Below are 121,896 nucleotides of genomic sequence, written 5' to 3' on the forward strand. Positions count from 1 at the left end.
GTGAAGAAAACATCTCAGGTGGGATCTCCTTGTCATGCCAGTAATGTTGGAAGCCATCAGGACTGTCAAGGTTACATTTTTTCTCATCAGGGAATAAAACTTTCTTCCACCTTTCAATGTCCCATGTTTGGTGCGCTCGTGCAAATTCCCATCGGGCAATTTTGTAGCCTTGAAGAGGACGAGGCCTAACCCTAACCCTCAGCATCAGTCAGGCCCTTAATGTGGGTCAAGGATGGTTCAGTGTCTTCATAGACAAGCCTGTCGGATCCTCTGACTTATCGAAAGAAGAATTTCTAGGGGTTTGCCACTTGGAATTTTTGTTCCATAACTTTCAGGATCTTCAAAGAAATTGAAATACCATCCTGAGAGATTCGATAACTTAGCCTCTCGCAACTCACAAACACAACAAAGCCACTTGTGGCTTCAACTGAATGGAATGCTAGCAAGGGTGATTCCACACAAACGACTCTCGTTGGAAGCCTATGGTATCTCAACGACTGCCGTTTTGTATCCCAAAAGAGTGAAACCATTCTTTCTTGGGGCATGCCTCTCTACCTTAGAGAATAAATACTGTCCTATCTAGTTTTTGAGCATGAATCTCAACCCTTTGAACCTGAACAGTCCCGCTGCGATCGATTTAATACAAAAGACCTGGATGAAGGAGCATATTCACAGGCACATCGCAAAAGGCTGTGGTTGTGTCGTTCAACAGTCCTGACGCGTTCAAAGAAAGAAAGAATCTACACAGACAAAGCCTTTTTGCCTTTGCCACCGGGAAGGGGAATGTCTGACACAAAATGACATGAAAGATGTTAGCACAAATTTGGACTTTTTAGGACTATAGCAGGGGTGTACAAAAGGACCACCTACTGAAAAATGAAAGGATGCAAGGGTCACTTTGATATTTTGTAAAGATATTTCAAGAAAAAACAGCATCTCAGCTTTGTGATATAGGTGAAAAAGTGTACCATTAGTATCAACTTTGCCCTTTGCTCTTTTTTGTCCTATTTATGCTGTTGTTGTTTTTTTTTAACGTAATTTTCCAAATAGTTCAAGTTCTTCTTAAATAATCTTTGTAAATTTTCTTTTTGTAATATCATGACTGTATTCCCATAATTTTAAAATTTTTTCCCCAACGTAATTTTCCAAAAATGACAACTTTGTTTTGTTAGTTTGTCATTAATATTTCAACTCTATGCTACGAAAAGGGCATTATTTTTCCTCATAAAATTACAAGTTCGTTCTCGTACAATTGCGACTTTTTTCTTGTTTAAATACGACTTTTTTTTCTCTTAAAATTTTGATTGGTTGATTTAAAATTACAGCTGTTTTTTCAATTTTTTTTTTTTAATTTTCCAACTATTTGGACTTTCTTCTTGTACATTTTCTTCTCGTAATTATGACTCCATTCCCATAATATTTTGACTTTATTCTCGTATCACTGTATTTTTTCCGTAACCCAATTTCCCAAAAATGACCACTTTTTCATTGTTTTGTTAGATTTTCATAATATTCCAATGTTAAAAAAACTCATGTCTTTTTTTTCTGTAATATTTCAACTTTATGCCACTTTACTCACAATATTATGACGTTATTCTCATAAAATGTCAACTTGTTCTCGTTAGATGACAACTTTATTCTCTTCATATTTTGACTTTATTCTTGTATTTTTGTACTTTATTCTTGCGGGTGTATTTTGGACACCCATGGGCTACAGCCTATTTGGGTTTAAATGCAATTTTCAAAAAACTGTAGACTGTGGATGTACCCTTTGTGTGTCACCACCCTCAACCGTGTGATTTATTTCATTTAAAACTTGTCTTAGTTTGACAGCCTTGGTTAGAATAACAATATGATGGATCGGCGAGGACGCCTGCGCTACGTTGCGTTAGCAGTCACATCAGCATTGTGTTGCGAGCTGTGCTTCTGCAAACCTTGCTGCACACTAAAGTGATCACGCAATGCTCACAACAAATGAAGTCATACACTCGCTATTTCTGTTTTTGTGACAGCTTTTGGCAGTGTTCAGCACATGCATGTACTTGTTGGTGACTGCTTCCGTAAGCGTCTCGGTACACACCTATGGAGCGTTCAAAGACCGCCAAAAAACGTGCGAAATCTCAACACTTAACAAAAAAACATGACCAGTGAAGCATAAAGATTCTAACAGTGGAACATGCATGCTGTACATTTTACCTGTAGTATCACGTATTTAGCCATGATGACCAACTTAAGGTGAATGAGGTGTGTTTTTTGTGGGGAAAAAAATGGCCGATTTGCGGTGAAAAATATAAAATAAAATAAAAAATCTTTCACTGCAAATTTGCGAGGCTGCGAAATCACAAAGCTCTTGTTGTGATGTCACTTCCTGTGTGGACGGACTGAGAGAAGCTCTCCGCCAATCTCGAACGTTTTGCACTACTTCGGCACTTTTCCTGCCCACAGAGCTCAACTCTATTTGCAGATCTGTTGACTGACGCCACCAGCTTGTCTACCGTCTAGCGTGAGGAACTAAGAAAAAAAATAAGTTACGACGAGTGCTGACAATTGCTAACAAGACAAGCTGATTGTTGCTAACGTCTGCTACAGACAAGATGTTGCTCCAACAGTCCCAACAGTTGGAGCAACGTTCAAAGGGGGTGGATGTGGACGTCAACAACATAGTGATACATACATACAGTCATTTGTTTGGTACATTTGTTTGGACAAATACGATGATGATAACAAATATAGCTCATAAGAGTTTCATTTAAGAGCTGATATCTAGCAACCTCCATGGTTTTTTGGATGATAACCAAAATCATTCCAGCTCTTACATGAAAAGCTATTCTTATGAGACTCTTAGGAGATATTTTTGCTGTCATTGTTACATTTGTCCAAACAAATCTACCTTTAGTTGTACCAGGCATTAAAATGAGCAGGAAACTGAAGAAACAAAGGTGTTCAAAGCATTTTTTCCGTGACTGTACATCCCGGTGTTTGGCAAGAATAACAACACAACACCCGTCATCGTCATAAAGTTCAACAACAGAAAAAACAAGGTGGCATTGCTGAGGCAGAAGAGTAAGCTGAAAGAAACAAACGTCCACATCAATGAGCGTCTGACAAAACGCACTGCAAGGCACGTGACTTAAGACAGCGGGGTAAAACTCAAGAAAAATCTACATCAAGTTAAATGGAGGAAGTCAAAGTAATTGTTGTCAAAGACATCAACGAACTGGACAATAATGAAGATTACGTCGCGTCGACTGCAAGGAAATTAAAGACATAACCCACAAAGACTTGATGCAGCTTTGAAGTCAACGCCCTCATTTAATGTTTTACTGATTCAAATGTATTCCGATGTATTATTAACAGTGTATCGTTTTTCTCATTTTATTTATTCCCATAATACCGCACAAGGTTTATGGTGTCCTTATTTTTAACTCTTATTTGCTACTTGATTATTTTTTAACACCATCCTTTCATACAGGAAGTGGAAAAAAATGTGAATGACGAATGTCAGACGGTGAAATATTGTATAATATACGTTTTTTAATCATGTTAATGTCATTTTTAATCTTTACTCTTTCTGTATGTGAGTTGCCCTTTCATAAAATCTGTTTTAATACATTGGGCTTTTTTATGGTTGAGTTGTTGGGGGCGGAAGTGGACATTGATTGGCTGTCATTGTGGAGGTGGCGGGAGCGGTGAGTAGCGGAGAGGAGACCTGAAAATAGAAAAGGCGCATGTGAGTGTTGTAATTTTTTTTCTAAGGTGTGATTAAAAAAGATTAATTATCTCATTGATTACAGATCATGATTAATTAATCTCAGTTTTTTAAATGTCTAATTGGAGGTATAACCTGATGATGATGGCTATGTGTACTTTTTACCACCAAATACAACATCTAGTGTTTTCCAGTTAATTCATTCATGGGTCGGGTACATCGAGGACTTTGAATTTGCAGCCCCAATAAAAGGCTGGCCCCCTGACGCGTTGTAATTGTCAAATGACAATGTGTTGAATTGCAAAACCCCATTTGTGCTGACATTTAGAGACTCTCGTGTTGGAGTTTCAGACTCACAGCACAGAATCACGAGATTGTGCCCACGCAGGCTCGCAGAGGGGGAATGACACGCATGACCACTGACTGTGGAAAACAGGATACAGGCTACGTCGCAACAGGAAGTGTTGCGCTCCTCCTCTACAGAACATCAGTTTGGCCAGACTGAGGGCTGGCTGATGTCCACACTCCTGCAACCCCTGTGGTAGCGTGCATATTTCGTAATCGACCCTTCGCTCAACATTTCTTCTGAGATAGTTGAGAAATTCAGTTGGGGAGGGGTTGGAATCACAAAAAAGAAACCTCTTTTCTGTTAAACGCAATCATGTACAATCTTAGTTGTAGTAAACAGCTACAGCTAGCCTGTACATTTTTTTATTGAATGAGTACCATTTTTAAACTGCTCGCACTTGTCTATCTAGCATGCGCTCGTTGTCTTTGGGGATTAATTGCACTGCACTACCTATGAGAAGGATTTCAATGATGTTTCTGTTTATACATCATTTGCAGTAATCCAACGCAACCGCATGCATTCCTTGCTTCAGTCGCGATTCTACGGCCATGTCGCGCTGGTGTTATTTCTTTATACACTGCGCATTCCCTGTCAAATTTGAACACCGAAACCTTCACTAATCCTATTTAACAGCGGGTTTACAGTTGATGTGCATGTAGTGTGATAAAATAATCTCCAATTTGGGGTGGTTAATCAAAAGCATGATGTCATTAATGAATCATTTTAGGTGTATTTACATAATTTAAAATTACAACATATTTTATTGAAAATAATTAAGTATTTATTTCTTTATAATTATTTATAATTATTTATAATTATTTCTTTATAATTAATTAATTATTAACAAATGCACTTATCTCCAATTTGGGGTGATTAATTAAAAGCATGATGTTATTAATTAATCATTTTTGGTGTATTTATATAATTCAAAATTACAACATATTTTATTGAAAATAATTAAGTATTTATTTCTTTAGAATTCTTTATAATTATTTATAATTATTTCTTCATAATTAATTAATTATTAACAAATGCACTTATCTCCAATTTGGGGTTATTAATTAAAAGCATGATGTCATTAATTAATCATTTTAGGTGTATTTATATAATTTAAAATTACAACATATTTTATTGAAAATAATTTAGTATTTATTTCTTTATAATTATAATTTTTTATAATTATTTCTTTATAATTAATTCATTATTAACAAATGCACTTATCTCTAATTTGGGGTGATTAATTAAAAGCATGATGTTATTAATTAATCATTTTTGGTGTATTTATATAATTTAAAATTACAACATATTTTATTGAAAATAATGAAGTATTTATTTCTTTAGAATTAATTAATTATTAACAAACGACAAACAATGGATAAAATATAGTACAAGAAATTCCGTGGATGAAAAAGACAATAATGTGTAAACTGTAAAGTGAATAAGCAAGTTAAATACCAGAGATGTTCAATTGAAATCGAGTTTATTCAACTTTTTTTTTTTTTTTTTATAAAATATCAAAACTTACAGTCGTTTTAGAACAAAGAAAAGAAGAACAAATCCCAACAAAACATCCCCATGAAGCTGTGAAGGCCAAAAACAGGCAACTGTTGACAGTTTGTGTGTAATTTACAATCGGGCTCGACTGAATGATCAAGCGTTTCGTGTCATTAACAATAGCAGGCAGTAGACAACTCAACAACGGCAAAGTAACACTTAAACATTGTCTCACACGAGTGTGCCCCGCTAACTAGGTAACGCCCACAGCCCCCCGAGGAGCTAAAGTTGTTTGGTCTTACCATCGTGTCGTCTAAATCCTCCAGTGATGCGCCGCTCTGTTCCCACGAAAGTCAGTTCGTTAACTACTGGGAGCAAATTGCCAAAGATGGTTGAAAAATGCAGCTTTCTATATATCTCTGAATTAGCAGGGGAACTAAAAACTTCCTTAATTCTGCCAATTTAGGTAGGGTACCATAAGGCTTCTTCTCCTATTTCTTCTTCTTCCTTATTAAAAACAAGAAGGTGACAAACTTCCTACAGAACGTGTTTTTCAAGCGAACCTAGATAGTGTAATTCTACATACAGTATATTAGAGCACTATTATTCCTCTCCCGTTTGGGCGATTAAGCTGCAAATATGCAGCAGTTTTTGGCTTTTTGGCATACAACCGGTGCAATGATTCAAAAAAATACATTTTTAAATAACTACATCACATTTTATGTGAATGCATATCAATTTTGGACATTATTTTATTTTGAAAAATAATATACAGTTACAATCCCGTAGTTTTTGCACGTATATGTTGTTTGTTGCGAGCAGCGTCCTTGAACGCACCATCGTGTGTGTGCTAACTTTCTCCCACGCTGCACCATAATGTATTTTTACCTCATATTTGGTCCCAAATGCTGACACAATGTGGGAATGCATAAAGGTCAGTTTTGATGACGTTACTGAGCGCTAATGTGCGTATTTGTTGGTGCACAACCTCAAGTTAATTCACGCCAGCACGCTGCCTTTTGTCACTCACAACAGCGACGTCACAATCTTCTCTCTGAAGAACAAACTCCAGGCTCGTACTGGTGGATGGTGGGTTTGTGTTCATTCTGTGCTTTTAATTTGATGCTGCTACTGTCCTGGTTTTACACAAGACATAATAAATAAGACGCATTAGATTGCTATAATGCTGGAGATTTGTGGGAACCCGAGCCTGGCAGGGGTCTCAAACTCATCTTACCCGGGGGCTGCTGGAGATGGAGTCTGGATTAGGGTGGACCACCAAAACGGGTTTTAGTCTCTGCCCCGCTTACCATGTTTTTCAGTTAATGTCGAACATTCACGCCAGAATTTTGCCTACGTATGCGTGCATTTTCCGTTTTTTCCCGTGTTGTCGTCTTGTTAATATGCTGCGTGAGTTCAGCAGTGTTTTTAATGTATTTTTAATCACAAAACGTCCTTGTTAGCAGCTTGCTAATACATGGGAACAGGAATGGGAAGTCAGCTCTGTCTCTGTCATCAACCGCTGACTCTGTAGTTCTTTGCTAACGACAAGAAAATGGTAACGCAAAACACATTTTTGTAGTTTTAAAATTACGGTGCAACCTTGGTTAGCATCATTAATTTGTTCCAGAAAATCTGACGCTAACCGAAACGGGCGCGACCGGAATAGGTTTTTCCATAACAAATAATGTCAATCCAATTAATCTGTTCCAGAAAGCAAAAAATGTGAACACAAAACGCATTTTTATAGCGAAACAATTACAGTCGTCCCTTGTTTATAGCAGTTAATTGGTTCCAGACCCGACCACGATAAATGAATTACCTCGATACAGGATTCCATGTTAATAAATGGAATATTTTCGTAGTTAGAGCATAGAAAACCTTTTTATGACTTTCTAAATATGTTTTTTAACATTATTAGAGCCCTGCAGACATGAAATAACACTTATAGTCACCTTTACACTCCTATTTGTTCTTATTATTTACATCACATTGTCCAACTCTTATGCTGCAGGGACTCGAGGCGGCCGCTAACTAGCAAGCTAGCGAGCTAACAAGCTAGCGAGCTAACCAGTTAGCCTCAAATTTATTTCTCCTATTGCACTAAACTTATCACAAGGTACCCAGTCCATATACCTGTTTCACGAAATAAAATACCTTCTGTTTCAAATGTGATTCTTTTGACACAATAGCGAGAGTATTTCATTTCCGTGGCCGGACAGCGCACGAAGAGGGACATTGTTTCCTGAGTGACAGTCAGCGGAGGTTTCAGTGGCCATCGTGTGTTTCACAATGACATCCAACAGTTGCCTGACATGCGTGCAAGGGGACATCCAGCTCTCTCACTTCTTATTCCTGATTCCTCATTTTCTCCGGCCACCATCCCCCAAACCCCACAGCCGAGGCCGTGCGTATTATTAGACGAGGGTGAATCACATTCACAAGGCCCGTGGACACGCAAAATCAACAATGCGCACACAAAACGAGACATACCAAAAACAGACACTTGCAAAAACAAGCCTAATGTGATGTACAAATATATATATACAGTATATATATATATATATATATTTTAAACTTATACATGTACTGGATATTTCAGAAGCAAATGTATAGTGAGAATTGTATACCGATCCTTCCAAAGCAAGTTCCTCTTTTTTCATATTGCTTAAGCCAGACGAGGATGACTCAGTGCAGATATTAATCATGTTTTCTTTTTTTTGTTGCTGTTGTTATCTTGATATCTCACTCGACCGTGTTGGCCTGTCAGGCACAGTTATCTAATTTTAAAATAAGAGAAGTCAGGCAGGTAAGTAAAAAAAAACCCAAACATCAAGAAGTATGACAGGATGCTGTCAGCTTGACTTTACTGTACGTGGATTTACAGTAGCTACGTTTTCTTTTTTAAATGTTTCAGCCATGATGAATGCATTGTATGAATGGATAATGATGTGAAATACAATACGGGCCAAAAGTTTGGACACACACAACACAACCGATGGCCCCAACCCCATTAATAAGGCAAGAAATTCCACTAAGTAACCCTGACAAGGCACACCAGTGAAGTGAAAACCATTTCAGGTGACCGACTCATGAAGCTCATTGAGAGAACACCAGGGGTTTGCAGCGCTATCAGAAAAGCAAAGGGTGGCGACTTTCAGGGATCTAAAATGTATGACGTATTTAGTTAGTTCACACTTTTTTGTTCAATACATAATTCCGCATGTGTTCATCCATAGTTTGGAGAATCTACAATGTAAATAGTCATGAAAGTAAAGAAAACGCGTCGAATGAGAAGGTGTGTCCAAATAATTAATAAATAATTTATGCAGCGGTTAGAATGACAAACTGGTAGGCAAGGCAAGGGCTTAGCCCCCAACCTGCATTCTGTTCATGTATTCTTTTCATTCATCATTTATATGTATTTATATGCATTTTGAAGTGTTTTTGCGTTTAAACTATACTTGTAAAACTACAAAAACATGTTTTTTGATACGATTTTTGGTTTTCTGGAATACATGAATTGGGCTTACATTCCTTATGGGGAAAATGTATTTATTAGTTTGTCTTTGTTCGTCAATATAAATCGAAAGTAGGCATATGTTTACTCTTATACACACAAAAACCATTTCAGCATGCTCGAAAGCAGCAATGTTATGTGTGCCATTGCACACATTAAATTATACTTATCTAATGTGGAAATAACGGCACATAATTGTTACGTCATATGTCGGCAACAAGCCAAGAGCGTCGTCTTTGCCATCCACACGAAGGCAGAGTTTAAAAAAAATCATCACTCAGGCCAAAAGCTCAGTTTTTAAGGACAAAAACCTACGTATGCATGTGGATGAGAGATCAAAACGCGTAGAAAAATATACGTTTTTAAAAGTTCGTATTCGTGTGGACAGGACCTCAGTTGTCTTTATAAGTTGATGTTTACATTGTAACTTTTCTGTGGCAAAGGAGTGATAGGAGTAGCAGATACTGGCACACAAGCCTGGAGCACCCTCCTACAGCTGTCAGTGTGAAAAAAAACCTATACTGTATAAGTCACTCTGGAGTACAAGTCACAGGACCAGCCCAACCATGACAAAAGTGTGACTTATAGTCCGGAAAATACGGTAGTTAAAGTTTGTTTCAATTAGAATCACACCTTTCTGGAACGGATTAAAGACGCTAACCAATCAATAGTGTGAAATAATATTAATATAAGAATAATAACTACTCTTGGCTCTCACGGAATGGGTGGAGAACCTTTTTTTCACTCTATCATGTCGGACATGCCATGGCTGACTTCATGATTTCATGCAGTGTTAAGGTAATGCAATGTAAGCTAATGTCTTGATGTTTTGTGGCATTACTTCCATCTAGTGACCCGAATACTACATATCACTTGTATTTCAGTATGTTTTGACCAGTGGCGGAGACAGAAATTTTTCATCGGGGTGGCAATAAGTTGATACGTGAAATATCTAGATGGCCAGTGGAGTGGCCGGTGAGTGACCAGGGGCCATCACGTTGCTCCGCCACTGGTTTTGACCAATAATAGACCATAGTCTACCACGAAACAGCGATCATTTATTAATTTCTGAAAAAACGCAATATAGCGAGGGAGCGATGATCGAACCGTGATATTGCGAGGAACGACTGCAAGCAATTTATTGCAAACAAGCCTGAAATTGAAATAGATGATTAAAAGTCCATAGCTAAAATAACACCCCGACAACACCCTACAATAAAAATATAATGTTAAAAAATGACGCGGTAGCTGTGCAATTCTTGTCTATCGCTTCAAAAATGGGTTTGCCAGTGTTTCCAGGAGGCTAGTGAGAATGTTGCTCCAGGTGGTGAGGATGGCTTCACGGAGGGCATATCCTGTCTGGAACTGATGTCCATTTTTGTGAACGTCCAATGCCATCCATCCCCAAATGTTCTCAATTGGATTTAGGTCAGGGGAACATGCAGGATGGTCCAAAAAAGTGAGCTTATTCCTCTGGAAGAAGTCCTTTGTGAGGCAGGCATTGTGAACTGCAGCGTTGTCCTGTTGAAGAAGCCAGTCGTTACCACACAGACGAGGGCCTTCAGTCACGAGGGTTGCCCCCTGCAACATCTGCACATAGCCAGCTGCTGTTTGACGCCCCTGCACAACCTGAAGCTCCATTGTTCCACTGAAGGAAAAAGCATTGAATCCACATTTTTTGCCAAGATTTTGGTGTGAAGTCTGTGGTCTTGAACTTTTGATCAGCTGATGAGCAGCCTATTTCACTTTAATGCTTGTTTGTAATAAATTGCTCACTCAAAAAAAAACCTTTTGTCTCACTCCCATTTCTTCTTTTTGCATTTTCAAGCTCTAATTTTAACCTCATGAAGATCCAACAACGCAAATTGTAAATTCTTGCAATTTTTCAACAACATTTTTAAATTGCTATCTCCGCCAGCCCCCCTACTGCTACACATACTGTAGACATCATCAATGTTTTCCTTCCTTGCCTAAACTGGGAAATCATCCTCCTTTAAGATATCTTCTTTTTTTCAAATGTAATCTCAAATTTTGTCAGACTGGCCACAATTACGCAAGCATCCTCAGCATCAGCTCCAAAGTCACTCTCCCTTTGTGTTACAGTATTTAAGCAAGAATATTTTCCCCTACAAGAGCAGGACAGAACAGTACTGAATGAAGACTCCCCCCACATTTCAACCACAAATGTTTGTACAGTGAAATAAATGTTAATGGAATGGAATGTTAATGTGTCATAAGCCCATTCAGTCAACACGTTTATCTCTTGAATTCCTGTTTGCTGTTTTACTGTGTCATGCTGTATGTCGTTTGATCCGGTAAACTATTTTTGATTGTCTTTCACAATAAATCTGAAAGCTCTGCTGCTCAGTGAACTGTCACATTTATGGGTTCTCAGTCAATGTAACACATTTAACTCGTTCAGTAGTTACACTGATCGATACCAATATCAGTTTCTGCAATATTGGCCCTGTATTTACTTGGTATTGGATCGATAACAACATTTCGCAGTGCGCGGTGAGGTTAACAGGGCTTGGCCTTGTTAGTTTAAACACATTCTGTTATATACTGTATACAGTATGTATACTATCTACTGTATATATATTGTATGTATGCATATTGTATGTATAATAACCACAACCAAAGAAGAAAGAGGTCGATGTAAGGCTGAAAAGTACACTTTTGTCTCCAGTATGACAATATGTAGTGCCTGTGCATCAGGAAAGCTGTGCAGTGCTGCGTGTGGTTGCTGCCTCACAGTGGTAGCATTGTAGCTTCCACATTTGGCTCAGGACTCTTGCTCTCCCTCTGTCTATACACTGACCAGTTGCAAAAATGTACATTTTGCACTGTTGGACCCCAAGCAGGTTCTAAGTAGAGCTTCAAAATGCAAGAAAAAGAAATGGGAGTGAGACGAAAACATTTTTGAGTAAGCCATTTATTGCAAACAACCATTAAATTGAAATAAGCCGTTCACCAGCTGATCAAAAGGTTAAGACCATGGCTAAAAAAAAAAACAAATCCCCCTAAAAATGAAAATGAATCTTTCCACTCGTGTTATTCTATGTTTACACTACATTGGACAATACTGATGTGCAGGCTAGGGGGGTCAATGCTGCCCGCCGCCCGCCGCTCATATAGCAACCTGCTTGTTGGAGGCTAACTGTTTAGCCTCCAATTTATTTGTTCTAAACTTAAGAAAGTGTTTCAAACAGAGTGGGGACGAAGGACAAAGTCAGAAGCCAGAAACTTACCACTTCCACATGGAATGGGAGAACTTTTTTTCACTCTATCATGTCATACATGCCATGGCAGACTCCATTCACTCTTGTATCTAAGGTACTGTAATGTCTCATCAATGTAAAATTACTGACATCCCATGACCAGAATACTACACATGACTTAGTCAACCACGAAACAGCAATCATTTATGAAATAATTATTTTTGAATAACCACGATAGAGGGAAAGAGTGATGTTTGAACCGTGATGTAGCGAGGGACAACTGTATTAGTATGTTTTGTGCAGTGCCAGATACTCCAAAACATGCCTTGCTGATTTTTGTCATTTCAGCGATTCATTTTGAAGAAAAGCAGTGATATTTGACATTTTTACTGAATTCCACCAGATTCAGAATAGAAGAATTCCATTCATTTGGGAAAATTAGGTGGAGTAGAGTATAGGTGAAATGGTGACGTCACACAACGAATTGTTTTATGTCATGGCACTGAGATTAAAAAAAAGACTGCTGAATGACAGTCATTGTGCATGACCGCCAACGAACCGATATGTCGCATTTGTTCGAAAGTAGTGACGAGGAAGAAGGGGACCACGACCAACTTGTTTATCAGTTTTCCCAACTGGGAAAAAAACTGCCGCCGGAGTTGCAGCAGAGCCTTCGTCCCGACAGCCAACGCTTGCTGAGGCGTTTGGTCGGCAAAGTAAAGATAAGCGCAAAATGGTGCTGGCTCACAGTGTCGCTCGTTACATAACAAAAGAAATGCAACCTTTCAGTACGGTTGAAAAGACCAACATTTCGGGAAATGGTAGAAATGTTTGACAGACTGTACGAATTGCCTGGGAGAACATACAGTACATACATGTTTAATTTGATTTGAACGTGCATGCAGGTTACAATGGAAACATCTCATGAATCATTATTATACAGTTTATTATATATTATTATTATATTATATTATAATCAGAATAAAACACAGTACAAAGGTTTTAGGCCCACTAAAAAAAAATCAACACACTGACAATTTAACAATACTTAATACGACAATATAAGACAATAGAACAATTTGAACAATACAATTAATTCCTTTTATAACATAAAATTGTTTGAGTCAAATAAAGTCAATATTGCAAAAATAAGTAAACAAAACAAAACTACCATTAGCTCTTGGGAGTTTGTAATATATTTGAACAGTTCAGCAAAAAAGACAGATATTTGTGAAAATAAACCTAGAAGAGCACTGAAAAATATCGCTCTCATCACGCTAGTATCGATCTGATACCGACAATATCAATATTTGGATCGATCCAGCCACCTGTAGTTAACACAGATTCCTATGTGTGATGCGGTACAGGTTGTGAACCCTGCCAGCGTATGTTAGTGATGGGATTCCTTTTACTGACTCTGGTTCTTATGAGTCACTCACTGAAATGAATCGGGTACCTGCAGTGAGTTCTTAAAAGTGGCACCAGTGAGTCGGTGAAATTCGAGTCTTTATAGACTACCCGTCGGTCTTATCAAGTGAACTGTTTGTTTTGACGAGTTAGTGACGCAGCTCGGGCAAGAAGGGGAAATGAGAGTCGATTTGAGGCAAGGGCCACATCTGCTGCTTTTTACAAATGCATTTATGAGTAACAGTTATACCATTAATGACATGTTAGCTGGTTTCCATTTTTAATTTAGCAAGCAGTAGCAGGGGTGACAAAGAACACGAGTTAATGGAGACAAGTACCCGTGATCACGGGTACCTACTCGAGTCCTGTTCAGTAAAATCTTGCGAGTTTTGAACGACTTATTCATGACTGTAATTACTTGTAATCAAGTTTGACAAATGAGCTATGGCCCAAAAATGGCCTCTGGACCGCACTTTGAATGCCACGTCCCTGCCTATTTAGTTAATGTTGTTCCTCATCTTGGTCTTTTTTCCAGTGTAACGTGAATTCCCGCACTGTTTGACTAATAAATCACATGCGCGTGACAGTACTTGATGTTAAAAATGTAAAAACACTTTATTTATCCCTTGAACTCCAGGAGTGTTTTAGGGGGCGTGATCGTCCACGTCCCGAACTTCCTTCTTGTTTACCAGTCTTTTCCTCTCAGGATCCTCATACGTGGCTTCTGGAGTAGGAGGAGTAGGAGGAGGTGGGAAAAGGCAGCTGCAGCCGGCCCATTTCTGCCTTCTGCTGCCGAGGGAATCTTGACAGTTTGCGGAGCAAAGCAGCCTCCAACAAGTCGGGTTGGATGGCAGGGACACTCCGGTGTAAACCTCGTTTAAACCACAAGGTAATTGAACAGGGAAATGGCGGGCGATGTGTGGCTGCACTAACTTTTAAGTCATTGCCACTTGTATTGACGTGCACTGATTGAGCGTCCATGCTAATAGCATTAGCACGCAAGTGTTTTTGTCGCGCTAACGTTAGCTTGCTAACATTTACCCGCAAGAGTCAGCTGTTTTGGAGTGATGCTATCAGCAATTCAAATCAAAGTTCCTTCAATCCAGCCAAGATTTCGTTTTTTTGCATTTTTTGTGTTATAGTTCTAATATGAGTGAAGGCTTCATCCCAGTCGAACCTAGCATTCTAACCTGCATGGGTTGATGCTCTTATTTACCGCTGTGTGAAAATGTGTATTTTCGTACGGTAACTTTTCTCTGAACCGCTCAGAGGCAAGGCCACCTCCAGTCACAGGCAAATGCCACTTTTAGGTCTGTAGACTTTTACATTTAGAATACTTTCCATTCACTTTTTTCAGTATTCTACGGTGGCCGACAGAGACAAACACGTTGCAGCGCCCAAACGCTCCAAACACTGCAATTATCCTCAACTGTAAAACACATGCAAAGGACAAATGCTGTAAATTCAAATTGTGCAATCACATACATGCTACAGGCAGCAGATGTAGTATTTGTAAAACATTACGGCCAAGTGTTTCTGACATGTTCCATTTTTATTACAGGATTACCAGTTACAAGTGCTCTTTGGCCCGTGGGACGGATGAAAGCTGAAGGCTGTCACAAGCCCAACTGGGCTCTAGCTGCTCTGTTTATCATAGTCACCATATTAATGGTGACCTCCAAGGGGGCATCAGGCCAGAAGATGACACAAACAGCGATGGCTCATGCTACAGCCACAGCCGCAGGACCAGGCCCTAACCTTACAGATGATCTCCAAGGCCTCCAGGCGCTAGCAGACTTCCTAGCTAGTGAGCGCACTCATGTTTGGCTGTTGTCCCTAGCAGGATCAGTTGTTGTCGGCCTCACTGGGATTTTTCCCCTGCTCATCATTCCCATTGAAGCTGGAGCAGCCCTCAAAACCGAAGGTAGGACATGGTTACATGTATCTGACGGTTCTGTTCTTCATTTGTGCCAGTGACCCAATGGGAAAACTCCAGTGTGAAAAGGTGTTATGATAGTGGAAGTTCAGCCTCTGACTTTTTGAATGGATTTATACTATGACTGATATTCTTTATGAGTTATTATTGGCACCTTTGTTATTTTTTTCCTTGTGGTTGACTGGGACGGAGGTACATAGCAAGAGCTCTGCTGACGATACTAAAATTTTGAATTATTTTGGTGCTTTCTTGAGAGCAAAAATGTTATCCGCAGCACAAATATAGAGATTTTAGGTGTCTGCTGACACAAACAGTGCAAGATTTAAAGTGTCTGCTATCACACATTGAATATGCTCAATCACAGAGAAACATCCTCCACGCAATGCTCATGGGGACCCACGATGACGTCATAAACCTTAAGGAGGAAAATAAAGCACTGAGCAAAAATAACTAGGCATTAAGCGAAGATATCAAGGTATTACAAGACAATAATGCTGCCTTGCGCGCTGCTCTCAAGGAGAATAAACACCCTATGGAAGAAAATAGAGCATTATGCAAGGATATCAAGGTTCCACAGGATGATATCAAGGCACTATTGGAAGGTACTGCTTTCTTGTGCATCATTCTTTAGGAAAAGAACATAGCAAAGGAAATTACATTCATTCATTAATTTTCTGTGTCAAAACTGCACTGCTGTATCAAAGAAGCTGAAAGGTACAAAAGTATATTGTCCATGAAAGATCATCTTACAAAACACAGCGCTGACATCGCCAAGATAGCATGAGGCACGAGGAAGCAGGGAAAGATGCAAAAATCCACAGCCAAGCGTCGCTTTTTCCTACTCTGTTTCGGACATGTGGAATTGTAACATGAAGCATGCAATCTAAACTGTATGCATGTTCGATTAATTAATCCATTGCCATTCCCAAATGTACTTGTAGAGAGACGAAAATGAAATGTTCACTGATATTAATTACACTCTATTGTGTGTTTCTCAGCGGGATGCCAGAAGCTAAAGCAGCTTTTGAGCTTTGCAATTGGTGGTCTTCTTGGTGATGTGTTCCTTCACCTCCTCCCTGAAGCATGGGCGCTCTCTGGTTCCTCAGGTGGTCTCCCTTCTATCAGTACCATTATGTCTTTGACACACACTACCCTCTTTATGATGATACAGTGGAACCCGCTTATGTTGACAACCTTTGTATATCGACTAGCTCATCAAGGCCTGGTCCGCCGTGTTCTTCCGATTACTAAAAAGTGCAAGTTTAAGTCGATGTCTGCATAAAGTACATAGTTGTATTTCTTTTGTTGTTGTTTTTTTAAGTGTATTTTATATTTAGCGGCGACAATGTGTAAACACATTCATCTTTACAAAAAGAAGAGATGGTTTACGCCAGATTTAGCTATAGCTACTTTCCATCTGCAGGCCCTGGGCATGTAGGCTAAAACAATAAAATTAGGGCTGTCAAAAATAACGGTGGTACCTACTTTATTTCATTAATTACTTGCGCACCAGAGCAAGCATGCCTCTCTGTTATGACGGCAGATGGAAGGACAGTCCCCACACAGTCACACAGAGTCTGACGCTCTTTTATAACGTCATTCTGACAGGATGACAACTCCAACACCATACGCACCATATACTGTATGTATCTCCAACTTACGCACGTCTCCAGTACGTTCATCCTGGGAACGACACGTCGTCATTCTCATTACAAGAACGCGAGAGGCATTGAGGGACACTGTGAACATCACAAAAACTGCTTTATGATGCGGGTGTGTAAATAGGAAGATAAAGAAAAACATGAAGTGGATATTCTTATCACTCACTTTGTAGCTCTTAATTCGGATGTACAATTTGCTACATTTAAGTACGCTGGAAAATACACTGAAAACAAGTAATTGTGTTGCTCATAATAACACAGTTTAAAGTGTGAGTCATAGGTTCTGCTACAATTAGAGACTGGTGTTAGACAAATGGATTTAAATAGATCTTATAGACTTTTTAAAATATATTTTAGACTCTTAATAGATTTACAATTGATTTAAAATTTTTAATAATTTGACAGCTCTAAAGAAAATACAATCCATATCAATCATCGCTGGCCGAGATAAAATATTACAATGATTTTATTTTTGATGAACTGATTTTAAATTAATAAACCAAGAACCAAGTTTATTTGTAGTTCAAAACTTAAGGTGTGTTTGCTGGCTTCACATCGTAACAGAAAGGAGAAACAGGATTAGCCCCTCAAAGCTGGGGCACTTAGTTTGGTTTGTATTTTGTTGTGTCGTGTTTTGTTGTTGTGTTGTTTGATTGTAAATAGTTAGAAATTTGCATGCAGAGATTTGACCTTGTATTTTGGGATGGGTCTTTGTTTTTCTATTTTATAATATATTATTTAGGGATGTCCGGTATAAAATTGGCCCACCGATATTGTTGGCCTGATATTAGCATAAAAATGTAATATCGGTTGATATCGGTATGGGTTTTTTCCCTAGAATGAAAACCAATAATAATAAAAACTGCTCTATTTATATGACTATGGGCTCCTGTACTTGCCGTCATCGAGTCATCCAGCGGCGCCAATACGTGGAAATACTTCGTCACGTTATTCCTCGCAGTCGGAACTGGGCTTGATATGTTGACACCATGGTCGTGGGTGTGCCGCAGGTAGCACAGACGTTAGCTAACTCGTGTAGTGGTAGTGGCCACTTGTAGTGGCGCCGGCACGGTCTCGTTGTCTCTGCTGTCAGTTGACATTTTTACCCACGTGTGTGATGTTATACATCACGGTATATCTGTATCGGTTGATATCCTAACATTATTATAATAATTTTTTGTAGCTGTTCATTGAGGATTCAAATAGTAAACATTTGATATCATGTATTATTTACATTAGTCATTCAGTTTACACAATTTGCATAATTTGGTGCCCTGCGAATGGCTGGCGACCAGTCCAGGGTGTACCCCACTCTCGTCGAAAGTCAGCTAGGATAGGCTCCAACATACCCTCGCGACCCTAGTGAGGATAAGCGGCACAGAAGATGGATGGACAATACACATAATTTGGTAATAAATTAAGACAAAAAAATCTGACGAGCAACTTGGGAGCCGAAAGAGCCGGCTGTTTTTAGTGAGCCGAGCCAAAAGAACCGTCTCTCTAAAAAGAGCGAAAACGTACGTGAGAAAACGATGTCAACGGCCTGCTGTAGGATCAAAACTCCTTTTATCACACATTCTCCTTATGTCTCACAAGTAAATGTGCAAGCAATGGCTAGTTTTGGTTATGTTGACAACCACTGATGTCGACGTGCGTGAGCCGACCTCAGGGATGTCGACTTAAACGGGTTCCAGTGTAATAGATTTTGCAATCTTGTATTTTTGTATTCGAAAGAGTCAAGACAATTTTGCTTGAGAATGAAACTGTTTTTTTTCTGTGGCAGTACCAGTCACATTGTACACTCCTGATGAAAACCAGTTGAAAAATTGCAAGAATGTACAATTCAGTTGGATCTTAAAGAGGTTCTATGTAGAGCTTCAAAACTGTGCTAAAATAGAAATGGGGGGAAAAAAACAAGTCAGTAATGAGTAGTTGCGCCATTCTTGTTAATCAGCTAAGAAACGGTTTGGGCATGCTTGATGCCAGTGTTTCCAGGAGGCTAGTGGGAATGCTGCTCCACGTTGTGAAGATGGCTTCACAGAGGGCATCCCCTGTCTGGAACGGATGTCCATTTTTGTAAACTTCCCTTGCCATCCATCCCCAAATGTTCTCAATTGGATTTAGATCATGGGAACACGCAGGATGATCCAAAAGAGTGAGCTCATTCCTCTCGAAGAAGTTCTTTGTCAGGCAGGGATTGTGAACTGCAGCGTTGTCTTGTTGAAAAAGTCATTACCACACAGACGAGGGCCTTCAATCATGAGGGATGCCCCCTGCAACATCGCCACATAGCGATCTGCTGTTTGACGCTCCTGCACAATCTGAAACTCCATTGAAGGAAAAAGCAGTTGAGTTGAAGGTGACGAGGCTTTGGAAGACATTTTTTCTTCTTAAAAGCCTCCTCTCGCAAATGCCGCAGTAACAACCTTTATTTGCCAATGCGATCCAACGGGGCCCTCCAGCTCAGGGCCGGTGACATTTTTTTTGGGTCTACTACTTGACTTTTATGTTCCCTAACCCTCAAGATGTCTTACTGGGTCCAACCTCATCAGCAATGGCGCTCTGCTAGAGGCCTTGTTTATGCAGATCAACAATCCCACCGCATTCAAAGAGAGAAAGCTTTTTTGCCTTTGCCATCCATAGACAGTGGATTGAATGCCATTTTGTGTCAGGACGCAAAATGGTATTCAATCCACATTTTGCCAAGATTTTGTCTTTTAAAGGCTGTGGTCTTAAACTTTTGATCAGCTGATGAACAGCCTATTTCGCTTTAATGCTTGTTTGCACTAAATTGCTTACGCTAAATAGTTTGTCTCACTCTCACTTTTTCTTTTTGCATTTTGGCATTTTTAAACTTTACTTAGAATCTCCTTAAGATCCAACAGCGCAAAATGTAAATTCTTGCAATTTTTCAACTGGTCAAAAAATGTTGATCAGGAGTGTATTGTCGTGCAAACCTGCAGCAACTAGAAAACTCAAAATAAAATTTCTCTTCTACCCTTCCAGCCAGTAAAGGAAAGCATTACATGACACAAGGCCTGTGGGTAATCATTGGGCTGCTGGCCTTCCTTCTCCTAGAGAAGATGTTCCCAGACCAAGACGGCCACAAGGACACACCTTCTCATTCAGACCTGAATTTTAACTCCACTGTAAGTTCTGTAAGGATTTTCCACATGATTACACTCACCAGCCACAGCATGAGGTACATCAGCACAATCAATACAGCGTCTCCCACAGGACTGCAATCTATTTATGGTGGTGGTGGGTTGGGTTTGGCGGAATGACTTAGTTATCAAATTTGCAAAATTGGACATGATGCATTTGTAAAAACATAACGAGCAAATAAATGTTTAGAACTACAAATGAACTTTTTTTTCTGTTGCTAAACCAACAAAATAGAGCCGGCTGTGAGTGTTTCTAGATGGGGTAGGGGGCCAGAAGAGTAACTCTCCAAAAGTCTCTTCACTAGATTGGCTTTTTTGAGTATTTAGATGGTCTGATTAGTTGTCACCGCTTCGATGTAGTTAACTAGTAACACACTTCTTTCATATTAACAGTGTTGTACATGGCTAACTGCAACTACATTTCCCTCACACATACTGTAAGTTTTTAAAAACATTGTCAAACCTGAACATCTATATTTATGACTTCGCCCCCAACTGACTGAGGCTTAATTTGTCACACATTCCGAACAATTGATTCATGGGGTTTTCATCGTGTTTTAGCCAATCCTGTCCTGGTCTTGTGTTTGAATAATTACTCATCATTACTCATTGACTGTCTAGTGCAGACAGCTGCAGTCTGAGGTGCGCATGTTGAATGAAAGATGTATTTGTGTAACAGGCACTTTCTCGTTGTTGTTGTTCTGTTATCATAATAAATGTACAAATAAAACTTTTGATCTCCACAGACACATTCAAAATCAGTTTACAATGGAAAGCTTCCGAGTCTGCAGGGAACATCAGAAAAAGTCAAGGTATGTATGCTGGCAAGAAAACATTTCCAATGATATTTGAACTGAAATAAACAGTTTGCAGTCTGAAGTGCATTTTGGATGAATTTATTAATGAAATGATAACTCCAAGCATACAAATAATGCAGAAATTAAAATATCAAAGAGACTACAACACAAGATATTTGACTTATAACTGTGCAATGGAGGAAGGTGACAAAAATATTGCTCAATTTTACTTCAAAATAAGTCAGACGTCAGTTATACATCAGTTATCATTTTTTACATCAAAGAATTTTTGAATTGCTGTCTGTGACCCACCCAGAACTAAAATAAAATAAAATTTAAAAAAGCAGCTGCAGGCCACAAATGGCACACAGGCCACACTTTGGACTCCCCTGATTATAAGAAAAAATGCACTTTTTTGGAATTTTGCCCATCATCTACTATCCTTATATGAAACATGACCATGTGTCTTTCTCTTTTCTGCGAGTAGCAGCTAGTATGTGGGAGATAAACCCTAAAAAAAAAAAAACGCCAACTATGTTTTATTTACATAACTGACCTTTTATGTAAACCAAGCTACAGCAACATTGTTATTGTAGCAGCTAACATGAAGAACTGTTTTACTGGCTTAGTGACGCAGCGTCTCTGTCTACCGAGAGGTAACGGGCCAGTTTATTTTGGCTAGGTGGAAAAAGGTTTGTATTACTGCAGGGTTTGTTAGCGCTAACAATTCTTTGTTCCTTGTGATGCAATCTCTTGGAGCAATGTCTTCCTCGCCATACACATGAAGCATTTCCATCGATGGTAACACTCTATGCCACTCAGTGCAGCAGAGACACTCCCATTTCTGTCGGCATGGCTTGGGAAGCTACACATTTATACCACCAAGTCATGTCGGTGTCCTGACTTGCCCCCCATCTACTACGAAGTTTCACTTTCTCTTCTTGCAGGCTGCGCTTCTAAAACCTGTAGCTCATCCTCTGTATATTCAGACTCAAAGAGATAAGGTTCTGGATCCTTCTTTTTACAAAAGTGGTCGTCGGCGGCAGCTCTTGCAAGGTCTGCCATGATTAGTAGTAGCAAACACACGCTTGACATGCTGCTGTTGTAAGGAAAGAAGTTCCAGTAATGTTTAAAATGATCAAAATACGTACTGTAAGCATGATCATGAATGTACGTGTTACTGCATGGTCACAGCATGTAACCGTAAATTCCGGTGTTTAAGCAGCTACTTTTTTCTTAAACTTTGAGCCTTGCGGCTTATACGGTAGTACTAAATTCCAAATCTTGTTACATCTCTTTTACTTCAGAACTACTACTGTAGTTGTTTAAATACTGTGCCGCTCACGAGTCAGTCAGGAAACGATTGCGCTTTCTTTGGCAAGAGGCAATCACGAGCTATCAGTGTAGTGTATCAAGTTGTATGACATCTTCGTCAGCAGTGTATTACACAGCAACAATGACGTACACCCCACTTGGTCTGGAGAGTACAGTTCTGGTCGGATTTCCGTGACGATGAACGTAGTTCCGCTAAGTTGCTGGGGCAATTTAAGTAAAGAGTTTGGATTCTCAAAGCAATATGCGTTCAAAAGAGTCATAATGCCTCCTCGAAAAAAATCTGACATCACAAATCGCTATGCGTTATATTTGTCTCCCGCCGTATCTTTGCGCACTGTCGCCTGTCCGTTCTTGTGTATGTGGTGAAGACGCTCACGTCTTCTTCCGCAATGGAGCACCGCAGCCATCTTTTTTACGTGTGTGTTCCACAGTGGAACCACATTCCTCGTCACAAAAATCCAACCGGAACTGGACTCACAGGACCAAGTGGGGGGTGTAAGTCACTACTGATGTACCGCACTGCTGATGGGGGTGTCATATAACTTAATTTAAAAAAATTACTTTTAATGTCACAAACAAAACATGCTTTTAGAAGATGTCAGAAGCCTATTCACTAGATTTGTTGGGAGTATCTAGAGGGGTCTGATTACTTGATAAATATAGTGACAAAGTCGATAAGTAGCAAACACAAGTGACTGATTCCATCAGTGTTTTGTATCAAACCAGCCAAAACCAATCTGGAATTAGATTAAAACCAAACCATAATTGTTGAAGTGTAGCCACCAATCTCTTTATAACTAAAGATTCTGTTGTCTAAAACACGGCACTATATTTCAGACAAGCGGCTACCTAAACCTACTGGCCAACTGCATTGACAACTTCACCCATGGGCTAGCTGTTGCAGGGAGCTTCCTTGTCAGCAAAAAGGTGAGTGACAGTATGTGGGTTGCCTATGCATGTCATTCAAAATCTTACAGTAGATAAAATCATTAAATTGCGTTGCACGAATAGGTGGCAATTGCTTTGTAGGCCTGTCACGATAATCAATAAATCAACTAACCGCACGATAAATAAAAACAAGTGCAATTAACACATGCACACCATCTCAAGCCACCACCTCACTGTTATGACAACAGATCGGGGCGCAATGGTGTCCCCACAGAGTTTGATGCTCTTCCATCCATCCATTCATCCATCCATCCATTTTCTATACCCTGTTTTCAAGGACCACCGAAGTGCGTAATCTCAATGCTCGATGAAAAAAACATTATCAGTGAAGCATAAAGACATAAGCATGTAATTTTTTTTCAAACAGTGCTGTACATTTTGCCTGTCCATCCAAACCGCTTCTCCTCATTAGGGTCGCAGGGGTATGCTGGAGCCTATCCCAGCTGACTTGGGGCGAGAGGCGGGGTACACCCTGGACTGGTCGCCAGCCAATCGCAGGGCACATATAGACAAACAACCACTCACACTCACATTCATACCTATGGACAATTTAGAGTCACCAATTAACCTCACCTGCATGTTTTTGGAATGTGGGAGGAAGCCGGAGCCCCCGGAGAAAACCCACACTCACACGGGGAGAACATGCAAACTCCACACAGAAATGCCCAAGGGAGAATCGAACCCAGGTCTTCCCGATCTCCAGGCTGTGACTGTGCCAACATGCTAACCACTAGACCTGGGGTCACCATCGTGGTGCCCGCGGGCAGGTAGTCCCCCATGACCACATGAGGTGCCCGCAAGCCTGCTTTTCATTCAGGTTTTCAGTTAATAATGAAAGAAAAGTAGAAGGAAATGCATTCTGAAATACAAAATGTAAGTTGTGGACACCAGCATTTTGTTAATGTTCTGGTAAAACAAGCATATTCACTTTGTTTGGGTTTAAAATAAGCTCTGAAAATAAATGTTACAAAAATGAGTAGCTCTTGGCCATTTTCATTTTGTAAAAGTAGCTCTCACATGGAAAAACGTTGGTGACCCCTGCACTACACCACCGTGATGCTCTTATATAACTTTATTCTGACCTGAACACCTCAATAACAGTGCAATTCCAACGCCATATGTTTTTCCAACTCACAAACACGTCTCTAGTCCTCCTCGGAACAACACTTCTTCATTGTCACTAGACTACGGGGAGGTGCATTCAGGGACACTCCGAACATCACAACATCTTTATTATGCGTGTATGTTCGGCCTAAATAAATAGAAACACAAAGGAAAAAGTCGATATTCTTATCACTCACTAGCGTAACTCTTACTGTGGAAGTACAAAGCATGATTGGGAATCCCAAAAATACATTCTACATTCAAAACAGTGCTCTCAACTTAAAAAAATGTGTGGTGTCTTTGAACGCAACCTCTCATGGCTCATAAGAACACAATTAAGTGTGATTCAAGTTAGAGACTGGTGTTTTAGATTTCCCGACAAGTGTGGCATCTTTTAGCATGATTTAAATTTCCACTTCATTTGGAGTGGTTAATACATACAAATATATAAAATTGTTCTGTCGTTTATCTTTTTGTTCATAAAATACAGTAAAAAGGTATGTTTCACAAATGGTGATTAATTAATTTGAAAACTGATTAATTTGATTTAACATTTTTAATCATTTGACAGCCCCAATTATTTTAGAAGAAAGTTTAAATATTTGGGAAAAAAAAAACAACAGGAAAAATGGAAAAAAAAGAGAAAAGACCAAAGTTGATACTAATAATGTGCTTTTTCACGCATATGACGAAGCTGAGATGCATTTTTTTCTTGAAATATTTTTTAACGTTTTAGCATATTTAAATGTCTAAATGTGTTGCTTTAGAAAATATTAAAGTGACAAAGTTGCATCCTTTCGTTTTTCACTATGTGGCCCTCGCTGGTAAAAGTTTGGAAACCCCTTATACAGTACATCTTAAATACAGGCTATTCCAAAATTCTACACCCACTCGAATAATTCCTCATTAAACTCTAAACTTAAAAAAACAGAAAGAAAAAAACCATGCTTTGCAAATCCTGTTGATAATGTTAGGTCATTTTCGAATCATAATTATATTTTTTTATATTACGAAAGAGCTATTCAGCAGAACCATACCGCAAAGGAGTCCAGCTGGTGTGACATAAGGCTACCAGCATGAACTAGAATCGTATGTGCCAGAGAGGAAGTTAGCGAGATGTCTCAAACACATACACGTCATTTCACGAGTGTTTTAGTGCGCACTATTGCAGTACGGCACATGAATGTGACATTCTTTGCTGTGGCCTTCAAATGGTTTAAAACCACAAGGGATCATCTTTGTCATGCATAGAAATGCGATGGGAATTTACACGTAAAAAAATCATACTGTACTTTGTCTGCAGGTTGGGTTCCTCACCACCTTTGCCATCTTGCTTCATGAAATTCCACATGAGGTGAGATTTTTGGTTTCTTCATTGAAAATCTTCATTCCACTGTGTCATATTTAAATGAGTGTGCAGCCACCCCCTGCTACAGTCAGAAGTATACATGCACATGATGGGCTGGAATGCCATGCAGAATCCGAGAATTTCGGCCAAGAGGAAAAGACTGCAGATTTGCCCTATAGTCAACCTTGGGTATTTTATTAAAGGAAACTTACTGTTTGTTTACTTCTCTGAACAATAACGTTAAAGCTGCAAGCAGCATTGAGCGAGCTGTCACACCCCACACACAGCTCAGGGCTCACTTAAGTTGGATGGCATGCGCATTCCATTTCCTGTTGCCACTGGGTGGCTGTGTCGAATTCAGGAAGTGATCTAGGTATAGCTTCACTATTATATGTACCAATTATGATGAAGATCTGACCTCGTGGAACTGAGTTTTTAATGTTTCGACTTTAGATCAATAAAGTTTGTTGTCATCCTCCGCCTACATCTTCTGGAACAGCCTAGAATCTTTTGCAATGTAACATCGCCCGTCTGTCTAGCATCCGTGATTTTCATTTGGGCTCATTTGGTCAAAATGCATAGGCTAGTTTGTTGAAATACAACCCCCGATTTTCATCAATAGCATGGGCCTGTCAGGATAACAAAGTTTTGCCGGACGATAATTGTCCCACAGATTATTGCCAATAAACGCTATTATTGTTAACAGTATTTTGAGAGCATTTTTTTCCATTCATGTAGTGTTAACATATGGCATAATAATGCAAGTGCACCATACCAAAAGCAATAAACTTTAATTTCTAAAGAGTATTTAACATTTTTTAAATACAGTAAATTAAGCAAACAAAAAACCCCAATGAAAATAAAATACTCTGTCTCTTTTATCGAACATTGCACTTAAACAAACATCACAATCACACTATTTTAGATTTTTCAAAAAGTGTCATTTTCGTTATTGTTTGAATATTGGGGGGAAAAATGCAGACTTCAGCTCATTTTCATATACAGTATACTTCCATGATTTACTTTCTCGCAACGTGTGTGGAGTACGCTGTTTGCGTTGAATGAGGTGTAACGTTTTGTCGGAGTTTGGTCAAAAGTGTATGTTTTGGATGCAGCAAAATGCGTTTGGTGCACAATGAGGTGTCATACTTCGGTAATCACAGAAATGTCATTTCTACCGTTTTGTGTTATTTGTCTATGTCACAAACGTTTTCATGTAACAAAATGACAGGTTGAAATCGGCATCGGCTTTATAGTGGTGAGAAAAAATGTTTGCCCCCTTCCTGGTTTCTTATTTTTTTGCATGTTTGTCACACTTAAATGTTTCAGATAATCTCTCAAATTTAAATACACTGTAGTAGTCAGTGACAACACAACTGAACACAAAATGCAGTTTTTAAATGAAACTTTTTACTTTTATATAAAAAAAAATCCAGCCCTACATGTCCCTGTGTGGAAAAAGTGATTGCCCCCTCTATAAAAACATAATTTAACTGAGATGAATTGAGATCTATCAGGCTGGAAAAGATTATAAAGATATTACTAAAGCTTTGAAACTGCTGCAAACCACAGTGAGGGCCATTATCCACAAATGGCGAAACATGGAACAATGGTCAACCTTCCCAGGAGTGGCCGGCCAACCAAAATTACCCCAAGGGCGCAGCGACGACTCATCCAAGAGGTCACAAAAGACCCCACAACAACATCCAAAGAGCTGCAGGCCTCGCTTGCCTCAGTTAAGGTCAGTGTTCATGACTCCACCATAAGAAAGACACTGGGCAAAAACGGCCTGCGTGGCAGAGTTCCAAGACGACAAACATCACCAACATCACCAGTAAAGTATTGTGGTGGTAGTGTAATAGTATGGGGTTGTTTTGCTGCTTCAGGACCTGGAATACTTGCTGTGATAAATGGAACCATGAATTCTGCTGTCTGTCAAAAAAATCCCGAAGGAAAATGTCCAGCCATCTGTTTGTGACCTCAAGGTGAAACCATCTTGGGTTCTGCAGCAGGGCAATGATCCAAAACACACCAGCAAGTCCACCTCTGAATGGCTGATGAAAAACAAAATAAAGACTTTGGAGTGGCCTAGTCAAAGTCCTGACCTGAATCCTATTGAGATGCTGTGGCATGACCTTTGTGGCTGAATTACAACAATTCTGCAAAGATGAGTGGGCCATGTAGGTTTGGATTTTTGGGATTTTTTGTCTCCCTTAGTAATAAAAAGTTTCATTTAAAAACTGCATTTTGTGTTCAGTTGTGTTGCCATTGACTAATATTTAAATGTTTACTCTTTAGTGGGCAATCCAGCTCTGTCAAATAGATTTTTTTATGGGGTCCACAGAGAAACATCTGCAGTCTGTCAGCTGCAGTCAATCATGATGACTGATGACGAGAAGTTAATTCCTTCAGTACCACTTATTATAAGATTTAAGTGAATGTGGACAGCACTAGTATATGTTTGAGCCTGTATGTATCATTTTAACCTGTGTAAATTGGAGTAAATGCAAAATAAATTCCAACTTGTGCACCTAATTCTCGTTGTAAAAATCATGCAAAGTTTATGTTGTATAATCCCTCCACCTTGGGAAAAGAACAGTTCAAATAAATCATTAAGTGCCCAAAAGTGTGTTAAACTGCTGACCACAACTGTGACTATACTGTATGTTATGCGCTACAAAATACTGTAATCCATGTCGATATTTCCAATACAGTGGATGCCCACATAGTCACGATTCAGCATCCAATGCCCCGCAAATTCACCGGTTATTGGTTGGTAAAAAATTCAAAATACATGCTGATACTGGTAAAATGTGCAGCAATCATGTACCACTGCTAGACAATCTACGATTTTTACATGTTTATGTCGTCACACTTCACTGACACTGTTTTTTCTCATCAAGCGTTGAGATTCCGCACTTTGTTTGGCGGTTCTTAAACACACCATAGTCGTGTGCTGTGACTGGCTACAACTCCGATTCCGTCTGCTATCTGTCCATGTTTATAGTGCTAAGCTGTTACTGCTGTTGAGGTGTTTTTAACAGACATATATACGCTGAGTGGTAGTTGTTTTGTTTTAGTTTGCTTTTGGGTCTAATTGTCCTCAGGTGGGGGACTTTGCCATTTTGCTACGAGCTGGATTCGACCGCTGGAGTGCCGCTCGTCTGCAGCTGTCGACCGCACTAGTTGGTGTCCTGGGCGCTTGCTTTGCATTGTGTGCCCAATTACCAGAAGGCACAGGTAAAGTCTTTGTTTGTATTCATTATCGATACGGTAGGATCAAACATCCATTGATGTACCATCCACAGAAAATGCAACTGCTTGGATACTACCTTTCACATCTGGAGGATTCCTCTATATTGCCTTGGTGAATGTGGTTCCTGACTTGCTAGAGGAGTCTAGTTTCAGGTATGCTGGTAGAATATTCAGTCTTTTGGGTACCAGGTCTGAGTGTGAAGCTTTTTGTTTTGCAGACACTCCCTTCTCCAGATCCTGCTCATTTTCTGTGGCGTGGCAGTCATGGGTCTCCTGTCAGCTGTTTGAACTTTGGAGGACACTCCTCTTTCAGTAGTAAGAACAGTGTGGAAGTCATCGCTATTGCTTGATGCCACTCATACGTGACAGCTTACAATCCATCTTCACTGACAGTCACTATGCTATGGAAGCCTGTTTCTGCCACAGAAAGAAAAACAATATCCCAATGGTAATTCATAATGATGAGATAAAAAGTCAAAATTATGAGATCCAAAGTTGAAATTATGAGGGGAAAAAAAGTTATAACTATGCGATAGTTCAGTCAGAATTATTAACTTAAAAGTCGAAATTATGAAATAAAAACTCATAACTTGAAATTGTTGAAAGAGTTGAAATTATGAGATAGTCATAACAGATAAATATGAGGTAAGAAGTTGAAATTACGAATTAACGAGTCATAATTATGTGATAGGAGAGTCATAAGTAAGCGATAAAAACTCAATGAGAGAAAAAGTGATAATTATGTGATTTAAAAACTTGAAATTATGAGATAAAAAGTTGAAAATATAAGTTACAAACTGCGCATGTTCCTCCTTCGCTGGAGTCTGGATGGCACTCGGCACATACAGTTTCTATGTCATAATTTGGACTTTTTATCTTCTAATTATGACTTTTTATGTCATAATTTGGACTTTTTATCTCATAATCATGACATACCATTGGGATTTTTTTTTTTTCTTTCAGTGGCGGAAACAGGCTTCCATATTATTATGCTATACCTACACAAACACAACTAAAATAATGGCACTTTATGAATCGGTGACTCGGAAGATGACCTCAATATGCTGACAGGATGTTTTTTATTGGACTGTGGACAATGTGCCAGGCCTAATTATAAAAGGAAATAAGATATTTTTAAAATGGATTACTGTTACCGTGTTGTCTTATAATGTACATCTGACAATCTTGTTTTGCACATACAGTTATGGAAGTACATGCCCCACATCCAGTAGGGTTGCCCCTGTTTAAAATGTATCCAACGTAAAAATTGGATGCAATTGTAGCGGCTGCATATTTATTAAAGAGGAGACCAGCAGCAATCGGTATGCCACTCCAGCATTGTCTTTTGTTCTGAAATAAGTGCCGAGACATGCGTTACACTTGTGTCAGCTCTACACCAAAGTACATTTCATCTGTTTGTGTGTTGTAATTGAACCTTTTGAGCAAGTATTGTTCCTCTTAAACACTATTATTCATGACTCATACCGGTTTGTGTACTTTTTATCCCCAGTGTTTTCATGTAAAAAAAATATATATATATATATATCATCCTCACATGAGCAGATTATTCTTCCAGACAATTCTGTGTCAGAAGCATGGTGGTATTTTTCCGCAGAATACAGCAGGTAAGGTTTTCAACCTCTCTGCACAAAAATCCTATACCCCTCATGTACTTTATGCTAAGCTGCTATATGGAAAATGTCAGATGGAAATGAAAGGAGGAGGGGTCAAGATGGTGTTCACACTGGTCCTTTTTCTGCACAGTTTGTTTGGCAAGCTTCTGTTGCCATAACGACTCCGCCGCAGGTTGCCTACCTTAGTCATCAGCCTGTGAGGTGCCCATTGTCTGTGGGAGGCTTCCTCAGTCACGGCACATAAGGATGACGAACACTCGACACGTGAGAGGAATATGGTGCTAAATTAGCATGAAAGATGAAACGTGATGAGCAGTTATACCCTTTTCCCCTTTCTTTGTTCCCGTCATGCCGGCGTTAGTGCTGTAGTTTACTCAGGAAAAGAATCAACACAGTGAAGACTTCTTTAAATACAACAATTACCATGCAGCATTTGTGCAAAGCTTACATGTACTGCAACATGATTGTCCCATAACATTTAATAGCACTTGATGTGGCTTTAAAATAAAGTTTTCTTTAAGAAATACATTCTGCCAAAATGTATCTATTCTTTTTCAATCCACTAATTTAAGTTTACTTCTCCCAAAGGCTTTTGGAGGAGTCCCAATCTCATTCTATTTCGTTCAGCTGCTTTTCATACCAAGTGTGAATTAGATAAGACAGGCGTTCCTCCAGTTACCAATGAGTTCGGTAACTAGACTGATGTAAGTCAAATTTTAGTGTAAGTCGGAACTTATACCTAAATGAACTCCTACAGTAAGTCACTCACACTCTGCACGAAACACATGGCAGACATGAAATACAGCAGGGGTCACCAACCCGTTGATCGCGAGCTACTATTCGATCTTTGGGACTTTGCTGGTCGACGGCGAGAATATTAGGTGAACAAAATATTATATCAGTGTCCTCCCCTCCTAGGGAATAACCAACGGGCACGCATTTTGCTGAACACGATCGTACGCCTTGCCACTCTCCAGGCACGCAACCTGCAAGCTCCAGCCAGGAGCCCAGTCCCCAAAACCTGACCAGAGGTACCATAAACACACACACGTGCAACAGCTCGTCTCACGCTCACAGGTTGAGCGACAAGGAGAGTGTCCGAGAGCAGTGACGTGTCTGCTCACGCAACAGTAATTATTGCACGTTGTGGCTCAAAATCAGCCTTTTGTTACCTCAAAATTAAGGCACAAACGTAACTCCACAGATGTGCACTTTCAGAAAATGCTCTTCATTAGGACTGTTGTAACGCAGCCTCCGCTCCTCAACCACCATCGCTTTGCTCACCCACAACACTGAACCAACGATTAAAATAGATTTGTAGTTTGCGCATAGAGCCGACACCACAAGCCCGACCCCGACGAAGATCCACAAAAGCAGGGGTGCCCAAAGCGCGGGCCAAGGGCCATCTGCGAACCGTGGCTAATTTGTCATTGCACCACTGCAGAAACAAAGTAAAATGTACAGCAGACATGCTAAAAATAGAGCAAAGGGCACAATGCGTAAAAGCTAAAATGTTGACACCAACAACCAATAACGCTTTGTATTTAAATACAAAGCTTTAAATATCTATCACTTTTTAATTTACTTTAAAAAACCCTTTTACAAAATAAATCAAAGGTTGGTGAAATACATTAAGAAAAAGGTTAAATACAACTGGATCAAGTCATTTCAGTAGAATGTGCGTGTGAATGCTGACGCTAAACTGAAATGTGTTGAAATCTATTCACCAGCTGAGGATCCAACCAGCAACCATCAGGTTGGGAGATGCCCACTTTACGACTTGAACCATGCCACCGTGCACAGAATACGTAGAATGTTACATGTAATGTGGGACGTCAGAAAAATGTCCCAGAAAATTTTGAAATATTGGAAAATGGGGGGATTTTATTTGATTTTTTTAGGAAATTCCTGACATACATACTGTACGTCCTGTATACATGTCCCTATTGAGCGGAACCTTTTGATGTTGAAATGTTTTGACGTGGTTGAAAAATGGGGGAGTAGTCAACATACAAAAAAATGCCGGAGTGTGAAATGTTGCTGTGTAAAAAGAGAGAACGATTGCTGAAATGTAAAAATATGTTGAACAATTACACAAGGACTGAGGATTGAACCAGCAACCATCCGGCTGGGAGGCAATCTACCACCTGAGCTATGCATGCATGCCTATAGAATAAGTGTTGCAGTTACAGTTATGGAAAATGTAAATGGTTTTTCACCAGCGGGGGGGGGAATCATTTAATTTGTCCATTTCTTTTTAAGCAGACTAAAATAACGCATGGACATTTGAAATGTTGGAAAATAAAAATTGAGAGTTTACAGCCGGATTGAGGCTGAACCAGCAAACATTGGGTTGGGAAACAACCATGTCACCCTGTAGAAGAGCACAAAGTTACAGTAAAGGAAAATGATTTTCCACCAGTAGGGATTGACAAATAAATTGCCCATTCATTTTCAATGGGAAAACTGTCACAGTAAATGACTTTTTTTTTTTTTTTTTAAGTATGTAATATACAAAATGTAAAATGCACAGGATACACATACCACAATAAGAAAGCCCACATTTTTTTTTACATTTTATGCCTTTATGCTTCACTGATGTTTTTTTGTTGAGCGTTGAGTTTTTCCACTTTGTTTGGCGGTCCTTGAACGCAGTGTAGTTCTGTGCTGTGACTGACTACACCCAGACTCCGGTTCCATCTGTTCATCAATCATCCTACACTATTCATTAGTGGTGAGTACATATACAGTACATGTTGTACTTTAAATGTGTTTAACTGTGTGAGGCATATTTAGGCCTTAAACCTGGATTTTGTCACAAGTGAACAGTAGCATACCACCACAACCTGGAGCTGAGCACACTCAAGATGGTGGAGATAACGGTGAACTTCAGGGAACATCCTGCCAATCATGTTGCCCGAAAGCCGTATTTTGAAGTCCTTCAAGTTCCTGCACTACACAATCTCTCAGGACATGAATTTGGGAGACTGACAACAACTCCTGAAAAGTTCCAGCATAGGATGTACTTTCTGGGGAAGCAGCTGTTAGTGCAGTGACCTTGACTTGATGCATCGCAGTCTGGTTTGGTGCTGCGACACAGGAACACAAAAATAGAGTACAACAGACAGTAAGTATTGTATTTGTGTAGATATGTGAAATATATTATGTAAAGTATATTCTGCTAGAGTGACCACTATAAGAAACCACTACCTTGTGTATATCTGATTCCTTTTTTTTTAATTGGATAAAATTGTAATTTAATGAAGTCTTGTAATTTATAGGAAGCATCTGCCCTAATTACAGTATACGAATTTACGAAAGCAAGAAACCAGTTTATCTTCAAATACATCATCTCAAAACAACTACAACCCTCTACACTACAGCATCATCGGAAGCAGTTCAGAATCAACATTTTATCTAATAACATGATGACGTGACGCTGCATTCAAGCACACCAGTAACTGAATGTTAGTGCACAGGCTTTCTGACACCAACCAATCAAAGGACGGAACATTTCCAAAGTCACTGTGGGCCAGCTAGCCGGCCTTGTGACGTGAACTTTAAATCTGATTGGTTAAAGAAACAGCCCCATTGCTAAACGTTGCCACACAACATTGCCACAGCTCTGGGTTATAGCGTTAAAGTGGCATGGGCCAGCACTCCTGATTCTGAAGGCACTGGGCAGATTAAATTGACATGGCAACACATAGAAGCTGCAATGTGGAAACATGGCAACCAAGAGACACGCTACTAAATGAAGATAATAGACTGTTGGGAATAAATGAATACAATTTCATGGAACAAAGACTAGAGTTTCAGTTAGGCTACTGTTTCTTATTGTGTTATACGCACACACTATGGTCTATTGCTTAGAATTGGTACCACTGTTTTACTATAAAAGGTGGGCGGATTGATCCAAAATTCGTATGTCTTTGTGAAACACTTGGTTGTAATATTTTACGATGCAATAGGTCCCAGCATATTCACTATTCAGCACCCACATTCCCACAGATTTGTATTGTTATGTAATATATATGTTATTCCCAACTCTATGCTACTAAAATGACATTTTTCCTCATATTACGAGTTTATGCTCATAAATCTGTGACTTTTTTGACAATAAAATCTGACTTTTGTCTCTTAATATTTTTACTTTATTCTCGTAAAATTACAGCTGTTTTTTCATTTCTGCTGTTGTTTTAAAAAGAAAAAAATTCCAACTGTTTCAACTTTCTTCTTGCATGTTTTCTTCGCATAATTACGACTTTATTCCCATAATATTTTGACTTTATTTGTGTAACATTTTTCGCACCCTGATTCTCACAATATTACATTATTATTCTCGTAAAAGCATGGCTTTTTCTCGTTAGATTACAACTTTTTCCTCTTAAAATATTGATTTTATTCTTGTAAAATTACTGCTGATTTCTCCTTTTTTTAATATTTTTTTTTAGTTTTCTTGTTAAATTCTATTTTTAGGATGTGACCGCACTTTGGACAGAGCTGTTCTACACCGTGACTCCGAATCTATCATCTTAGCATTCATTAGTGGTGAGTTCCTATGCACTTTATACTTTAATGCCTTTAATGGGTGTGTGACGCATCATGAAAAGAGAGTTGTAGTGCTGTTTTTCATCCATGTGATGTGTTAATGAATTTGACTGTTTCTCCTGTCTGCGCTCCATCTTTCAGCAGCCTGGAGGAGAGAAAGGAGTACTACATCTCCGTGGCCCAGCCTCCTCACAGCGCTGGTCGCCATCCATCCCCTCCTCCTGGACCACAACAGATGGTGGCAACAACATTGCATCCAGCGCGGAGCACAACAACAGACCGCAGCATCCTGTCCGTACAAGGCGGGCCTCTCCTCCGCAATGTTCCAGGGCAGCACAGTGTGAGCCTGTGACTTGACGCACCCACGGCCACCGGGGAGGGAAGCTTCTCTTCTCGCCTGTCTCCATCGAGCGGGGAAGATGGCCGCTATGAAAATGTTAACCAGCGGAGGTCTCTTCCTGGCGTTCTGTGCGCTGGGGCTGCTCGCCATGGCGATCTGCACCGACAACTGGTACGAGACGGACGCCAGGAGACACCGAGAGAGGTGTAAAAACTACGCCAACAAACGAAACGACCCGGGATACATATACATCTCCAACCACAACCTCCCCCTCCAGATGCCTCCTAAGAAGAACGCGGAGGCTGGGCCTCTCTTCAGGGCGAAGCGGCACTTTGTGGCCGCAGCCTCCGCGATGGAGTCTCACTGCAGTCGGCAGTTTAACTCCACCGTGTCCGGCCTTTGGAGGAAGTGTCATCGGGAGGGATTCGACCTTGAGACGGAGGACCTTATTTACAAAGGTAAAGGTGAGCGGCAGCCTGCAGCTTGCTTGTGTTGTCTTGTGAGGAGCAGGCGGTGATGCTCACACCTTTTAGCCTGACAACAACAACAACACAAAAGCATGCAGGCCCTGCTGTTCATGTCACCCCAAGAGCATCATTTGCACATTTCAGTGTGATGATCACCTTTTGGAGTAGTCATTGTGCATGAGGCAAAGCTATATTGAATGTAATCAATCCAATTGCAGAAATTGTTTAGGATGATTTGTCTGGGGTACAAAGAAAAAAAACCTGGAATTTCAAGGAACAGTGCAGATTTAGGGGCTTTATAAAGCCTTAATAAGCCATTATAATTGTTCAATTAGGGCAGAGGTGTCCAAAGTGCAGCCCAGGGGCCGTTTCTGGCACGTTTTTTTTTTTTTAATTGACCCGAGGCACATTGTAGAAAAATAAAAGTAAACAAAACAAAACAAAAATCAGCATACATGGTATGAAAATGCCAAAGTCGCACTTCACGTCCTTTGATTTTTCAGTACGCTGCCCCCGGTGGAAAAAAACCCAGATTAAGGCATTATTTATCGCATATCCTGTACGGGAGAGCCCTGATTTGTCGAAAATCCTCAAATAATTGAGACGCCTCTCAAAAAATGTCTATTTTTGACACACGCCTCGCTCCAACCCCTGCAGGTCCTCCTGCTAGCTCGCTACTGTCTGCTGTGATTTCTGATCAGCGTTTGCAAATATTGTAATTATTAGATTAGATCCAGCCCCAGAACCCTCCCCTTTTCTTTCAATATGCCTCACACACTTATTAAACACATTTTAAAGAATAAAATGTATAGCTACTCATACTAGTGAATCACAATGTAAGGTGATCGATGAACAGACGAATCAAAGTCACGGTGTAGAAGTTTACGTTTTGTGTCTCACAGCAACTGTGGTGTGTTCAAGGAGCGGCAAACAAAGTGCAAAATCTCAACGCCTGATCAAAGACCATTATCAGTAAGACATAAAAGCATAAACATGTAAAAATTGTGGGCTTTCTTAACAGTGGTACCTGTATTATTTCTTATGTTATAGGGTTGTCACAGTTAACATGTTAATAACACATTAATTAATTGATTAATTAATAGCGCGATTAATGTGCACACGTCCTGTTTGACCCTCGGCGCACGCCGTAGTTTGAGGAAAACGCAGCAGTGGCAGTGGAGCTACAAGCGGGAGCAAATATTGAGTAGAAATGGACAAAGAAAAGGGTATTTTGATTGGTGAGTTTAGCTTCAAAGTCCTGGCAGATGGCTCTCGCTACTGTCGCTGTTATTTGATTTGTCAAGGAGTATGTCACCTGTCGGAAAGAAGCAAGAAATTACCGGAGAACTGTCGGTATTTTTTAATTGTCATTGATACAGTGGTATGTTGGCATACGAGTGTCTCAACCAAGAAGTGTTTTTTTTAGATGCGAGCCATCTCTCGGCTGATTTGTTTTGCCTTGAACTGCGACCTAAAATTTGGGTTACTAAGTGCTATTTACTGGCAGGCATAGCCGAGGACAGCTATTTTGGGGGCTTGTGTCAGTGTGACCACAGCTGAGGGCAAGAATGGACGTAAATAGCACTAGCAGCGCTAGCATTACCAGCGCACTAGCTAGTCACTGGGAAACATTTTCAACACGTCAGCAAAACATACGTACATTATAGCCATCTAATTGATCTCATTTATTTCTGTATGTATTGTGTAAAACTTTGACAGGAACAACATCAAATTAAAAGCACAAAATGAATACAGAGCCACCATCCACCAGTACGAGCCTGGAGTTTGTTTTTCACAGAAGTGCACCACACAAATATAAACAGTAGCAGTCAATAAGGTCATCAAATTTTACCTTTATTTTACCTGTGCAGCGTGGGACAAAGTTAGAAGGACCGTCAAACAAAGTGGGAGAAATCACCACTCACATTAAACATGCAAAAACTGGGGGATTTCTAACTATATTATTTTCTGAATAAAATAATGGCTCATCTTTCCAAAATTGCTATCCCTTTACATAAAATGTGATGTAGTTATCGTCGTATTTGCGTATCGAATTGTTGACCACATCCCAACTCATCATAGATAAAAACTTAATTTCTATCTGCGATTTGGTGTGATTAATTATGAGTTAACCATGGGCAAAATGCAATTAATCGTGATTAAATATTTTATACTTTATTACCGACTTATGGTGAATGATAGACGGCCTATTTTCGGATTTTTTAAAAATATTTTTGACCAAAAATCAGTGAATTTGCGGAGCCGGGAATGCTGACTCATATGAAACATATGCTTTTCTTCAACTGGCTCATCTTAGTATGTTGCTTGAGCATAGGCTTCAAATCACTTGTAAAACCCTAAAGCAGGGGTCGGCAACCCGTGGCTTTCCTTGCTGAGCACTTTTTTTTTTAACACCAAAGTAGTGGAAATGTGCATTTCCAAAATGAATGTGAAATATCCGACTCACCGCAAGTGTGACTGCTGATTGGATGGGCAAGGGAGGGGGAGGTCGGCTGGTGTATGCAGCGAGACTGCGTGGGAGAGAAAAAAAGGTGAGTTAGTTTTGAGTTGAGTCTGAAGCAAGTTAGACCGTGTAATTAACAGGAGCATAGCAATGTGTTCTATAAAGCGAAGGGCGCTGTCGCTATGTGCTCGGAGCCCGTGACACACTATCTGTGCTTTCACTTTCACGTCTCCAAATACCAGAAAAATCTCCCAACGATGTCAGGAAAAGTCTTTCCATTTGTCGCTAGTCGCTTTTGAGAAAATAAGGGTTTGGAAAGTCGCCAGAATTAGCGAGAATACGGCCAAGTTGGTACCACGGGGCTGCACAAGAGATGGAAGCCATTAGCAGATGGAGAATACCTGAAAGAATCATTCATAAAAATACCAGAGCATCTATTCTGCAAATTAATAAATTAAGAAAATGAAGGAATGCCTCTCTTTGCAAAGACAGTCAGGGACAGGACCAGTAGAATGGTTATTGATGACGATTCAGCGTTAGCATAAAAGGTGTTGAGCAAACAACACTGATGTGCAGGTATGTGAACTCTGGTGGACTTTTTTATCTTAAAGTTGGCTACATTTTGTTTTTTTTTTACACAAATATGGGAACCACTCAGTAAGACTTACAGAGTTAAGTTTTGACATTATTTCAGAGCAGAGCTACTACACATGTAGGTGCGCTTCTGTTTGTTGAATTTTGTGGTTGTAACGGGTAACATTTAAAAAAGATTACAATTTTTACAAGTTTGTAAGCATTGTAATGTTTTGTGGCTCCCGATTATAATTTTTTTGACTGGAAGAGGAGGCAAAATGGCTCTTTTGATGGTAAAGGTTGCCGACCCCTGCCTTCAAGCAATATGGTGTTTTCATTTGAGTAGCTATTTTGTTGGAGTAGACGAAACGGCAGTCTGCAGTGTAATACAGTGTGTTCCATAACATTGTGTTTACTTGGGCTTGTTTAAGCAGATTTACTTGAAATGTGCAGTGTCTCGTCTCAATATTTATGTCTGCATAAAACTTTCAGCAAAAGCCAATGTGCTTACTCACCCAACTCCACACAAGTGGTAAAAAAAAATGTAAACTTGAAGAAAAAACAGCTCTACATCTGCCATCTGTCCACTGCCACAAACAAGCACAACATGTTTGAAAAAGGTAAGTGGATTCCAAGAGACATGCACATAGAGTGGAACCTCAGTTTTCGTCATTTATTCTGTTCCAAAAGGTCAGATGAAAATCGAAACGTATGAAAACGGTGAAGCATAAAGACATAAAGACATAAACATGTAAAAATTGTGGGCTTTCTAAGAGTGGTATTTATGCTGTACAGCTTACCTGTCCATCCAGCCCAGACTTCCCTCTGCTTTGTCCAGCTCCTCCCAGCAGATCCCAAAGCATTCCCAGGCCAGTTGAGAGACATAGTCTCTCCAAAGTGTCCTGGGTCTTCCCCAAAGTCTTTTACAGGTCAGACGTGTCCTGAATACCTCCCCAGGGAGGTGTCCGGGAGGCATCCTGACTACAAGTAGATTCCCAAGCAGCCTCATTCTGTCTCCTCTCGGTGTGGAGGAGCAGTGGTTCTATTCCGAGTTTCTCCCAGATGACAGTGCTTCTCACTTTATCTCTAAGGGAGAGCCGAGCCACCCTATGGAGAAAACTCATTTCCACTACTTTTCCCTGCGATCTTGTCCTTTCGGTCACTACCCAAAGCTCCTGACCGTAGGTGATGGTAGGAATGTAGCTCGACCGGTAAAATGAGAGCTTTGCCTTTCAGCTCAGCTCCTTCTTCACCACAACAGACCGATGCCTGGTCCGCATCACTGCAGACGCCTGTCGATCTCGCGTTCGTGAACAAAACCCAGATGTACTTGAACTGTCCCACTTGGGGCAGGATCTCATCCCTGACCCGGAGATGGCGCGGCACCCTCTTCCGGGCGAGAACCATGGACTCGGACGTGGATGTGGCTGATTCTCATCCCATCCGCTTCACACTCGGCTGCAAACCAATACAGTGGGAGTTGAAGATCACGACCCGATGGAGCGAGCAACCAAACCAGATCCTCTCAATGCCCTGGCTGTGCCTCGAAATTCTGTCCGTAAAAGTAACGAACAAAATCGGTGACAAAGGTCATGTTACCTGTATTATCACATATTATATTACATGTTATTATATCACATAAATGAATACTAACTTATGGTAAATGAGGTGTGTTTTCTGTGTGAAAAACGGTCTATTTTCGAGGAAAAAAAATATATATATATTTTTTTTTTTACCAAATATCTGCAAATGTGCGGCGCCATTAATGCTTAAACGGTGCTCTATAAAAGTACATTTTAGAAGCTTTTTGTGAAATCTGAGCTGGTAAAAGCAGAATATGAAAATAACCTACACATTCAATCCAGAAGGCGGCCTTTTGGGTCGGAATATTTGAGTTAGTTCACATAATAAGTTGATAAGTGTGAAGGCTCACCGAATCGCACCAAAGTATCTTGGTTGAATAGTGGGTATGCACCAGTGTACAGAAACAAGAGTGAGTGTAACCTTGGTACCGCTTGGTACTCACAGAGCTGTAAACACCAACACTGTGACCGGTAAGACTTTGGATTGTAGCTGGGAAGGAAGATATACTAGGTGCTGGTGGGGGAAATCAAAACATTATTACTGGGTCAGATATAGAAGTGGTTGCATGATATGAAAAAAATAAGTCATATAGTGCTTATCGCAAATGGCGCTCTGTATTGATACCATTCAAAAACAACAGTGCACATGCCTCGGGCTCTTACCAAATAACATGCATGAACTGCTCAGAAACACATTTGAAGTTTGAAAAGAGCGTTGCCGTCATTTCCGAAGCAGCCTTAGGAAGCATTAACTCAAAAGCTGACAATCAGAGTGGTTGATATCACTAAGATGACTCCCAGAAGCAAAGCAAAGACTGGCAGTAGAGCTTAGCAGTTTATAGAACTGCTGACTTTCATTTTGGGAGCTAAAAGGCTGACACGTCTGTTATTATTTGCTCCAAAATATAAAATATTCTACTTTTCTTCCATATTACAACACCTCTCAACCCAAACTTTACATTAGTTTCTAATCCCACTTAATTTATTTATCAATTCAAGCTACCGTACCTGCACGCTCCGTGTTCATGTGTGTTTTTTTTGTGCTTTTTCCACCAGGGATTATTCAAAGATGCATCCCAGTAAAGTACCACTACACTTCCTCCATCCTTCCACGAAACTTACCTGTTAACATCACAAAGACCATACGACAGGATGAGTGGCATGCGCTTCGTAAGTACCCATATGTTTCTTGCAGTATTATGGATTGCTTTCTTCCCTTTAGCAATGTATGCGTTTCCTATTTGGACTCTGATGGTCTAGCCAGGGGTGTCCAAAGTGCGGCCCGGGGGCCATTTGCGGCCCGCAGCTGTTTTTTATTGGCCTGCGGCACATTCTAAAAATACAGTTAGATGAGAAAACTAAAAAAACAACAACAACAAAAAAACAACTACAGCAAAAATTGAAAAATCAGCAGTTATTTAAAACTAAAGTCAAAATATTAAGAGATAAAAGTTGTAATCTTACAAGAGAAAGTCGTAATTTTACGAGAATAAGGATGTAATATTATGAGGACAAATAATGTCATTCTGGTAGAAAAAAGAGTTTATTTTAAATAAAGTCACAATATTAGTCACAATATTACGAGAAGAAAATTTTCAAGAAGAAAGTTGAAATAGTTGTGGAAAAAAACAACAGCAGAAATGGAAAAAAACAGCTGTAATTTTACGAGAATAAAGTCAAAATATTAAAAGGAAAAAAGTCGTATTCTAACAAGAAAAAAATCGTAATTTTTCCAAATAATATTTTCTAATAATATTATAAGGAAAAATAACATCATTTTAGGAGCAATAAGTTGAAATATTAAAGTTCTAAGTAGTAATATTGTGAGAAGCAAACAAAACAAAAAGTTACAATTTTTGGAAAATTAGGTTATATTCTAACAAGAAAAAGTCATAATTTTATGAGAATAAACTCGCAATGTGATGAGGAAAAATAATGTCATTTTAGTAGCACAAGTTCAAAATATTACAGAAAAAATACATTATTTTTCAAAAGTTGCAATTTTGGGAAAATCAGTTTGGGGGAAAAAAGTGATAACATTATCCGAATGAAGTCAAAATATTATGGGATATGAATATTACGAGACGAAAATTTACAGTGTATTTTAGAAGAAAGTTGGAAAATTTTGGAACATTTTTAAAAAACCCAGCAAAGATGGGGGAAAAAAGAGCAAATTTGATACTAATAATAGGCTTTTTTTTTTTTTTTTGACCTTTTTCACCTCTCACAAAGCTGAGATGTTTTTTTCTTGAAATATATAAAAGTTCAATTTCTTAGCATATCTATTTGTGTTGCTTTAGAAAATATCCAAGAGGCCCTTGCATCTTTTCATTTTTCACTATGTGGCAGATGCATCCTGTTCTGTCAAATGTTTCTGTTTCTCTATTTTTTTTGGTTTTATTCTCCTTTTTGTTGTTGTTTCCACCTTTCATAGTGAGTTTATTTGCTAGCGTTAGCTCAAGGGTGTCAAACTCAAGGCCCGGGAGCCAGATTCGGTCTGCCATATCATTTTAGGCGAAAGCCTGGAAATTATGCACATCAAAAAGACGTATTTTATATTTATTAATTAAACAGGCACATAATCTTTCTTGCAATCTTTCTTTAAATGTATTTGCTCTGCACGCAATTGGAGTTTGTCATTTTTTGTTTGTCCGACCCCATTTAACAGAATTATACGATAGTCCTGCCTACTGCACCTTGCCTTCTGATGTCAATGTGAGTAAGTAAATAAAAAATGTAAGTAAATCATCAACCACTGCCACAGCTATTCTTCCTTTCCTCCTTTGTGATTTTGTACTTCTGTGCTTGTACGCTCCGTGTGAGCACGTCGCCTCAGGGTTCTGCCGGTTAACAGAACGTGACACTATGTGGGAAATATTATCGGTATTACATAGGTATTATAGGTAATATAGGTTTTCATGAAGATTGCTTATAAATTCTGTCGACACCATGATGGTTCTTGTATTGGCATGGACACAGTTTCGAAAAATTGGACCAAAACTGTGAGTGTTCGGTGGGAACACGCAACTCGCACTCTGTCCTTTATATATACATATATATATTGGTCAAACGTTAGAATCAGGTACACAAAAATACAGTAGTTACTGAGCACCTAACGCAGGACTTATGTAGAACCAATTAGTCTTTATAACCAAAACTAATGACTAAGGCACATAAATTTAAACTAGTTACTGAGGAACTAATAAAGAATGGGGAACTAATGTGTAGAGTAGTTACTGAGGAACTAAAGCACATCAATTTAGAGTATTACTTAGGAACTAATGAAGAACTAATGGGCAACTAATGAGTAGTGGTTAGTTAGGTTCGTTCCTCATTGACTACTGTAATTTTGTGTACCTTATTGTAAAGTGTTACCATATACAGTATTTCTATACCACAGAAAATATAAAATAAAAAAAATAATATTAACTCTTCAATGATAGAAAAATTAGGGAAAAAAATGTTTATTTTATATTAGCTTCACCACACACTTGCCCGCAGCATGCTAGCGCCGCACTCACAATGCATCAGGCCACTAGTGAAAGCTAACGCTACGTATTGGAGCTACCGCCGCTGCTAGTGTGTTTTTGTTTTTGAGTTTGGAAAAGTTAACGCTCGGTGTAGCGTTCCTTTCTATGTTGCTGTGTGAAATCAATGCGCCGATGAAGGACGTTCCGGTAATGGTTAAAATGACCAACCTACCAAAATACTGTAAGTATTACTGTACATGCTATCATGAATGCAGCTGTTACTACATGCGTGGTTATAAAACCATAAAACCTTGTTGGAGGTTTTTGGGGGTGTTTTAATAGCGGGCTTTCTAGGCAGAATAGGTGTGTCCCATTACGTCTATTAATGAGCTGCCTCTTTTTAGCTGTTTTTATATCTTTAGAACACAGAAATAAAGAGAGAAAGACACATGTGTTCATGCCTTGCGGATGATGGGCAACACTTCAAAAAAAGTGCAGTTTTCCCTTAAAGCTTACAGAAGACGAGGCTAAAAACTGCGACTGGTAAAAAGGTTAGAATTAAATATACTGATGTGAGCTTTCTTTTCCTCTGCCTTGGGACCAAGAATGGGACTCTTCCTTACTCGTGGGAGAATAATCCCTGAAAATTTGAAGTTCATTGTTGGAGAATCGCAAGCTTTAAGAAGGACTACTTCTGTATTTTTACTTATGCTCTTCTGGACACTGTATACGACCTGTACACAGTACACAGCTAAAAATTTTTTCTTGATGATATTGTCATTTCTGCTTGCAGATCTAAGAAGAATGACGGCTGGCTTCGTGGGTATGGCCGTATCCATCATTCTTTTTGGCTGGATCATTGGAGTGCTGGGGTGCTGCCAGCAGCATGACCTCATGCAATATGTAGCTGGGCTACTCTTTCTAATGGGAGGTACTGTAAAGACACCCATGACCCTGAACAGGCTAAGCCAGGGATGTCCAAATGTTACAAAAAAATCATCAAGGACACGGGGGGTCAAGTTAACATTTTTAATTTTGTAAACCGGCTAAAAAACAATCCAATGTAGACATGTTAAGAAAAATGAACTTGCATCTGAGCTTTGTGTTGTAGGTTCCAAAGTCTATTAATAGTATCGTAAATTCCGGACTAATATAAGCCGCACCCACCAAATTTAAAGAGAAAAATCTTTTCGTACAGATACAGGCTTCACTTGTCTTTAAGCCGCAGGAGTCCACGTTGTAACATGGGCTATTTACACAGAAAGACACACTATAAACCTCGCAATCCTACCTACACTCGGTGTTCCAAGCCTCACTCGTTAGCTCCGATGAGTGCGACGTGAGAGCTGCGGTAATCCTACACATGATGAAACTTACTTAAGAATTGTCAGATCAAAACACGATTGCTGCATAAGACTTCAAAACATGTGATTTTAAATCCAATACTTGAATTTGTAGTTTTTAAATTGTCATTTATCTATGTTTGGCGTGTATTTTTTCTACACGAATGGGCTTACTTTTATCTTGACTCTAGCCACATTGCTTGCAAACCTTAGCCCCCTGATAGCTCCGTTCTGCACTTTGATGACTGAAGCAAACCTTGTTCCTTCCATGCCCTTAGTCATGCTTTACGAATATTGACGCAACTCAGTCCATCTTGTATGTCAGTGTTATCGGGGGTTTCTGCAACACCGGCAGTGCAGGAATAGAAAGTGCAATTAACTGTGTTCTTTCAACAAACAATGAGTCGTGTCTTTTCTGCTCACACAGGAACATGCTGCATCATCTCTTTATGCACATGTGTGGCCGGAATCAACTTTGAGCTATCCCGCTACCCTCGCTACATGTACGGCCTCCCCGAGGACATCAGCCATGGCTATGGCTGGTCCATGTTTTGTGCCTGGGGTGGCCTCGGCCTTACGTTGCTGGCCGGCTTCCTCTGCACCTTGGCCCCCTCCTTGAGCACGCCGGCTCGCACGACAATCCACAAGCCCAGACAAGAGAATGGAACCGTGTGACAGGACCCTGCGACTAACACACAGAGCGCACAAATAACACAAACTACACTTTTCAAAACCTTGATGTGTTTAACTCGGAAACTTTTTTTTGGTCTTATCTCCGCCTCACCCCACCCTCGACATTCATTGCCGGCCCTCTCAGTGTTCATTGTGCCTGAGTCGTGATAGCACACAGTTTGGAGCAAAGAACCAAGAGACTTCACACACACGTTTTTGGACCTGCGAGGGCACCGACCGTACGTCTAACAGGCCAATGGCTTCCAATAGCACAAATGTTTGGTGTTTTCGTCTTTGACTTGCTGACTGAAAGTGACTGTTTTACAATGGTGCTCTCCTAAATCCATTTGCTAAAGGCACACGCTCATGACTCATGAGAGAAATTCTACAAACAGAGCAAATGAGGCAGAAACATGGTGTCAGCCTTGCTCCTTTCAGTAGAGTGATGTGGTTTTTTGCAGTGGGGGAAAAAAATAACATTATGGCAATGAGTGACCATTGTTTACTGTCGGTGTAGCACATTCATTGATACTTACAGTAAGATCGGCGCTGGCAACAGTCGATATTTGCGTTCTCTGCTGGGTGAATCCAGCGCTGTAGGCAGCACAGTAAAATACACAAATTTGCACCTGAAAGCAAATGATTGGATTATCTCCTGAAGTGTTGTAAATGTACAAACGTGTGTACGTGTAGATCATGCTTCATTTGACTTTGAATAAGGCTGTTTGTATCCGTTTGCGTTGGGGCATCGGTGCCTGACAGTGCGGAGGAGGTGCAGTCTCAGCAGGATCGTCTTCAAGTTTTGTGCTTGGAGGATGAATCCACTGTAGGATTTAGCAACATGATGGACATTTCAAGTGTTTTTGTTTTGTTTTTTGGGTAAAGAAAGCTGATGTGTGACTTGCAGCTCTTCACTACAAAAAGTGGAACTCTAAGGTAGATTCTACATATAAGTTGAGGTCAAAAGTGCTTCTTATTTCGCCAAAAACACCAGTCAGTTTAATCTTAGACCATACATAATATATATACTAAAATATGAGGCATATTACTCCCAATTTTTTGTATTTTATTTTAAGTAGTACAGTGGATCCCGGCATACAGTAGTCCCTCGCCACCGCACGCTTCGAATGTTGCGGCTTCACTCTATCACGGGTTTTCGAAAATGTTGTTTCATGGTTGAATGCGGTCAACAAATATGTTTATTTTAAAACATTTGACCTTTTGTGCCCAAATGAAGCGTTTTCAAGCATAAACATGGCTAAATGAAGTAAAATACAAATATAAGGCATTCAGAAGATGCGTACAAAGATGTGATGATATGTAGTACTCTACACTGGACACTAGGTCTTAGTAATATTGCATTAAAATGTAAGTAAAAATAGTAAAAACGGAACAAGGAACTCTCCTAATGCTAACGTGTGGGTCCATATTACATCTTATATACATCTTTTGCGTGTTATTTTCTGTTATGTCTCCTATATTGTTTACAAAATTGGGTAATTAGGTAGTATAGGGGTGTTATTTCATGTCTAGACGGCTCTAATAATGTTAAAAGCGGATTTAGAAGGCCGTAAACAGGTTTTCTATGCTCTACGAAAATATTAGATTTTTAAGGAATCCTACTTTGCTGAAATTCACTTATCACGATCAGGTCTGGAACCAATTTAACACCATAAATGAGGGATTACTGCAGCGCTTCTCAAATAGTGAGGCGTGCACCCCTGGGGCGTAGCAGTGAACTGTCATTGGGGGCGTGAGAGGCAGGGAGGACTTTCAATATTAGTGCGGACCTGCCAACCTGTATGAGTTTGTCATACTCAGCATGCAATTTCACTCTTCAATACGCGTGTGCGCTTCACGGCATCTTGCTGGTTTCAGTTTCGAGTCAGTCTCTACAGCACCGATAGATAATTAGAGATGATCAGTTTCTCAATAGTATTTCAGCCTATTATTACAGCCTATTATTAGTGAAAATATGTGTGTTTCAGCAAATTTTACTTTTTTTTTGCTTAAATGAAGCATTTTCAAGCATAAAAATGGCTAAATGAAGTAACATGCAAAAATATAAGGCATTCAGAGGACACGTTCCAAGACGTGATGATATGCAGTGTTCTGCGCTGGACCCTAGGTGTCAGTAATGTTACATTAAAATGGAAGTAAAAATGGAACAACAACAAGGAATTCTCCCTATGTTAACGTGCGAGTCTATATTATGTCTTACTTGTGTCTTATGTGTGTTATTTTCTGTTATTATGTCTACTATATTGGGTAATTGGGTAGTATAGGGGTGTTATTTCATGTCTAGAGGGCACTAATAATGTTAATTTAGAAGGTTGTAAACAGGTTTTATATGCTCTAACTACAAAAATGCTGAATTTGTAAATAAGGAATCCTACCTAGCCGAAATTCACTTATCACGGTCGGGACTGGAACCAATTAACCCCCATAAACGAGGGATTACTGTATTGCAGCGGATCCCGCATATAAAAAAAATATATATATTTTTATTTTCTGAGTGTTGGCCATTTTTTTTTCTCCACAGAAAGCACATCTCATTTGCAATAAAGTGTACAGCAGACATGTACCGCTGCATCACTGATAATGTTTTTTTTGTCAAGCGTTGACATTTCGCACTTTGTTCTTGAACGCACCATAGTTTTTGTTGTTGTTTTTGGTGAATTTATGTATGTAAATTAAGCAATAACTTAGGGTGATGATCACTGAATGAAATTAAATAATATTTAACGTAATTGCTCTGACATATAAGTATGCCGGGTAACAAAAAAGCTCCTTTTTAGATATAAAATCTTGCTTATATTTCCACTTTTTGTCATGTTGCCAGTGCCATTTTTTTTTTTTTTGCTGACAGCTTAATAGTAACATGACAAGAGACAAACGACTGCAGATGTGTTGTTTACATCGATGACTGGACTTTCTGAGGCAAAGAAAAAAAAAACATTGTGAAAAGAGTGTTATCAAGGCCGAGGTGTGGCTCAGACAGAGCCAAAAAAACCTTTTTTTTTTCACACTATGAGCGTGCATTGTCGCATGGGTAGTGAGTCATCAGATGCAACTATCGGCTGGATGTTGCAGCGTTTCATACGTAAGTGATTCAGTTGTTGGGAAAATGTCACTCTAACGTGAGGAAAAACATACAAGTGTTTGCTCTTTTCATCCAAATATGAAAAGCTATTGATTTCTGAATATGCGAGTTGCATATTTGATTTTTTTTTGTACAAGACTGTTTTTAAAAATACAGTGGATTCCCGCATATTCGCCATTCAGGATTCATTTCTTAACGCTTAACTCTTCCCCACCACTGTAAGTCTGTCATAATGAATAACGATGTTCATGACACCACAGGTCAAATGTACAGTAGTATTAGAAAGCACACGGTTTTTACATGTTTATGTCTTTAGGCGTCAGTGACCATGTTTTTCCCGTCAAGCGATGAGATTTCCCACTTTGTTCGGCGGTCCTCGAATGCACCACAGTTGTGTGCCGAGCCGGAAAAGTGAAACTTGTACATAGCTTTCTGAGACTTAAAAAACAACAACAACCAATCAACCAAATAGAAGACAAACTGCCGCATTATTGATGAGTATCTATACATTTTATACTTTAAATGCGTACTTGTGTCGTACTTTTCTACTTTCAAGGTTCTCAAAGCACTTTGACACTGTTACCACGTTTACCTACTCAACTAGGGGTTCAGAATCTTGCCCGAGGACGCTTCGACATGGAGGATCGAACCAGCAGCGTTCAGGTTAAACCTGATTTCTGTCGCAAGTGATTGATCGGAAGTCAAAAATAGTCGGAATTACAATTACTGGCAGGAACACGAATAGCGGGGATCTACTGTATACCGCACAGTGTACTGTATGTCAGAAGGGATACTACCAGGATTGCATAGCACCAAGCAGGGTATGTACTTGAACCACGAAGACACAAATGAGCTGATTTTGTGCTGGCCAGACGTGATTTTTATTTTTTTACCTGGCCACCACGACAGTTCACCGTTTCAGTTTTGTCCAAGTTATGATAGCACATTGTGGTCCCGTGTGATGAAGTTGTTTCAAATTGCCGGAGATGAGCCATCATGACGTGGTGTTATCAGCTGTGTCAGTTATTTATTTTTTACTTTTTTAGAAAAAAAACAAAACAACTGTTATGTTGTGCGTTGACAACGCTGTGTGCGTTGTTCAGTCCTTTTCACGTTAAACCTGAAGTGAAGCATGACTGGCAAGTGTAGCAGCGTTGGATGCTAGCACATTGCAGGAGGAGTTGGACAAGGTCACATTTGTCAGCATGGAACACACACTTTCTTGTGTCTTTTGCAAAGAGTTGGGGTTCATGCCACATTGTGTGTTTAGGAAGAGTCTGTCCAAGCTTTTATTGTGAAAATATGCCAGTAACAAGCAGGGAGGTGAATGTAAGAACTGGGTGACACTCTCCAACCCACGGAACATGTTTTGCTTTTACGAAGTTCACCACCCAAACTCATGCAGCAACACAAGTATTACTGTAAGGAGTGGTGAGTGTGGACGTGTAGACATAACAAGCAATACTGCACACATGTGATGTTTTTGTGTACTTTGGTGCAGTGGCTGACAGGAGAGTGCGGGGGCAAAAACGCAGAAATGATCCAAAGCGAAAAACACGCACAACACCCTCAATTCTGCAGTCACATAAATGTTGCAAAATCCCAAACAAATGCAGTTCACGGAACAAAGTGAAAGTTAGCCAGGCTACCATGGGCGCCAGACCTGAGGGATATCCAGTTATTGGTTCCGCAAAGTAGGACTCCTTATTTATTAATGGAATATTTTTGTAGTTACAGCATAAAAATACTATTTACAACCTTCTAAATACATTTTTTTTTAACATATTAGAGCCTTCTAGATATCAAATAACACCCCTATAGTCACCTTTACACTGCTATTACCCAATATAATAGGCATAATAACACAAAATAAGCCATTTAACACAAATAAGATTCATACTCGTGTGTATTGCTGTAAATATGTTATCAGACTTGCGTTCCAGCTTGACGTTCGTTACGGCCGCGCAGCCCGCGTTAAGCCTAGGTCACAACCGCATGTACGATTTTTTGGGCCATGCGATTTGTGGCGTTCCCCAAATTGCTGCGTTTTTCTTTGGGGTTTTTTCGTCATTGAGAACATAGTTGTGGTGACCATGAAGGAGTAAGATCACCACGCACCCAACGTGCAACCTGTAAGTCCGACGTGCGTACCGCGAACAAAATCTGAAGCTGCTCAGACGTACGGCTGTCGCTACTTACAGTGATATACTGGGGGATCTTTTCCTTAATGACGCTTATCAAAAGAGTTCGCCAGCAGGTAGATCGCTTTTATTCACCAGCCGAGGCCTCTTGCAGCACATGCACAGATGCACCACAGGCGTACACGTCATATTCGGCCACGTAAATAACAACATACATTGCAACAGGAATGAAAGTATTATATAAATATATATCGATAGAGACGTAGCAAACAGAGGAAAAAACACAACCATTCATTGATAAATACAAATACAGACGCAATAAACCTTGAAAACAAAGCCGTAGGGACGAAGACGTGCAAAGTGCGTGAGTTTGAACCTCTGCGGCCGGCCTGTGGCCAGTCTACGGCCCGAAAATCAGCCTGTCACAGGCGCGCCTCTTTCTCGCGTTTTTTTGCACGTAGACCCGCCGTAGGAGCCCGTGCGACCGGTTGTGACCTCGGCTTTTAGGGATTATTGTGCCTGTTGTGAGATCATTCAAACCTGCAATAAAAGCCTGCTGTTCCGGCGATCTAGTCTGATCATAGTAACAGTGTAGAATGCTACATATCATCATAACGTCTTTGAATGCGTCTTCTGAATGCCTTATATTTGTGTTTTAGTTCATATAGCCATTTTTATGGGTTTTGCATCACCTTTACTTGAATATGCATATTTTTGGACAAATAAAAGGCCGTGCTCATGCATTTTTGGAAAAACTGCAGTAGAGTGAAGCTGCAAAATTCAAAGCGAGTATGTGATTGTAGCATTTTTCCTTGTGTTTGTTTTTGGTGTTGGATCATTTTCGTGTTTCTGCGTGTTTGCCGGCGTCGGCCAGCGTACTTTTGAGGTAACAATCTGACCTTTTCATAGCCGATGTGCCGCAAGTCCACATTAGCGGGACATTATTAAGCACAAATGCAAAAATGCATTTCAAGTAACACAACAACACAACTTCTGGTTTCGTAAAACTTTATTATCAATACATTTCATTACCAAAACAGGCACTCAGCTGCAAGCTTAAAAAATGCTGTAGAGAAAGGATTTGTGTCTAAAAATGTGCTATACAGTATATATACAGTATATCTCCTCGAAAAAGTTCAACTTCCTGTGTTTTGATGAGAAATGTGTTGTGAGAAAAGGCCACCGTGAAGTGGCGCTCGTTTCAGTAGCACAGCTATGATTTTCTACATTTCTACCAGTTCAATCCACTGCATGTGTTTTGTGTGGGGATTGAAAACACATGGCGACATGACATGCATGTTCTCATTGCCTTTTATTTCAGTATTCAAAGCTGTCAAATTTTCAGATTATTTTAACAAAAATAAAAAACGTGAGTGGCTGATGAAGTGCACTTGTGTGAATTGTGGTCTTTTTGCAGTCAGCGTGCCTCCATCAGTGCGCCGATGTGGCCTTTTGTCACTGAGCGCATGGTGCCATCTAGAGGAGGACACTATATCTTATAAATATGCACGTGCTGTGTATACATACGGTATATAAATATGTCTTTTAGCAACAAGTACAAGAAATATGCACCAATGCTCTATGCATTACATAATATGCCATATTTTTGCATAATATTCAGCATTAATTGCGTTTAATTTCTATACATAAAACCCATTTTGAGACTTAAGCTGACTGAAGGTAGCATATAGGTCAATAATTGTATTATTGTTGTTATTTCTCACAGTAAAATACAATTCAAATAAATGCATTCAGTATGAACAAAATCAAATTTCTGTCATAAACCCTTAAAACTAAGCCTACAACAACAGCATAATTCAGACGGCCCATATTTACTCTCTTCCGGCACTATTATGTTGTACGAGAATTGCATTTATTTCCGAATTAGCAATGGGCCACATGGCTTGCTGCCCAAGGCATTCTCAGGTGCAGGGGTTCTCAAATGGTCTCAACGTGGGACCCACATTTTCCAACAGTTAAAAAAAAAAAAAAAAAAAAATCACCTATGCCATCTTTTTAAAAAAGTAATACACATAACTGCATGTTCAAAGTGCTTTTTAAGAGAAATTTATGAAGGCATTTTATTGACGAGATGTGTACAAATAGTGCATGGATTTAAATGAAATATCAATATTGCACTAAATAAGACCACAATATCAGATATTTCACTTGCGACTGTGCTATGAATATGTACCGAGGTGGTAGTTGACTAAAATATTGCTTAATTATGCATAAAAATAAAACATTGGTTGTATTTATTATTTTGTATTTTTTAAATATTTGTATTTACTTTTTATTATTCATGTATTTGTAATACTTGAATGTAATTCCTGACCAGCTGTTCCACCCAAAATGGATTTGTTCAGGCTCACTAGTTGAGATTGTCTGCTCTAGGGGGAAGAAAAGAAAAAGATTCATATTTATATTGCTCAGCGCTCATTTGCTAATATTATATGTGGGTGTCCTCTACAGGCGGGATACCAGCCGCCCTCTACTCTAACTAATGTAAGTCTCAAAACATTTTGGTGAACTTGAGTTGCACAGGAAATGGCCAGAGAAGAACTTATTTTAAGGAAATGCTCTGCCATCCATCCATCAATTTTCTATGCCGCTTATCCTCATTAGGGTTGCGGGGGTATGCTGGAGCCTATCCCAGCTGACTTCGGGCGACAGGCGGGGTACACCCTGGACTGGTCGCCAGCCAATGGCAGGGCACATATAGACAAACAACCATTCACACTCACATTCATACCTATGGACAATTTAGAGTCACTAATTAACCTAACATGCATGTTTTTGGAATGTGGGAGGAAACCGGAGTACCCGGAGAAAACCCACGTGCGCACGGGGAGAACATGCAACCTCCACACAGAAAATGCAGAAATGCTCTTATGTTTGCAAAAAGCAGCTTAGCAAACACTCACCCACACACCACAAAAGAACAAAGGGTCATCAGCTCGAACCACTAGCTCACTCACGTGTCGATCATTGCAAACACAAGGCATGCGGGGAAGCATGATCGCACCGTGAGTGAGATAGTCACACACAAAAGAACAGAGGGTCATTAACTTGTACCACTATGCCACTCACATTGCGAGCAACACAAACACATGCCCTGCTGGGAAGCCTTGGTCGCGGCGTGAGTGAGATCGCCTTGATCGCACCGTGAGAAAGGTAATCATACAAGTGACAATGATGACCATCTGTTCTTTTGTGCATGACTAGTACCCTCGCGGTGCGATCAAGGCTTCCCAACATGCCTTGTGTTTGTGTTGATTGCACTGTGAGTGAGATCGCCTTGATCACACCGTGAGAAAGGCAGTCATACAAGTGACAATGATGACCATCTGTTCTTTTGTGCATGACTAGTTCCCTCGCGGTGCGATCAAGGCTTCCCAACATGCCTTGTGTTTGTGTTGATCGCACCGTGAGAAAGGTAGTGGTACAAGTTGATGACGCGCTGTTCTTTTGTGGCTTCCCAGCAGGCCTTGTGTTTGTGTTGCTCGCACCGTGAGTGAGATAGTCATACAAGTGACAATGATGACCATCTGTTCTTTTGAGCATGACTAGTTCCCTCGCGGTGCGATCAAGGCTTCCCAACATGCCTTGTGTTTGTGTTGATCGCACCGTGAGCGAGCTAGTCGTGCACAAAAGAGTTGAGGGTCATCAACTTGTCCCACTATCTCACCGATGATGCGATCGAGGCTTCCCAGCTTGCCTTGTGTTTGTGTTGATCGCACCGTGAGCAAGATTGTGGTTGGAGTTGATAACCGTCTGTTCTTTTGTGCACTTCGATCAGCTAGTCGTGCACAAAAGATTGGAAGGTCATCAACTCGTACCACTATCTCACTCACGGTGCGATCAACACAAACACAAGGCATGCTGAAAAGCGGTGATAGCACCGTGAGTGAGCTTGTGGTTCATGTTGATGTTTTTTCATGCTGTTTTGCTAAGCTATCAGCTGCAAAGAAAAAAAAACACTTGTTTAAGCATGACAAAGTTTGACTGAAGTTGGAAGGGGGCGTCCCGCACAGGGTGCCACTGAAGCTGGAAGCGCCCCTGTGTGCCAATATTCTTGTGCAGTTTGCTTGATGACGTCTGGAGGATCAGCGTCTACTTCTTGCCACGGTAATGGGCGTTCACCACCATGTAGCTGTCGGGTGACATGTTTAAAGTGAGTGGCTTTGCTTTGACCTCAGCTCTGCTCACGGGTCCTCCTCTGCAGGGGTCGTGTTTCTGCAGGTAGCTTAAAAAAGTCTCCCAGCCTCCACCCACACGGACCATAACGTGGCGCTCATTCAGCATCTGTGACACAAAAACAAGGACAGCCACATAGGTCACGTCTTATTGCCACCATGTTGGATTATGGATTATAAGTGACATGAAAACGTGCAACATTGTAATATTTACAAGCTTCCCCTTTGCATGTGTAGCCGCCGCCATGAATGTCAAATGGTCTCTCAGATAGCTTTGTCAAAATCTCATTAAACCAAATGAAACAGCACCTCGTGGCACCAGCTGAGCTCACACGACAGACTAATCCATATATGAGCATGCATGCGCACACAAGCGCTGACGCACAAAGCCGTGTCCACACACAAACCACGCAGTGTGCACTTGTTTTGAATAAAAGCGCACAGCCTTGGCGTGTGCTGACAGCTGTTGCAGAAAAGGTCCGCTGTCTCGGAATCAACACATCCTTCACACACAGAAAGAAGCCTTAGAGCTGAGAACCCACTGCTGCCATGGCAACTGCTGCCATATAACGCCAAGAAAAAAAAGAAATTAAATGGGGATTGAGATGAATCCATCGCACACCCACAACTCCCAGGGGATGTGAGCGTTCCCGGGAGGCCTCGCAAAGCAGGCTATTGTCCTGTCAGCACCGGCCTGCCCCCCTCCCCGCCCCCTTCCGTGCTTTATCGCCAATAAAGCCTTCATTAAGGAGCCATTAAGAATGTGATCATACCAGCAGATATGCTCCCCTCGTGTGGGGAGACACATGTCACACGTGTGGGATGGAAAATCAATGGCTCAGCAGCCATGGCGGGAAGCCCATGTCAGCTGGCATCCTCCAGATTAAAATGTTAAGGGTTGGCACAGGTCGAGTCTGACATCCGTAATGAACAATTTTGCTGCCTTACAAGCTCAGAATATCATTTACAAGCCTCTTCTTCCTGGGGAAAAACACCACAATCACCCCCTTTGCTTGCTTTATGGTATTATTTACCATGCAAGCACAGAAAAAAGGCAAAAAGGAAAAAATGAATGCTTTTATTCACACCATCCTACAAAAAAAATAAATGTTGGACGGAGGTATCGAGTAAACACAGCAAAACCCGCTTAAATCGGTCCCGCTTATGTTGACAATCCGTCTATGTGGACCAACCCATCAAGTCTGGGACCACGGTGTTATTTTTATGACGTAAACGTGACCGCTTAAGCCAACGTCAATATAGATGCTCAACCGCTTATGTCGACATGAAAGTTGAGACCCAAAGGACTCGTATCTATGACAAATTGGCCCGTTTATGTCGACAACCCATCTACAGTACGTCGGTACATTATATTATTCATTGATGTCTCATCAAGTCTTGTTATTACTACGAAAAAGTGTCCACTTAAATCGACGTCGACATACAAGTCCAGCCGCTTATGTTGACATGAACTTTGAGCGCCAAAGAGGTCATTTCTATAAAAAATAGGTCAGTTTGTGTCAACAATCCTTCTATGTGGACCAACTCATTATGTCCCTGTCCTGCTAGTACTATTAAAAAGTGCCCGCTTAAGTCAACATCGACATACATGGCCAGCCGCTTATGTTGATATAAAATTTGAGTGCCAAAGAGGTCATTTCTATAAAAAAAATGGGTCAGTGTGTGTCAACAATCCCTCTATATGGACCAACTCATCAAGTCCCTGTCCTTCTAGTATTACTAAAAAGTGCCCGCTTAAGTCGACATCGACATACACGGCCAGCCGCTTATGTTGACATAAAATTTGAGTGCCAAAGAGGTCATTTCTATAAAAAATGGTTCAGTTTGTGCCAACAACCCCTCTATGTGGACCAACTCATCAGGTCCCTGACCTTTTATTACAAGTATTAACAAAAAGTGCCCGCTTAAGTTGATGTCAACATTCATGGTCGACCGCTTATGTTGGCATAAAATTTGAGAGTCAAGAGAATCATTTTATGAAAAATGGGTTTGTTTATGTCAACAACCTCTCTATGTGGACCATCTCCTCAAGTCTTGGTCCACCGTGTTCTTCTTATTACGAAAAAGTGCTTGCTTAAGTCGACGTCAACATACATGGTGGACCACTTATGTTGACATCAAACTTGAGAGAATCATTTCACTGAAAAATCGGTCCTGTCGAGTCCCACAGCAGTAAAACGTGCCCTGTTCAGTGCAAAGTAAGCTTCAAAATAAAAATGGCAGTATGAACCTGGATTCTACCACAGCAACTAACGCAATGCATGCATTCATTTTCTTTTTTAGATTAGACAGATTTGTGCATGTGTAAAAACTTTATTGTCATTGTAGCCGAGACATACAATGAAATTACCGCAGCAGCTGTTAGACAACAGTATCAAATATCCTATGAAAACACGAGAGTAAAAAAAATACATGCACAAATGGAAGAAAACCACGTCCACAAACAAAATCCATTCTTATTCTGTCTCTGGCGAAAGGCAAGCGACGGGGAGATTTAATTCTGGTTATGTCGGCGACAGCTTATGTTGACATCAGTCAGTCAGTCCAAGGGGTATCAAAATAAACGGGTTTCAATTTACACCAAAATCCCAGATTTGGTAATGCTAAGCGATGTGTGTGTCTGGGTTATAAATGGATATTAAAATGACCCCAGGTAGACAGGTTACTTGATTTGTGGCTCGACTATAAAGCCCCTTTCCCCTGCAGGTCTCCCCCCCCCCCCCCCCCCACACACACACACACACACACACACACACACACACACACACAGTGTGCTGCGTCTGCATCCTATAAACCATCCTGTGGATTCCCCCTGACTCCTCCCTGTCGGGCCCGCTGACTGCTCTCCTGCTGTTGAAAAATGAATGTTCTCTCAGGACGGAGGAGGGATTTAAACATCTGCCAGTAGGAGTCAGACTTGAGCCACATCCCCCAGCGTCTCAGGCTTTAGGGCAGGGTGGGCCCTAACACGATTTACAGTAACGGACACGATGCTTTTGTAGGCGTCTCAACATCATATTGGATGACTCATCATGGGAAAAGGCAATGGGATTTGTAGTGCTGATGTTTTCCTCCAGCACCACCATGTGGTGGGCATTTGTGGTTTCAGACTCCTCGGCGTGTTTTAGGGCAACAATCGGAAATCACAGACATCCTGCTAACCACAAGGGTGCAATGCAAATGCGAGTAAAAATGCAAACACAGAAAATATGACACTGCATGCTTTCTTCATCATATTGCTGCAGTTATTGCTCCAGCGTAATAAACAAACCGGCTTATGATGATTATTGGTGTATCGTACACCGTCTTTCCTCCCAATGACACAACCACAAAGCTAAAGGAGAGCCTAATTGGGCACAGAGAAGAAAGGGAAGCGTTCCTCTTTTTTTTTTTTTACACTAAAGAATGGCTGAGCACTTCAAGGCCACCATGATTGAATAGTCTCCGAAGGGAATAGACAGGATGGAGGGTGGGGGCCGGGCGGCTGGAAGTTTACACGCGGGGAGGGGCGGTCACGCTCAGTCGCTCATTAACAAGCTGTCCGATTAAACCCCCCCAGCCCTGCTAATGACTTTATCTTGCAAATCAATAGTATGTGCTCGTGACACAGATATGCTGACACGACGCTGAGGGTGCTGGTGGTGGAGAGCAGAGGAGGTTGAGGGTTTGTTTCTCTGCACAACCCGTGGCAGCCGTGCTCTTCAAGGTGATGGATGTTTGGGGTCAGGGGTCAACATTGGAGGCAAAGGTAGTGCAAATCATACCTTTCTAGAATTATGGAAAAAGAGTGTGCACAAAAAGACGGAAATATCATTTGGATTATGTCATATATGTTTAAAATATATATTTTTCTCCCATTTAATTTCACTTTAACGTAATGTCAAATTATTTTATATTTGTGTGAAATAGTGTCATTTTTTTTGTTAAAGAAAACATGCAAAAAGGCTGTAAATCAGTTAACTCATTCAATGCAGGACGTTTTTCAAAAGACATCCCCTTCAGTACCGGCCATTTTAGACGGTTTTGACTGATCTTTCAAGGTACACAGAGTATTGTGTTGGCTATGGCCATATAAACATGCTGCACGGTGGCCTCGTGGTCAGCATGTTGGCCACGCAGTCAGGAGATCTGGAAGCTCTGGGTTCCAATCTCCATTGAGTATTTCTGTGTGGAGTTTGCATGTTCTCCCCGTGCGTGTGTGGGTTTTCTCCGGGTGATCCGGTTTCCTCCCACATTCCAAAAACATGCATGTTAGGTTAATTGGAGACACTAAATTGTCCATAGGTATGAATGTGAGCGTGATTGGTTGTTTGTCTATATGTGATTGGCTGGCGACCAGTCTCGCCTGAAGTAAGCGTCATAGAAAACGGATAGATGGATGGCTATATAAACATGGAACAATTCGATTCGAACAATTAATCCAATTAATCAACAACTACTTTGCTATTTAATTAATCGTTTTTTTTATTTAAAAAATCAAATATCCTCTGTTTTCAGCCTCTAAAATGTAAATATTTTTCAAAATTTCCTTAGTTGTCCATGAATGTTTGTCTCAGGATAGGGCTGTCCTACCTAGTCAGACTAGTGCTTGTTCCACCTAGTCATTGAGCATGAACTGACGTAGCCTGCTCAGACGGATGAGAGGGGAAATGTCTTTTCCGACAACCTGAACAGTGCAGTTGCGATCGATCCAATGCCCTGCGAATACAATGACCTGGACCTGGTATCTTTTAGAAAACAAAACAGTGGTACAGTTTTGGAAACACGAATATTTGTCCATACTTGTTTTTCCAGTTTTCAGACTTTCCTAGACCTAGAAATGTATGAAATCAACCCTGCATTCATTCCAATAAAATGAACTCTAAATCTACATGTGTTCAATCATAGTCATAAAGTGGCACTGACTATGGGACTATTGGAAGGTGATACATTATTCTAGGCTCGCTTTTTGTGGGGGTTATCTTCCTGGACCACACGCACATAACACCAATACGCCCATAACCAACAACCATACCAACTTTGACTTTCTCCTACGATTTGGATTTGCATTAAAAGTGACTCTTGTAATTTACTCTTGTGATTCATGGGGTTGGTTGAAGGAGCCAGTCTACCGCACCAGACCAAAGAAATAAAGCAGTTACAAGCGTACCTGGTGAAAACCTGGGCGTCTCGAGAAGCTAGCGAATTCTGGTACTCATATGGGATTTAAATTAAATGTCATATCCGTTTCTGGTAAAAAAATATTATAGTTAATCAACAATCATTTTAAAATAGGGAGTTACTTTTCAATCAGGTAGGAGTAATTGGTTCTCTCCGAATCCTTGTGGACTATTCTTGTGGGACCAGATTGGGGAAGACCCTTAAAAACAAGACCGATGAAGACACAGCTGGATGGGTTGGGTGTGGAAGAACACGAGAGCCTTGGCCTCAACCCCATCAAAAACGTTTCGGATAAACTTCAATTTCAATTTGTGAACCGGCACCTCTCTCAAGTCCAACATCAGTGACCTGTGACCTCAAAGACAGAGCATCCGCCCCCTGGCTGTATCTCTATCGTAAACAAAGACTGACAGCATTGATTGCCATTTGGGAGCGTGTTAAGTCAATGGGGTTTTAAATACCGTGGGTTTCAACTGGTGACCAATTAGCCACTAAAGTTGCACAATCCTCGGATATTTTTAGTGGTTTGACTGCGTCAGAATGATTGCTGGTGTTAAAACAGTAAAAACAGTGGTGGAATATGCTTTGCTACTGTATTATTGTGAATATAAATGTCTTATATATATAATCATTATATCATTATTATATATATTATATATATTATATATTATTATATATAATAATGTCTGATATATCTTAAGATATGCTGTGTTTATATATTTCAAGAAAAAAAACAGCTTGAAAAAGCATATTATCAGTATCAACGTTGCTCTTTTTCCCATAAAATTATATTTTATTCCTCAACCTTTTTTCCAAAAATAAAAATTATATTTTCTTTTGTATGTCATAATATTATTACTTTCAAACAATAACATCTTTCTTTAATATTTCAACTTTATGCTACTAAAATGAGGTTATTTGCAATGTTTTTTTCTCGCAAGACTATTTTTTTCCTCTCACTATTTAGACTTTATTCTGGTAAAATGATGGCTGTTTTTTGTTTTTTTTATTTTAAATATATAAAAATTTTATTCTTGTAATATTCTGACTTTATTCCAATCACATTTTGAATTTATTCCCACAATATTATAACTTTATGTCAACCAAATTTTCCTAGAATTACAGTTTTATTTTTATTTTGTTTTTTTCTCATAATATTATGCCTTTAAAAAATAGTCTTTAATATTTCAATGTTATGCTACTAAAATGGCATTTTTTCTCGTAATATTGTATCGTTATTCTCGTAAAATTAGGACTTTTTCTCATTAGATTACAACTTTTTTTTCTTAATATTTAGATTGTAGAATTACTGCAGATTTGTTAAATTTCTGCTACTGTTGTTTTTTTTTTCATTTTCTTGTTAAATGCAATTTTTAAAATGTGCCACAGGCCAGTAAAAAAACAGCCGCTAAAGGCCCCTTTGGATGCCCCTGCACTAAGCTAAGTAACCAATAACCATACCAACTCGTCACACACACTCATGACAGCGTCAGCATCAACTAACACTTGGCAAGTCTTAGCTGACCGACATTATTCAAATTGTATTTTAACATGACTAAATATGTATATATTTATATATAATATGTATTTATTTCACAGACATCTTGTGATAACAAATAGGAGTGTAAGTGAAATAAATCTCTTCCTAAATCTAAAACTGACACTTCATCCTACATGGAAGCACACGGACTCCCATGAGGGCTGTCATTTGAACTGCACACAACGGTCGTATCTTTGCAAAATCATCCTGAAAGAGCCACGTTTGTTTTCCCCTCAGGTTTGAACTCTCTGCTGAAGGGCTGTGTACTGAATAAAATCATTGTCAGCCCAGTCTTATCCAGACCATTGGTTGCCAAGCAACCCTGCCTCCCAGAAGGCCTTTCCTTGAGCCTTTGTATTGAAACACACAGGTGGTGAAAGGCACCAACATCTCCAAATAATGGCAAAACAGCGACTCGCATTTCTCATACGACTGCACTGTACATTAATGAACATTTCTGAGTCGGGTTATGTTCATGCCAACTGTCATGGATCATTTTGGGTTTCCCCAATTGCCTCATCGGGCCAGATGGTTTGGTCCTATCAGTTTTCAAAGCTTGCTTCTACAGTTTCTTCGTTTGCCTATTTTGCTCAAGTCGGACCGCAAAGACCCTCCAGCTGGTACTAAATGCTGCTGCACAATTTTTAACCAGAACCAGACGAAGAGATCGTATGTCTCCTGTACTGTCTTCACTGCACTGGCAATCAATTTAGAACAGAATTCAAAATACACATGAAACAAAACACTAAATGGCCTGGCACCTTTATACCTTCCTCTCCCTCCCCCCTGTGGTAGGTGCTCCCGCTTACGAAGCTGCAGACACCAAGGCTGCTACTACATTTATTACCCTAGTAGTAGAAGTAGCTAGGCAGCAATAGTCCTGTTGAGGTGTACACCTTGATTGCTTATACAGTTGTACCTCAGTTGATGTCCGCCCTGGTTAGCGCATGTTTCAGTTAACATGCTTTCATTCGCCCACTTGTTTGGCGTCCAAAATACTGTCCGGTTTGTTTATGCCGCCATCTTGGATCACGGCGCACAAGACGAAATCTTTCGATACTTGCACGTTATAGTGCAATGCATTGTGGGCCGTGGGCGCCATTTTGGAGCAACAGCGTTTGTTTGTATCAGAGTAACAAACACGTGGACCGCTGAAAAGAAAAGGATGGACCGTATCGAGAGAGGGGTGCAAGACCTCAGAATTGTACAGCTTAAAGAGAAGACTGTTGTCAATTCAGAGGTATGTAAACAACACACTGCCGCGCTGTGGTGGCACGAAATAACCACACTCCTGCTACTGTTTACATCTCGTGCATGACAATAGTACGCACGAGGCACATGGGTGTCCACTACAGGTAAAATTAACTTCACCATTGTTTTTTGAACTGTGCATGTTAAAAAGCCTTTAATGGACCTCTCCGCATAGATTTTTTGGTGGCATGAGTGCAAAAACAGTTAAAGAAAAGGGACTGCCCTCCAAGCATAATCGCCTCTTTCCTCCTCCGTCTTTGCAAAACTAGGTAAAAGTGTTGTTAAATTTTCACTTGTCCATTCATTTGTCATTTGTAATTATGTTTGCATTATTTTGTGCATGTAAAACTATAAATTATTCTCTATAAAATGTGTTTTGGGTGTCTAGAACAAATTCATTGGATTTACATTATTTTCTATGGGAAAACTTGCCTTGGTTAAAGTCCATTTTGGTTCGAGTCAGACCTTCTGGAACAGGTTAATGGCGTTAACCAAGGCACAACTGTACTAATATTACGGTTACTGCTATTGATACAGCTATTGTTAGGTGCACTGTTCTCCCATCCCCATCCACAGTAGCTTCCTACCAGGGCATATCCCTCCTCTCTATTGCTGGGAAAATCCTCGCTCAGGTCCTTCTAAACCAACAGATCACCAACAAAAGCTGCCTCGACTGCTGACCCAGGTAACCCCAGGCAATTCCCTTGCCCCCACTGCACCCATGCGGGCCGCTGAAGAATCGGACCGTACAACCATCTGCGGTCCCACACCAGGAGAGGACGACGTCCGTGAGGACACTCACCATCGGACCAATGGACAACCACAATGCTTGGCAATAAATGTCACGGCAAACGATAAATGTGTTCCTTTTATAAAATAAGGCGTTCTGAGGTAGACGGTAGAAAAATGAAATAATGTAGAAATGTATGCACTTTACTTTGTGGTAGGAAACATGTACTATAAACACTTTAGTTGTCGCATCTGTCTACATCACATCCAGCAAGCGGCGAAGGGTGATGATGACGTTATGAGAATCGAGTGGCGTTCCAATTCTTCGTGGCTTCTGCCCCTTGGCCCTCGGTTTTAAGGAGTATGGGCAAGACAAGGGGTCAGACAAGGATGTCCAAACTTTTTTTGCTGAGGGCCACAAACTCAGAAATGAAAGGATGCAAGGGCCACTTTGACCAACACATGTAGACATGCTAAGATATATATTAAGATATGCTATATACAGTATATATACTGTATATTTGTCATATAGGTGAAAAAGCCTATTATTAGTATCAATTTAGCACTTTCTTCTTTTTTTCCCACATTTTTGCTGGGTTTTTTTTCCAAATATTTAAATTTTTTTCATAAATTATCTTCGAAATGTTCTTGTAAAATTAGGTCTTTTTCGCATTAGATTTGAACTTTTTTCTCTTGATATTTTGACTTTATTCTTGTACAATTACTGACATTCTTTCCATTTTTGCTGCTCCATTTTTTTACATTTTCTTGCTAAATTATATTTTCAGAATGTGGCCAATAAAAAAAAAAACTGCCACGAGCCGCAAACGGACCCCAGGCCGCACTTTGGACATCCCTGGGATAAGACAAAGGGGTACTGCTAAAGGGTGGAATTGGGATTCAGCCTTATACTTTGGCAAAACTCATAGTCCAGATAATTCATGTTTACATTATATGAAATTGTATGATAGGATAGGATAGGATAGGCTAGGATAGGCTAGGCTAGGCTAGGCTAGGCTAGGCTAGGATAGGATAGGATAGGATAGGCTAGGATAGGATAGGATAGGATAGGATAGGCTAGGATAGGATAGGATAGGATAGGATAGGCTAGGCTAGGCTAGGATAGGATAGGATAGGATAGGATAGGATTCAGCCTTATACTTTGGCAAAACTCATAGTCCAGATAATTCATGTTTACATTATATGAAATTGTATGATAGGATAGGATAGGATAGGCTAGGATAGGCTAGGCTAGGCTAGGCTAGGCTAGGATAGGATAGGATAGGATAGGATAGGCTAGGCTAGGCTAGGCTAGGATAGGATAGGATAGGATAGGATAGGATGTGATGTGATATGATATGATATGATATGTTATCATATTATATATGATATGATATATGTTATCATATGATATGATATGATATGATATGATATATGTTATCATATGATATTATATGATATGATATCATATGATATCATGTGATATCATATGATATCATATGATATGATATGATATGATGTGATATGATATGATGTGATATGATACATATGATATGATATCATATGATATGATATCATATGATATGATATGATATCATATGATATCATATAACCATGAAAATTGCCTGACTTGTTACATTGCAGTCGCACACAAAGAACATGTAGAAGGAAGCAAAGGTAAGTGTAGGTATTCATTACTTACTCTTATATAAAGAACTTTTTCCCCAACACGATAACAGCCCTTTGGCTGCTTTTCAATGGGAAATCTGTTTGGGCAGCTGCAGGGTGGATTTTCAATAATGTTTCTCACCTGAAAAAGGTCAGACAGACACAAAATGTTAATGTAGCACAGCCATGCAATATGCACAATGTACTGTACACAAGTGACTGAGATGCATACACTGTCATCCAAAATGTTCCGCGTGCCATTGCTCTTTCGGTTGCTGTATTTGGAGTGCCGGCTCAGGTTTGACGGCCGGGAGGATGTAGGGGGTGTGGGTGCCATAGCTATCTGAGTAAGTGAGGTTTGTGTCGAAGCCGTGGTTGTGCACCGTTTAGGGGCTGAGATGTAGGACTGTGGGGGGGATAAACATGAGGGCAATGGGTCTGCAGTGGCTGATGGAAGATCAGAGGTGATGGGGGTGGCATGGTCTTCACAGAGACAGGTTATGCTTGAAGTGAGGGGCGCTGGTGGAGAAGGGGTGGTGGCTGATCGTGAGGAAGGGAAAAAGGGGAAGGGTAGTGGGGACGATGAAGATGTGTGCCCTGCCTCTTCTCTCTCTAGCTCTCTCTCCAACTTCACTAGGCCTGGAGGTTCCACTCCGTACCTGAGGAGGAAAATATGCCAGCAATTATCACATATTTCTAAATAATAATTACAAATTAAAGCTACAAGCAGCTAAGGGGTACAAGCAAATAAGCCATTTCATGGTGCCACTGGGTGCCATTGTGACGAAATTCAAGAAGCGACCTACCCATAGCTTTAGGGTGCCATCTTCATCGTGTGCACCAATTATGACCAAGATCCAACCTTGTGAGGCAGCGTTATTAGCTTTTACATTTTTATGGCGAATTGTCAAACTGACCATCCAAGTTCGTCACCACGCCCCACCGCCATTCTATGGCGCAGGTTAAAACGCTTTGCATTTCGTCATCGTCTATGTGTCTTGTGTCTGTGATTCTGATTTAGCCTCATTTGGTCTGAGACGTTTGTCAAAAAGTGGCCGGTCCAAACCAAAATGTTTGTGAAGATGGGTTCTTGAGGATTTTTTTGGGGTGGGGTTTGTGCTCGGGACCTTGAAATACCAAATTACAATGTGGCTAGGTCGACAAAGTTGACAATCAAAAAGAAAAACAGCTATCTATGGGGAAAGGAATTGTGTGAATCCTCATGCCTGCACTCTCCTTCCGAGTACCTGCGTGATGCGTTCAGGGGCCTTGCTGGGGCGGATATTGGAAGCAAATGACAAACAAAATGTGTATGTTTGTGAGGTGAAAAGAGATATTTTCCTTGAACTCTTTCACGTTACTTGTCCATCATCCATCACTCAAAGCATGAACAACCGTTTGGTTGCAGAGGGAGCGGGGAGAAGGTGAGCGAATAGTGCCATCAAGTGGCCAAATGATGCAAAGACTAGATTATTTGTTAAATACATGCAGTAGTAAGTCAATTGTAACTGACTGAGTCCTCGCCTGGCTTTGAAAGTAAATCATTATAAATTCATTATTCTTGTAGCTGTTTGACTCCATTTATCTTTGTGGTTTGCAAAATTTGCACCTGGGTTTTGAAATGAATCATTTTGCACACAGAAGTGTGTAAAAACGCTAAAAACTACCCTGCAGTCCAAAGGGTTAATCTAGTTACCTGGCAGCAATCCGTCCCAGCGCCATCAAGCACAGGCACACCTCCCGAGGTTGTTTGTGGAGGACTTCACACAGCACACGCACAGAACATAAACAAAAGGAAAAAATCCAATAAAAAAAGATGTTTCTGGAGATACACTTGTGTCTAGTTCAAAGAGCAGAGGGGGCACGATGTGGGAAGTGCTCTGTCTCTATTGTGCCTGTCTATCTTTGAAGCAGAGCTGGAATTCCTGGCCTTTGAATGCGGAGCTGAGGGCATGAGGGCATAAATGCTTCATCTCCTTCCACCAGTCCACTACTTAGACATCAAACAATGTTCCTGTTTGGACGTATCACAGCCAACAGCATTGTGAGCATAGCGCACGTCAGATGTGCACGGAAGACAAACCGTGATGCACAATGATATCTACCGGTGAATACAATGTGAACACTAACTTGCTCATGTATTTACGTTACAATGAAAAGATGAAGTCACAACTCAGGCCATGTCCACACACAAACGGATGTTTTCAAAAACACATTTTCCCCTCTCCGGTAGCGATATGCGGATCGATACTGAAATATTGATACTTCCAATACCAGCTCAGTGCGCTCTACCATCGATTCTCAAATCAAAATATCGATACAGTCATTTGAGGCAATGTTTATCTGAAACGTTTGTTGAAACGATGACCGATTGTAAATGGGTGTGAAATGTGTGAAATGTGAATAAAGTTTTCATTTGAGTAGTTCTTAATAATTCAGCATTTATTTTAATGGTTTCATTATTTTACTTCATTTCCATTTTTATTGTTTAAAATACCATTTTCACATATTTTATGTGATTTTGTCCTGTTTTTCTGTTGTTTTATATTAGCTTGGCTGTACTGTAAATCACCCGCTACCTCAATATCATTCACGGTTTAAAATAAATACATTTTAAAATAAGTACATTGTTTAAAGTAGGTATTAAAATATGAATGTATTTAAATTAATACGTTCTTTAAATTAATAATTTATTTAATCAGTGAATTAATTTCATGTCTTGAGTTCTTTATGCTAGGATATGAAATACACAACTTTTTCAAATTTACCAGACACATTGGGTGAATTTGCAAGCATCGATATCACCACAATGATGCGGCTAAGTGAACAGTCATAGAATAATGTAGAGTCCTCCCCGGCCACTTTGCCCTTTTGTTCCAGAAGCGAATTTTACATATTTTTGCCAGAATTAAACATAAAAACAGCTAAATGAAGTAAAATACAACCTGAAGACATTCAGAAGACACAATCAAAGACGCCGGAGTGATATTTAGTACATTGGTCACTAGGTGTCAGTTATGTTACTGTAATGTTCGCTAAGACACACAAGCACCAGGCTTGATCGCCAGAACAACAGGCTTTTATTGCAGGTTGGAATTATCTCACAACAGGGACAATAATCCATAACTCAAGATACCCACGCCAAGCTAAAACTCAACTCTGAACCCAAGACGTCACTTCCTTTCTGTGCCACTGGAACACATTCACAGCAACACACACAAGAACGAGTCTTATTTATGCCTTAAATGGCTTATTTTTTGTCTACTATACTGGGCAATAGGAGTGTAAAGGTGACTATAGGGGTGTTATTTCATGTCTAGAGGGCTCTAATAATGATAAAAAACGCATTTAGAAGGTTGTAAAGAGAAGGTTACAAGGTTTTCTTTGCTCTTACTAAAAAAATAGGAAGTTTTTATGTAAGGAATCACGGGTCTGGAACCAATTAACCACGATAAACAAGGAATTACTGTATGTTGGAATGAAAGTAACAGCTTGTTCACACAATGAGGATGCAGCGTTACAAAGAATGCTACGTGGCTTCATCATCTCTTCAGGATAACAGAGGCTGGCAGCAGTCAAACCAAGACGGTCATAATTGCTGGGCGGGTCTAATCTTTCTTGAGGTATTAGAGTAGTATTCGCTCACCCAAATCCTCTGATTCAAAAAGGTGGGCCCTGTCAACACCAATCTTGCAGCACCAATAGAGGAAGTTGGCTGCGTTGTCCCTGGCAAAAAATGATCCTGAAGTTGCATCAGCTCTCCAGTGAATCACTCTTCTGGTGAAGGGCTGCTCAACACACACATACACACAACAATACACACACCAGTGACGTGCAGTCAGGGAGATGATAAAAAAGACAAAAACAAAAAATAACATAAAATGAATACTGTAAAATCCGGTGTAAAAGTCGCTACTTTTTCTTAAACTTTAAACCCTGCGGCTTTTACAGTAGTGTGACTAATCTATGGCTAAATTATAATCTTTTATTGCTATTACTATTACTAATTGTTTAAATACTGTTCCAACATGAGTCAACAAGGAAACGGTGGCTCTTGCTTTGGCAGGATCCAATCACAAGTTATCAGTGCACTCATAACAAGCCTGTCAACCAATTGAACACTGCAGGAGGTCAGTACATATACCAGCATAACAATATGACAGTCTGACTCACAGTGTCATCTAACGAAGAACACCCAACTAATCACACAGCAACTTAACACTCAAACGGTGCACCTGAGAAATATACAAACATGCACCAATACAAATTTAAAAGGAAAAGAGACAAATCTTTTGAAGCCCTACCACAATGCATGGCGTCTGAGCAAAGCAATGCAACGCATCGTCCCTCTGGGTCCCTCTGGGGGACAGGGGCAGCACTGCAGTGCCGTTTGTACGCAGCTTGTCCTCCAATTAAATGTTTGCTCAGACGAAATGCACTATGGGAAAACTTCACAATGTTGTTTTTTCCATTTTTAAACTCGCACTGGTACTTGTTTGTATATTTATTTTGAGTGTTAAGTTGCTGTGTGATCAGTTTAATGTTCTCCATTAGTTATATTGACTGTCATATTGTTATACTGTTTTATATACAGACCTCCTGTATTTTCCAGTGCATTGATAGTCTTGCTGTGAGTGTGATATGCCACTTTATGACATGGACATGTGTGGATTATACGCCGGCGTGGCTTATATGTGTACAAATCAGTTTTTTCCTCTAAATGTAGTAGGTGTAGCTTGTACACCGAAATTGAAGGTATTAATATTTGTCCATTGAATTGTATTATAAGTGTATTTTGTGTATGATTCCAGTCATTTTTAACATTTTCTTAAGAAAAAACGCTGACTGTGCAGATTTCCTGATCAAACACAGGGAAGAAACCGAAAGTGTGACTTCCTCGGTTTAGTGCGCAAGCCCCGCCTACCGTCGGTTAGAGTCAGACCTTCTGGAACGCGTTAATGACGCGAAAAAATCCCAAAGAAGAACTCTGCAGCTGTGTTGCAGCACCTTGCCGTTGCTGCTGTGGCTCATCTTGTCCTGAAGGAACTGTGCCATTTCACAAAGAAGAACGCCATTGTCCAGTCTGTCCATTAGATTGTCAGCGGTGAGGTCCACACCTAAAAAAAACACACACATATACTTGCATTTGTACTTGTAAAGAATTACTAATATTAAATTTGGCTTTCACTACCCTCCGCCCACAGGCATCTAGACTGGACATATCTATCCTTTTTGGAATTTGAACTCCATTTGGGGCATATTTGTGGACATTGCATAAAGCTGCTATCAGCTTTGTTGACAGTTTCCTTTCCACAATATTTTTCATCATACCAAGGCTATCATCGTCATCCCACAGAACCACTAATGTAATGAAATATATCATAAAAATGCACGTACATCCCTTCAAATGCAATATACTTTTATTTCTCGTGCATTTTCTCCCATTGTTTGTGGAATATCAAGATGTTTATACGTGACACTATCATTTGGTAGACTGTAACATCTGCGTGAAAAGGGTGGTGGTGGAAACCAGCGTTTGAAAAAAGTTAACAACATACAATAGCACAAGGAGCTACTGTGAAAATGTGTGAGTTGACATGCTTATAATTGATATATATATATATTTTAAATTAAGCTGAAAAATCAATGAACCACTCAAAATATTTTTAAACACTTTTTCCTACAAATAAAATGCAACACAAAGTGCTTGACAGAATTTTAAAACTGCCCCATTACGGCTTCCTGTGCATTTTAGAAAATGGGCTATGCTGACTCAATTATTGCATATGAGTGCCTTAGGCTGGCCACAATAAAAGGCCACTACAAAATGTGTACATAGAAAACGTCAACAACTTCGAGTTCATCTCATGAAAGCTGGCAGCAAAAACAAACGTGGTGCATTTACAGTAAGATTTTGTTCAGTGTATTTCCCTCAATCCAAATCCAAGTGATTTTAAAACCTTTATTAGGGCCCAAGCACCAAGTGATAGCTATGCGAAGGCTTATTATTTATTTTACAGTTTGTTTAAATTGCAATAAAAAAACTACCAGAAACCCACCAATAAAAAATTGTAAAGGGGTCAACTTACAAAACCAAATACTTGTTTTCCCCACCACGATACCAACAAATCATATCACAGAACAAACATTCAAAGGACAATTTGTCCATCAAGCTACTGTATATCTGTAAAAAAAATTAACAAAGAAAAATAAAAATACAACCACACAGAGCCCAGTAGGCATATAGAGTAGTATATTTTTGTGTCTCACAGCGGCTATGGTGACTTTAAGGACTGCTGAACAAAGTGCGAAAAAGCAACGCTTGATGAAAACCATGATCAGTGATGCACAAAGGCATAACATGTAAAAAATTGTGGGCTTTTTTAACAGTGGTACATGTATGCTCTACATTTTGCCCGTATTATCACCTATTTATGAATTATTACCGACTTACGAGAAAATTAATTAATTAACAAATGATTGCCATGGTAGACTATGGTCTATTATTAGTCAAAACATATTGAAACACAAGTGATATAGAGTATTCTGATCACTAGGCGGCAGTAACGGCAAAAAACATTGAGACATTAGCTAACGTTACATTACCTTAACACTGCATGAAGTCACAAAGTCAGGCATGGCATGTCCGACATGACAGCGTGAAAAAAAAGCTCTCCTTCCATCCCGTGTGGAAGTGGTAAGTTTTGGCTTTCTAAGTTTAGAAGAAATCAATTTGAGGCTAACTGGTTAGCTCGGAAGCTTGTGCCACCCTGAGTCTCTGCAGCATAAGAGTTGCAATGTGGTGTAAACAATGAATAATAGGAGTGTAAAAATGACTAGAGAGGCATTATTTCATGTCTATAGGGCTATAATAATGTTAAAAACCGTATTTAGAAAGTTATAAATGGGTTTTCTATGTTCTAACTATGAAAATATTCAATTTCTTAACATTGAATTCTATATCACGGAAAGTCATTTAACAGGGTCTGGTCTGGAACAAATTAACCTGTATAAACGAGGGATTACTGTGTGCGGGAAACCACGGTATTAGTAAGGCTACATGTAATTAAACACGGCGTTGAAGACTTTGGGTTTAACAGTATTTACATCAAACAGGTTTTATGCAGTAAACACAATCCTGTGTTGTCCTGTTACATAGGAAACCTTAATATAAAAAGGACACCAACATGGTTTGCTATGTAGATCTGTTTTGGATTTACAAGATACCACCGGCAGCCACAGGAATGCTTGACTTAAAACATGCAAGACAAGGTGAAATATTCAGGTTCAGATATGCAGTTTTGCCTTAGTTCCACCACTTCTCTACATCCTAACTCTTGCAGAACGAGCTGCTTGCATGTTAAATGTACTGTAGTAGCTCATTTGGGGACTATCCACACGGAAACGTTTTCAGAACAAAACGTCAAAAGTATTTCATTGTGTCAGCCTTTCATCCACACAGAAACGGCGTTCTGGGTGACCTCAAACATGTTGACAGAACCATGTCACACCTTGACGATTTATGCAGCACATGCCTCATTTTGATCATTTTGATGGCATACGTTGAACTGCCGACGTTTTTTTTTTTCAATTTTGGACGTATACATAGTGTATTCATAACGAGTTTGACGTAAACATGACGTATTAGTAACTTATATAGAACGTTTCTCTAACTTATAGACAATTTACATCAACGAATGCGTAGCGTGTTGCCGGTGTCACACCTTGACGATTTATCCAGCTTACGCCAACGTATGAAAAATTTGGCCAATACTCTGGCGTACGTCGAATAAGTTATGGGTAAGTTTTGTATATGTTAACAGCACGCGGAAGCACGCCGGTATACATCTAAGTCGTCCAAAAATGTTGTGCCTGCATAAAACTTTTTGACGTATGTCAACGTATGATTCATACGTCCCGCATCCGCGGGCAATAAGTTATGCCATCGTTGACACCCATTCACACACGTTATTTGTAAGTTACACACAAGTCGTAATACGTCAACATACATATATATATATAAATATAAGAAGTACTTTATAAGAAGTATTTGCCAAGTAAGTCCAAATTTTCCAGCCAAAGTCCTTTGGCTTTGCAGGGTGTATGAGTGTATGATTAAAGGTTACTAATCTCACCCATGATGGTGTTGAGCCAAAGAGCCAGGTCTTCTTTCAGTGGCAGCAGGCTAGCGTCATGGCGGAAAGGAAGCCACTGGTTGTACTCCTGAGGACTGGTGAGACCCGGCCCGCAGTGCCGATACCTCTGGCCGACGAGACAGCTCATCCCCAGTCCTGTCAGCTGGGTCGGACTCAGAGGACTCTCATCTCTGCTGTCCACTGACTCCACGTCGTCATCCATTCTTCAGCAGTGATTGGCTTTGACAAGTCCTACATGGAAAAGCTTTTAGTTTTAGTCTATTTTTGATTTATTATGCTGACCCACGTCATGTTGAACCAAGCTCGTGTAAAAACATTTATGGCATGGCAATCCTTTTGGGTATTTTGGGCAATTCACAGCCTGCGGTACATCCTAAACATTTTATTTAGAAGAAAACTAAAAAAAGCAACAAAACAAAAAAAATCAGCTGCAATTTTGTTGAAAGAAAAAAGTTGTAATCTAAAAAATTCATTTTGCGAGAATAATATTATGAGGAAAAATACTGTCATTTTACTAACATAGAAGTTGAAATATTAAAGAAAAAGGCCTTTCTTTTTTTAAGCCATAATATCATGAAAAATAAACAAAACAATAAATAAAGTGGTCATCTTTGACAAATTAGGTTGCGGAAAAAGTTATAGAGAATAAAGTACAAATATTACAGGAAGTCACAACTACGAGAAAAACATTTATAAGACGAAAGTTGAAATAGTTGAGAATAATGTCAGTGTGTCAAAAAAAAGTCCAATTTTAACCAGAATTGTTTTTTTTTCAAGAATAAACTGACAATATTATCATTTTAGTAGCATAGAGTTGAAATATTAAGAAAAAATAGGTTCAAAATATTATAGGAATGAAGTCATAATATTTCAAGAATATTTACAAGGTTATATAAGAGTAAAGTTTAAATATTTAAAATAAAACAGCAAAATTGGGCTAAAAAAAAGATCACAGAGCCAAGTTCATACTAATAATGGTCTTTTTCACCAATATTCAAAGCTGAGTTGCAGTTTTTTCTTGAACGGTTTATAACTTCTTACCATACCGTATGTTGCTTTAGCGTTTGGACACCCCGGATGTAGACCCACAGACCACAAATGGTTCTGTGTCTGAACAGATTAGAATATCACCACATCTTTGGTGATCCAGATCCAAAACAGCTGTCCGAAAACACTCCAAAACAGGACAAGATCAACAACCGATCTCCCTCCCACCGATTTTTGTGTATGTAGGCGCCAACACATCAGTAACAACAAGTTAAGGAGGACAATGCACAAAACAACACAACCACAATTAACTGCTGACCCCTTTTTGTGTTTTTTTTTTCATTTTATGATAAACAGTAGGAGAAAATTTGAAATCCAAACGCATCCAAGGACAACCAAGAATCTACTGCGCTACAAATGTTAAATTCCAAACCTATTTACAATAGTTTTTGGAATATATGATAACACTTTTGAAATTGGTGATTTTGTGTACATTTGTTTTACTACGTCTTTGCTAAGAAGCTTTTCACTCCAGCGTGTGTGAGTCGAGGTCAGCCTGACTCACAACATCGTTGCATAAACCAGATATAATAACGCAGATAGAACGGCGCCAGGCACATACGCAATTTATGTTGGGAGGTTATATAGCAATTCACATCATTGTTATTGTTCAGAAAACTTTTCAACTGAATGTCCAACAAATGGGTGCCTTCTCTTGCACTCTCTCAAGTGAGAGACACAAACAGTATTGGGAAAAATACATCAGTGTTAGCTGCTGCCAAACTGCAAAACACGGCTGTCAATAAGGTACAATTTCACGCAATTCTTCTGTTGTATGCAAAGGTTTGGGCACCCCTGACCATTTCCATCACTGTAATTAATAAAACATTGGGTGTTTGGAGGTACTATTTCGTTTTGATATATCACATGGACAGAGCGGTATTCCAGGAGTGAAATTATTGGATTATCACAAGATGTGCAATAAACATCAAAGCAAAATTACATGTGCAGAAATTTGGGCACCCTGTCATTTTGTTGATTTCAATACTTCTATCTACCTCGCACTGGTTATTTGGAGCCCAGGATGGCTTCGGTGAGCTCATTAAGCCTTGTCTTCCTCTTTGAATCTCCTGTGAAGATGGGCAACATGGGGTCCTCAAAACGGCTGTCAAAGGAAGATTGTTCAACATCATGTTTTACGGAAAGGCCACCAAAAACTAAGAACTATCTCAGAGATTTCAACTATCACTTTGGAATGACCTTATGGAAGAACATAAACACATTAACACGTTATTGTTAAGGCCAAAAGTCGTATGCCATCAAAATTATGAGACAAAAACAGTCAAAAACAACCCACAGACCCCTTCCAAAAAGCTACTGCAGATGGCATCTCTGTGCATTTAGAGGCCATGGGAAGCACTAGCAGCTATTATTTTTGCTCTACTAAATATTCATGTCATTTTTTTCTGTTGGGGTGGACATATTTTTGCACCTGTCTAAATTTGATTTGATGCATATTTCGCATCGATTGTCCATCCAATAAACCTTTGGTTATTTGATATATTAAAAAGAAAAGGTAGTCACAAACACCTGATGAGTTAAAAATGAATGAATGATGAAAATCGATTGGCTGGCGGCCAGTCCAGGGTGTACCCCGCCACTCCCCCAAAAGTCAGCTGGGATAGCCTCCAGCATACCCCCGCGACCCCAGTGAGGATTACGCGGCATAGAAAATGAATGAATGATGGAAATTCTCAGGGGTGCCCAAACTTCTGCATCCGACTGTAGGTAGATGTCTACTATGCTAGATAGGACAACTACAACTGTCCTATCTAGTCAAGCCTTATCAGTTTATGCCCAAAGACTGGATAGGAAAACTACACATGTCCTATCTAGTCTTTGAACATGAACTGTAGAAGCCTGCTCGGATGAGAGGCAAAACTAAGGATGGGAAGCAAAAAATCTCTTCCTTGGAAGGGAAATTAAAATTTCTTGGAATCCTTTGTCAATTTTGCAAATGATTCCCTTTTCTGTTTATTAATATTGAATCCTACTACGCAGAAATTCACTTATCACGGTCGGGTCTGGACTCATTTTAATGCCCGATACAACTAAAGGAATCAAGTCCTAATACTGCGAGAAGCAAATTTCCGAAGATTTTTGAAGAAGAAAGTTGAAATTAAAAAAAAAAACAGCAGTAAAAATGGGGAAAAAGAGCAAAGACCAACGTTCATACTGAAAATAGGATTTTCCACCTTTATCACAAAGCTGAGAGGCAGTTTTTTCTTGAAATACATGAAATTCAAAAATGATTACACTACCATTGTTTCTTCAGTTTCTTGTTCATTTTAAAACTAAAGGTAACTTTGTTTGGACAAATATAACAACGACAACAAAAATATCTCATAAGTGTTCAATTTTATGGCAGTGCAATGCTACAGCTATTCATGTAAGAACTTAAGTGATTTTGGTTATTATCACGAAAACCATGGAAGTTGCTCGATATCAGCTCTTAAATCTAACTTTTTTGAGCTATATTTGTTATCATCATGATATTTGTCCAAACAAATGTACCTTTAGTTGTACCAGGCATTAAAATGGATCAATAAACTGAAGAAACAAGGGTGGTCTTATCATTTTTTCCATGACTGCATGTTGTCTTGCTGGAAATTGCATAATAACTATCAAATTAGTTGAATACCTTGAATGGGGACAAATTTTGCTCAATACGTTCACTGAAAATTTCAAGTCCTTTCAAGTTTGATGATATTGCCAAGTCGAGGCCAAAGTCGTCAAAATTGTGACTCGAACAAGTCGCGTGACTCGAGTCTATCTGTTCAAAAAACATTCTAAAACTGTGGATTACCTACCCACCCATCACCTAGTGGGTTCTAGTTGGAAAACAACACAGATGTGCACACTGGACACTGACTATGCAGGTTGTAAATACATTTCTACACATGACGTGCACCGACCTTACACTTCCAGCCAAGTGACGTCCACATTCATGATAAAAGTGTATGAAACAGACTTAATAAGCTATCTAGATAGCCTCGTGTTGAACGTCTCCATCATGAAACTCTGCCCCACGCAGAGACAGGCTCTGTCTTTGGGGGAATACTCACATGGGATTAGTAGTTAGTAGCTTTTGTGATATAGGATGATTGTGTCTCTACGTTGGGTTAAAATAAGAAAGTAGAATAGTCAGGTAGAAGCACACCTGGCGTGCAGATGTCTGGAGTCCTGACAAGCGGCGTCACATCTGTTTTTAAGACATTTTATAGCTATAGTTTTTTGTTTTAAGGACCTGTAGAACTGGCGAGCATGATAAAATTGGGGGTGGGGGAAACAAAACATTGCATAGTGAACTGCATCAAAATGACGAATGTGCATTTTTTTTTAATGGGAGTTCTACTAAATGGAGACAGACAAGCACACAAACGTGAAGATGTAGACACAGTGAAAGAGCTCTTTTGTAAACACATCATGCAGACTTGGGACAGACGCAAGCTATGGGACGGGGCGGCCGGCCAGCTTGGAGGCTGCTTTACAGGGCGACTCGCATGCCATGAAAGCCCGTGTCTCTAACAAAACATCCAGGTGAGAAAATCGCACCTCTGCTCGAGGATGGCTGTGCTGGGAAGGGAAGGCAAAGGTCACCCACTGACCTATCTCTGAGACACTAGCGGCCTTTATGCTCCAGCAAGCGTACCTCGAGGTGCATGTCTGCAAACACAGCGCGCATGCACACGCACAAGTCCATGCATGTACTGTGTCTGTGTTTCTGTTGTGGCTTCCTTTCCTGGACCTCCAGTGGTGCTTACAGTAAAAGTTTAACAGTCACAAGAGGGAAACAGCTCCGATTACACACCAGTGGAGCTTATTAAATCAAGTTATAAAGCCAAAACTTCACCTTCCGTGTCACCTAACTTCAAATGGTTCATGTTTTATGTGGATGCAGAAGGTCTGCAGCAGGGGTGTCCAACCCTTTTCCAGCACGGGTCAGATGGTGAAAATGAAAGGTGAAAGGGCCATGTTGATGACATGTAGATGTGCTAAAAGGCTACATGTATTTCAAGACAAAAATGCATCTCAGCTTTGTGATAAAGGTGAAAAAACCTATTATTAGTATTAATGTTGGTCTTTGCTCTTTTTTCCCCATTTTTGCTGTTTTTTTGTTAAATTTTCTTAACTTTCTTCTTACATAATATGCGTAAATTTTCTTCTCATATTATTAGAACTTTATTCCCATAATATTTTGACTTTATCACCATAATATTATAACTTTTTCCCCAACCTAATTTTCCAAGAGTGACAACTTTATTTATTTATTTATTTTTGTTTGTTTCTCATAATATTAAGACTTTTAAAAAAAATAACAGATTTTTTCTTTGGTTTCTGATTAGAATATGACTTTTTTTCCCCCTTAATATTTTGACTTTATGTTTGTAAAATTACTGCAGATTTTGATTTTTTTTTTTTTTTAGTTTTCTTGTGGAATTATATTTTTAGATTGTGCAGTGGGCCAAAAAAGAAGAGCCGCGGGCCGCACTGTTGCACCCTAAAGAGCAGGCATAGAAAAGTGAGCTGCTATATATATATATATATATATATATATATATATATATATGTATATACTTTTTTTTTAAAAAGCTTCCTTTGAGTGTGAGGTAAATATCAAATAAACAATAAGAGCCTGAGAACCGTCTGCTGATGTACTCCAACAATTCAACATAACAGGGTCAAAATGACACTGAGAACATGTTCACCATGGAATAATAAAACGAGCAGCACCGAACAGCCCTTGTTGAAACACACACTTTCATGTAACGACACATCATTAGATAATATACTGACTTTTTCTCAGTAAAATGTATTTTGCAGAATGAAAACATCCATTTTAGCATCTGATTCTGACATTTTGAATCTAGTGGACTCTTTCTAGCAATGATCTTTCTCACCGGCAACATCACTACTGACAATGTAATGGAAGTGTTACTAATAATAACTGAAGGCAGGCGTACTTACGGTAATCACAGATGGTTTACTTCTTCATCAAACTTTGCTGCAGAGTCTCCTTGGAGTGCGCACACATGACTTAGAGCCCGATGGTCCTGGCCTCATGCTACCTCCTGTGCACACGCACACACAGTCACAGGCGGAGGTGGAACTCATCGCACAATACAACTGCTGGTGTCATCTTACACCACGTCCATTGAGACATGTCAGTGCACAGGCCATAATACAATGGAAACTCTCAAGTTCAATGCAAAATTTAGGAGTTTGAGCACAAATTTTAGTGAAACTTGCACAAAAAGGTCACTTAAAGACAACAGCAAATTTAACAAGACGTCAGCTGAGTGTGCATCTAAAGCGGGGGTGTCCAAACTTTAAAAAATCAGAGGATGCAGAGGTTGCAGGCGCCACTCTTACATTTTTTTAAACCAACCCATGTAGACATGCAGAGACGAAAAATATTTAACATTAAAAAAAATAATAATTAATGTAAAAATATATCAGGAATGCCGATTTCTGTGAATAAGCACGTGATTTGCCAATAAACGCATTGAATGCCGATGACAGAAGCCGATCACCTGTGGCTCGTACTATTGCAGCATGCAGCCTGTAGCCAGCGTCTCCCGCCCTTTCCTTTCCTTCACACTGCGCAGGCGTGCCAAACCCAAAACAATCACGTCTGCCGTGTGGGACTTACCTGACATTAGTGAGAGTTATATCAATTTTGCACCCCGCAAAATGCGACACAAAAAATATCTCACCGGTGTAGCACGTTAAAAGGCTTTAATTTAATACAGCATTTGAAGAACAAACACTTGATGGAGTTTGGTGAGTTTTCGAGGCTCACAATGTGATCATCGGTCAAACAGCAGCTAATGCAGCCGACGCTGGACGCTCGCCCGTACGTGCGTGGCAGTCAGAAGTTGAAAGCAAATAACCCGAAAAATAATTGAATTCATCGGAAGAGAAGACCATCCTTCGTCAGAGGGTGGTTCGCCGGCTGCTCTCTCACTTGGAACCCACCTACGGGCGACTGGAAGTCCTGTTCGAGCGCCACCAACGTACTCGATCTGACATCCAAAGTCTACTTAAAGAAGGTGTCTCATCCTCTGTAGGTTTCACCAGTGATATACAGTATGTTCTCTTGAAGAAGTAAGTCAAATATGTTTCTGTCTAAATGTGGGTGATTTTATGGTTCCCTTTTTCATATCATACAGCCAATAGTGCATTTTTAAATTTACACTTAATGTATGTGATCAGTATCGGTATCGGTAACGATTTCACTCCTGGATGATCGGTATTGGAATCGGCAGCATAAAACCCTCATCAGAGCATCACTAAAATCTAATATATATATATATATATATTAACATGTTTGCTTAAATTTTTTAAAAATGCCTTAAAAAACTGTTCATTCATTCTATCAGTGAAAAAGAGTATTATTGGTCTTTATTATTATGAACTGTTTATCCTTACTTTAGGCTTTTTTTGCTGTTTGTTTTTATTTTTACAAATATTTCAACATTCTTCTTGTACATTCTTTTCTCGTACTAGTATGACTTTATTCCCGTTATATTTTGACTTTATTATCATAACGTCATAACATTTACCTAACCTACTTTTTCTAAAATTGAAAATGTAATCTTTGTTTTGTTTGTTTCTCACATTGCGACTTTTTTTTTCCCCTTTAATGTTTCAACTTTATGCTATTTTTTCATCATAATATTAGCACTTTTCTCTCTGGATATTTTGCCCTTATTTTGGTAAAATTCCTGCTCTTTTTCTGTATTTTTGCTGTTGTGTTTATTTGATTGTTTAATTGTATTTCTAAAATGTGCCCGTAAAAAAGCTCAGGACACCCCTGGTTGTCTAAAGGATTGTCTTTTGCTTTCTACTCCACTGTTGCGCGTACACAGAAGCTTAGCAATTTTGGTGACGAGAAAGACTGTGATTATGAGCACATACCACAGAGTGGTGCAAATGCCTCCGTCCTGGCTGCTCAGTACGATATTTAATGGCTAAAGCATTAACAATAAAAGAAGATTGGAAAGAACAGCGCAACATCAGCTGTGTATCGCGTTCACACATGTAGTCTGGTAAAGATATTAAAAAGATATACTTGGTGGTCACTTGAGTGCGGTTCAGTTAATGACATGCATGAAATCACGCCTAGATTGGACAATAGTTGCACTTGCAACAAACAACATCCATCCATTTTCTATGCGGCCTATCCTCAATAAGGTCGCGGCTATGCTGGAGCCTATCCCAGCTGACCTCAGGCGACAGGCGGGGTACACCCTGGACTGGTCGCCAGCCAATCGCAGGGCACATATAGACAAACAACCATTCACACTCACATTCATACCTATGGACAATTTAGAGTCACTAATTAACCTAACATGCATGTTTTTGGAATGTGGGAGGAAACCGGAGTACCCGGAGAAAACCCACGCACGCACGGGGAGAACATGCAAACGGAGAGTCGAACCCAGATCTTCCCGATCTTCTGACTGTGTGGCCAACGTGCTAACCACTCGGTCACCATTTCTAACTATTATTGCTATTATTTTTTGGAATAAAATAATGGCCCATATTTCCAAAATTGACATCCATTCGCATATAATTCAGTGTAGTTATTTACACATTATTTTATGTTTATTTTTTTTAAGTAATCATTGCGCCTGAAAGTTTCTGCGGCCCGGTGGTTGGGGGCCCCTGCCTTACAGCATGGCTGATGTGCTCTTTTACACCTTGGAATATACCGTAAGAATGCCACCTTTGTAGAAGTGGCTTCTTTATTTTATAATGCAAGATAATGCCGACATCAACAAATGTAATCCCTGAATCGTATCAAATCGAATCAAATCTTATCGGCTCGTATCGCTTGTGCACTGTATTGAATTGTATCAAATCATTCTGTTTTTAAAAATATGGCTTTTGAATGGTATCTAGATGCGAATTGTCTGTCATAAAAAGATTTACAGCCTTATTATGTGTCATAAGTAGGGCTGTCAATCGATTCAACAATTTAATCACGATTAATCCCATTTTGTCCACAGTTAAGTCATAATTAATCACACTTAATTGCAGTTAGAAATACGTTTTTATCTGCAAAAAGTAAAGATGGAAATCTCTTTGTGGTAAACATTACGCAACTACAGCGATAACTACATCAAATTTTATGTAAAGGGACATCAATTTGGGTAATATGGGCCATTGTTTTATTCAATAGGCTCCAGCATACACCCCTGCGACCCTAGTGAGGATAAGCGGCATAGAAAACGGATGGAAGGATGTTTTATTTAAAAAATAATCTACAGTACAGTGAGAAAGTTTTTGCATGTTTAATCTGAGCTGCAGTTTGTCTCACTTTGTTTGACGGTCCTGCACAGACTACTATACTGTATTTTTCCTCTTTTCTTTCACCTCATATTTGGTCCCCAATGCTGATGCCATGTGGAAATGCATAAAGGTAAGATTTGATGACCTTATTGAGTGCTACTGTGTATATTTGTGTGGTGCACTTCTCTGGAAAACAAGGTCCAGGCTCGTACTGGTGGATGGTGACTCTGTATTCACTTCATGCTTTTAATTTGATGTTGTTCCTGTCTTACACAATACATAACACATTAGATGGCTACAATGTGCATATGTTTCACTGATGTGTTTAAAATCTGGTCACTAGCTAGCGCGCTGCTAATGCTATTTACATCCATTCTGGTCAAGTGTGAACGCAGTCTGATACTGTACTCTGTTGGTGTGCTTACGTCAGTGTTTTGCTGTGCGTTTCAGATGTGTGTGTTTGTGTGTATACAGTATGTGTGCGTGTGCGCATGTGCTCTGTAGCTCAGGTGTGACTGCTGGTTCATTTGCAGCCCTCTCCCAGGGGAGGTGCCTCGTGTCTGGCAGCCCACCCCCTTCCTCCTTAAGTGCGACTTCTTCCTGCTAATCTAATTCAGAGCAGCATGGCTGTGAATATTAATGACTTTTAGTTTGGATGCCCTTCAACCCATAATTCAACCTCACATGAAATACACACAGACACTTCCTGCTCGCTGCAAGTTAAACCGTTTCTAAAATGACCCATATCCTGTTTTATCCACAGGTTTTACAAAACCATTGAGCAATAATGCACCCATCGAGTTAATAAAACCTCTTTCAGCTTTTGCAGCAGCTTGGAACTTACAGGATTTGTGGGACGGGAAAATATCCTTGACAAGTCATGGAAAGCGTGTCTTTGTTAGCAGGGAGGGGCGTCAGCGAGGAAATGATTGAATTAAAACAATGTCTCAGCAACATGATGTGGATCAGCACGCACATGACAGATGGCGTTGTAGGTTGCCAAGACAATCGAGCCCCACCAAACACCCCTCGCGTGAACGGCGGGGTGGGGGGGATCGATAATGCCGCACGAGGCACCATGTGCTGCGTACCACTCAAATTGGTCCCCTGGGTCAGGAGGACCCGAGGCCCATCAGATGGGGACACACTTATTAGAGACTCACAAGTGTTTTATCTTACAATCAGATGAGAGCAGATATCAGCGCCAGGTCGGGGGAGCCGCTCTCATGTAATTGAATCTTTAGCTTCGAGCTCAGATTTGTGCCATTTGAGACTTTTTATTTGTATTTTTTGCTCATCCTGGACTATGAAAATGGACAACAATGCACAACTGAGGCAGCTCTGATGCCATTACCCAAACACAGGGCTGTCCAAACCTTTTCCCCTCTTAAACCAACCCATGCAGATATGCCGAGATGGTTTTTTTATGTTTAAAGAAAAAAACAGACTGCATCTCAGCTTTTTTGTGTTATTGTGGACAAAATGTGTTATTAATATGAATCTTTTCCCCTCCTTACATTTTTTTAACAAATATTTGACCTTTTTTTTTCTTGTAATATTTTGTCTTTATTCTCATAATAGTTTGACTTTATCATCGTAACATGAGACATTTTACCAAACCTGATTTTTCTAAAATGTTTTGTTTGTTTCTCATAATATTACAACTTAAAAAAAGACATATTTTAGCCTTTAATATTCCAGTATTTTTAGTTGAAATATCAATATCAGATTACAACTGGCTTTTTCTCTTAATAGTATGACTTCATTCTTCTAATATTTTGTCTTTTCTGCTCTGTTTAGTTTCCTTGTTTAATTGTATTTTTAGAACAGCTGTGGGGCCCGTTATGGTCCCCGGGCCGCACTTTGGACACCCCTGCTCGAATACGTCTCTGTATGTTACACCAAATAAATCACTGTCATCGTTGTTATTTATAGTTGAATATGATACATATAATATATGATGTGATATAAACAATAATATATGTTTTAAGTAAATAATAAATGTAACATGTAACATTATGTAACATAGACAATTTTACATTTAATTACATTTCATTTAATATATTATATTCCATTAAATGTATTTAACTATTTAAATACAAGTAAATATGTTTATTTATGTTGTTTTATTTCTTTTAAAATATATTGTTGTTTACCCTGCAATTGACTGGTGACCAGTCCAGGGTGGACCCCACCTCTCACCCAAAGTTAGCTGGGCTAGGCTCAATTTTTTTTTAGATTTTTAACATTATTCATTGGAATATAGTGTCCTCACGTGCTGTGCATTACTCCAACCTTGACTGTAATAATAATGTAATGAGAATATACTTCACCATGCCATTTGTGCCCCTCTAGGGAATTTAACTCATTGCATCCTCCGTCTTTGGCATCATTTTAATTACCGCTGATCATTCCTGCAGAGTATTAAACCTGCTGTCAGTGGGCGTGTGCCTGCCAGGCGTTCATATATAAAAGAGCGGCTAATAATATGTCAGCCACTTCTACACATGACGAATGAATGCTGGTGGTTACCTCGGATCAGGCTGGTGGTGGCAGGGGGTCAGTAGCCGCGGGGGTGGGGTGGCTCTGTGCTTTGCTTTAATTAAACTACCTGTCACATAGTAAATGTGGAGCAAAATCAGAGTGCATGCTACCTCCAGTGCTTTGCAATACTATCCAGAAAGTGGATTTTTCATGCAAAATATGCAGAAGGCGTCATTTTCTGTGTTGCAGTGTCAGCTTGTGTCCACCAGAGAGCAGCATAGCGACTTAAGCGTGGATGCAAGACAAAAAAAGGAGGGGTTGCAGGGGAGCCATCTTTACTTTCAATGGATTGCAGCCATTGTGTAGTCTTTTTATTCTTCACAGAGACAAAACACAAAAGAAAATCTATCCAGAATGAAATGTCACACTTTTAAATTCATGCAAATGGAAGGATGGACGCCTCCTTAATGTGATCTCAAGGACATACCTGCATTTTAAGGTGCATTTCATTACCTGTGTGTCTATGTAGCGCCATGGCAACGGCACAAAAGCTTGCCGCACTTCAAAACCTCGAGTCAGACGTGGAGGGCTCGGCTCGGCGGGTCGTTTGTCTCCCTGTCACAGCGATTCCAATCACTGGGATTTTAACAAGATTACCAGGAGGGAGTGGAAGCAATGGAGTAGCAGTGTAATGTCATTATCATGTGATAGAGTGCCTCCAATGTCTGTGTTATCACCATCCAGTCGCTTAACCCCTGTCAGCACGTGAGGGATCACAACCTCACGCCCGGATGATGAGAAGCCTCCATGGCGGCCATTATTGTCAGCTCTGCAGACAAGGGCGGGCCGCATGAATGAATGAACGGCTCCTCTTTCAGTTTGATTATTTGTCTTGGTGTGGTAAAGCGTACATATCGTTGAGGAGGAAGGGATGCTCCCGTCTCTTGACAACCACATTTCTCTGTCTTTCACTGCAACACAAGTGTCCATAGCAACTCACAGACGAAAGACACACAAAAGAGTCAAGGATTTTTACATTTCTTTCCCTGCACGCACAGCATTGCTGCAGCATAATGAATTCTTCTTACCTTGTCCACTTATGCTCATGGCTCCGCTAAAAATAGAGCAGTTTTGCGTCATGTTCTCCATCATACACTTAATTATTCAAGCATGTCCAAGGTGAGAATGACAAGATTTTGCACATTCACTCCTGTATCGTCTTGACCTTTTCATCGCCTATTCTTTCTATGTGTTTCTCCTCGTTATTTCTATAGTAGATTTCGAGAAAAGAGATCATTTGCATGAGAAGCCTGCTTGGGTAAATATTTTTGAGTCATGAACGCCCCCCCGCCCAAAAAAAGACAATGAGACCAGGGAATGCTTAACAATCTCAGCTTTGTGTGCTCGAGGAGGCGAAACAACAAATATTGGTATCAATGTGATACCAAGTAAATACAGGGCCAGTATTGCCAGTATTGACGATACAGATACTGATCCCGATACTTTTAAACATTGAAAAGTATTAGGGCCACATTGAAAAACAAAAAAAAAATCGGATAATAAAGTCATAAATTTACGATAATAAAGTCGTAATTTACGAAAAAAAGTTGTAACTTCACGAGAAAAAAATTTGTACATTTATGAGAAAAATAAGGCGTAATATTAACTCTGCCAAAGGCCAAAGGTCACATAAGTCCCCCCTTTTCATAGAGTAGCTGTCTCAGGCAATGCCTGTTACGACAGAGTATTAATATAATCTGAGATTTCGAGAATAACAATTTACGAGAATCAAGTCGTAAATTTGCCTGAGACAGCTATGAAAAGGGGGCACTTGTGTGACCTTTGGCCTTGGGCATGTGGAGGGGGCGGGGTAAGGAAGGCGGAGGTGAGAAGGGCTAGGCCGTGCTAATCTGTTTGTGCTCAACTGCTTTGTTTTGTTGCCACGTTATAATAAAAGCTTGCCTGAAGCAAGAGGAAGGTTTCCTTCCTTCCTGAAGAACTAAGCTCTAATTTCCCTCTGACACGAATGACAAAATGACACGTAATATTACCACTTTATTCTCGGAAATTTAGGACTTTATTCTCGTAATATTACGACTTTTTGCCCGTTACTTTATGACTTTATTCTCGTAATATTACCACTTTTTTCCCGTAAATTTAGGACTTTATTCTCGTAATATTACCACTTTATTCTCGTAAATTTAGGACTTTATTCTCGTAATATTACGACTTTTTTCCTGTAAATTTAGGACTTTATTCTCGTAATATTACGACTTTTTTCCAGTAAATTTAGGACTTTATTCTCGTAATATTACCACTTTATTCTCGGAAATTTAGGACTTTATTCTCATAATATTACGACTTTTTTCCCGTAAATTTAGGACTTTATTCTCGTAATATTACCACTTTATTCTCGGAAATTTAGGACTTTATTCTCGTAATATTACGACTTTTTGCCCGTTACTTTATGACTTTATTCTCGTAATATTACCACTTTTTTCCCGTAAATTTAGGACTTTATTCTCGTAATATTACCACTTTATTCTCGTAAATTTAGGACTTTATTCTCGTAATATTACGACTTTTTTCCTGTAAATTTAGGACTTTATTCTCGTAATATTACGACTTTTTTCCAGTAAATTTAGGACTTTATTCTCGTAATATTACCACTTTATTCTCGGAAATTTAGGACTTTATTCTCATAATATTACGACTTTTTTCCCGTAAATTTAGGACTTTATTCTCGTAATATTACCACTTTATTCTCGGAAATTTAGGACTTTATTCTCGTAATATTACGACTTTTTGCCCGTTACTTTATGACTTTATTCTCGTAATATTACCACTTTTTTCCCGTAAATTTAGGACTTTATTCTCGTAATATTACCACTTTATTCTCGTAAATTTAGGACTTTATTCTCGTAATATTACGACTTTTTTCCTGTAAATTTAGGACTTTATTCTCGTAATATTACGACTTTTTTCCAGTAAATTTAGGACTTTATTCTCGTAATATTACCACTTTATTCTCGGAAATTTAGGACTTTATTCTCATAATATTACGACTTTTTTCCCGTAAATTTAGGACTTTATTCTCGTAATATTACCACTTTATTCTCGGAAATTTAGGACTTTATTCTCGTAATATTACGACTTTTTGCCCGTTACTTTATGACTTTATTCTCGTAATATTACCACTTTTTTCCCGTAAATTTAGGACTTTATTCTCGTAATATTACCACTTTATTCTCGTAAATTTAGGACTTTATTCTCGTAATATTACGACTTTTTTCCTGTAAATTTAGGACTTTATTCTCGTAATATTACCACTTTATTCTCGTAAATTTAGGACTTTATTCTCGTAATATTACGACTTTTTGCCCGTTACTTTATGACTTTATTCTCGTAATATTACCACTTTTTTCCCGTAAATTTAGGACTTTATTCTCGTAATATTACCACTTTATTCTCGTAAATTTAGGACTTTATTCTCGTAATATTACCACTTTATTCTCGGAAATTTAGGACTTTATTCTCGTAATATTACGACTTTTTGCCCGTTACTTTATGACTTTATTCTCGTAATATTACCACTTTTTTCCCGTAAATTTAGGACTTTATTCTCGTAATATTACCACTTTATTCTCGTAAATTTAGGACTTTATTCTCGTAATATTACGACTTTTTTCCTGTAAATTTAGGACTTTATTCTCGTAATATTACGACTTTTTTCCAGTAAATTTAGGACTTTATTCTCGTAATATTACCACTTTATTCTCGGAAATTTAGGACTTTATTCTCATAATATTACGACTTTTTTCCCGTAAATTTAGGACTTTATTCTCGTAATATTACCACTTTATTCTCGGAAATTTAGGACTTTATTCTCGTAATATTACGACTTTTTGCCCGTTACTTTATGACTTTATTCTCGTAATATTACCACTTTTTTCCCGTAAATTTAGGACTTTATTCTCGTAATATTACCACTTTATTCTCGTAAATTTAGGACTTTATTCTCGTAATATTACGACTTTTTTCCTGTAAATTTAGGACTTTATTCTCGTAATATTACGACTTTTTTCCAGTAAATTTAGGACTTTATTCTCGTAATATTACCACTTTATTCTCGGAAATTTAGGACTTTATTCTCATAATATTACGACTTTTTTCCCGTAAATTTAGGACTTTATTCTCGTAATATTACCACTTTATTCTCGGAAATTTAGGACTTTATTCTCGTAATATTACGACTTTTTGCCCGTTACTTTATGACTTTATTCTCGTAATATTACCACTTTTTTCCCGTAAATTTAGGACTTTATTCTCGTAATATTACCACTTTATTCTCGTAAATTTAGGACTTTATTCTCGTAATATTACGACTTTTTTCCTGTAAATTTAGGACTTTATTCTCGTAATATTACGACTTTTTTCCCGTAAATTTAGGACTTTATTCTCGTAATATTACCACTTTATTCTCGGAAATTTAGGACTTTATTCTCATAATATTACGACTTTTTTCCCGTAAATTTAGGACTTTATTCTCGTAATATTACCACTTTATTCTCAGAAATTTAGGACTTTATTCTCGTAATATTACGACTATTTTCCCGTTACTTTATGACTTTATTCTCGTAAATTTCCGACTTTTTTACTTTAAATTTACGATTTATTTTTGGTTTTTTTATGTGGCCGCAATACAGAGGGCAAAGATTTTAGGCAAACAAAAAAAAGATGCTCTTGAAAAACAAGCATTTTGAAGAAGGGACAGACTCTTTTTTGTGACTTTTCGAGGACTGACCAAGGACGCTTTTTTTAGTGTGAGGGAGAAAATGAAATGACTGCGGTTCACGTAACGAGAATCTGCGTTAGTGCAGTGCTCTTGGGGAAAAAGGTTTTGAAAAAGGGACAGAGCTATGTGTAACTTTAGCATTAAAATCAGCTTGTTATTTAGGAACAGTGCGCAAATAAGATATAGACAGGATAGGCGGGGCATGAGTGTGGATTCAAAGCTTATGGAACAAGGATCTGTGGTAGTGCAGTGCTTTTGGGGGAAAAAAAAGTTTTGAAAAAGGGACAGAGGTACGTGTGACTTAAGTATTAAAAAATCCTTGTTTTTTATAAGTTGGAGTACAAAAATAATATATAGACTTGACAGGTGGATCATGAGTGCAGGTTCAAAACTTACAGAACAAGGATCTGTGTTAGTTCCGTGCTCTTGGAAAAAATGGTTGTGAAAAGGGGACGGAGGTATATGAGGCTTTGGTATTAAAATATGCTTGTCTTGTGTGAAAATAATATAGAGACAATGACAGGCGGGTCATGAGTCAGATTCCAAGTTTATGGAACACAGACCCGTGTTAGTGCAGTGCTTTTGAAAAATTAAAAAAAAAACATTTTGAAGAATTTTTGTGGCTCTCACATTACGATAAGTTCATTTTTTTAGTTAGACGGAGAAAATAAAATGACTGCAGATTCAAAGTTTACAGAAGGAGAATCTGCGTTAGTGCAGTGCTCTTAGGGAAAAGGGTTTTGAAAGAGGGACAGAGGTATGTGTCACTATATTATTAAAATTGGCTTGTTATTTAGTTAAAGTACAAAAATAAGATGTAGACAATGATAGGTGGGTCATGAGTCAAATTCAAAGTTTATGGAACACCCACCTGTGTTACTGCATTGCTTAAAAAAAAAAAACATTTCGAAGAAGGGACAGAGTCTTTTTTTGTGGCTTTAACATTAAAATCTGAAAATAAGAAAATAAGATGTAGACAATTGATAGGCAGGTCTTGAGATCCAAAGCTTATGGAACAAAAATCTGTGTTAGTGCAGTGCTCTTGAAAAAAGAAAGTATTGAAAAAGGGACAGAGTGTATGTGTGACTTTAGCATAGAAATCTGTTTGTTTTTTAGTTAGAGTGAGAAAATAAAATGAGCGCAAAAATTCAAAATTCATGGAACAGGGATATACTGTATGTTACTGCAGGGCTCTTGGGGAAAGTTTTGAAGAAGGGACAGAGTGTATGTTTGACTTGAGCGTTAAAATCGGCTTGCTTTTTAGTTAGAGTGCGAAAATAAGACGTAGACAACGAGAGGCAGGCCATGATGAGTCAGATTCAAAGTAACAAGAATCCAGGTTAGTGCACTCGTCTTGAAAAAAAAAGTATTGAAAAAGGGACAGACTGTATGTTTGACTTCAGCACTGAAATCGGCTCGTTTTTCAGTTAGACTGCGAAAATAAGATGTGGACAATGATAGGCAGGTCATGAGTCCGATTCAAAGGAACAAGAATCCACGTTAGTGCAGTGCTCTCGGAAAAAGAAAGTGTTGAAAAAGGGACAGAGTGCATGTGTCACTTGAGCATAAAGATCTGTTTGTTTTTTTGTCAGAGCGGGAAAATAAAATAGTGCGGATTCAAAGTTTGCGGACGTGCGTTAACTGTAGTGCTCTTGGGAAAAAGAAAAACCAAACTTTTGAAGAAGGGACAGAGTGTATGTGTGACTCATGCGCTCATTGAGATGTAGCATCTCTGCAGTGTGTGAGTCACCATGCAGCAGTCGCCCAGCCAGGGACAGCACGAGAGGGAGGGAGCGAGCTGAGAGGAGATAACAAAGGACGCTGATGTGATGAAAGGGAGATAGTGACATTACCTTATCCTTTTCATCACATTCTTCAGTGAAGGGAGGAGATGGACCCTTTTACTATTCATTCAGTAGAGATATCTTATCACCTTTTAAGAACACATCCAGTAAAGCCTGCGGCCTTCATCTTATTCATTATTTATGTGTTATCTTAATATGAGGGACACTGCAAGTAAAAGACGTTAAGGGGTGTTGATGAGGCTGCATCACGTTTATCTTATTTGTTTCCAGTCTGTGATGACTGTTCTCCAGCACTCTCTTCCCGAGGTGTCTGCTCTCACAGCTTCAGCTCTTAAAGGCACAGCTCATGAATACTTTACCGCAAAATCAAAATCAATTTGTGCCCTGTTAAGGTCTCATGGTAAATGGCTGCAGTTAGCCCACAAATATCAAAAATATCTGCTGGGCGTTATTTTCCTGTTCAACTGCAGAGCAATTACCTGTAATTGGAAGGCACTTTCTAGCACTAATGGGTCAATTGCAGGGTGTAAAGGGGGGTTTGGTTTGGCATCATTCACACCAGCTATTATGGTAAATTGTTTAATATTATGACAGGTTTCCGTGTGTTATTATCTAACACAAGTGGCATTCATAGAAAATGGATTTGTTGTGGTCACAGCCAATGTTTTCTAATGGATTGTGTTTATATTGATATTTTTTTCCAACAGTATACACTGGCACCTTTTCTGTATTAAATAAAGCTATTAAAATATGACTTCAAGCAAAGTAGTAGTAGTATTGTTACTCATACAGTTCCTTTAGACATGAAAGCTTATCCCCGCTCTCACTTTTTAATGAGATTTAGTGTGTGTGTGCGTGTGTGTGTGTGTCACCCCACTGCGAGGCCATCAGTGACAGGCAAGAGAACAAAAGGAGGCCTGATGCTTGGATTTTTGGGTGAAAAATCCCCCCGCCCAAAAGCTTAGGCACACACACTCTCCCATCTGGTGACATGGCACTCACAGGCGATGCAGTTTTCAATGCACATGCACACACATCTTGGTGCAGGATTAATTCATGTCCTCCTTGCTTTGTTTATCATGGAGCACAAACTTTTGTGACGCTGCATGACAGCGAAAGCGGGGCTTCTTTTTAAATGATATGATCCATTTCAAAATAAACATGAAGGACTTCATGTTGAGGACTAATTTTGAGTGAAATATTTCATGTTGTTTTTTTTGCTTAAAATTTGATTTTTTTTTTAATTACTTGGCATCCATTTCAAAATAAACATGATTTTTTAAAATGAAAGATTTCATATGTTTGGTTTTTTTTTTGCATAAAAAATGGGATTTTTTTCATTACTTGGCATTCATTCAAAAATACACATGTTTTCTTCTTCTTCTTCTTATTTTTTCATTTTGTTCTCTTGCATCAAGGAATGAAATATTCCATTTGTTTTTTTTCACATAAAAATGGGGATTTTTTTCATTACCTAGCATCCATTTTAAAATAAACATGATGATGCTGATTATTATTATTTTTAAATTAATTAAATATTTTATATGTGGGAGGTTTTTTTTGCATAAAAATTTGGATTTTTTTCATTACTTGGCATCCATTTTAAAATAAATATGATTTTTTTTTACATTTTGTTCTTTTAGATCAAGGAGTAATTTTACATTAAAAAACATCACGTCAGGTTTTTTCAGTGTTGGGCAAATGACTCTAAAAGGTTATTAGTTATAGTTTCGAGTTACTTTCCCACAAAAGTAACATAATTACCCTTTCATAAATGTAATTAGCTACCAGGGAAAGTAATTGTTGCAGTACTTTAAAAAAAAATTGGGATTGGGAAGCAAATATTATGTATTTTTTTGCCTAAATTAAGCATGTTTAAGCATAAAAATGACAAAATAAATTAAAATGCAAATATAAGGCATTCAGAAGATGCATTCGAAGACTTTATGATGATATGTAGTACTCTTCATTGGTCACTAGATGTCAGTAATGTTACGAGACTGTACAGAAACCGTAAGTAAACAAAGAATAACAACAAAAAACTCTCTCAATGTGAACATGTGTTAGTCTATATTATGTCTTAGTTATGTCTTACATGTCTTATTTAATTTAATTTTTATTTTATTATCCATGCCATATTGGGTAATACAAGAGTAAAAGTCACTATAGGGGTGTTATTTCATGTTTAGAGGGCTCTAATAATGTTTTTAAAAAAATGTATTTGGAAGGTCGTAACCAGGTTTTCTTTGCTCTAACTATGAAAATATTCAATTTATAAATACGGAAATACTACTTCACGATAAACAAGGGATGACTGTACATGAAATGAAATACATATGTACAGGTACATGTGTTTAAGCGCCTTTGGGGTGTTTCAGAGCAACCAGGTGTGCACGATTCCTCCCCCAACACGTCCAAGACTGCAGGGACAAAAGACAAACGCACACAAAAGGCTTTCATGCTTTCTGCAGGAGGCTCAGGTGCATGCACAACATCTTGCATCACATTGTTGTCTTCTAAGTGCCTCTGTGTGTGTGTGTGCGTGTGTGTGTGTAGGTGTGTGTGTGTGTGTGTGTGTAGTGAGGATCTGATAAAGGAGACTTTCTGACTAATTTTAGAGTGCCTCGCCCCAGAGGCTCCCTGCTGACGAGTTAATGACGCACTTCCTGACAAGGTGGTAGGAAGCTGCGTATGAGAGAAGGAGTGGGAGGAAGAAGAGGGAAGGGTAGGGGGCACTGAAGCTAAATATATCAGGTCTGGTGTTACTGCTGGAAGCTGGCATGTGCATCCAATCATGCTTCCTGAATCATGCAGGAGGAGGATCGTGTCTCCGCTGTCGTAGCCAATCGGCGTCGACCCACGCCCTGTTTTCGCAGCATCAACGTAGAAATTTGACACATAGAACTGCAAGATTTCACAAGCTGCGTGTTTGGCATTTCTATGGGGATCACAGTGGCGAGACTAAGAGCTTTGAGGACCATGGACAGCTCATGTGTGGGACTGCTGAAAGGATCAGTCATTTTTAATCGTTTTTTTGCAACTACTGTATTTTGCGCTTCTTTTTTAAAAATAGTTTCCTGCATTTTTTCCCCATATTTTTACTTTTATGAAAATTAGTTGAAAATATCGGTGGAACAAACAAAATTTCCCTTCTATATATTTTGTTTCATCCCTTTTTTACAGATACTGGACTTTCTATTATGCAGCTAATTATTTCAGGGGTGTCCAAAGTGCGGCCCAGCGGCCTTTTGCAGCCAACGGCTGTTCTTTTATTGGCCCATGGCACATTCTAAACATATATTTTAACAAGAACACTCATTTAAAAAAAAACAACAGCAAAAATTGAAAAAAACAGAAGTCATTTTACAAGTGTAAAGCTCAAGAACACTAATTTTTTTAAAAAACAGCAAAAATTGAAAAAAACAGAAATCATTTTACAAGTATAAAGCCCAAATATAAAGAGAAAAAATCATATTCTAACAAGAAAAAAGTTGCAATTTTATGAGAATGAACTCGGAATATTACGAGGAAAAATAATGTCATTTTGTTAGCATAGAGATGAAATATTAAAGTAAAAATGTGTTCTTTTTTAAAAGTTGTAATATTATAAGATACAATTCATTCATTTTCTATACCGCTTGTCCTCGCTGGAGGAGCGGGGGCATGCTGGTCACCAGCCAATCGCAGGGCACATATACAACAACCATTCACAGAGGCGTTCCCACAGAGATACCAACCCAGATCTTCCAGATCTCCTGACTGTGTGGCTAACATGCTAACCGCTACGCCACCGTGTGGCGATGACAAACAAACGAAAACCTAACCCAACCTAATTTTCAAAAGATGACAACTTTATTTATTTAAACTTTTTTTTAATGATAAATGAAACAAAATAAAATTGTCTTTTGGAATATTAGGTTGGGGAAAAAGTTCAAATATGATGTTATTTATATTATATTATTATTATATTATATATAAATATATATTGCAAGAAGAAGATTTACAAAGATTATTCAAGATTTGGAATGCTTTTTCAACTACATCACAAAGCTGAGATGCATTTTTTTTTCTTGAAACGTGATCTAACTTCTGAGCAAATTCTTGGCAAATTTGCATCCTTTCATTTTTCACCATGTGGCCCTTGCTGGAAAAAGTTTGGACACCCCTGCGCTAATTGGTTGTGTAGGCAGGGTGTGCAAATCAGGAGCTTATTTATGAGCCACATAACCTCTCAGGGGCCGTCACACAACATGAGCACAGCCCCCAAGTCATTAAAGAGTGATTTTGGCATCTATTTCCACACACACGTACATTTAAAGTCCCTCGGGGCTGCAGCAACACCTGCCTCCACCCTTACGATGGCGAGCATATGTGCCAGCCTTCAATGCCGCACACGCCCACATGTTATATTTCTGCATATTGCACGACGCAGATGAAAACATTGAAATGTCAAGTGAACATTTAAAGAATCGGTGACGTCTGTGAACGACTCGGTGACGTGAACTGCATGGCTGCAGAGTTGTGACATCCATCAATCTCAGGGGTTGGGAGTGGCCGCTGGGACAGTTGGGAGTGGCGTGTTTTGTGTAATAAGTGGATTGATGGTCACGGGAGGTTATGGGTCACCTCCCTCGCTTGCACCGGGACAGGATGACGGTTCTGGCTGGTTGACTCTGAGAAACTAGCATTTCGTGTGGCTGGTGACACGTCTATGGAGCTTGTCAAATTAACAAAACCAATAAAGCGAGGCACACACACACACACACACACACACACACACACACACACACACACAGAGCAAGTTTTTTATGGTCCCTCGTTGAAAGGTTGCACATAAGTCACCCCAAGATGTTTGTGTTGCTTTATCATATTTTATGTTGTGCTTTATTCTTTCACTAATGATAAAAAACATCTTTTAATTGGTCCCCCAATTGTAACATAGTTTTAAATGATTGCACGGTTGCTTAAATTGCTGACAGTTGTTTGTTTTTGTTTGTTTGTTTTGTTTTTAATAATTACGCACTGAAAGTCTAATTAACCCATAAGAACCCTGAAAGGAAAATGACGGTGAAAATACCACAGACCAAGTGGAAGACATAGAACTGATGTATTTTTTTGTAAAATACTCTTAATTAATGTCAAAGATGTGATATTACACATATGTTACATTGGCTGTTTTTAATAAATATTTTCCCTATTTGAAAATAACTCCACTTCACAGTGTTTTGTGCTTACCACCACAAATGTACTTTGAATTAGGGATGCTCCGATCAAGGTTTTATGCTGCCGATTCTGATACCGATCATTCAGGACTTGTAGCCGACAACATCTTCATTTAACGCTGCAAAGTCAAGCGCACATACATTTTAGTTCATTGAAAGTGTTTGTGACGTGGGTTAAAGCAAAACAGCCTATCTAATCAGATCCTCCTGCAACACAAACAAAGCCCATTTATTCCTACTTTGTTTTTCGAGGTGTTTGAGGGCTTTATTGGCAGAGGTAGGGGTTGTCTCCTAAATCGAAATAACACTCCCAAATAGCTCAATAAGCACTCCTCCTCCCTCTCATCTCCATTAAGAGGTTAGAGCTGTCAATAGGTCCTGCCGACCATTGGAGAACGACACTATTGATTTCACCAGCGGCGTGCAAGAAGGGCAGCCATTAGCTGAGCACTTCCTGTGGCATCGGAGGTGGAGTGAGAGCTCACCGACTACAAGAAACATCTACCTTAAAACTCTTGTCCATTGCTTGATATGCATTGGCATGGATGAAGCCAGGAAAACATTTCTAACAAGGTCCAGAGGCATGAAAGGGGGTGTTTATGTGTTTCCACCCTGAAAATTTGATTATTAAAAAGACTTTTATTTGCACACTGCGGCCTGTGTCTCTGCATAGTGGGGGTCAAGCATTCGACAGCCACACCACTAAGCGTAACAGGAAACCTGTTTATAACTTTCTAAATACGGTTTTTAACATTATTAGAGCGCTGTAGACATCAAATAACATCCCTATGGTCACCTTTGCACTCCTATGATTCATTGTTTACATCACATTGCGCAACTCTTATGCTGCAGGGACTCGAGACGGCCACAAGCTGCTAAGCTAGCGAGCTAACAAGCTAGTGAGCTAACCAGTTAGCCTTGAATTTATTTTTTCTAAACGTAAGAACCCAGAAACTTACCACTTCCACATGGAACGGGAGGAGAACTTTTTTTTACTCTATCATGTCGGACATGCCATGGCTGTCTTCATGGCTTCATGCAGGGTTAAGGTAATGCAATGGAAGGTAATGTCTCAATGTTTTTTGTCTTTAGTGCCGCCTAGTGACCAAAATGCTACATATCACTTGTATGTCATATTCGACCATAGTCTACCACGAAACAGCCTTCATTTATTCATTAATTCATGAAAAAACGCAATATTGCGAGGGAGCAATACTCAAACCGTGATATTGCGAGGGGCAAAATGGAAAACAAACAAAAAAATCAGGACAATAAACAATAAAGTAAAAATATTATGAGGAAAAAATATATTTTAGAAGCATAACGTTTTTTTTAAAGTCATAATACCATGAGAAACGAAACAAAAAATAACGATGTGACTTTTGGAAAATCAGGTTGGGGAAAAAGTTATATTGTGAGAATGAAATCAAAATATTTTGTGATAAAGTCATAATATCAGAAAAATGACTCACAAGAATATAGTTTAAAATTTGCGTGGAGAAAAACATTTTTAAACTCAAAAATAAGCAAAAGCATGTAATGTAAGGAGAAATAAGTTCATATTTATAATACGCTTTGTCACCTATTACACGATGCTTCAGATGGGGGCTGTTTTTTCTTTAGAAATATATACGAGGGGTGTATGAAAAGTTTTAAGCATCAGAAAAACTAAAAGGGATAAGGGATTTTTCATAATTTATTTTTCAACATAGTCCCCCTCAAAGGCTAAACACTTGCTCCAACGGCGCTGAAGCGCTTTTATCCCGGTGAAGAAGAACTCTTACGTTTGGGACTCAAGAAACCCCTCAACTGCAGCTATCATCATCACTGGCAAAATGGCGACCAGCCAAGGCTTTTTTTCATTTGGGGAAAAAGATGGAGGTCGGAGGGGGCCAGGTCTGGTGAATAAGGTGGATGGGGAACAAGTTTGAATCCACAATCGTGAATTGTTGCCATGGCAGCCATCGAGTACACTGAGCCACTGCACGAATTTCTGTTTTCTCCATTTTTCACTGAATCCTTGACGCTTTCTTATGCAAAATTCTGCAAAAAATATAAGAAGCATTTTAGAAAAACTTGGCAGGAACACTTACAAAAGGTTGAACTTTCAAAAAGTCATAGGTTTGACCATGCGTCACCGCTTCTTATACACGATGCTTAAAACTTGTCATACACCCCTCGTATCACATGGGTTGGTGTACAATGTGTACAACATCAAAGTGGACCCTGCATTCTTACGTCAGACCAGTAAGGTTTGGGCACCCCTGGCCGAGAACATCCTCATGTGGAGCAACAATTCTTTTCCCCATGTCCTCAGAGAGTTCTTTGCCATGAAGTGCCACGTTGAACTTCCAGTGAGCAGTATGAGGGAGTGTGAGAGCCATAAGACCAAATCTGACACACACGCTCCTTGTTAGTAGCTAAGACCTTGCAACACTATCTCGTCACATGACACAGGGGGAGGGAGAATGGCTAATTGGGGCCGATCGGTACACTTTAACAAAAGGTTGTACTCATTTTTGTTGCCAACGGTTTAGACATTACACATATATTATCTTATTTATGCAAACTTACGACACGTTTGTAATTCTCAGCTCCTTCAAACTTTGCACAATTATTATCTCATCGCTATGAATAATGTGTTGTTTCGTTTCACAAAAGTAGGACACAAGATCTTTTTGATTTTTTTTTTTTTAGAAAATGATGTAGAGTATTTCCTTTTGACACCAACAAACCTCTCAGTTTACACAGCAACAGAAGGCATAGAATTACACTTTAACTTTGGAGGCACAAAAACAGGAAACTTGAACTACTTTAAGTTGCACATTTGCCTTTTTTTTTTTTTTGGAAAATACAGAATCAGTTCATGTCCTTAAACGCCACTGACTGTTCAGACAATGAAATCAGGAAGTACACAAGGAAAAGGGATGGTACACGTGGGTCAGAAGGGAAACGGGCCATTGAGCAAACGAAAAACAGATCGAGAGAAAGAAGGGACACAATAAGAAAAACAAAAGAAGAGGAGCATCCGTTGTTCACGGAGCCCCGCTTATCATTCTCATCTGGTGAGCAGCCCCTTCGCAAACTCTTTGCTTTGTCACATTGTCAAAGATGTTTGCATCGGACTAAATATTCTATGATATATTCTAGATTATTATAGTTTCTTTTTTTTCTAATTGTGTGCATTTTTCTACATTTGTTATCACAAAAACACTCACTTGGAACAAATGCATAAAAAACTGTTACATGTTGAGGATGTTTGCTTGGACCAGAACTGTTACTATGGATTTATTGCTTTGTACAGTACAGGGAGATGTTTGGGTCCAGACGGCAGCCTGGTGGCTGTTGGTCTGTGTACTCTCTCTTGGAAAATGGAACTTTTCCGCTCAAACCCATTTTTGCTCGTCACCTTTGGTTAATTGTGCAAAGAAATGGAAACAACAGTAACAGTTTCTGAGACAAAAGACCACAGCAACTCGAAAGGAAAAAGACAAAGTTGCACCACAAAGTTCCATGCATTAATACACATTCACACACGTTTATATTGTGAAGTGCTGATGAATGGTCTTCATATGACAACTTGAACAAACTTGGCCCCTTTAGTGAGTCTTAGGTGGGGTGCATTGGCTCAATACTCTGAGAGTTTCAGACATGATCGGCCAATTAATCAAATGTATTAACTGTATTATCACTTATAGACAACGTGCCTAGATGGAAAATCATCAAGTATTGAACTGGAATGTCGCTATATACTATCTATTTGTATGAAAGCATCCATTTGTTTCATCATCTATTAACATATCTGTGAATATTCCCAGTCATCCAGGGTCATGGTAATCCGCAAAGATTGAATTGAGGCAAGTTTGTTGGAGACGTTTCACCTTTACTCCAAAAGTCTTCTGAAGTTGTTACCCAAGATGGCTGGTGAATGACCACCCTGACCGTCCCATAGAATGAGACAGTCTTTGGGGGAGCGATGTTAGGACATAGGAAAGAATAGGGAGTATCGCTGGTTTGAAAGAGGTTTGAACAAGAAAGGCCCTCTCTAATCAGAGGAAGTTTGCCATCTGCTTGCAACAATGTCCAAACATGTCTGCCCCAAAGATTGTCTCATTCCACGAGTGGCCACCAACCAGCTGCCTGGGGTGGGGGGTGGGGAATCAAAGCCACTCCAAGCAGCTGCCTCACCAGGTGACTTGCCTCAGACAACACGCTGCACGTCTTTGCCAAGCCCGCCAAGGGGACACAGCATTCAAGACGAGTAAGCGCAGCGCCGTCCCTCCTTCATCATCGTCAACAACAACAACAACTGAGCAAACTGGACCATGCCGGCTTCCAGGCACTATTGACGGCTGGCTGGTGGCCCACTTCCAGACTACACTTGTCCCACCTCCCTGGAGTCCCTCTGGGGGTGCATAACGGTGGTTGTCAAGCCAATTTTGGCCGGCCACCACACACTGTTGACGGCCTGCTGGAGGCCCACTTCCAGGCTACATTTGCCCCAACTCCCTGGAGCGGCCCTGGGCCTGCGTAATGGTGGTTTACACGCTGATCTCGGCCGGCTTCCAGGCACTCTTTACGGCCTGCTGAAGGCACATCTCTCCCCCCTACACTTCCCCACATCCATGGAGCCCACCCAGGCATGCTTCATGCACATTTACACGCCCATCTCTGCCATCGGTGGCCTACAAGAACCCGCAGTGACTTTGATACACATCAGGGAAGGCAAATTACCTACTGTTAGGCAGGACAGCCACAAACAACAACAACCCTATTGTGGTCACCCGCAAGAGACACACACACCAGGGACATAAATAGGATGACTCCACATCTAAAAATGTAGAACTGCAGAAGCCTTTTGGATTAAAGGTGAATCTTCAGCCGCTCTCTGAGATCGGGTTGCCCAGACTTCCCTCTCGCCAGCTACTTCGTCCAGCTCCTCCTGGCAGATCGCCAGGCGTTCCCAAGGCGAGTTGAGAGAAATAATTTCTCCAAAGCGTCTTAGGTCTTCCTCGAGGCCTCCTACTTGTCGGACTTGCCCTGAACATCTCCCTCGTGAGATGTCCGTGAAGCATCTTGACCAGACGACCGAGCCACCTCGTCTGGCTCGTCTCAATGCAGAGGAGAAGCGGTTCTACTCCGAGTTTCTCCCAGATGACAGTGCTTCTCACCTTATCTCTAAGCGAGAGGCCAGTCACCCTACAGAGACAACCCATTTCGACCACTTGTACACGCAATCTTGTCCTTTCGGTCACTGCTCAAAGCTCCTGACCATAGGGTAGGGAGGGAACATAGATCGACCGGTAAACTGAACGCTTTGCCTTTCGGCTCAACTCCCTCTTCACCACAGCGGACCGCTGCAGAATCTGCATCACTGCAAATGCTGCATCAATCCGCCTGTCAATCTCGCGTTGCATTCAACAAACCATTTACCTCGATTCAACCTTTCCGGAATATATCATATTTATACTAACTAAAAATGTGCTTTAAGTCATGTGCATCCTCTATTTTCATATAATATTGTGCTGCTCTAATATATTGATACTGTTATACCATTTGGCTAATTTGTCTCTGCATTGCACACGCGCCCTTCAATGAGAGTTTTTTTGGACAAAAAAAAAATGCTGTAAACACATGATTATCTTCCCTGTCTCATATTTCTATATGTGCTCGTTTGACGTCGGACCTTTTAAGGACTCTTGCGCTACACTGCTAACATCTCTTACCATGTCACAAAATGGATCAGAAAGAGACACATTTACCTTAATTCAGTGTTACCATACATAAACCACATTGCCATACATCAAATGTCCGAGTGAGGAACCAAAAAAAGTGTGCTTTTAGGAGTGATACGGTACAATCAACGGTGGTCAGTTTACAATGCTGTGCAGTGGTACATGTATAGACGCTAATGTCTGAGCTGCAGTGTGTGGTACTCGAACCAGAAGCAGGTCATGTGATTAATGATGGGAACCCTATACGGGCATCTCTCGTTCTTCAGGAAGCCTTTGCTGATGAGGATTTTCACATTAAAAGACAGTTTCACTCCAAATAATGATATCTATTACCCATATGCATAATAATACATTTACTGCCAATTTGATCAAATACAGTTTAGTATATTTTTTTGTTTATACATTAAGCTGATACTTCTTGTGCAAACACAACAATAGATTGTGATTTATCTTTTTTATCTTTCTAATTTGATGATATTATTTTGGACTAAATTGACACACACTCAAGACGTCTACACATGTATCGGTGTGTGTTGTGTGTTTGGTCTATGAGTAGCCCTCCTCCTGCCTGTATCCATAGCCTCCTCCCTGGGACTCTTCTTGCACGTACTCCTCGGTCTTCTCCCAGCTGGCGGCCCAGCCTCCATTCACCTGTGTGGTGGCACCGTACGACTTGGCGGGACCTCCTTGAGCGGCGTAACCCTGCGTGATGTCACCCGTCTCCTCGGCCAGCTCGTCCTCGTCGATGAAGCCGCACTTCTCTTCACTGGTGAGCTCGGGGTCGGCCCATGGCTGTTTTTCCCCTGATGCAAAGATGCCGTAGAACACAACGCCCCCATAGTGCACCATGGAGGCGATTAGGAACACATACTGCCACTCTTCCCGTGTCTGAAGGGGCAAAGAAGGAGAGAATTAAGTTTAGGTGATTTTCCTAAACACTTCAATTTGTGGGGTGGGGCCCCCTGGTGGGGATGGGGGGTTTCACTGACTCATGGGTACTCGATGAAGACTCGCTTTTCACAATGACTCACGAGTACTTGACAAAGACTTGCTTTTCACTGACTCACGGGTGCTCAACGAAGACTCGGGTTTCACTGACTCAAGGGTACTCAACGAAGACTAGTGTTTCACGGTACTCAACAAAGACCAGCCTTTCACTGACTGATGGGTACTTGACAAAGACTCGAGTTTCACGATACCTAACAAAGACTAGAATTTCACTGATTCATGGGTGCTCGAAAAAAACTCTCTTTTCACTGATTCAAGGGTACTTGACAAAGACTAAAGTTACTGACTCACAGGTACTTGACAACAACTTTTTTTTCTTTTAGTTTTTATTTGTGAAGAGTCCTAATTTGGCTAAATATTTTATATTTTAGTTGAAATATTTTATTTTACAGAAAAATAAATGTTTTGCCATTAAGAATTCTTGGTGTTTCCATCTACTCAACGAAGACTCGACATTCGCTGACTCATGGGTACTGGACAAAGATTAGCACTTCACTGACTAACAGGTACTTTACAAAGACTAGCGTTTCACTGATTCACGAGTGCTCGATGAACCAGCATTTCACAGACTCGAGTTTCACAATACTCGACAAAGACTACTGTTTCTCTGACTCATGGGTACTTGACGAAAAAATGCGCTTCACTGACTCCCGAACACTTGACGAAGACTTGAGTTTCCCAGACTCACAAGTGCTCGACGAAAAATTGTTTTTCACCGACTCACGGGTACTCGACAAAGACTAACGTCACTGATTCACAGGTACTTGACAACAACTTTTTATTTGTGAAGAGGCTTCATTTGGATAAATATTTGATGTTTCATTTTAAATATTTTATTTTAGAGAAATATAAATGTTTTGCCATTAAGAATTCTTGCTGTTTCCATCTTGGGAGGGGGGAGACAGAGTGTCTGCATAAGGAGCCGACAGGCAGAGAGATAGACTGAGGATGGCTTTGTTAAAAAAAACGATTTTAACTGCAGATCGACTGTCAATAATGTTGAATCTTTTATTTTAATGATGGGTAGTGTGATAGGCGCTCCTTGTGACGAGTGACTTGGGTGAATCGAGTACCCGGTTCACTTTAGCGAGTGATTCATAAGAACTTGAGTCACTAAAAGGAATCCAGTTTGTCATCACTAACAATTATCTTCCCAGTCCCGTGAATTAAAAAGGATCATGCCAATGTTGTGTTTCCAAGAAAAATCATGTACCTTGTTTTTTGTCATAGCACCAACAATCAGAGGACACACCATGCCAGACAGGGTACCCACTCCATTTGAGATGCCCATGAGGATGCTGGCATAGCGGGGAGCGATATCCAGATGATTGACATTGAAGCCTGAAAATAGCAAGGAATAGAAAGGAATATGAATGTGACCATCTTGTAGCAGAAATAGGCAGGAACTCCTCCCTCCCCCCCACTCTGACTGTCTGCCTGACAAATCTCTTGAGACCACTGGCTCTGAATTATTTAACACTCCAAGAGAAAGCTCGGGAACAACAGGCAGTAACCTTTTTTTTCACCGTCACAGAACCTCGGCATGCTTTTAAGCTAAATAAGAAGGTATGCGGAATTTAGGTCAGTCTGGCAAATGCCTCTGATGTCTGAATGACGTTCCACTTGCAATGATGTGTCACCAAATCAGATCTGCAGAAGAATTGTGAAATATAATACATGTCAGTGGTGTTAATGATTCTCAAGCATGGACAATCAAACAAAAACATGTGGGTGACCTTAATATGTACCACTTTTCCCACGGCATACTAGCTTCAAACAAATTAGAAACATATTTTGCTCTCTTCCATTTGCTGACATCTCCAATGACAACGTTTGAGTTTTGAGGCATATTTTAACACATAATTTTACACGTGTAACCCGCCTGGTTCATCTAGCCCAGCGTGAGCTTGAACCAAGGTCCACAGAATGCGAGTCAAGAGCGCTAGCCGTTGAGCTAAAAGCCAGAGGTGTCGACTCGACGTCCATCACGGCTGTTAAGGTGCGTCAGGGAGTGAGGTTTTGCCAACATACATCTGCACAGCCACCATGACAACTGGGGGGGGGTTCGATGTTTTCCACTATACTGTATACGTATTTTCCAGTTACTTACAGTTTGTCATTTAAAGTTTGTTCACTTCCTGTGTACATTTCATAATTTTGCTTATTTTTTTGCCTAAATTAATCATTTTCAAACATAAAATTGGCTACATCCACTAAAATGCAAACATAAGGCATTCCGAAGACGCATTCAAAGACGCAGTGAATAGTATTTATTGTTCTACACTGGTCACTAGTAATGTTACTGTAATGTTTGGTGAGACACCCAAGCACCAGACTTTTCTTGAAGGGTTCTCAGAACAGTCACAATAATCCTGAATAAAACTCCCCAATGAAAACATGATCTCCTCTCCTATCCGCCCCCCACTCAGCTCCTTAGCACATTTAAAGCAACACACACCAGCATGAGTCTTATTTATGTCTTATATGACTTATTTTCTGTTTTTTTTATGTTTATTATGTCTACTACATTGGGAAATAGGAGTGTAAAGGTGACTATAGGGGTGTTATTTCATCTCTAGAGGGCTTTAATAATGCTAAAACCGTATTTAGAAGGTCATAAACAGGTTTTCTGTGCTTAACTGCAAAAATATTCCATTTATAAATAAGAAATCCTACTTCACGGAAATTCACTTATCACAGTCGGATCTGGACCCAATTAACCACGATAAAGGATTACTGTATATGTTTTCTTATATCCACGTGTGCACAGTCAGGTTCATATCAACCACTAGAGCAGGAGCGAGGACCACATCATGAGAAATGAAAAGATGCAACTTTGCCACTTTGATGTTCTGTAAAGCAACACATGTAGATGTGCTGAGAAGTTATATGTTTCAAGAAAAAAATGCATCTCAGCTTTGTCGTATAGGTAAAAAAAGCCTATTATTAATATGAACTCCAGTCATTATTTGCTGTAGTTTTTTTTTTTTTTTTAATTTTCCAAATATTTTCAATCTTCTTCTAAAATAATTGTTGTAAATTTTCTTCTCGTATTATTAGGACTTTATTCCCATAATATATTAATTTTATCCCCAACCTAATTTTCCAAAAAATGACAACTTTATTTTGTTTTGTTTCTCCTAATATTATGACTTTTAATAAATAACTGATTTTTTTTCTTTAATATTTCAACTCTATGCTACTAAAATGATAGCAATAGTACGTGTTTATCCATCTATCACCTATGCCGCTTATCCTAGTACGAGTTTATTCCCATAAAATTGATTTATTCTCATACATTTTTTTCTCATTAGAATAGGACTTTTTTCTATTTTGACTTTGAATTTTTCCATTGCTGGGTTTTTAAAGTTTTCTTGTTAAATTTTATTTTTGCGGGCTGCGGGCCACAAATAGTCCCCGGGAGGCACTTTGGACACCCCTGCACTTCAATTTCTTGCTAGACTGTGGTGTCGTGTGTAAGATATTGTTTTATTCTATCTTTATTTACACAGTTTATATATAAGTTGGTGTCTACTAACCTGATATAGCAAATCCACTGAAGCCCACTGCCAGCACCAGGAAGGAGATGGCCACCCCTTTGCTGTGGGAGTATCCTACCACTAGCAGCAATGTAGCCTCCATGCCAAATCCTAACAGAGAGGGACGGCAGGTCTAACACACCAGCACACAAAAGTCCACAGGCTATTGGCCATCACGGTGCCAATTGAATTAAGCTTCACGGTCTGCTCTCAATTACATCAGTGACGGATATGAAATCAATGTGCAATGACAATCAGTATTGTATTTTACAAAACTACACTTGATTGCCACGCAGTGGAGACTAAAGCAAAAGAGAACAGTATCTACAAAACACTGTGACAGCAACACCCTTTAAATGTGCAGAGAGAAGTGTGAAAATTGATACTTCAGGCTCAGTCTTCTCACCTCCACAGTTCATGATTTTCCTGACTGTTGTTGTTGACAGGATGTTCTTGCTGCGCAGGTAGTCCGCCAGCTGGCCGCCAAAGGGCACAATGATGGTCATCACCAAGTGGGGCAGTGCAGACAGTATGCCAACCTGCAATCACAGTAACCCCATCAGCCCCATTAGGTTTGGCACTGCTTTATTTTTACATACCGTGGTGTGGAAAAAGTGTTTGCCCCCTTCTTAATTTCTTATTTTTTTGCACGTTTGTCACACTTAAATGTTTTAGATCATCAAACAAATTAAAAAAAATAGTTAATGACAGCTCAACTGAACACTAAATGCACTAAAAAACACTAAAATCCAAACCCTCATGGCCCTGTGTGCCAAAGACCCCAAGAGCACAGCGACAACTCATCCAAGAGGTCACAAAAGACCCCACAACAACACCCAAAGAACTGCAGGCCTCACTTGCCTCAGTTAAGGTCAGTGTTCATTGGATATTTTTTCTCCCTTAATATTAAAAAGTTTCATTCAAAAACTGCATTTTGTGCTCAGTTGTGTTGTCATTGACTAATATTTATCTGAAACATTTAAATGTGACAAACATGCAAAAAAATAAAAAATCAGGAAGGGCGCAAACACTTTTTCACACCACTGTATGTTGTAGTTTTTGACTGATTTTGATGTACAGTAAATCCTCGCTTTTTGAGGTGGGGGGCGTCTGGGACCAACAGCAAATGGCAAGTCATTGATACACCCATAAAAATAAATATTTGTGACACACGGCTTGCCCCCCTGCCCACCTCTCCATCAAAACACTCTCTGCTTTTGGATCAAAATTTGCAATAAAAGTGACTATTGAAATTATTAGATTAGCTTCCTCTCCAGAATCCTCCCCTTCTTTCAATCACACAATCCAGGTTTAAGCCCTAAATCATTTTGTGTTCCAAATGTGAGTATAAAATGTAGAGCTACTCAATACTAATGAATGATCATGTAAGACGATCCATGAAGAGATGGAATCAGAGTCAACCTGGTTGTCAGGCTGCCGCAAACTTGTGCTTACTTGTGCTCAGCACACAACTATGGTGCGTTCAAGTACCCAAGAACAAAGAGCGAAATCTTGACGAAACACTTGACGAAAAAAACATATTACCGGTGACAGGTACATTTATGCTCTACATGTCACCTGTACTATCACAAACTTACAAATGATTATCGACAAAAACAGAAAAAAATTAAAAATTTACTAAAAATACAGTACAAATTTGTAGCCAGTATGACGAATACTGAATGAATCAGGAATGTGCGGGTATTCAGTGTCCTGTATATACAGTAAGACTCTAACCCATCCTTGTATTTCTCTACAGTCTCAATATTATACCCTATTATACTGTACTCTACATTCTATTCAAGATTTTAAAAAAACAAGAAATAATGTTCCTCCCTGCCTTTTGCCAGCTTCATTTGTGTCTACCTGCTTGTATTCTAAAGTAATTACAATATCCTTTAATCCATCATTACATCTGTTCCAACCCTGTTCTTTTCGACTATTGCCATCATTTGTGAACTTTGTTATATGATACGTGCAGTTCATGGGTGATTGAGCTAACGATTTATTCCAAGAGCCAAATGCCCCATGCTGAAAAATAAAGCACAGTGGCCGACACATTAATGTCCAAACTGTAACAAAACGGAGCTTAGCTAGGCTACCAAACCCAAGGTATATCCGTTTTAAAGACTTAAGATGTACTATTTTCCAGTATGTTTCCCAACCTCTATTGTGCAATGGCACTTATTTTACATTAGAATTAAAAAATATATAAATTATATAATTTATTTTAAATGTAACAGAATAAATTATAAAAAAAATTACATTAAATACAAATCAATCTAAAAAAATCAAAAGAATGATCATGTTGTACGAATGGTAGGATATTTATGCAAGAGCATTTCATTACTCTGCCTGTCACTATACATCGCTGGCATAAATAAATGAACACAGATACATTCATTCATTTTCGATGCCACTTAATCCTCTTTATGGTCGCGGGGGTATGCTGGAGACTTTGGGCAGGAGGCGCGGTACACCCTGGACTGGTCGGCAGCTAATCCCAGGGCGCATATTGACAAACATTCACAGTCACATTCATACCTATGGACAATTTACAGTCACCAATTAACCTAACTTGCATGTTTTTGGAATGCGGGGAGTACCGGAGAAAACTCACGCACGGGGAGAACATGCAAACTCCACACAGAGATACGCAAACGGAGATTCGAACGGAGATTGTAGCCAACATGCTAACCACTTGGTCACCGTGCGGCCACAGATACATTGTAAATAACTAATACTTTTTAGACCGATTCAGTGAAATTGGATGATTTCCAGCAGAATTCCTGATGCTGTCTCACGGCACAGTGGTTCTGGAATCACTATTATAGAGGAACTGCTGGTGGAAATTTTTGTGGAAAGACCACAATTTTCCATATTTACGCTTGTTTTGAAATGCCAATGTTGACGGACATGCTGTGTGCTTTTTTTTCTCCATAACATTTGCAATCATGAAATGTAGGTTCACCTTGCTGATCTCAAAGCCAAACACTTCTTCAAAGTAGGCAGGTTGGCTGATAAGCAGCAGGTAAAATGTCCAGCTCCTGCAGAAGTTGGCCACGATGATTGCATAGACGGGCATAGAGGTGAAGAACTTTTTCCAGGGTGTCTTGAATTTCTGGAAGAGATTGATTGGATGCATTTCATTTCACTGCTGGTCATGTAGACCAGGACTAAATAGAAGTGACCTGAAACTACAGTATTGACTGGTTCCCTGTGATACTGTAATTATCGTTGACTGGTAGTGTTAGTCTCACCTCAGCAGGACCCATTAACATGGCACTCTCTCCAATGCTCTCCTCAATGTAGCAGCGCTCCTCGTCAGTGATGGTCGGATGTTCAGCAGGGCTCTCATAGGACACGAGTATCCAAAACATGTACCAAAAAATGCCAACGCATCCTGCACATAACAGACGAAAAAGAGGTCAAGATCATTGCAGAAGGGTTCTTTTCCCCATTTTTGGTCTTTAGTAGTTTGTACACACATTGTTGGGCAGCCCGAGCTTTACAAACTACCTAGTAATAAAACCCAGAAGCTGTTTCCAGCACAGAGAGAAACATGGGGGTTAAGTTACACTGAAAAACATCGGGGGAGGAAATCAATACATAGTCTGCCTGGATAAATCAATTTGACTTTCAGTGGTTACTATGATAGTCAACCCCTTTTGATTTGAACCCAGCATGTCCAAATATGTTTCCATGAATCCCTGAACGATACCCCCCTCAGTGTTGTATTACGCAATGCAGTAATGAACCGTACCATAGACATAAAATACTGAGGACCAGCCTGTGTATTGAACCAGGATCCCAGCCAGAGGCATTGCAATCACAGCACCAGCGTAGGAGCCTGAAACGGACCAAGACAACGCAGGTATGAAGAATTCCTAAACAGGAATATGTCATGATGATGAAAGTCATCCAAGCCAGTCTGCTTAATAGTACTTACCACAGAACGAGATGGTGGCCAGACGGCTCCTTTCAAGTGGAGGAGCCCATTTACTCCAAATGCCGTGACAGGCTGGGTAGGTGACTCCCTAAATAAAAATGATGTTCATCTGTATTTATCGGCTGTTTTACAAATGCAAGTACAGCAAAGGCTCCTCATTGTTTATGATACGTGATATTTACAGTTGTTAGGGGTGAGGGTTAGGGGTGAGGGTGAGGGTGAGGGTTAGGGGTTAGGGACAGAGGTTCACATCTACTCATCTTGGGAAAAATGTCATCTTAATTTTGGGCCCGAAATGGTTTATATGAACCATTCATTTTCCAGGGTGAAATGACTATGCAACATAACTCTTTCAATGTATCGAAGATTAACATGTACTTTTTTCCAGGTTTTTTCTCGACGTTTATTTGTAGTCTTCAGCAAGCGGTATAATTCTGGCTGAATATTTGACTCACTCTTCTTGGCGGAGGTCTTTTAAAGTGGTTGGTTTCCTGGCATGGAACCAGCTTTTAAGCATAATCCACAAATGTTGGGGAAGGCCATTCCAGAAGCGTCATTTCACTTATCCATTCCAAAACCTTTTTGTTTGTGTGTGTGTTTTGGGGGACCAGCTTGTCCTGTTTGAACAGCCATTTGTGCCCAAGCTTCAGCCATTTAGTTATTGATTTGAGGTGAATTTGAAGAATTTGGAGGTAGTCCTCCTTCTTCATGATTCCATCCACTTTGTGGAGTAAGCCAGTACCGTTGTCAGTACCATTGACAGTTGGTAAAGTGTTCTTAGGTTTGAAAGCATCACCTTTGTTCAAGCATACTTCTTGTCACGATGCCCACTTAGCTTCATCTTTGTATCATCTGACCAAAACACATTTGTCCACAAGGCATTTGGCTTGTCCATGTGGGCAACTACAAATTTCAGTTGTGCTTCCTTATTGGTCGACACTCTCTCATTCTATTGTGACATAAAACTGTCTTAACTATGGACAGTGACACTGGTGTTCCAGCAGTTTGTAGTTCATTGCACTCTTATTGATTCCTGGGTTGTGCCTGAACCTGCTAACGAATTTCTGTATGGGTCTTCCAACTGGTGACACAGTCACATAATCTGATCTCAGTTTAGGTTTAGGATCTTCTTTAGAAGTGGCTCCCAAAGACTTCTGTAAATCTGCAATTATCCTTCTTAGAGCTTTTTTGGACTTTCTCATTGTTCTGAGTATTGACTGATCCAAAGAGTGCAGTCAAACAAACAACAAAAGAGAAACTAACGGCTGAAGTCAATCATGACCACTAAGAGAAGTTACAGATTTTCTCCATTGGTTTGGCTCATTCTTGAAACAGAAATTACATTCTCAAATCACTAAGATCATTTGGCCAAACAGTCTTACAGTTCAGCACAACACCATTTGCAAACACCACTTGCAAAAGCACATATCCATCCCAAAATTGTTCACGCTTGCTTCCACGCCAATTCCTTTGCCATGTGACTAGTCAGTACCACCAAAATGCAAAGATCCTTCTCAGTTGCTTTGGCTCATTTCCCCAAAATGCATCATCCCTTTGGCATTATGTAAGCACTGCAAGTCAAAATGTTTCAATGTTTTCATATACCTCATGTCCACCTGTCAGTCTTAGTCCACTCCTTCTTTGACAATGGTTATTGTACTCATTTTTTTTTGTCTAGATAATATAATCCAGTTGTGTAACAATAGCATCCAAGGTTTGACATCACACATTGCACTCATACTACCAAAGAAACTGTAACTATTTTTATTCACAAACGTAAAGTAACTTCCATTGGCGTAATAAGAAAATGTGTTTAGTATAACATACTGTAATATAAACACATAAACAAAAAATGTTTGGAATGAATGAGAAACTCAATTTTGTTTCAAACAATTGCCAGCTTGTTTGGAGGTTTGTGTACGTTATTTTGAGAATGTAATTTCTGTTTGAAGAAATGACCCATACCAATGGAGAAAAACTGTAAAAGGGTTTTTCCTTGTCAAGTTAAAAGACCTTCTGGAACCCTCAGCTAGGACTTTGGGAAATTCATTTCTACACTCAACAAAAATATAAACCCAACACTTTTGTTTTTGCTCCCATTTTTTATGAGATGAACTCAAAAATCTAAAACTTTTTCCACATACACAATATCACCATTTCTCTCAAATATTGCTTACAAATCTGTCTAAGTCTGTGATAGTGAGCACTTCTCCTTTGCTGAGATAATCCATCCCACCTCACAGGTGTGCCATATCAAGATGCTGATTAGACACCACGATTAGTGCACAGGTGTGCCTTAGACTGCCCACAATAAAAGGCCACTCTGAAATGCACAGTTTTGTTTTATTGGGGGGGGTTAGGGTTACCGCTCACCCACACGACGCCACACACGCTGTCTGCCATCTGCCCTGAACAGTGTAAACCGGGAGTCATCCGTGAAGAGAACACCTCTCCAACGTGCCAGACGCCATTGAATGTGAGCATTTGCCCACTCAAGTTGGTTACGATGACGAACTGGAGTTAGGTCGAGACCCCGATGAGGACGACGAGCATGCATATGAGCTTCCCTGAGACAGTTTCTGAAAGTTTGTGCAGAAATTCTTTGGTTATGCAAACCGATTGTTTCAGCAGCTGTCCGAGTGGCTGGTCTCAGACAATCTTGGAGGTGAACATGCTGGATGTGGAGGTCCTGGGCTGATGTGGTTACACGTGGTCTACGGTTGTGAGGCTGGTTGGATGTACTGCCAAATTCTCTGAAACGCCTTTGGAGACGGCTCATGGTAGAGAAATGAACATTCAATACACGAGCAACAACTCTGGTTGACATTCCTGCTGTCAGCATGCCAACTTCACCCTCCCTCAAATTTTGCGACATCTGTGGCATTGTGCTGTGTGATAAAACTGCACATTTCAGAGTGGCCTTTTATTGTGGGCAGTCTAAGGCACACCTGTGCACTGATCATGGTGTCTAATCAGCATCTTGATATGGCACACCTGTGCCACAAACAAACAAACAAAATATGGTCAGAGCGCTTGGGAAAAAAAAATACACGGCAAGTTCCCAACAGTTTCTACAAAATATCAAAGACTGATCCAGATAATGGAATAATTCCGGATACTATGATCCAGAATATGAAAAAATAGGGGACCTTTGGAATTTTCATCATAGAAAGACAATAAATTAAGCTGTAAACATGCAACAAACACCATTATATATAACCAAGACACTCTGGAATCTGGAGTGTGCCAACAGATTTGTTGTATCTTCAAAAGCTATAGAGCTAGATCCAGAAGAAAACCGCCATTACGGAATATACGATTTTTGTGAATAACTACTGATCTACTATTGATATCATTATGAATCCAATTGCTAATGGCATGTTTTCATGGTCAGGGAATCTAAATATGTAGATAAAATAAATGTAGGACTAATATTTATGGTATAAATCCCAATATGGGGGGAGCTATGGCGCTTGGCGGATGTCTGCACTCTGTGAGTGCTTATCTAGTTTTTTATTTTTCCATAAAAGTTAAACATACGGGAAACTATGAAAATGGGAGGGCGACAGGAAAGAACAGCAGGAAAAGGGGAGGGTCGACAAGTATGACGCTCATGCCCATGATGTCTATGCAAAATTCTGACTGCGACCGTATTTCACAACAACATCATTGCACTGTATTGCGGGTATATGTGGCATTGTTACACATTAAATGGAAGTCTAGTTGATTAAGACAATAACAAACAAAGAGGAACATTTTCACTCTTGTAATCAGCCTGAACAAATTGTACGTATTGAAAACCGTGCAGAGCAAAGCATCATTGCAGCAATTAAATCTTCATCAACTGCTAATTTGAACTCACTGGGCAGGCGTGATTTGCAATGTGTAGGACAGCTGCATAGCTCTATCCTTATATGGAATATTTGCATATAAGATGTAAAGGTGATGCAGTGGCCACTGTTTCTTCTTCAAGCACATTTTCAAAATTTCAGCATGAACTTCAACGAAGCCAATGGATTTAAATGCATGGGCATTTCTCTTTTTATTTGCGTATGGATTTTCCTGTAGTGACAGTGGAGACCATGCATGCAGGAAAAGGAGTTGCACTTTGCCACAAAGCTGGCGTGGACTGGATCAATACAGCCCATCTCAGATTTCTACAGGCTGAATACCAAGTGCACTTTCCTTTGCTTTGCCATTGTGGAAAACACAAGCAAGACTGAGTGTCTGTAGCCGTTGCTATTCATAGATGTAAGCACAATATGTAGCATTTCTATTCATGAAAAAAGAGGCTCCTTACCTCCACCAGCCCTTGTAATATCCTAACGAAAATGACACAGCCATAATGGACACGAGCAGCCGAGGGAATAAACATGTTGAGTGTTGACGTTAGGACAATGGCTGCACCAAACACCCTAAAAAACAAGACCAAATGCGTTTTAAATAGATACCTCTGACTATATGACTGACTACATACAGAAAAATTTAAGGATGCAGGGGCCACTTTGATATTCATTCATTCATTCATTCATTCATCTTCTGTGCCGCTTATCCTCACTAGGGTCGCGGGTTTGCTGGAGCCTATCCCAGCTGGCTTCGGGCGAGAGGCGGGGTACACCCTGGCATCGCAGGGCATATTGAATTTTTGATTAAACAGGCTTTTCTAATTCTAATACACAGTCAAACCTCAGTTTTCGAGCTGCCCAGTTTTCATATAATTCGGTTTTCAACAAAAATGTTTGCAAACGTTTCGCCAAGGTTCTCGTACATTTCCTCTGTTATCGTACAACACTGCACGGAACAAACTTGGATTTTTCTCTTTGGTATACGTTGAATCTTGTGGTATTAATAAAGATGTGGATGGGTGACACTCGCAGCATTCACACACCCAACACCAAACCTTGCAATATTTACGGCCTGTCCACAGGAATGTTTTCAGGTCAAAACTTTTTATCGTTTCAGCCGTTCCTTGGCCCGGCAATGGTATTGTGGGTGCTGGCTTGTCTCCCAGTGGACATTTTTGGTCTTATACTGCCAAGTGACTCACAGACGTAATTCCACTTCATCGTCAGTCCGGACAAGCCTTTCTTCTATCGTCTCGATGTGTCGCGTCTATGCGTCGGTTTACAGCACCACATGTGGGTGCGCCTTATGTATTACATTGTTTTCTCCCAGTGATCCGTTAACGTGTGGACGTGACTATTTACGGATCCGACAATGTGTGGATGTGATTGATTTTCAACATACACCCCCCCCAAAAAACAAATCCTAGGAGCGTTCCCGTGTTGACAGGGCCTTAGTTTACACAATGCTACGGTATCTTGTAAGGCACATTATTTGGCAAACTCAAATGAGAATGTTCCATTAACTAGTGCGTTTGCCACATCAACAATAAGTTCCATCCTGGCGAAGAAAGAATCAACGAAGGAAGCAAATTTTGCGAAAGATAAAAGTGATGTTAAATATTCATTTATCCATTTCACTCATTATTCCTTATTTTGCATTGGTTTCTGCATGTAAAACTATAATTATTCTCTATAAAAATGTATATTTATTCATATTTTGGCTGTCTCAAATGAATGAATTGGATTCACGTTATTTCCTATGAAAAAAAAGATAACAAAAACCGAGGTAACACTTATTTTTTAATCGTCCTTAATTTTAGGTAAACCATATACTCTGGGGGCCCAGGCCAGGCTTGATCCTATCGTTTCCTGCACTTAAATCATCCAGCTTTCTCTCTCACTTTTTTAGAATGGGAGTAGGCCTAATTATTAAAACGTGCTCATGTAATTAAAGCTGCCCCATTTATAATTCCATAAGACTGATATTGATTTTCCTTCATTGGCTCAACAGTTGAGCAGACGCCCCGTCGCTTAGCAACCTAGCTTCCGGAGTAAAGAGCTCCAAAAAAACCCAACATTTTTTTAGACATCAGAAATATTTTTATGATGTTGATTTAGAAAAGGAATATTAAATGATGCATGTTTACAAATATTAATATTAAAAGACAAATACTGTGTGTTTATTGCTAGGAAACCACTATCGCTCATTCATGTCACGTGCAGCACGTGGGCGGGGCCAGCCCGTAATCCTTGAGCCTCGCGTGTCAGGCACGAGCGCAGTATGGCAGATATTACGTCCATGTTCGTCAATTTAAATTAGAAAACACACAAGCTTGGCCTTTTTACATTTAGAACTGCGCTATTTTTGCTCCATTTTGTTTTAAATTACAAAAAATATATATGCCGATGTGATTTATATTTTGTCTTCCCTTATAAAAACGATATGGTCAACTCTTGCTATCAAATACAAGCGAATCTCACGAAAACATCAGCGTTCGTGTCATGAAAGGCCCTTTATCTCCAGCACATGCCCCGCGGGAGAACGACTGCCCCCACAGGGAGCTCATTAACAGGTGGAACCATGCCCGCCACCTCCGCCAAGGACCCGCAGCCCGGCGGCCTCCTGCTGTACGCAACCTCCCATCACTTTTACACACGTGGCCTAAATATGGAATACACACACACACACACACACACACACACACACACACACACACACACACATATATATATATATATATATATATATATATACAGTGTATATATATATATATATATATATATATATATATATACAGTGTATATATATATATATATATATATACAGTGTATATATCCGTTTATTGTCGGAAGCCATATATATACTGTATATATAAATGAATGAATGGATGAATATATTGCTTACATGAATTAAAATGTATTTTAAAAGATGTATATATAAAGCAAGTCATGGAGGGTGGAGCTCATGCCGCCTACCTGTTTGCAGCCAGCCTGGAGGAGATGTACCCTCCTGGGATTTGAGTCACAATGTACCCCCAGAAAAAAGATCCATGAATCATCCCCACCGTCTCTGGATCCCAGTTGAACTTGGCTTTCTGGGAAATCAAGAAAAAAGGGAAGTTTTTTTAAATAATACACTTTTTTCCTGTATAATTTAATTAAGATATATGGTTTAAGGTCGTTTTTTTATGCTGTGTATTTCTTTTTATAAAATCAAATATGAACAATTATGAGGGAGTATTAAGGGGAAAAGCTGGGATATTGATAGCAATAATAATTATTATTTAATTAAGAGGTGCTTTTGTGTGATTAATTAACAAAAAAAAAAAGAATAAATGCCTTTGGACACCCCTGCTTTATAAATATGTTGTTTATTTGCGTTAATGTGAGGGATTTTGCATTTGGCTAAAAAATGTGATCTATAACCAATAAATGGCATTTTTTTGCATTAAATTCTTTGAAAATGTGGTCGAAAGAAATGAATAAATGACATAATGATGTGAAGGACCCCCCCCCCCCCCCCCCCCCCCCCCCCCCCACCGATTATATTACAAAACAACAAAAACAAAAAGATTCAGGTGTCGTGCTGACGTGTTAGCTCTTGGCCACACCTCCTTGATGATGATCTTTCCGTTCTGGTGGATGGTGCTGTTGTTGACCATGCCCACGATGGCCACGCCCAGGTTACACCTGATGCCGAAGGAGATGCAGAAGCCCAGGCCGCTCATGATGGCGATGATGTAGCGGCGCGGCAGGCCGAAGCACTTGCAGTCGCACAGCGGGGGCTTCTTCTCCGCGGCCTCCCGGGGCCGCCCGTCTTCCGTCAGCTCGATGACCTCCCCGCCCTTCTGCCTCTTCTCCATCACCCTAAAAAAAAATTCCTATTCATGAAAATCCTTCACTGGAGACCGTGTTTATGATATATATAGTAATAAATATAAGCTAGGGGGTTTTCTACATATATATGGGTGTGTGTTGTTACCACGTTTTTAAGCTTCAAGAAAAAAACAATGAGATGCATTAAAAAAAGGAATTACAGTAAGTATATTTGTACCGCATTGCAGCATCACTTTTATCCTCATTAGCATTCAGTGGACTGAGCAGCTCCCCACGCACATCAGTGGGCATCCCTCGCTTTTTTTTCACACACACACAGACACGCACACACACACATCATTCTGTTTCTTGGAATTATTGAATTATTGCACCATTATTGATAATAATACCAACACAATTACATGTGTTTGCTTCCATCATTATTATGATTATATTTACTGAATATTTCAATAAACCAACGTTCCATGCAGTGCTAAATATAATAATATAATATAACATATATATATATATGTATTTATTTTCAATATTATTGCATTAGTCATTCAGTCAGTCACTAGTCCTGTATTAATGGGCTGATGACCCCTGGCAATGCCATCACACACGCGCGCGCACACACACGCTGGATTGCATAATCTTCTCACTTGCCTGCAGCAGTGTAAAAAAAATAAATAAACATGCAGGTGTGACCTTACCTGTGCATGTGGCCCAGGGTCTTCCCCGCCAGATCCTTCATCCCCGCCGTGGCCCTGGTTCTCATGGACTCCATATCCAGTCTCTTGTAGGCCCGCGCTGCCGCCGCTGCTGTTATTCTAGTCTGTTTTTTTTGGTTTTGTTTTGTTTTTTTTTTACTGCCTGCTCGTCATGTTCCTCAAGCCAAGTTCAGATCTTCTTGGATGATGGATGCGCCGCCAAAAGGGAACGAAAAAAACACCCCCACCTTCTTCTAGAGAAGGTGATGAGACGACGTGCGCGCCTTCATTGATCCTCCACCTTAAGTCCGCTCCTCGATGGGGAGATGGTGAAGCAGGCGGCGGCAGTAAAAAAAAAAAAAAAAGGCACAAAAATGACTAGATGACGCCTTTGAGAGAAAGATGAGGCTGGAAAAAAGGGGGTAAAATGAGAAAGTTTAGCTTGTGGGTGGCGGCGGTTTGGAGTTGCGTGTAGAAAATGGAAGAGGGAGTGAAGCTCTGGTGTCTCCTGTGCTGAGCGCACGTTGGTCTGACGTCGTGTTCAGCAGCCAGGTCAGCCGCAGCACCAACATCTGGACACATGTGCAGCACAAAACAAGGCCAAAGTGTATTTTTGCACAAGAACACGTCTGCACTAGACTCTCTCTCCTTTTTTTGTTTGCTTTAATTTGACATCATCATTGCCTTTAAAGTAAAGGATTGACTGGAAATATTTGCATTTGCATCTGCTTTAAGGATGTGTATGGTGCAATTTTATTGCGTTTTTAAAAATCTAAATCGTACAGAAGCACAGAAAAGCCCTACATGAAAGCTGCAGCCCCCCCAAGGGCGGTGCTATGGAAACCAAACGAGCAGGAGTGGATTTTCCCTCCAACAAGCTCCACTCCTCCACCTAGAAATCCATCAATAATGTATGCGGCGCTCCATATTTCCATCTCCCAGACAACCACTGCTTCCTGCACAAACATGCACACATTTTGGGATTTAAGTATATATTTTTTAGTATCTTGTTTGTGGACAATTCTCTTGTTATAGAACAAAACTGCAGCGATACTACTACTATTACTACTACTACTACTACTACTACTATTACTACTACTACTTAGATTTATTTAATAATAATAATAATAATAGGAAGATGTAGAAGAAGAACATGTAATATAGATTTGTTTTCAGGAGCTGCATATGATGTGCAAAAGCATTTTTTTTACGTTAGCATTTTTTTTTATTTGTGGGCAGAGAGCACCACCTGGTGGTTACAGAAAAAAAACCACTCAGCATCAATGAAATCGACATTTTCCTCTTCGCTTCTATTTCATTTTGGTTTTGGAGG

At 39.7% G+C, this 121,896-nt stretch overlaps 5 protein-coding genes across 7 annotated transcripts in view; 2 read left to right on the forward strand and 3 right to left on the reverse strand.

The window, feature by feature from the left end:
- spi1b (Spi-1 proto-oncogene b) overlaps window positions 1–5,929 on the reverse strand; it is a 21,511-nt gene extending 15,582 nt beyond the window's left edge. For all 3 annotated transcript variants that reach the window (XM_054771764.1, XM_054771766.1, XM_054771765.1), the window contains exon 1: window positions 5,855–5,929. The gene's annotated coding sequence lies outside the window, so the exon portion shown is untranslated. The remainder of the gene's footprint in view (window positions 1–5,854) is intronic.
- Window positions 5,930–14,366: 8,437 nt separating this feature from the next.
- Window positions 14,367–30,567, forward strand: slc39a13 (solute carrier family 39 member 13). Its single transcript, XM_054770390.1, has 10 exons — window positions 14,367–14,589; window positions 15,262–15,624; window positions 16,635–16,742; window positions 20,304–20,446; window positions 21,208–21,273; window positions 23,431–23,520; window positions 25,949–25,999; window positions 29,101–29,233; window positions 29,302–29,401; window positions 29,467–30,567. Exons 2-10 carry the CDS (start codon window positions 15,300–15,302, stop codon window positions 29,534–29,536), a joined length of 1,086 nt encoding a protein of 361 aa, XP_054626365.1. The 5' UTR covers window positions 14,367–14,589; window positions 15,262–15,299; the 3' UTR covers window positions 29,537–30,567.
- A 4,767-nt stretch (window positions 30,568–35,334) lies between these two features.
- Window positions 35,335–52,974, forward strand: tmem276b (transmembrane protein 276b). The gene is made up of 5 exons (XM_054770391.1): window positions 35,335–35,433; window positions 35,575–36,231; window positions 41,917–42,030; window positions 45,124–45,261; window positions 46,101–52,974. Exons 2-5 carry the CDS (start codon window positions 35,853–35,855, stop codon window positions 46,346–46,348), a joined length of 879 nt encoding a protein of 292 aa, XP_054626366.1. The 5' UTR covers window positions 35,335–35,433; window positions 35,575–35,852; the 3' UTR covers window positions 46,349–52,974.
- Window positions 52,429–80,438, reverse strand: gas2b (growth arrest-specific 2b). The gene is made up of 8 exons (XM_054770389.1): window positions 80,326–80,438; window positions 74,290–74,541; window positions 71,162–71,271; window positions 69,801–69,942; window positions 67,851–67,914; window positions 66,387–66,813; window positions 66,189–66,296; window positions 52,429–55,894 (listed from the first exon to the last, which is right to left on the reverse strand). Exons 2-8 carry the CDS (start codon window positions 74,510–74,512, stop codon window positions 55,703–55,705), a joined length of 1,266 nt encoding a protein of 421 aa, XP_054626364.1. The 5' UTR covers window positions 74,513–74,541; window positions 80,326–80,438; the 3' UTR covers window positions 52,429–55,702.
- A 20,198-nt stretch (window positions 80,439–100,636) lies between these two features.
- Window positions 100,637–121,159, reverse strand: slc17a6b (solute carrier family 17 member 6b). Its single transcript, XM_054771387.1, has 12 exons — window positions 120,567–121,159; window positions 119,649–119,904; window positions 119,014–119,132; window positions 116,493–116,607; window positions 112,193–112,280; window positions 112,007–112,093; window positions 111,504–111,646; window positions 111,215–111,364; window positions 108,650–108,782; window positions 108,244–108,354; window positions 105,918–106,045; window positions 100,637–104,584 (listed from the first exon to the last, which is right to left on the reverse strand). Exons 1-12 carry the CDS (start codon window positions 120,638–120,640, stop codon window positions 104,243–104,245), a joined length of 1,746 nt encoding a protein of 581 aa, XP_054627362.1. The 5' UTR covers window positions 120,641–121,159; the 3' UTR covers window positions 100,637–104,242.
- Window positions 121,160–121,896: the final 737 nt, after the last annotated feature.

The sequence above is a fragment of the Dunckerocampus dactyliophorus genome, chromosome 3 (assembly GCF_027744805.1).
Source record: "Dunckerocampus dactyliophorus isolate RoL2022-P2 chromosome 3, RoL_Ddac_1.1, whole genome shotgun sequence".
NCBI lineage: Eukaryota > Metazoa > Chordata > Actinopteri > Syngnathiformes > Syngnathidae > Dunckerocampus > Dunckerocampus dactyliophorus.

Bases quoted from the DNA above. Each gene is read 5' to 3' on its own strand.
- slc39a13 (XM_054770390.1), top strand. From the start codon at position 15,300: ATGAAAGCTGAAGGCTGTCACAAGCCCAACTGGGCTCTAGCTGCTCTG. The intron at 21,274-23,430 runs GTATGTATGCTG...ACTATATTTCAG, and splicing joins GAACATCAGAAAAAGTCAAG to ACAAGCGGCTACCTAAACCT. The intron at 26,000-29,100 runs GTGAGATTTTTG...AATTGTCCTCAG, and splicing joins TTCATGAAATTCCACATGAG to GTGGGGGACTTTGCCATTTT.
- tmem276b (XM_054770391.1), top strand. From the start codon at position 35,853: ATGGCCGCTATGAAAATGTTAACCAGCGGAGGTCTCTTCCTGGCGTTC. The intron at 42,031-45,123 runs GTAAGTACCCAT...TTCTGCTTGCAG, and splicing joins GGATGAGTGGCATGCGCTTC to ATCTAAGAAGAATGACGGCT. The intron at 45,262-46,100 runs GTACTGTAAAGA...CTGCTCACACAG, and splicing joins GCTACTCTTTCTAATGGGAG to GAACATGCTGCATCATCTCT.
- gas2b (XM_054770389.1), bottom strand. From the start codon at position 74,512: ATGGATGACGACGTGGAGTCAGTGGACAGCAGAGATGAGAGTCCTCTG. The intron at 67,915-69,800 runs GTGAGCGAATAC...TGCTGTGTGAAG, and splicing joins TTTTGAATCAGAGGATTTGG to TCCTCCACAAACAACCTCGG. The intron at 55,895-66,188 runs GTAAGTAATGAA...TTTGTGTCACAG, and splicing joins AAAAAGTTCTTTATATAAGA to ATGCTGAATGAGCGCCACGT.
- slc17a6b (XM_054771387.1), bottom strand. From the start codon at position 120,640: ATGGAGTCCATGAGAACCAGGGCCACGGCGGGGATGAAGGATCTGGCG. The intron at 119,905-120,566 runs GTAAGGTCACAC...ATTTTTTTTTAG, and splicing joins ACCCTGGGCCACATGCACAG to GGTGATGGAGAAGAGGCAGA. The intron at 119,133-119,648 runs GTGTGGCCAAGA...TTGATTTCCCAG, and splicing joins GAAAGATCATCATCAAGGAG to AAAGCCAAGTTCAACTGGGA.